The 144,179-nt window shown below is 36.0% G+C and overlaps 8 protein-coding genes across 16 annotated transcripts in view; 4 read left to right on the top strand and 4 right to left on the bottom strand.

The window, feature by feature from the left end:
• Positions 1-11,252: 11,252 nt before the first annotated feature.
• Positions 11,253-16,527, top strand: LOC113505355 (bromodomain-containing protein 4). Its single transcript, XM_026888009.1, has 2 exons — positions 11,253-15,950; positions 16,040-16,527. The coding sequence occupies exons 1-2, from the start codon at positions 12,373-12,375 to the stop codon at positions 16,374-16,376; spliced, it is 3,915 nt and encodes a 1,304-aa protein (XP_026743810.1). The 5' UTR covers positions 11,253-12,372; the 3' UTR covers positions 16,377-16,527.
• A 309-nt stretch (positions 16,528-16,836) lies between these two features.
• On the top strand, positions 16,837-99,037 carry LOC113505356 (oxysterol-binding protein-related protein 9). 3 transcript variants are annotated; one of them, XM_026888010.1, is made up of 16 exons: positions 16,837-17,035; positions 49,386-49,514; positions 49,869-50,048; positions 50,485-50,562; positions 50,964-51,014; positions 51,349-51,418; positions 52,882-52,989; positions 54,346-54,451; positions 90,348-90,520; positions 92,536-92,642; positions 93,215-93,300; positions 93,577-93,757; positions 94,164-94,423; positions 94,725-94,947; positions 95,385-95,612; positions 96,001-99,037. In XM_026888010.1, the coding sequence occupies exons 1-16, from the start codon at positions 16,934-16,936 to the stop codon at positions 96,118-96,120; spliced, it is 2,202 nt and encodes a 733-aa protein (XP_026743811.1). In that variant the 5' UTR covers positions 16,837-16,933; the 3' UTR covers positions 96,121-99,037. The 3 variants fall into 3 exon arrangements, with proteins under 3 accessions (XP_026743811.1, XP_026743812.1, XP_026743813.1); XM_026888011.1 differs by having other exon boundaries at positions 90,348-90,448; XM_026888012.1 differs by lacking the exon at positions 16,837-17,035 and adding an exon at positions 23,601-24,284.
• On the bottom strand, positions 22,954-49,372 carry LOC113505359 (elongation of very long chain fatty acids protein AAEL008004-like). Its single transcript, XM_026888016.1, has 5 exons — positions 48,172-49,372; positions 42,531-42,721; positions 36,684-36,927; positions 24,799-24,941; positions 22,954-23,304 (listed from the first exon to the last, which is right to left on the bottom strand). Exons 1-5 carry the CDS (start codon positions 48,281-48,283, stop codon positions 23,104-23,106), a joined length of 891 nt encoding a protein of 296 aa, XP_026743817.1. The 5' UTR covers positions 48,284-49,372; the 3' UTR covers positions 22,954-23,103.
• Positions 99,038-99,162: 125 nt separating the features above from the next.
• LOC113505358 (L-dopachrome tautomerase yellow-f-like) lies at positions 99,163-103,207 on the bottom strand. Of its 3 annotated transcripts, none has more exons than XM_026888013.1 (10): positions 102,758-103,207; positions 102,361-102,561; positions 101,761-101,882; positions 101,164-101,396; positions 100,792-100,903; positions 100,591-100,671; positions 100,315-100,425; positions 99,716-99,869; positions 99,474-99,499; positions 99,163-99,252 (listed from the first exon to the last, which is right to left on the bottom strand). In XM_026888013.1, the coding sequence occupies exons 1-10, from the start codon at positions 102,975-102,977 to the stop codon at positions 99,190-99,192; spliced, it is 1,323 nt and encodes a 440-aa protein (XP_026743814.1). In that variant the 5' UTR covers positions 102,978-103,207; the 3' UTR covers positions 99,163-99,189. The 3 variants fall into 3 exon arrangements, 2 of the variants coding, with proteins under 2 accessions (XP_026743814.1, XP_026743815.1); XM_026888014.1 differs by having other exon boundaries at positions 99,178-99,252; positions 99,436-99,499; positions 102,758-103,206; XR_003401623.1 differs by having other exon boundaries at positions 99,224-99,252; positions 99,414-99,499; positions 102,758-103,206.
• Positions 103,208-103,380: 173 nt separating this feature from the next.
• LOC113505252 (uncharacterized protein K02A2.6-like) lies at positions 103,381-107,613 on the bottom strand. Its single transcript, XM_026887871.1, has 3 exons — positions 106,655-107,613; positions 105,974-106,261; positions 103,381-105,331 (listed from the first exon to the last, which is right to left on the bottom strand). Exons 1-3 carry the CDS (start codon positions 107,611-107,613, stop codon positions 103,381-103,383), a joined length of 3,198 nt encoding a protein of 1,065 aa, XP_026743672.1.
• A 778-nt stretch (positions 107,614-108,391) lies between these two features.
• Positions 108,392-116,891, top strand: LOC113505302 (RING finger and CHY zinc finger domain-containing protein 1). The gene is made up of 7 exons (XM_026887927.1): positions 108,392-108,746; positions 109,827-109,988; positions 111,223-111,381; positions 111,998-112,180; positions 112,578-112,673; positions 112,856-112,941; positions 113,386-116,891. Exons 1-7 carry the CDS (start codon positions 108,636-108,638, stop codon positions 113,543-113,545), a joined length of 957 nt encoding a protein of 318 aa, XP_026743728.1. The 5' UTR covers positions 108,392-108,635; the 3' UTR covers positions 113,546-116,891.
• Positions 116,892-119,652: 2,761 nt separating this feature from the next.
• Positions 119,653-126,505, bottom strand: LOC113505289 (ceramide-1-phosphate transfer protein). Its single transcript, XM_026887909.1, has 4 exons — positions 126,299-126,505; positions 125,068-125,279; positions 123,223-123,398; positions 119,653-121,358 (listed from the first exon to the last, which is right to left on the bottom strand). Exons 1-4 carry the CDS (start codon positions 126,415-126,417, stop codon positions 121,230-121,232), a joined length of 636 nt encoding a protein of 211 aa, XP_026743710.1. The 5' UTR covers positions 126,418-126,505; the 3' UTR covers positions 119,653-121,229.
• A 317-nt stretch (positions 126,506-126,822) lies between these two features.
• LOC113505350 (optineurin) overlaps positions 126,823-144,179 on the top strand; it is a 19,951-nt gene continuing 2,594 nt past the window's right edge. The window contains exons 1-15 of one of the 5 annotated variants that reach the window (XM_026887996.1): positions 126,823-127,008; positions 127,143-127,243; positions 130,197-130,411; positions 133,734-133,976; positions 135,354-135,563; positions 136,065-136,175; positions 136,377-136,481; positions 136,927-137,055; positions 137,435-137,536; positions 139,120-139,259; positions 139,334-139,483; positions 139,898-140,134; positions 140,611-140,722; positions 140,962-141,072; positions 141,521-141,862. In XM_026887996.1, the coding sequence (XP_026743797.1) occupies positions 130,208-130,411; positions 133,734-133,976; positions 135,354-135,563; positions 136,065-136,175; positions 136,377-136,481; positions 136,927-137,055; positions 137,435-137,536; positions 139,120-139,259; positions 139,334-139,483; positions 139,898-140,134; positions 140,611-140,722; positions 140,962-141,072; positions 141,521-141,673 (2,007 nt within the window). In that variant the 5' untranslated portion in view covers positions 126,823-127,008; positions 127,143-127,243; positions 130,197-130,207 and the 3' untranslated portion in view covers positions 141,674-141,862. Of the gene's footprint in view, positions 127,009-127,142; positions 127,244-128,821; positions 128,862-130,196; positions 130,412-133,340; positions 133,491-133,733; positions 133,977-135,353; positions 135,564-136,064; positions 136,176-136,376; positions 136,482-136,926; positions 137,056-137,434; positions 137,537-139,119; positions 139,260-139,333; positions 139,484-139,897; positions 140,135-140,610; positions 140,723-140,961; positions 141,073-141,520; positions 141,863-143,470 lie in introns of those variants that run through there. The other 4 variants (XM_026887992.1, XM_026887993.1, XM_026887994.1 and 1 more) reach the window with 4 other exon arrangements.

The following is a 144,179-nucleotide window of genomic DNA, read 5'->3' on the forward strand; positions in this document are numbered from 1 at the left end:
TTGATTACGCTATGTTGTAACATTAAACATTGTTTTTTAATTAAATAATTTCGCTGACTGATGTACTTAATCACGCGTTAAATGTTTGTATGTTTCATTTAACGGTTGTTTGTAAGCTCTTGGATTTAATATCTATGACTGACCTAGGGTTAGATGTGTTTTCTTTATTGAGAAAAGCTTTTCTAGTAAATATAGAAAGAATGTTATATAGGCGATAAATTAAATCAGTGGTTTGCGTTATAAAGGTTTACAGTGGAAAGTTTTCAGTTATTTATTTTGACATGCGAAAGTGGAATTATTTATCCTGTTTGTAGAATAATTAATTTTATTTCATCTACATGTAAGAGCTTTCGCAGTCGTATGTTAAATTAGACATAATTTCTGCTTCCATAGGATAGCGTAATAAGAAAAAAACAATCGTCACGCGTCTGTTTGCCAGACCTGCTCATTCGCTACCTTGAAAGCTCAGTCGGGCGGTTAACGTCCCTCCGGACGGACAAACTACCAACTGATACCTAACGATGTCTGTGAGTCTCCAAGGCAATAGACCTTAGTAGCGAAGCAAAAATCCCATTCAAAATTATTTATGAGGACTAATTTGGTGAAAACAACGAACAAAGCATTGCTATCGAATATCATTGAACAGTCAAACATAAAGCTAACGCGTCGAGTCTAAACACTCATTAGTCATCGCCACGCAATACATAGAGGTGAGGCTATACTGTACGTGAAGCGATCGTGTGTTACATATTATATATGTTATAGGTTATAGGTTAAATGAATAGTTGCTTAAACGAAATGTTTGGACATTCGTATACTGATATTTTATCAGCTTTGTAAGATCTTAAGATATGACAATGTGAATGATGTGTGAAGTGTTTGTTTAGGGAGTATGCTATTTTTTTAAGTTGCAATGCCCTTTGTCTGTCACGTCTTAAAGTAATATTATTTACTTCCAAAACTGTAATAATATTACTTTACTAGCTGTTGCCGCCGACTTTGTCCCCGTGGGTAGAAGATATAAGTTATGATTTATACCTGCCCTGTTTTTTTTCACATTTTCCATTGGTCACAGCGTGATGGTTTATAGCCTAAAGTCTTCCTCGATGAATGGTCTATTCAAGACAGAAATATTTTTTCCATTTGGACCAGTAGTTCCTGAGATTAGCGCGTCAAAACAAACAAACAAACAAACTCTTCAGCTTTATATAATTATATTAGTAAAGATGAGGTAGCAGTGGGCCCTCTGAACTTAAAACAAGTTAAAATGTAACACTAACCTGGTCGTGCACATAATTAATACTCAAGCGAGTTTACAACAACATGCCCAACTTTTCAGATTTACACATCTATTTCTAATTCCGACTACGTCAAAACGTTTCCCGCTAACGGTGCGACCTAGTCCTATACTTTTGCAGATGTCTAGTGAATGCGTAGGAGCTCATTACCGTTCCGTATTGATAAATAAAACATACTGCCTCCGTACTAGCGGTGAAAGTGTCATGAACTTGATCTTAGTACCTATATATTGCGATAGGTGTCGCTGCTAAATACGTGAACGGTTTTGTTACGACGGTAATTGGTTAAACGCCGTGCGTACGAACTATTATTTCTATAGATGTAGTTTGATAATAGCATGATTAGAGGGCAATTTAAATGTCAAATCTCAAAAGAAGCTAATTGACTGCTTTTTAAGTTTGTGTATGGGTAAGATTGTGATGATGCTATGTTATTTTCTTAAATGTATTTTAATTTTTGTTTTAAACAACTACTCCTGGACGTAGGGATTTAATTCCTGAGTGCACATCATTTTATTCTTTGGATCCGATCGTGTGACGATGAACAAAAAAAAATGAAAAACGGTTTCTATCACTTTTTAGCGTATAAATAGAAATCAACCATCTTTATAGCACTCGATCAAAATAGGTTTCAGAAAGTCTGTTTCAAGGTCGATTTCAATTTCAACACAAATTGCTTAGTTCTTAAGAATATACTATATAGTACCTATGTAAATAAATCTAGAAAACTTTCGTACTATAAACAACTGTATGGAAATTCTTAAAAGCTTTGAGAAAAGGACTCTTGTAACAGATTTCCTCGTACGAGAAAGTGAGGGTGCATCATATAGACATACATACAAATCATCACCACCGCTTAAACTAAGACAAGTGGAAGTGAGACAGCGCCATGTAAGGCATATAGTGGTGTCTCGTTTACTCAAATGCGACATCCTCTCTTTGTGAAATAGTAGAGTCAATAGTTATTATGAGGACTTATATGCCATACACTCGTGAGGCCTGTACCATACACTTGTTTTCTAAGCTTCCTTTGGGGGTTCCAAAGGAAGACGAATAAACTGTACCTAAATTGTTGTGAAATCAAAATGTAGAGTCGACATCCTACGATCCATAAAGGAGTTTTCACTATTTAAGATTACTCTTAGTGCTATGTTTTCAGTTGAATGAATTAAATCTACAATAACTATAAAAACTTTCTCCAAGAAAGCCATCATACCGCTGAATGTTATGGACAACATTTTATGTTAAACCTGTTATAAAATAACAATATTCTTCCTCAAAAACCTAGGACGCCATAGGACCTGCCGCGATGCAATGAAAAAAAAATCACCGGTCAGTGACCTCAGTAGCTTAGCTGGTAAAGCCATTGGCACATACAGGCAGAAGTCGCAGGTTTGAGTTTACCGAGGTTTAATTTTTACTGTATTATTTGTATTAAATTCCAAGTCACATTTTTTTCGATCTCTCTAATCCCTTCATTTAAGTTGATTGTAGCTTGTGTCGCAGAAGCTGTATTTAAGAGATGATCATTACATACTACGGTTATTAGTGTCTCTGGCCAGTTTACGTAATGTCTGTATGCATTATGTTTCAACCCACTTTACATGCTAAAGATGACTCGGGAAAATCTCCAATATATTTGCATAACACCTATAAGTGAATGTATTTAGCATAATATTCTCATTGGTTCAAACCATGACGATTGCATGCGAATTTCAACCTTATTTCCTACAGATAAGGTCGACACGTTAAATGAAAGTGTATCTACACGAAAAGTGAGGTAATCAGATCTATTGTTATTTTTTATTCTCACGATGAAGATAGAATGTTTATTGTTGGCAACACCGATTCGAAATTCTGTATTTTTTGCCCTGGCAACGTATGCAAATAGATATCTATGTAACGAGTAAATACCGTAATAAACTACGCTGATGATGTCATTACACTGAAGTTATTGTTCAATAAAATTCACTACGTTTTTATCAATTGCCTTTTTTCTACTGAAAGTCAATATTTGCATTCAAATTAACGCAGCGATGTACGCAAAACACAGCGATATACGCATGACAATGACGTTTGCTGGATTCTAACAAGAACAATAATGGCTGATGTCAACGATTACGTTAATTACCGTTATACGAAGAAAGTAAGAGCCGTTATAATCATTTAATGAACTAATTACTGCGTCATTTGCGTTAGTGCTAATTTAAGTAATAATAACTTACGTCCGTACGTACTTACGTAGTATAATAAAATTATGAAATAACTAAAACAATGATAAAAATATACAAAATAACTAAACAAATGTTACATCACGCAACGTAACTCAAATATAAAAAAAAAAACTCACCTTGCTTGTCCAAAAATAAATATTTTCCCAAACAATCACATCCCACACAGAGTAATAATGAAAGAAAGTAATTACATTCATGACTCTCACACATCACTGACGCAATAATTATTACGTCACGGTCATAGACTAATTCGTATAATTAACACGTCATACCGTCAATCAAACTCTTTGATGTGATATCAATCAAAAAGTTTGGATACATTCGAACCTTCTTTGTAGTCTATGGTCAATTATTGTAACGCGGTTATTGAATGGATATTATTTTATGAATGGATGAAGTCAGCGTGGTGTCGATTGGAGATTATTAAATAATAGGTCACGGTTTTTAAAAGCATTAAATGTAACAATAGATATTTTTGATCGACCTTTAATGTTACTGGGCAGTTTGAAAAGAATCCTTTCAATGATGATTTATTGACATATTGTTATTTAGCAATTCATTAATTAATATAATCGGATCAATGTGTCAATATTCGACTCGCGACCCCGTCCCGTCAGGTCATGATTAAGGACTCCGGTTGGGTCCGCAAGTAGTCTGAGAATCCCAATAAATATGCGTGAGTGAACCGTTGCATCATTTAATAATGTGTTCATCATCTAGCCTGTGCAATACCAAAAGCAACTTCGAGAGCTAATGGATTTATTATAGTTTTATTAGTTTACCTTCTTTTAAATGATAAATTAGCTATCGAAGCGCTTCCTTAAGCATCTAATTTGAAGGCACCTTTAAAGTAAGTTGAGAAAGATAGACGCTATTCTACTCCTTGTAGAGCGCTATCCAGCTTTCTACAACTGAAACTATCTTGACACTACTTGTACCACTACCTCTTAAAATAATGTTGCTTCAGCCTTCTCGTCAGCTTGGGTCTGGGTTACTTTCAATGTATGAACAAATGGTACTTTTTATCGTAAAGCATAATAATGTACGCTACTTTCGTTTTCGAGATTCATTTTCATTCGATGCAAAGTAAAAGATAGAGATCGCGATAATGTAATAGAAATATAATTATGAGATTTAATGTAATATATTTGCTGTACGGAGCAGTAAAAGAACAGCGGTTTGTATAAATGTACATATGCATATCAATTATTCTACGCTTTAGAAACTTCATGGAGATCTTTTTAAAGTTCTCCATGAAACTTCATTAATTTAAATTTAATCTATAATGCTGTTTTCTATAATATTTTTACAATAAAATAATCTAAACTAATATTTACATTTTTAAAACTGTATCAATATAAATAGAAAAATATACATTATTTACAAAGCGTCAAAAAAGACATCTTCATTCCTGTTCATGCTGTTTTCTGTATCATTTTGTATTTGATATTTTCAATTTAAAAAAAAGAGCGTTTCTAAACCTTTCATATATGAGACTATCCTCCTACAATTTACAGAAATAAAATACATTAAACTATTTAACGCTATACAAATCTTAATAATACAGTTTAACTCCAACCTATTAAAGAACAAATTCCATGACGTTTTTATAAAGCAGCCGGCAAAGGAAATTGTCGTTAAGACAATGCGCTGATTCAACTGTTACACAAGTTCCTAGAGAACGTCCCATTGTGTCCGATATTAACAGCTTTTTTGGGCATTGTAGAGTCGCGGCCACACTCGCGTGAATCACGAATGTTCGTAATATCATGCAGATGTCGTTTAGTGGGTTTAAATACGGGGCTTTCTAGGTTTCAGTCTACAGCTGCACTTTAAAAGTAATATTATTTATAGTGTGAAGAAGAGGTCCCGCTCTATTCCGTGTTTCGCGCTGTCACGCTTTCGCAAGCTCAGTACTTTAAGACGTGATGATAGAGACTCAGGTTTCCTGGTTCACTTGCCAGGGGTAGAAAATAATAATTTAAGACTCACAACTTTAACATACACATTAATTTTCAAATCTGCTCAACAAAACGTTTTTTGTAATGCTCTACAGTTTTGAATGGCCAAGTTGCTTTTTCCACAATAATAAATACAATTGAATTATTGTGAAAAAAGTAACTTGACCATTCAAACTTGCTCATCTGTGTTCGTCTGCTCACAGCTTTATTTCGACTAAACTCGGCAGTCTCACAGAAGTCCGATAGCATCTGTAAATGGTTATAACTTTTTACATCAAGAAATGAATCTTGATCGAGCTAAGATTTAACCTTTTACTTCCGTCTAGTAGTCCCGGTGGGTACTGCATTTATTTAATTAATGTTTTATTTGATTAATATCTATTAGTTACAATAAGCTAAATATTTTTTTAAAGTTAATTTTTTTTTGTTTGGTACTGACTCATCATTTGCCAATTTAGAATATTTTTTTAATCTAAAGCTATTGGGATAAAATCCCTTACTTAATACAAGCAGTAATTATAAATTTAGAATTTTGGTAGATTATTATTAATTTGTATTACTAGTTTAAACTTGACTAACTACATTCTAAAAAATCGCTACGAATTACATAAGCCTTATCTGCCTTAAGCTAAAACTTGTAACAATACCGCTGACTTCCAACAAACATTTCCCTAATCGGTTAAACCTCTTTTCCATGCCACACAAAGTCACACAAAGAGGTTAATGTGCCACTAACACCAGCACCTAGTGCTACCTCAGCTGCTGTAACCCGCTTCCCTCTAATCCCGTGTAAACAAGATCAATTCACCACAATTACCCTCGCCGCAGTGTTTCCCGCCCCTCCCATTCCCACGGCACAGCGAATTGCCGCAAATGCTAGTCTTCAAGTAGTCGACGTTAAGGTGTATCGCAATTAACGCGTAACGTACAAGCGAGAATATGTCGCAAAAATAGCTGCTGTTTTCTATTCTCTTTACTCCAGTTTCTATAGGTTTTAATTTGTTATCAATGCTAAGAGAACAACTTTTCGAACTGTTGATAAGTGTCAAACGAGAGACGAGAGAGAGTTGACATTTATTTATGTAGAGTTTCTTTGAAAAACGATCTATTTTTAGTGGTAGGAGAAATTATTCTGTATCTAGTTACCCAATCAATATGCAACACGATTTAAAATATAAACTTGATGCTCCACAACATTGCAAACTATCTCTATTAAGTATTTTGAATCGTTCTCACAGGTCTGCTGGCAAAAATTACACAAGAAATAAGCCATACCCTTGTACCAACTGCATTTCTATTTGCTTTTTTTATCATCTTGTGTACGCATAACCGAATTCACAAATTCTCTTCAGTCGTGGCCGTAGTTAAAACACCTGCGATTGTATCTCATGTGCCTACACCTTTATGCGGTAAGCCCACAACTATTAGCGGTCGACAAGGAAGCTATTACGATGGTCACGTTGTGTGATGCTATGGAAAGTAGAAAGATGATATTTGATATCATTTATAACGCAGACAGGCAATTTCAAATGATAAATAGTTCAAAAAAGGTAATAAAACAAAAGAGGCTTGTCATTTGATTCTTGAACGCTATAATTAAGAAATGAATCTGATTTATGTAATTGATAGGCACTTTATTGAAGAATCGTTTATTTAATGATTGAGTAAGCATTACTTGAATATAAATAATGTTCGTTTAACTTAAATTTAAATAGTCGGTAGGTACAGTCAGCAACAGGAGGCGGTTTTCACAAGAAAGGATTATAAAATATTTTAGTGATATGCAGGAATTCGTGGTTAATACGATTTAAGTATGATATGTGCCTAAACTTTTTTTTGTGCTCCTACTGACCTATCAAAACGCGAAAATTTGTATGTGTTTTGTTACTTTTTCACGCAAAACCCAGTGAACGGATTAATACAATCAGTTGTTATATTTAAGTTGAAGGTACCGTGGTAGATAAATACGTTTTTGCTAACCAACTTCTGTAGCTAACCGTACATACACCATTTCGTCACTTACGAGATGCGACCGCAAACTTTCAATGGCGCGGATTCCGCCTTTCAATTCCAAGTGTTTACACATGTTAATACGAATACACGGTGTTACGAAATACTCGTAAATTATATTGCGGAGCTAAGCGAGAAATGAGCGAGGTCGCTGTAATGAGCTTGTTTTGACAGCTTGATTGGTGATTAGAGCTTTACCGCAGTATTTCTGTATCTTCAGAATTGATATTATTTAATCTTTATAAAAGTAACCTTCATTAAATTGGTTTCTGATAAATTTATCTCGGTATTTCACAAGAAGTAAAATAATTATTTAAAAGAGGTTTTAACAAAAATAAAACGAAGCTATATTCTGCCTTTCGTCAAGGAACTTTTCAAAAATAAATAAAAATGTTATGATCGTTAAAAAGATCTAAAAGTACATTAATTCTAGTCCTAATTCAAAATCTACAAATCTAAATTCAGGAAACGATCTGTCATGTGACACTCAGAAACACATTTCACTAACCTCTTACCTCTTAATCCTACCATTCCCATCAAGTAGAGCATGTCTAATACTATCTTAATGACACTGTTCTAATATGTATCAGCATTTTAACTGCTCCGTCATTGCTTCAATATAGGTCAATTGCAAAGATTACGTGTCACAAATGTCTGGGCTTATACGAAGATTTGATATTATGCGGTAACACTAAATTTAAGAAATATGATTGCACATAATTCGTCGATTAGGCTCTTAAAGTTAAATTATTGTTTTACGTAAATTGTGTTATGATATTAAATGAAGATTTTAGTGTGTATTAAGAGGTATAACACTTTCAAATTTATTACATTATAGAGGTTGATTGCTTTAAACATTCACAAAAAAACATTAGTTACACAACATTGATACAACTTCCGTCGTAAGCTATTTAATTCTTGTGTCGTGAGGGGTTGCACAAACATTCAAGACACATGCACATAGACACCCAGACTCAGAACAAGGATTCGTGCTCACACAAATAATTGCTCCTTCTCCAAATATATGGGGATCGAACGCGAGATACGTCGTGCACAATAGTTTGGCGTGTTGACCATTACCACTCAGCTATCCGCCACTTTCAACACGTCATATTCTGTTCCGGTAGTACGCTTAACTATACCAATTGGCGCATTGTTATTCGAATAAATATAGAGTCCTACCACCATATTCATAAAGGATAGGATGGTTTTGTTTTCTCGGTTATTGAACTTTAGCGTGAGAAATTACAAATAACTGACAATGCAATACTGAAACACCCTTTGCATGTCCAGGAAGAGGGACGATACAGACCGTGTGAACGTTATAGCGTTTAATGACCTCAATTAGGACAGTAGGAGAACCTTCCACGACCGCATAACTTATAAATATACTTTAAGATCATTGCTTTCATCACAAGAAACCAATGACATATTTGACTGTCACTTATAAAATCACTTTCTGATTCAAAAACTATGCTGAAACACCGAAATGTCAAACACAGGTCCACAATTCCAATCTTGAGACATTCCATAAATCTTTGTCTTCCAACAACTTATTAATCAACCGTCTTTTTAAATTCACTTGTATTTCATATTCAACTATCATCTTTAATACTCAAATCTGTAAGAAATATGTGTGTGAAGATCTCTCCAGCCGTCAATAATAAACCGAATAGAAACCAAAAGGTCTCAGATCCCAAGAGGTTAACACATAAAATGAATTCATAGATGAATCCGCTTCGATAATACTATTCTCACTCAATTGAGTACAAGTTGAATCTTTGTTGCAAATTGTGTCGCAAACGGTTCACAGCTAAATAACAGTACTGTATGGGAAACATTAAAATAATACGCCAGTGACGCAAAGTCTGGGAGAGTGGTCAGATTTATTGCGCAAACTGTACGCTCTTAAAGGTTAAACACGGTAATTATACACAAAGGAACGTTTACTTTCTTAGGTGTTTGTAATGTTCATGGTTTTTGAAAGCTAGTGGACGTACACGGTGTATAGGTATGACCTATTGTTTTGTTCTGCCTTTAAATGGGCCTCTCAGTAAAACGACTTATTATTTAAATGTACCTATATATTTCGGTATCAGGTTAGGCAATTTACAGAGAATGCAAAATCAATATATTTCTGTCACAAGGGTAATTTTTGAAATTGAATTTACAAAATTTTGGACCTAGGTCTAACTCTCCCATTTACTTCAATATAAAGAATATAGTCATTATTTGGTGTATTTGCCTGTAATAAGGTCAGTTACTCTATTTTGTGGGCATAAATGACCTATATAAACAGATGCCTTATTTTCGCAACATTTCTTGCCCACGCTAAACTTCAATCAGTAAAATTAACACCGCCGGCTGTATTAAAATTTTGGCATTCGTAATGACCGTAGATTTGACAAAACGAGGACTTTTACTTCTTTCAATTTGGCAACAACGTGCATAATGTTGCAAGATATAAAATGCATGTCGCAACGTGCATTAGGTGGGTTTCTTTCCTTAAATGTAAGTTGCAATTGTTCAATTCGGTAGGTGTGAATCATGCGATTGTGTATTCCAAATTCTTCTGAAATTTGAATGGTCATCACTATGCGGTAATGCCTCTGTCATCACTGAACAACATTAGCCTCAGTTTCCTAGACTACTTAGATAAATTATTTAATTTCGGTATTAAGAACAAAAGATTATCGTTTTTTATCCTTCGGTGGTATGACAAAAGGTGTTGTCTTTTACACATTACGTTTTCCATCTCAAAGATAAAACACCAAACGAAACCATACCCGTTTCTCACTTGTTTATTTGTAGGCACCATCAATCTAATGCCCACACGGAATGCTTATCTATGAGAAAAAGAAAAAAATATTTAAAGATGTCTATCACATTTCTGTGGGTTTGGGCAGGTCGGTGTCTGTGGTACTTTTAATCTTATTGGAATGTTGACCGACTGGTCAGCCAACGAAATTTCCTTGCGACTGGTCCAAGTGAAAGGGTGAAGCGGGTTTGGTCAGTTTTGAGGCTACTGGCTCAATTATGATGTTAAGGATTTGACGTATTCATGTTTTATTGTTAAGTATTTAGTGGACACATTATTATCACTGTTTCATATATTTATTGCATGTATAGAAATAGTGTAGCCTCTTGGAATTAACTATTTCCTTACCGTCTACTTTGTCATCTAATTCAAGATACAATTTTGATTCCTAAAAAGACAGTCCTTTTTAAAACTTTACCACCTCTACAACCTAAAATAAAAGAGTATGATCATATATACTTTGACCCATATGTAGGTATATAATTATTATGTATGAATAGTTAGCTAACTTTTTGATTCAACTTACATACTTTTAACCTATAAGTTTTTCATTTTTTTTCATAAAATTCTTTCACACCGCCTCATCGCTTCCCCACGTACCATATCAGCGCTCGGCGGTCGCCCGACCCGCTCGTCCCAAAGTGGGCAAACACACGGCTTTTCACATTAAAACACTTTCTCCGTCGTTACGTTGTGTTTGCTCGCATCTTCCTCGTAATAATGACGAGTATGAACATTGTACGGCTTTCGATGTTTGTCTTGTTCGACGTAGTGTCATGACTTGTTGGACAGGTACTTATGATGGATGTGTTCAGTAACTGTCTAAGTGTAACTTAGAATCAGCACTGTTAAAAGAACTTACGTTGAAGGCTAACTATTGATAAATACTAAAATAACTAAAGTCGCGTGTTGGAATTTACCGAAAATGTGTCCGTTTCACTGGTTCAGTAGCCAGTTCAGTATCGCGTCTGCATGCAACAAGAGTGAACAGACACCTCTAGATACATAAAATCTATTACAAATTAGTTTATGAAGCCACATTATTCATTCGCAATGGGTTATAATTTCTAAGTATATACTTAGGTAGGCCAGCACCTAAGCCTGTTATGAAAACCAACACACAAAACTTATACTTGAACCAAATATTATCTATTCAGTGTATCAGTAAATAGCATCTGTCATTTTAAAATTCATGGATTTTGTTATAATTGTTCCGACAAACAACTTACACACCCACTTTTACTTTCCACTAGACATCATTTAAATCATAAATCAATATTGAAGAGATTACCTTTCTTCGTTCGCGGGATAGCTGTTTAAGAAGAAACCCGGTGCTTTTGAATACCTTGTTGAGGACTTCAATCTTAAATAGGATAGGACCATGGCCACCTGTCTTTTTTCTTAGCTTGCCTTTACAAACTATAGAACACTATGGCACTTGTCTTTCAACACTTGTAAATTAATCAGTAGTTTTGTTATTATTATTTACTATTCATGTGGCTTAGACTAAAAGAAGACAAAAATTAAGTTATTCAGGCAAACAAAACCGAAATTCTTTCTGGATTAAGAAAAAAAACTAAATAGCCATGTGACAAGAATGCGTTCTAAAAAAGTAAACAGTTCTCAAGCAATTCACCGTGAAATCGATTCTATTCACTTTAGTGTTGGCTGAATGTTACGCGGGTCGGACACGACCGCGGCGCTAACAATGTATTTTGTTTGTTATTGTTATGGGCAACTGCCTACACGCCGCTTTTAATATGTACAATATATCGTGTCGGTCCACAACTTTCTTGCAGTAAACACTTATTTTAATTTAACCCTTCATATTAATTGTATATTTAAAGAGGACTTTCAAGCTTAAACTCTGAATACTTTTTTGAGTGCTAATTTACTTTTTAGGATTCCATGAAAACAAATTGCAGAATTTATAAACCAAAGCACTATTTCAGCTGTCGCAAATCTCTGCTCCATTTGTTTGTTTTTATGATAAAACCTTGCCCGACGTAAAAACACCCTTATCGATTAAACTCGAAAGCAAATCGATTTTAATGTTTCATTTTATGTTGTTTCAGGTCACAGCCTTGGCTGTGCTCAGCATAGCATCGGCAAAGAATGCAACAGCAAAAGCGAAACCGAAACGACAGTTAGACTCCATACGAACACATGAAAACTTACAGTACTCCCTCGTGCTCCCTCATTCAAGGGTCCAACACTACAGAGCACTGAACAACAACCGACGAATCTCTCATGCACCAACAAAGGGAAAATTGCCTCCTTATGCAGTTCAAATGGAACCCGTCGTTCAATACTCTCAGAAGGATCCTCTATACGATCCTAACCAGGAAAACTTTGAGGATTCAGTCGTGAACAAAAATGAGATCTACGCTCAATCAAAAATTCTGAATATTCAAGATCAATCTGCTGAAAGTTTCGGACCTCCCTATGGCAGTCTGCCGACTGCTCCTTTGTACAGTCACGAACCTCACCCTCACTACTACGAGACTCCTGAGCCTATTATTGAAATAATAATCAAGGAGTCTAATGAAACTTTACCAGCACCTCCTCCTCAGCCGGTTCAAAAGAAAAAGAAAGAACCCGTTCATGTTTTCTACGTTAAATACAGCAAAGATCCTCATTCCAAGGACAAGGTTATATACGAGAAGCCTATACCAGCTATAACTCCAGCTACTAATGAAGAAGACGAACATCACGAAGACGAATACATTACAGTAACACCCGAACCTTATGTGCCTCCTAAAACGACTACTTTAAGAGCTATTATTAAGCCAGAATCTGAAGTGTATCACAGTGACAGTAGTGTTAAAGTTACATTCGGCAACGAAGGTCGCCATTACAGTGACAGGCGTGAAGGAAACAGCCATGTTGAACGCCATGAAGAGACTGCTCCTAAGCCAGCTATTGCATACCCGAATCAACCGTTACAGTCAACTCAGCAAACTCATCACAATCAGCAAGTCCACCAAAGTCATCCTCAGTTAGAACGTTCCGCTTCACCTAAACCACAGTTTATCGAATCCAGTACCAAACCTACGTATATTCAACACCAGCATCACCAGCAGCCACAAAACTACAGACCTGGTCCTCCACAAGCTCAAAGTCGCATCCAGTTCCAACCGCAACATCTTCCTAGCGAACAGCAATTGCCAAGGCAAGGGCCGTCTGTGGCACCTTTCAGGCCACAACAACAGCCTCTTACGCCACGAATTCCATTTGGACCAACGCCTACATTCAATGCTGCATTCTCAAATGGTCCAATCGGTCCTCTGCCACATTTTGGAAGCCCAACTGCCCCTAGCCCATCCGTCGCTTTCCCGACCGCCCCATTTCCAAGACCGAACAATGGTCCACATTTCCATTCCCGCGTTAACGGTCCTCCCTCTTTTGCTTCAAGGCCCCCAGTTAATAACCCTCCAAGGCTCAGTTTCCATTCAGGGCCACAAAGACCTTTACCAACTCAATCAAAGCCATATTTCGATGATCCCAAATACTTGCAAGAAAACTATCACACTATAACTACCGAACAAGTGGATCCGCCGAAACAACAACAGCCACCTAACAGGCCTCTTCAGTCCTTTAACCCTCTTTCTCAACCAAGCCCAAGCCCAAGTCCTGCACAATTCTTTGAACATCGCCGCCCGCCTATCCTACCTCTTAACCAACAACTTCCCCAGCACAGACCTGCACAGCAATTTGTGGGTTCAATTCATAGTAAACCCTCGCAAAACGTAAATCCGAGCGCTTCCCCGTTCTTTAACCTGAAGCCTTCACCCCCGCACATTGAAAACAATCGCCCACCTTTCCAACAACACTCACTGCAATCTCAACAGCAACAACAATTTAGCTTCCACCAAGGACCCCAGGGTCTGCCCAAGCCATCACCGCAAATTCCATTCCAACAACAACACTCATTCCCCGGCCCACTATCACCCTCACCTTCGCCATCACCTATACCTCAGAATCAGTTCGTTCCCCAGCCTTCCTCTGCTCCTCTTTACAATTTCCACCCTCAACCGTCGCCATCGGAACGACCACAATTCCAGCAGCAGGGGCCATCAGAAAGACCGTTTAATCATCAAGCAAACATTGGTTCATTAGTGCCTAATGGTGGAGAGCTTGTGCCAGCTATATCAAAATATGAACAGCATATAACTGTTAGCGGACCTACAGTTCAACCTTTCAGTGGATTTGGAGAATCTAGTCCTAGTCAACCGTCGCCAACACCTAGTCAACAGGCACAGCAATATCATCAACTTCAGCAACATCAGCATCAACAACAGCAATTCCAACAGCAACAACAACAACGTCATGAGGAACAACAACAACGACATGAGCTGCAACAGCAGCAGCAGCAACGTCAACAACATCAACAGCATCAACAACAACAGCAGATTGAATACCAGCAACACCAGTACCAACAACAACAGGAGCAGAACCACCGTCAACAACAACAGAACCTTCAACAACATGTTCTCCAACAACAGAAACAGCAACAACAGCAACAGTTAAACCAACAAGAACAAGAACAAGAGCAAGTTAGATTGCAATTAGCGCATAACGTTCAAAAACAGCAAGAGGAAATTCAACGTCTTCAAGCTCAGTTACTACAAACTCAAAATCAGCAGCAGCAACATCAATTCCAAAGTAATTATAACCAGCAAGTACAAGCCACATCACCTAGATCGCAATATATTCAAGAAAGATCACGACCTCATCCTACTTTCGCTACAAGCACTGCCTCCCCGCCTTACTATCAATCAACGTCTCGGACGGTAGAAATTAAACCAACCACTCAAAAATATGCATCTTCCACTCAAAACTCAATTAACCCAGCATCAGAAACTAAAAAGGAAGAGAAAAAGAAGAAGCCCGCTATTGAACTTCCTGACGAAGTACCCGATGACCTACGTGAGCAGCTATTCTCTTCGGGTATCTTAGATAATGCTGACATAAGTGTTCTAGATTACGACAAAGTAGGGGAAACACCTTTAGAATCCCTGCCTCCTGATCAGTTGGCTAACTTTTTCGGAGCTGGAGGTGGACAACAGATTGCGTCAAGTGAGAACAGACCCGTATTTGTAAAGCCAAATGGAGATAGCATTGAATCAAGGATAGATGATGATTTAGAAGATGACCAGGAATTTGCGGCCTCAGAAAATGCTCCCAGTTACGTCGCTCCGCCACCAGGACAAGCAGTAGAAATGAAAGTTGTCCATTTCAACCCTGAAACTCCCGAAGGACAGAATCTGGCTAAGGAGTACATAAAGGAAAATGCCACGCAAGTCGACCCCGTTGCTCTGAATGATAAAAGATACAACAGATATTTGCCATTAAAAGTAAGTGGCAACCAGTTCCCGTTACCAGATGTGCTTAAAGGAAGAAAAGTAACCTCAGTCGTAGTTTTAGCACCAGTTGAAACGGAAATCTTAGGGGAACACTCAAGAAAAGAGCGAGCAACCGGAGAAAATTTAAAAGGAATCAAATTCGTCGCTGGCGAGAGTCTTCAGGAATTACTAAAGCGTCCAACAAAAGACAACTTTGAAAAATGGTTGGAAGTCGAAAAGAAGACCGCTACAGATTTACAATCGGTTGTCTTACTAGTTACTGGGTGAGTTGATAGTACTTTTCGAATTAGAAAAAACCTTTAAATAAACTTTCGTTTTGGTGTAGTTTTTATCATCACCTTATTTTTTACAGAGACGCAGACACTACCGGTGAAAAGGAAATCTTCATGTATGACATCGGTTCAGGCAACGTGAACAAACTCAGCGGTGATCTATCAAATGCTTTCGTAGAAGCTGCAGAGAACAACTCTCTTAGTAAAGATATTGAATCATTGGCCATTGAAGGAGAAGGTACTCCGGAAAATTTTAACAAGGACAAAAGTGATGATGTTGTAGCAGAAGGTTCTGAAAATGTGCCATTATTTGTAGATTTATCAGGTTTAAATTTAGATGAGGAAAATTCAAATCAAGTTTCAATATCATCAGGTTACAGTAAAACGAAACATGGCAGGTCATTAAGGAGACATTAATAATAATAAGCCGAATGGCGTCTGATCCTTGTAAATAGTATAGCATTAGTATTACTAAATTAATATCGACGCGATTATTGCGTATAGTCGTAATTGTTTTTTTTTTTACAAAAGTGATAATGGTTGTACAATATAAAATAACTGCCCTTTATCTTTGATTTTCTTTTAACCTGTGTTATCCCTGCAATATTAAAATGATGCAAAAGCATAATAAAATACCATCATCATGAATATTTCATGTAAGTGATAAGCAATTTAAAACCAAAAAAATTGCACCTCAAAACCATAGCCACTTTTAGCAATTAAAAAACTACATCATTTAATAATTTAAAAAGTCAAGCAAGCATATTATTTCATAAAAAAATCTTTTTTTTTAATCGATTCATTGCATTTTCCTAATCGATTAACCTACTATCGAGACGAAATATTACGGCTGACAACACCGCGGAGAACTGTCAAACGTATGGATTATTTATGGTGGAAGGTTCATACCGCAGTGTAAAATTCACAGTCTTTATTTTTTCCATGTATTTTGATATTATTTTTGACTTATAAACATGATGGAGGGTTCTTTAAGTAAATGGACAAATGTGATGAAGGGTTGGCAGTACCGGTGGTTCGTGTTGGACGAGAACGCTGGCCTGCTTTCTTATTACACGGTAAGTGACGTTTCATACTAACGTAGTACTACACATTTGTTGCCGTTATTATTGTTTCTAATAATCTTTTTTTTAAATGTGAGTAACTATTTCATAAAAAAATATTATTCAAACTTACAGCTAATTTAGATAACCAAAAAATTAGTTCAAAATTTAATTATCATAAACTTAATAATACGATTTTTATAAATAAAAATACACATTATGTTATACTCTGCTCATAACCGTGACCTGAACAACTTAGATTTAATTGAGTTGCAGTTAAAGTAAAATATTTGAAAGTGTTAGAAACTCTTTGGTGTCAGTGTCAAGGTTAAGTGTTGTTTATGTGTACCATAGTACATAATAGATGCCAAGGCGAGGCAAAGGCCGACACTATAATGCCAATTCTAAGTTCCTAATGAGACTGAATTTAAGTTTAAATTATTCTGCCTACTGTATTACTAAGCATTACCATGAACTATGTAAAGAAAATATATATTTATTGTTTTATTTAATCATAAACTTTGCAAGAATGCGATAAAATAGTTTAACAACATCATGATATCATTTTTATTGTTCAAACAGAATTTGTGAACAATGCTTTACTTAAAATATTTTATTACACATTAAACATTAATAGTGAATAAAATACAAGAATGTAAGAATTATATCTGAAGCTTAAAGTTTTGTTAGCTATGCTAGCATTTAACTTATTTTGAGATTATTCCTAATTTGAAATTGTCTCATAGTATGCATAACATTATTAATAAACAAACTGCTTTTATATCACATCTAATATCTCTCAACTGTGCTGTCAAGACAAAGATTATTTACTAAACATAATAATATACAGTTGAATCCGGTTAGACTGGAAGCTGACCCCAACATACTTGGGAAAGGCTAGGCCGATGTATAATAAACAAGTATACAGTTTTTGATACTGCTGTCATTGATAGAAGTCATTTCAATTAATCTATTCCAACTAATATGATAATCTTTGAATTAGTCATGTTATCAGGTAGGCAAGCAGTCTAGTCTAGATATAATGTGGATTTGGTTGTTTGGTCATAATAAGGAAGTTGTGAGGTTCTTTCATAAGTTACAAGTTCTTCAATCAAGTTTTTTACTCTGATATTACAAAGTTATGAAGTGAAGTTTTAATTGAACTAAAATTCACAATTAGCAGAAGTCTATCACTTGCCTTAACACTACGTCACCCCTTGTTTCCTCGCGCAATTTCTCTAATGTCACGGGCATGCTTCCATCTACAACAAAACATACATAAGTCGCGCGGTCATATGCAACCTCGCAGTCGCAACACTTACATTCCTCGGTGCACGCACACGCATGCATCGCTCGCGGCAGGCTCGCGCGGGACAAATAGTCCGCACTATTATCAGCGCTGCGCACGTATTCTATTTTATAGTTATAACTACTTAAGAACAACGCGTAACGTTGCAATCTATTTGCTGACATCTCTGGAATTCCCCTATCAGCCCCAAAAATAGATAAAAGGGGCTTGTGATCCGTTCGTAAAATGAATGGTTCAGATCTGCCATACAAATATTGATGAAATCGTCGCACTCCGTAAATAATGGCGGTTGCTTCCTTTTGTATTTGCGCGTAACGCTTTTCCGCCGAATTTAAGGTACGCGACACAAATGAAATCGGTCTTTCGACACCGTCTAAGCCTACTTGTGAGAGGACTGCTCCCAACCCACTCGGAGAAGCGTCAACCGTTAATATTATCCGGGCGTTCGGGTCGAAATGTGCGAGGACTTGCTCTGATGTCATTACTTGTTTTATTGTTTTAAACGCCTTATCATGATTATCAGTCCATCCCCACTTAGAGCCCTTTTTTAATAAATCGTATAAAGGACTGAGAATAGTGGACGCATTTGGTACAAAGTTCCTGTAGTAGTTGATCAGTCCCAAGAAAGATTGTAACTGATTAATATTTGAGGGGACTGGTGCTTCTAACATGGCCTTAATTTTTTCAGGAGCTTTTTTTAACCCGTCCTTAGTAATAATATAACCTAAATAACTGACTTTGTCCTGGAAAAAACTACATTTTTCTTTTTGTAATGTCAATCCCGCGTCCTCTAAACGCTTTAAAACGGAGTTCAATTTTTGTACATGTTCCTGCTTGTCACGACCCGTTATCAAAATATCATCAAGTAGACACAACACTCCATCCAACCCAGATAGCAAGCTCTCGATCGCGCGTTGGAAAATGGACGGCGCGCTGGCTAACCCGAATACTAGACGCGTAAATCTATATAATCCACGGTTCGTATTTATACACGTCAAGTTTTTAGAATCGTTATGTAAAACGAATTGGTTATAAGCCATTGATAAATCGAGCTTACTAAACTGCTGGCCTCCATGGATTTTTGAAAATAACTCGCTAGTCGTGGGGAGTGGATATTGTTCTATTAATAATTGTTTATTTATACTTATAGAGTAATCTGCGCACAATCTGACTGTCCCATTCCGTTTTAAAACCGGAACTATCGGTGAAGCATATTCCGAATATTCTACAGGTTCAAGAATACCTAAATCGACCAATCTATTGATTTCTTTCTCGACCTTATCTCGTAAAGCAAATGCTACCGGGCGTGCCTTACAGAAAACCGGCTTAGCGTCTTTTTTTAACAATAATTTGATTTCGTATTTATTAAAAGTTCCTAATTTATCTGAAAATAACCTCGGATATTGCATTTGTAAATCCTTGATGGGCACATCTGAATCGGTGCAGTAATTAACCGGAATCAAATGTAAGCTGAACAAAGATATAAAATCTCTACCAAGTAGCGGGGGGCCTCCGTCACGAATTACGTAAATAACCAAATAGTGTGTTTGGTCCGCGTAGCTTATCGGTAACCGCATTGTACCTACACACACTATTTTGCCCCCGTTGTACGTCCTCAGCTGTTTACCAGTATTTGATAATGGCACATCTTTGAAATAACTTTTGTAAAAGCATTCCGACACTACAGTTACTGTAGATCCACTATCAACTTCGAATTTAAATGGAACATTTTTAATAAAAACAGTTTCTACCATGGGTTCTCCCCTGAATGAACGGATATAATAGACCTTACCGTCATCGTCATCCTCACCCTCGTCACCGCCATCCACCTGTACGTAATTCACTTTAGTGCACATTTTACGCAAGTGGCCTTTTACGTGACACTTTTTACACACATAATTTGCGAACCTACAGTCTGCCGATTTGTGATTCGTATAACCACACACGCCACATTTCACTTTCGCTACACTACCACTTTTTCCAACATTTGCAATCTTGAAAAGCTGGTCCGGCGTAGACGGCGCGACTGCGCTAGCCGCGGCGCCTGCGCTGGCCACGGCGGCAGCGCGCGCGCAGCTCAGGTTCTCTGCCATCTCCACGACCTTGGCCAAGGTGAGATCGGTGAGGTCCTTCGTGTACAGCTTCTCTTTTTCACGTCCTGGCTGCAACCCCATGATAAACTTGTCACGGAGCGCCTCTTCCACGTTGAGAAAGTTGCACTTTGCCGTAAGGCCTCGTAGTCTCGCTGCCCACTGCGAGTGAGTTTCGCCTGCTTGTTGAGTGGCCGCGTAAAAGTTGTGACGCTCGCCAAACCCCACGCTTTTCGGGGTAAAATGGTCGTCCAGTCGTGTTAACAAGTCTTCGTAGGGCACATCTACCACATCTTTTGGGAGTACCAAATCCGTTACCAATTTGTAGGTACCCTCTGTGAGTGCGCTGAGGAGGATGGCTTTCCTCTTATCGCCTGTCGGATCAGAATTCTTGTTGATATCATTGGCCAAAAAATATTGAGCAATGCGACCTTTGTACGTTTTCCACGTCTGCGTATTGTGGTCAAAACTATGTAAAATCCCGAATTGAACACTAGACATTTTGATTATTTGCAATTGTAGGTAATCTCGTCGCCACTGTTATGTATAAAGGTCGTAGGTACAAGTTAAACAATCGCAGGTTAGCAACGCACTCGTTTATTCACATACGGTTTGACAGATGACAGTTCGTATGACAGTTCAGAGGGCGGGAAAGGACGCGGTCACAGATACTTAACATCGATGGCCGCCGAAAGTAAACGACTTAAGGTTAAAGCCGTATCACATGTGTAGAACACAGCTATCTTTTGAGAATGGGTGCGTAATGAGAGGTCACAAGGTGGTTATACCTACTAGCTTATATCAAATAATTCTTAAAGAGTTACATGCTTCACATTTAGGGATAGTTAAAACAAAGGCCGAAGCTAGATCTAGATTTTGGTTTCCGGGAATCGATCAAGCTGTAGAAACAATGATATCTTCATGCGAAGTATGTATTCAGCTGCGACCTTCGCCACCGCGAGCCCCGCTGGTCCATTGGGAATTTCCACCATGTCCTTTTCACAGAATTCATATAGACTTTCTTGGTCCGATAAAAGGTTGTGTGTATTTAGTAGCGGTTGACGCGCATACCAAGTGGGTGGAGGTATTCAATATGAATACGGCTACGTCTACGGCTGCAGTCATAGTAAAGCTATGCGAGTTTATGTCACGATTTGGAGTTCCGAAAACAATAGTGAGTGATAATGGCACAGCTTTCTGTTCACGTGAATTTGAACTATTTTGCGCGACTAATGGAATTTCTCACATGACTTCACCGGTGTATCACCCACCGAGTAACGGCCAAGCCGAAAGTTTTGTCAAAGTAGTAAAAAAAGGAATAAAATCATATCTTATGTCGAGCCATAACGCGAAAGACTCATCGGTAAGATTGCTAAAATATCTGATGGATTACCGTAATTCAGTTCACACTACTACTGGGTTATCCCCTGCTCAGTTGGTTTTTGGTCACAAGTTAAGGTCGCGTTTAGACTTAATCAATCCGAAGTCATCGGCTCCCTCGTCACCGTCTGTATCCGATCACGTAAAAAATCAACAGTGTATGCAAACTAAACAACAAGGGAAAAATAAAGAAAAGAATTTTGAAATAAGTGATATTGTATTATATAAAAGATTCGTTAACAAAGCAAGTTATACATGGTGTAAGGGCATCATATTGAAAAGAATAGGTAAAGTTTTGTATTTAGTAAAAGACCTTAAAAACTCAGAAAGTTACAAAAGACACATAAATCAGCTGAGGCTTTATAAAGGAACACGTAACAATAATGAACAAGAAGCGTTGTTGAACTTACCTGGGTCGTCTGGGCTATCTTCATCTCCGCCGCCGTCGCCGCCTCCAACACCGCTGCCGCCGCCGTCGCCTTCGTCAGCTTCTTCAGGAACAGCTGTACCGCAGCCCGAGCTCGACTTACCAAACTTCTCTCCGGGTAGCTCAGCCAGAGGGAGGAGAGCAGAATTGTACGAAGGAGGTACCTCTTTGTTAGTGAGGGAAGACGAGTCCGAGAATTGCTCCCCTCAGATTGCAGAGAACGAGCAGCGAATTGTAGCGAATGATGCAGTTGTTGAAACAAGAGAAAGACCTGTAGACTCCGAGGATGAGTTCCACGAAGCGGAAACCGACACCCAGGAGACACAACATGATAGCCAAGTAATTACGACAAATAGATCGCTACGAAAACGCCCCGTGATTAGTTATAGGAAGTATTTTTAGTATTGCTTAATTTAAGTTTAGAGTTTAAGTACTTTTTGTAATAGAGGGAGGGATGTTAAGTATCTGTGACCGCGTCCTTTCCCGCCCTCTGAACTGTCATACGAACTGTCATCTGTCAAACCGTATGTGAATAAACGAGTGCGTTGCTAACCTGCGATTGTTTAACTTGTACCTACGACCTTTATACATAACAATGTAGTAATGCCAATAAAATCAATTCGCACTAAAAAGTTGGTATGTTACTCAAACTCAAGGAATTTTTTTTTTTGGTGTTAACCAGCTTCTGTGCAGCGAGTGGCCATGCTATAAATCTACATTGTGCCATTTTAGCTTCACTTCTTTTTATTTCACATTCATAGCATTGCCCTTTTTTACATTGGATTTAATATTTATAAGCAAAAGTGTAGGTATTCTGTTTATTTCCTTTAAACTAAAATATTGATACAATTTGTGAACATTATAACATTAAAGTAACTCAAACATCTTTATTAACTCCATTTGTAGATTTATTTAAGGTTTCCTTTTCTTTTTTTATATAATTTTGTTTGAAGAAGTTGTAAAACATGTAGTAAACAAATATAACATTTGGGAAGTAGATTATTGTGATGCCAAGAGGAGCGTCGCAGCTTGGTAGGAACACTTGGGCCGAGTATATCAACATTATCGTGAACTGGATCTGAAAAAAGCAATATTCAAACTTAATTATAGAATATTGATAACTTATGATTTCATTAATGATAGAGAGGTCTGGAAAAGAAAGGAGTAGGCCTTTGCCCAGTAGTGGAATCGGACACGGTCTACATGAACAAAAAATTGAAGGGCCAAACCAAAACTAATCACAGTGTATGCAATGTTTGACAGGTGATTAAAATTAAATAATTGTCATAACATACGACTTAGAAGTAGTTTTTTACTTTTTACGTAATTACAAAAATACATATTGTGTTTTTATTTACTACATTTCGCTTTAGCTTCGCTTTTTAGTTTTTTGCCCATGCTAGATTATAAGTGCTTTTATAGCTCAAACGATTGGAGTGTACTTGAAAGTCTGTGTGTGTGGAGACTGAAGCATCGGTATCCCTCAGTAATTGGTGCGCGGAGGTCAAGTGGCATTCGTTAGGTGCAAATTACTTAAAGCCGACTCCGGCGTAATTGACCCAGACTGTATAATGTTACGTAATTACGATGAAACGAAATGAAAGGAGGTAAGATCTCGCGGAAAACTTCAAAAATAACTTTGAAGTCTTGTCCTCCTTAATTAAGTATATAGAAAAACGGGCCTATGAATATTTTGAGTTAACTTAAAGATCTATTTTTTACTTAAGTATATTAATTTGTAAAATATTTTATTATTTTTAATTTTGACAACCGGGTTGAACATAGATGAATGGCTCATTACTCGTACGTACTAAACGACACATTACCTCAGTACTAAGTAAGATGACTCAACATAAACTTACTATTTAAACGGAATGACTATCAAATTTTATTACATACGTATGATACGACATATCGTGACAATACATAAAACGAATAGAGATCGAAAAATGCGGCGTAGTGAAACTGACACTGCCCTTTGGGATAGAAGGTGTGTGCAAACAAAACATTTACGATGGGTTCCTTGTGTGTCAAGCTGCTAAAGCAAACACTCGTCAAGTAAGTAGCTTTATTATCATTAAATGGGTCAAACAGGAACTATAAGTGCTTGTGATTTTTCGAGTCCAAAATTGAATGATTTTCTTTTATTTAGAATGCGTTTAAAAGCTACTCTGCTAGTTTTGTTGCCTATTTTTTTGTCCAAATTCCTCTCACAACTGTTTCAAATTTTCGTCATAATGTGAACATATATAAAATTGTTTGTAAATTCTAGCGGACAAACTTTTATTTTATTTGTATTGCTAGGTTGAGTTTCCAACAGGACTACGTGGCTGGGATCTCGAATGTGTTTTAACAACAGACAGAATCGCTTGGCTTACCTAGTCCTGCACTAAATGCCCGAAAATATTGTTGGATGCTGGTCATGATGATGATTTGATGGGACTAGTATTATCGCAGATTTACGGTTGATTTCAATATGCTAATCCTCCTATCGTTATGGCTACTAGAGATTTCGACATAATTCGATCTCCATTTGACAAATCTATCGGTAGATAGGTTAATAGGAACTTACCATCTGCATAACAGTGAGCCATTTCTTGTATTTGATGAGGAAAGCCTTCAACTTTGGGCTGCCCTCGGCTGACAATAGGTAGTAGCTGTACATGATGACGTGTACGGAGTTGTTTATCATAGGCGAAAAGCTGGTTATACCACCTGGAAAAGTAAAAAAAACAGCTGTTAATTAAATATACCTATTTAATTTATCGTATAGGTATACGATACGAACAACAATCAAGATCCATATCATTAGTTTTACTTTCAGAAGTTTCGGGACGAGCTAAATGAAACCAGCTGGATAAACTGATAACTGACTGAATTAAAAATGAACTGTGACATTCGTTTCGATATAAGGGAGAGTACTGCCGCTTTAAATTTGGTTTTATCGAACGTATTTACAGCATATATGCTATAGTTTTGTAAAAATACCAAAAAAACTTTATCATTTAATCGAATAATTTAAATAAACAATAGAAAGTTTCACTATAACCTATCACCATTTCAGAAAAACACAGCCGATTTCAAAATTCCAAAAACCTCGACGGCAAATTTTGAATTAAAATTCTGCTTACATTAAAATATTCCGAAGTTCCGAGATCCTTAGACAGTGACATTATGAGAATATGCTAATAAAAAACACAGCAGAATCGCAAAGTTTAGATTGGTTATTAAGTTTTTTTTGCAACTTGTTTGTCTTGGTGTAGAACTAGATTGTGGAACCTAGACATCGTCGAAACTGAATACCTGTGCATTACTTATAATAAATTTCAACATTTTATTTTTGTAGAAATGACTAAGATTTGATTATAGGAAGCTACATTTTCCCCCAATATCTAAGGCAAGTTGTAGTCATTTTTCAAATATTCAGGTATGCTTCTTCGATTTGCCTACAGACGTGCGATCCGTCGTAAAGTATCCATCCACTTAAATTCCGCGCAAGTAACAGAATCCCCAACATGATACATTCACTGTGAAAGTATCGTTGATTGATTGAACATCTTCATAACATTCCCACGGTTATCTTCTAAATGTCAGCGTTCATCCGTTTGTTTCAGGGTATTTAAAATTGTGACGTAGAGGCTATCACTCGCTTTAATCTTGTAATTTCCTGGTTGTAGTTAGCAACTATTTCCTCTACATGACTTATATAGCGCCGTTTTTTTCATCTTTAAATATCACTAGCATTCAGTGACTTTTTACTAGTGCAAGAACTAAGTTGACCAGGACAATCGCGTTATCGTCACCAAAGTCATGTCGACCAAGAATTTACAACGAGCATCGCTTTATCAGTAGCATCATGATCAGCAAATACTTCTAAGGTAGGGCTAGGACAAGATAACTATAGATAATCTGTAAAAGTTTTGCCGCCTGGTACAGCCAGTAAAGGCAGATAAAAATTTCTGTCAAAATTTTCTTCCCAAGAATATATGAGCATCCAGTGACGCTAAAAATATAAGTTAATAGCAATCATAATTCTCAATTGAAAGTCACCACAATAAAGTTACAAATAAAATCCATAAATGCACAATTCAATATCGTGAATCATTATTGATCGGCTTTTCTCGTAACGGTCGTAGTCGGTCAATAATCCCGTTGCTCCCGGGATCCCGGTTTCATGACAATTCGACCGCCACAGGGATCTTATCACTTATCGGGCGCGTTGCTAATGCTGAGATATCATGAATGAATTTATCTGATAACTAGTTGGAAACAACAAGGCTGATTTGCGACAAAGATAAAATAAAATGCAAGTTTAGTTGAATTGCTTAGTACAAGAGAAAACTCAATCAATTTTGCTAGTCTTAGCAATATTCAGTAGGTACGAACTAAAAAAGCAAACAGAAAATAAACGGGGTTAATAGTTCTAAGAAGTAAGCCTCTGCCCTGCAATACGACATACTAGCAATAACATTATAATACAGTATCGTACTGTCTTTGCTTGCTGTAGCGCCTGACATAATATAGGTAGCCATTCTCTTTTAGAGCGTGTCGTTAAAGCGCTCGTAAAGGGTCGCGAGGCTATGGTAATCACAATCCTCCTATACCGAATACATACGTACCTAATGTACCCATTCAAACCTACAACATGGTATCAGTTCATCAAATATTTACAACCAATATTCTAGAGGGAACAAGTTTTCTTACTCCCTATTTATTTTTTCTGATTCATTTTTGGGTTGCCAAGAAAGTCAATCGTTTCCTTTCCTTTCCTTATGAGGTTTCATGTCACAGTGTCATTAAGTGGTTAATTTCAGTCAAATAAATGCTAACCAAACTCTTTGCCATCTGAGGATCTACCACGACATTTTAAAGTAATTTAATTGAAGTTGTTAGAAGAGAGACGCCGGTCGATGTCTTATATTGCGCTGTCACGCTCCAACAATTTCAATAATATTACTTTAAGATGTCCTATTGGTCCCCGTCTAACCCAACTACCTGTTTCTTTAACATCTTTGTAAAAGGTGCCGAGGAGTGCAGTCGCCGTCTACAAATTGATTAGATTTCCCCTTAAAGGAATTACTCGATTATTCTGTTACCGTTGATAAGTTCAGGCGCGTTTCAGAAACGAAATTATGTGTCCGCTTTGTCTTTTGACGGAGGCATTTTTATATAGAATATAACATTAAGCTTTTCCTCAGAAAATCGCAGATTTGCCAAATAACATTATGTAATAGAAATAATTTTTTTTTGGTTTCTTCAAATAAATTCCATGCCTTTTAAATATGTAACTGGTTTTCGTTTCGTATAAATTGAAAAGTCAAGATGCAATTCCAGTTTGGTATTCAAAGTATGAATAAATTTTAGCAGGATGGTGTAGCTATTGTTTTGTATGGTCTGCGCCACCTACGAATGACCCCAACCAACTATTTTCATTTAAATTTACAGACTCATTGCATGTATCTACAAAAGTGAATTTATTTTAATGTTAAAGACAACTTGATTCAGTTGTCAGAAAACCTTTCTCTAAAACGAATTAGCTTCTCCGTAAATTAGCAGTTACACGTTCCAATCGACCATCACCAAGTTAATATATTTAACCGGTGTTATACAATAACATTTAATATGATAGCACCGTAAGGAAGGTCTCACGCGAGTCGTAATCCGATCGAAAAGAAACCTTAACGTTTCGGGCTAAAGTATGTTTTGTACTGTGGGCATGTATGGTCAGTGCTCAAACCATCACTTTCACTTGCGAACATCGCTATCTTCGCAATGCTTGTCAAGCGATAAACTACATAATATTGTTTAGGGTCAGTTTTATCTCTTTGGATATGACAGGGCGATAAAATCTAGATGTAATCGTGATTCCGTATTACGGGACACGGTTTGGGTGTAAAGGAAAGTTAATATGATACATCTTGAAATTTGTAGGTATATGGTATTTTGCGGCGTAAATTGTTACGCTCTCCTTTAATCAGTCGCGAGACTTGCTAAAACAGTAGCGTTAACAATCAAACAGAACAAATGAACGCTAACTTTGAATCCGCGCCTCAAAGCTTTAATTACATTACGAACATACCACTTGTACTCGACGCGTTCAGCCGTATGCACGGAACAGGCAGAAATATTCCTCTGTGAGGAAATAGGTCGCGGGGCTCCACGCCCACATCTCTTGACTTCCACGTGCATGAGCATGCCTATGCATTTCACTTTGCATACAATTTTCTGAACCATTGGTCAGTAGTTTACTTTTTGCTGAGGGCTTAGTGTGAGCTCGGAATATGCCCGGTTTAATTTAACGTTATTGTTAGCCTTTTACTGATATTTTTAAAGCTGTAATATGTAATCCATGTAAGTATGGAAGCTATAACAGCCCAAAACCCCGTTTAAGATCCTGATCTTTGAAAATGCACAAGCATAAATTTTCGCTGATCTGCTGTGTTTATCGGAACAGCTTGCGTGATTGTCGGCTATACTATAGAATAATTATACTCTTTTACAATAAAATAAATAGAGCAAAGTATTTATCTACTGTAAAAAGCAGGTGGAAATGAGCATGCGATCAGAAAGTTTAGCCCGACGATATTCACTGTGAGACATAAATATACTTACGATGCGAGCAATGCTGGATTAGAAGTAATTTAAGAATTAGCTCCCTCGACCAGCCTAATAAGCTCAGAATCTGACCACATTATTTACCTAGCATTACTCGCTAAGTGCTTTCTGCTCCAAATGATTGCACGCAAATCGTACGTAATTCCGACTCATTCTTGGCTCTTAGGAATTATATCAAGGAGGTAGATCTTTGAACGGCGCAAATAAATGATGGCTATAAAGGTAATGGTATTGAGGAGTCAATAAACGTTACCTTCAGGTGTATTCTGATAGCTCTACCGATGCGTGCTTCCATTGCCGAAAATAAGAGGATTTGATAGAATCGAAGCGAGAACACTGAGAGAAATTACATACTTAGGTTGATTGTACCAAAACCATCAAACTAAGTATCGATCAGTTTCGTAGATATCTTTTTTTTCATTTAAGATTTTATACGTGGTTCTTAAAATGTATAATGGTCATTTCATCATTATATGTTGATGTGAAACGTCTTTTTGAACACACGTTTCTTTAAGAGTGGATTTAGCAAATTAACCAGAAAACAAGCGTTTTGAAAGATCCCACTTTAAATTAACTTACGACCACTTCAGTAATAAATATCGTACCCAATTAGAACAAGCAAATCTAAGCGCTGCGTTTTACAAAGTGTACGTTGAAGAAAAGGAATCTTCAACATTGACCGAGAAACAAAAGGAATACTTAATTCCGTTTCTATATTTAGCGCCGCAACGAAAGCCCTCTAGGCTTTCACGTTTTAAATAAAACCTCCATGTTTTATTTAGGTGCCGTCGGTCGAGCGAAAGCATTCAAATGCTTTTTTAACAAGGTAGCGTATGACGATTTCATAGCTTTTACTCACTGTTTAATATAAATGAATTTTATTCATTCATTCTATGGAAATGTCATGCCTATAGAAACTAAAACCTCTTTTCAAATGTTTATTTCAGTTCAAATTCAACGGCTAAGTAAACCGAATCTTTTGAAATAGGGATATCTTTCGCGTAATAGCTTAGCGCTTGGCATTTGCAGTAAATGGCGAAGTTCTGATTGCGGTCTTGTCCGATACAAATCATTCTCAAAAGTGAACTGAATTATATTCTTGTGTATTTCTATCATAAGACTGGTATGATGTAATTGTAATTGGCATATCATGTAATAGGACTGCCAGTTTCAAGCTTAGAATGGTCAAGGCAAAATCGTCCTTAAGAGTAAGAGAAATGAAGGTGAGTAGTGTGGAAGTGATCGTGCCATATAAAGCCGTATTCAATGCGGTAAAAGTAAATATAGAAGATCCACTAAGTTATTTACTAGTCCATGTTCACACTTGTTTTGCTAACAGTTTACTCGGCGAATTTCTACCTGTGGAGGAATTTCGTTTGAAGTTATCGGTCAAAATAGAGGATACAATTTCGTAGTTACGAAGTTTGAAGTTCAAGGCTCATGTGGGCGAAGCCAATTACCTGGCCTGAATGGGAATATGTAGAAAGAGGATGTGAGAGCTCTGACAGTTTCTTAGATTGTTTCGTGACGTTATTCATGAGTTATCTATTTTGAGAACTCGTATTTAACTTGTTAAATGTCGCCTTGAGTATAAGTCTCAACTTCTCTTATTAATTGGCCCTTAAAACGGAAATAATGTAATGCTCCAGCCTTCAAAAGTTTACTTTGAGTCACACAATGAATACACGAAAATAGTTTCTGTCTACATCTAGATCCTACATAGAGACCTTTTGAAATAATTGATCTCCGAATACTAAATTAACCTGTTGGTTTACTTATACCTAATCACACTTTTAATGTTAACATAACGAAACTTAATTCTTAAACATATTTCCCAACCCATCCTTACCTAAATGCTAACTCCAAACCTACCCGAATAGGCTTTGATCATAAGATTAAATTAATTCACCCTACTGAACTTGCTGATAATTCACTGAGGTCTTCAAACAGACCCTTTAAATAGACCCGAGGGCTTTTATAAAGGTTATTGAATAATAATGTTCCAGTACTTTCATATTCCTCTGAAATCCGGATCTTTTAACCGAAAATGCCGAAAATATGTTTTAATTTTCAATCTTTCCCGTCATACATTTTAAGCGAGACCATTCAATTTTAAGCGCCAATTGAAGGTAATCTGTACGGAATTACGGAGGATTATTGGATTCAGAGTGTTTACCTCTCGTATAATGATGGTTATATTACTAAGCTTGTGCTTATGTCGTGTAGCGAACGTTTAAACGTTAATTGTTTTCAATCAACATTTTACGTACCTTTTTAAATACCAGTCCTCAGAGAAAAGTAGATAATTGCTTCAAATGATTGATTGCTTTTGTTCTGTATTGCCTTTTTTCTTTTGCCTGCTTCTAACGTTCTCAATTTGGTAATAAATAAAAAAGTAAAATACATTTTTCAAAAACACAATAAATCTGTCTGGATATCCGTGAAGAAAACTTGTAGTATATTCGTATTAATTCCGTAAAATCCATATGAAGATACTCAAGAGTAGTCAAGAGGGACCAATATGTTCCGTTATATACGACTACCTCGCTTCTTACGCATTGAATACTCACGTATGTTTCTCATAAATATACTCCAAGACTTACATTATTAAACTACAAAGAAGATTCTGTCTCTACCAATATCGTAGCCAATGTTATTGAAAATAAGGGTAATTATGTTGCATGTATTAATGACGTAAGACTATCATACTGGTGATTGGGTGTTCGTAACGTTGACATGACACAGAATAGGAGTATAAAATATTTATAGGGCATAATAATAAGAAAATTAATATATCCTTGGACTTTTGCTTGTGAATGCTGTAATGGGTATCTAATCTAGTTAGTCGATCAGTAATTTGTGCTAAAATATTTGCGGTACAATCATCAACATTATTTGCAGTTTTATCATAGCAAGGTTAAGCTTTCCATCCATTCCTCTCGGTTGTTATTTTGAGCAATTCGGATAATTTAACACAACTTAGATACAAGTTGCTATACTAGATAGCTTTAATGCTAGCAATACTGCTATGGCTATTAAATTTATCAACGTCTGCACAGTCAACAGCCTCGAGTCATAGAAACGACCGCCTTGTACAAACTAATTTAACTAAGTTTGTGAACTTGCTGAAGGTGTATTGACAATTATATCGTAACTAGACTCCGTCGGTCCATCCATCCTTCTTGTATCTTATTCAACTGTTACTAAAGTAAAGGACCGTCGATCGTATAGGTTAACTTCAGATAACACGAGCTTTGGTCAATAGAACAGACCTGCGAATTATGTATAGAATAGACTGATCAGCAGTAAAATCGCGTTGATATTTTTTGTCATCACAATTTAGATATTAAGGCTTATGATGGGATACTGTTATTCTATTGATCGTAGAAATCAGATAAGCAGGTGGTTTATGCGAAATACCGTATTCATGGATCCGGTTAGACTGGAAGAAGCACTAACTTGTTTGGAAAGGGTTAAGTAAACGATGAACTGTAAGCAGGAGTCATTTGGATACTTGTTTTCCATACCATGCCTTCAAATATTCTTAAGCCATACTTTTCATGATTTTTTTATTTTTTTTATATAGTATGCATGACTTACAGCTAAAGACAATTAGAATAGTCTCAGTAAATTTAACGCAAAGCCAATTACAGGTCTTCATATTTTCTCTGTTTACACAAACAAACAGCTAATCGGAAACTAGTTGTCTGTCACGTATGTATCGATTGCTGTATTTATAGAACTGAAGCTTATGAACGCGTGCGGATAAAGGTCAGTACTACACGCGTACCTAATTACTACTTCATTAGTCTAGTTTAGTCTCGTGTGAGTGACACGAGTGATATTTCTGCAAATTTTAAGCTGATTGAATTGATCGGTTTTATGGTAAAGGGATAATGTTATTGTAGTTTATTTGAAACATTCTACCATCGTTAAGTTTCTAAATTAGTTAACTTAGGTCGTCTATAGTGCGTAAAAAGTATAAGGTACTTGAATTCGTAATACTAAAATGTTCTGTTGGTCGTAGAGGATCTGCAAATAATCAAGCTGATTTTTCATTTACCCGAGAAATGTCTAATGATTAGAGTATGTGTGTATCTTCTGCAAAAAGAGACTCTATAGAAAGCTATTTAATAAGTTTATGTAAAGTGGCGATCCCAAAATTTACACTACCTGTTGATAAGTACGAGATATGTAGTTCGTCTAATATTTTAGTATTACAGCACCATGACGTAATGAATATTCAAAATCAGATCTCTAACAAAAAAAGGAAGCGCTCCACAAACAAATTGGATCATTTTCCTAAGATTCCATAAACAGAACCTCACCGACTGCATTACACTACCTCGAAATGTTTATAGAGTCAACATTACGAGGTACTGCATCAGCGGTTCTAGCTAATAGTTCAATATTTAACGTTCCATGAAAACAAGGGAACCAATCGGTCATTGTTTAATAGCTGCTCAGTAGTTCTCTGGTACTTGGTAATTTGCAGGTCTTAGTTACGGCTTGTGGTATGGTAGATTTGTGACTGGAGAGATTTCAAAAGCCGAGTCTTCCTTTGTGAGATTATAGTGTTAGTCTTAGAAGGCTTTTTTCTCTTACGGCTGCAGATTCGCTCGCGTAAATGTGATTTATTGAGACAAAGAGTAGCGTAAGCTATGTATAGCCTTCACTTCATTTTTGTATTAGCTTTGGCCTATTGTTAAATGTTAAAGCTTTATAGGCAGACCATCTAGTGTGGTGTACGAATTGGATTAGCGACATAGAAGGTCTGGTACCTATTTTAACGGAACCTTAAAAATAAATGTAAAATAATTTAAATATTATTTTCTGCTCTCAAAAATTGTTTTTGAAAAATATGGCCTTATAAAGTTGCTGAACCTCGATGTTATTTGTTAAAGCATCAATAAGATACATCATCTGTGATAATTTCAACTGTCTAGCTGTTGCGATCCAGGATATCTCCTAGATCAGTGTAGTGACGGACGGACGGACAGTCTAATACAGACAACTTATTCTCTCTGCCAATAAAACAGATCGGTCAAAAGATTTGTTTATTTGCCTTTTTATATCTAAACAACTGAAAACCGCCTTAGCTGTACCGTATAAAAGCGTGTATTGAAAGCAAAGTGCCACCCTCATATCGGCGATAGGAAATGTAAACAAACTTGATCAATAGTGTTATCCAATATAACTGGCTGCGACGTATCGGATCGCCTATTGTTCGTCAGTCGCAGATAACTCGCCTCTTTGTTTTGTTGCAAAGCTTTCAGTCTATTGTTGGACCATTATGTAACGTTTATTTGAAACTGTTGTACTAATTGTTGCCGTGGGACTGTTTAGGAGCTTTGGTTTGTATTGTCCTCGTTTTAATTGTGATAGCGACTAGCTATTATCCCATTGCTAGGTGAAGTTCTCTTGGTATTTGTGCTTCGCAACTTAACCAGCAGATGATGATCGTGTATCAACTGCTACATCTTTGGATGCGTAATGACAGAGTTTGATTTTCGATTCAATGTTCTGCCATTAGTATTAACATTATATAAAAACGTCAATTCTTTTCTAGTTTTTTGCTATTAATAAATATTATCTCTATACCTGTAGAATGTTTAACTTTTTAAAACATATTCGAGAATAGCGATATTTTTCAAGTTCAACGAACTAAGATATCTCCAGTTCAGTCGGGCGAACTGACATTTATTGAAAGAAAATTTACGAATATCTCAATTTAAAACTAGAGATACCTAGAATCTTAAATCCAAGTTTAGAAAGGACACTTAGCTAAAATAACACGACAATTACGACATTTTACTATACGATTTTGAATACGGTTGTCTCTTTTATTATATACCAGATGGACCGAGTTTCGTAACCACATGGTACTGAACGATATTTCAATTGCAGAGTTATTTTAACTGAAGTCACAGCTGTGAACTGCGGCTTGGAACTGTGCCGACTCGTATGAGAAAAACGCTGAGTTTGTCAGGACCACATTCTAGAAAAGTCTTGGCGTTTTTGTTGGCCTATACACATTTTTCCTTTCAATTAAAGTTGTAACGTTTTAAAGTTCATTTCTTTATCATTGTTAAAGTCAGACGAAAATACGGATTTTAGATGAATGCATTATGGAATGCCCATAAAGGGTTGTAAGTAGGTACATACGTCCGTAACGAAAATGTCTACTGCTAAAATTGGCGCCGTTTTTTTGTATCTTTATAGATATATAAATTTTGTTTGAGATGAATAAAAAATTACATTTGTATTAATATTGGGAAATGGTTTTTTAGAGTAAATAAAACACAACAACAGAAAAGATGTAAAATCTGCTGCTTGTATCATAAGAAATAAGTGGGTTGTTAAAGTCCCACGAATTATTCGCATTCGATTGTTTAAATTATGCACATATGCCTTGGCGGAGTAGCTTATTGATTAACGTTTATATTTTATGACCGGACTACTTCCGTAATATTTTATCTGATGTATTATATCCAATTTTAAATAAAAGTATCATTGTAAATTTAATTTCGTAGAAATCGTGTAATTATCACCATATAGCTAAATGCAAATTATAATGGTTCGTATTCATTTTCGTACCTTCCTAATTCTATTTATTCAAGTCAATAACAAAAAATAATTGACATTAAATAATTTCTGTTGTTACATTCAGTGGTAAAATGTTTACAATACAGGGCATCTGAACATTTACTGATTGAGATGCCCCGAATTCACCTAATCTCACATCTCCGAATAAATCAATTCCGAATGGCTTACTTGCCCATCAAAAACATTAATCAAGTCCATCAATAGAATCCAATCGGTCGTTCTAACAGCCCGATTGATTGCTCTATTGTAGCAACAGCTCGAAATGAAACAACATTCGCCCGAAACCTTTATTGGCCCACATTCGAAAGGTGAAAAAACGGCGAGCTTCAATTGTTTTATGCTACGTTTATTCAGGGCTGGCGAACCTTTTTGCAAAAGTTGTTTAAATAAAAAAAGCTTCATTGATTAAGAGCTCTCTTAGATTAAATTGTATTGTTTCACGTATGTAAATTAAGTAGTGTGCAAAAGGTTTGTATAACACATTTTCTATATTTATGGTTATTCAATTGTTTCTCGTCTCGTTCCTATAATAAAATACTGAACTACATGCATGATTTATAAAACGAGGGTTAGGGTTTGCCATCCCTTCCTTAACTTTATAGCCGATTAAAACGGTTCAATGGAACCTATCGTAAAAATGCCATTTCCACATTTAACGACGGCATAAGATATATATATATCTTTGTTTTATATCCTATATTAACTTAAATCATACCTTTTACGCTTCAACTATGATATTGAAACTATTTTCTCTCAACACAACCAAGAAAAAAACTTCATTTGACTTCATGAACCTGATATATCGGTAAACATTTTCCTGTTATAAAAGTGCAGTTTTTTTTTTCGAAAATGACTGCAGTAAATTTGAGAAAATTGCCGTTCAGAATTGGTACGTACCCTGTTAAACGAGGAACGAGCACGCGATACGTAAATAAAACTGATGAATAGTATATGAACATTGTGAATGTGTTTTAAATGTACAACGTATACGGGTTTAATCTTTACACGTGATTGGATGTGCTTATATTGCCTTCGCCAAGGTACCCTTATTCTAGTATCACTGGCATTGTGTCTCCAATTGTAGATCAAATACATTATTTGACTTCTTTTCATAAGTTTTGGTTAACAATAGCATTCGAATGCGGGCCTTTTCTTAGTACCCAGTAAGACCTGCATAAGGGACATTATGTAGGTTATTCAGATCCGTTAATTATTTTAGACTTTCATTTCACTAACCTCCAACATATTTGACTCCGGACCATACAATGATCAGCGTGCTGACGTGATGGTAGACATGCAGGAAAGAAGCCTGTCGTTCTCTCTTACGAAGTACAAAAAAAGCAGTCTCAAAGAGTTCTAATAGCTTGAGGATCACAGTCCACCACATGAAGCGGAGCATGCGAAGTGCTTGAGGGTCCATTGAGTAGTCGGGCAGCATGCACCCGAAGTGGTATGTCGTGGTCCAGCCCGATGTCATTATCTGAAAATGGAGAAGATACAAAACTCCTTACTCCTTTTCATGACTAGCTCACATAATAACTGAAAGCTTGGATAAATTAACACTAACTTTGTTAACTGTTGGTCATATTTTTGATAACTTTTATTCCTTCGAATTGTTCCGATGTCACATCTTTCCTCAATAAAGGGTCATTAGTTAATTACTCACATGGTCACAATTAATTACTCTTTGATATTTATTAATGACTTCCGAAGAAAGGTAGGGTTCGTCATGAATGATTAATACGTTTATATGTAACGCGAGAAACTGGAGTAGTTTAATAAGGGTCTCCCTAAGTCGACAGACCCTTCTTGTCTTACCCTTAAGTCCAAAGCCAGTAATTTAGGAAAATAGTAATTCTGGAGAAGGGCTTGTGAATTTGGGAAGACAGGGGTGGTAAAGTCTGTGTCCTTTGGCTAAACTAATTTGTTTTCCATATCAAGACTCAATTTAGAATCATTATTACTTTACCTCGGGATGTCGATTTTTGGAAATGACCAATAGAATGTTGTCATTATCCTTGTTTACAAAGGTCGAAGGTGAACATATCGATGAAACGTATTCCTTGTAGTGAATGCCCTATTATATTTTGATGGATAGTCGTAAGTTCTTAAGACTAAATTGTCCCTCACTCTACGTAAGGGGCTCCCATATAACGAGTTTCTTATTTCCCCTTTTTGTCACCCTTTTGATCAAATCACTCGTTTGAAGTTTCCCTCTATGAGCACGCTGTAGGCCTTCGTACTAATTTTATTTTTTGTTTGAAGTTTACCCGCCATTGCGCCGCCTGCTGTGACGTCATCGTATGACGTAGAGGTCTGATTATTGTTTGCACTCGTCAGTAAAGATACTTAGGTACCCAAGGTACTAAGGTGCAGCGATATAGAAGCCAAATATTGACTCACTTTCTTTGCTGACCTTAATTATATGGGTATCAGACATTATCTATATGCGTGAAACAAGATGTTGTATTTGCATAATGATAGTGTTGTTTTAATAACATTGATATACTTAACAGTATCGTTTCTGACACAGCTAGAAGGTCTCATTGAGAATCAACATTTAATAATGAAAGTGTCATTAGCAAAAATATCTCTTGAGAACTCTTAAAAAAAATTGCCAAAATAACTTTTAAATCCTAAACTGTCATTACCATAACAAGATAAAAAGAAAATAAATACGTCTAAAAACAAATCAATTTAAGAAATGCAGTCTAATTAACACGTTTTCACCATAATTAGTTTTACACCTTTTTATGGGCTGAATGATCAATTAGACCATAAACATGATACCTTAGGGCGCGATTTAAACCGAGGCCAACGATGTGTCTGACTTCAAATCAACTCGTATGACTCATACACATGACTAATGCGGCTATCCGCGATTATAGGCCCCAAAAGCAGCGGGAATTGTAAATAGACAGCATTTGTTTTATCAGGTATGTTATCAATATTTATGTTTGGACAAGTGATAAGAGTACTGGTAGGTTAGAAGCTAATGTTTTTGATGTGTTTGTGATATGTGTGTCCTTACATATTAGTGCTTCTTCGATATGAGTATGAAGCACCACTAAGTGTGTAACTGTGTATGCAGCGTAGTTGACGATGTCACCTTTTTTCTTTGCAGTAACCAGATGTAGCTATGTATATACAGGAACTAGCTGTTCGTCTAATTGGTATAAGACAGGATTTAAAAAAAAAACATGTTTCATTACTCCTCTGCTCTTATTAATCATAAGGTTGTTTCAAAATCTTTACGAATTGGAAACATGTTTCAAATCGGAAAAGTACTTCCTAAGATGCTTGCAGGTATAAACAAATAGTATACTTAATAGAGCAATACAAACTACGTTCATTTTTTAACGTATAAATGTTATATTTAAGTTTTATGAAAAGTTTAAAGCGGCATAGTCTGATTAAAAAAAGTCTACAAACTATTCCGCAGCTCATATTTCAGAAATTTAAAATGGTGCATTTAGTACAATTGTTCCATGTAGAGGTCTGCCGCAGTTGTCCTCGGGGGAGGCTTTTCCACATCACCGGACTATTTTGGCCCAGTTCCAGTCTTAATTCTGTGACAGAAATTTTAATTCGGACTGCGTCATATTATTTATTAATTTTATTTTCAGCAGTAAATGTCCCACTGCAGAACAGTAAGTCCTTATTTTCTTTCTCCCCCCAATTCACCTCCACCTGATCCCTTGCAATTCATGGCTCTTTTGAGTACCTACCATACGTATTGATAAAGAATAGTTACTTTTCTCTGTAAGATATATTATATAGACACAATCGCTGGTTCTGGGGCTCCACGCATTGCTGAATGAAAGTGTGAGGGTGTGGCTAAAAGCCTATAACACGTTTCGTCTCATAAGTCATAACTCATAAGGTTTTAAAGTTAATTCCGTCGTGGAATTTCTAAATTGTCACGGTATGTTAAATTCTACGGTCAATAAGTACGATTAATTGTATATGTTATTATGTACTGAAGAAAGTTACCGATGTTACAGAGCAAATAAACTTATGTAAACATTCTGATGTAGCCGGTCAAATTCGAGTTGGATTTGAGAAGTTGACGGTTCCGTACAAATAGGCTTAACATAAACAGGGATAGGCTCATCAATGTATTCGTCATCCACCAAAAAAATAAAAACTGTGAAGAATCGTTATATGACATTTGAGGAAAATAAATTGTCCACCTATTACGGTTCATGAAAAACGGACAGCCTAAGTAAACGGGTTCTTTTTTAACACTTACAGTATGGTACTCTAAAAAAATCAAAATCAGGCTTTTGCTATGATCTTTTAACGTATTCTGGGCTGTCTGACAAAAAATATCGTCGTCATCATAAAACCCGACATTTTCATCGAGTCTTTCAGGAATTTTAACAGTTTTAACGAAGCATCAACTCGTAAAAACAACGTTCGAAATAGCCAGTACATAAACTGTTGTCTAACTAAAACAAACAGATCCGCTATGAGTAACACGGAGATTTATATCCTCATTGTCTTATGTTACATCATAAATTACGTAAAAACTGAATAAAAAATAAAAATATTCAACCAGCATTGTCAACGCGCTCGTCTCAAATAAATAAACAATTGAAGTTAGATAGTCTAAAGTTTTTAAACAAATAAAGAACCAGAGTAGTTATATCTTCACGCTCAATTGTCGCGTTTGTACACTAACGTTAGGCAATCGAATAATGAGTTTATTTTTTTTAGATCGTGTTTTTAGATATTAGAAAATAAACTGCAATAATATATTACAAGATCTTGTTGGGTGGATTACATTGCAAAGCTTGTAGGAAATACCAGGATGACACTAGTCGGAAAAAAGTGGCAGGAAAAGGAGCCGTGGTGCTTCTAGGCTGACATGATGATGTAGTATATTTTGATTGTATTGTCAGGTAATACAAAAAAATGTTTATAGAAACTGTAGATAGTTTTATATAAGTAAATGGAAAAATACAGTCCTGTATAATATTAATAGTCGTTTAATAAAAACCAAAAACAATATGTCACCAAAGTATATAGTCACGTCTCGAAAGCAGTAAACTGAATGGAATAAACATGTTAGCTGAGATAATAAATGTCAACAGCTTCTAATAGTATTGTGTGATACAATCATTATCAATCATTCCATTGTGATTGTACGACGATCGTGTGAGCATGCGTTGTGAACACGCAGGATTTAAAGCTTGAATAGTGAGGTAATTTGTCGTATGTTTTGAGATACGCATAAGTGGTATAAGTGATTTAGAAGGCCTATTTAGTTCTGCACTCTGTTACATATGTATCTTTTGAAAGGTTTTGTATCTAAAGGAACTGAAATTAGATCTGTAGAATAAAACTGATTTCAAAATCGAACTAATCTTAAAATCTGCGCTATGAAGAACCACTTGTCCCAGTTTATGTACTTTTAATCGGACCAAGTTTGACAACAGCTTTGTTAAACTCCAAAACCTAGAAACCCACTTTAAGAGTTTCAATAAACCCAGCGAGCCGGACCCTCTGTCGCCGTTGACTGACACACAATACCCTTTCATCCCTACGAGAAGAGTGTCCGTAAAGGCAACAATAGAAAAATAAACGGTGTTTATTTACTTATTTGTGCGCACCCTACTCTCTCGCTGGGCGGTATGGTATGAAATTGATCAAATTGACAGTGCGTGACCTGCGCGTAACGTGAATGACACGGGAACATCCGGTGTGACATACGTGAACATAACAACATATACGTATTAGGACTGGTTCACATGTAACTTTACTTTTTGTTTTGTAAAATCTAAGGTCCGTCATCACAGACAAGCGTGTTCTTTGACTGTGAGAGTGGAGCTTAGTGAATTTTCTTCAACGTCATATTTTTTGCTGTATCCAATTGTAATTTTTTACGATTATTGCATGAGCCAAATAATACTTTTATTGCTGTTAAACAATCACGAGTTTGAAGATGCAGAGAAAAACACATTGATCGTCCTCGTGTGACCAAACCCTGACGTATAATATGTATGTGTACATACATAGTTATGATGTGTTGTGCGACCGTGTTTGCTACCGGTCACTTTCACACGACGAATTTGTAAATTGGTTTGTATTATCTAATCTAATCGCGTGGAGCATCCGTAGTGGTTAAGTGTTACTTAAAAGCTGTTATAAAAAGTGCTCTCTTTGTTGGTCCAGTCAATTATTGACATGCAAGTGTGACATAATTTAAACAAAACTAAATCGAGATTGCGGCACGCGAATTGCCTTCTCACAACTTAAGTAATTTATAATATATCTATTACTCATATTGAAATCAATTTATAAGGAAATGAGAATCATAGACAAGTTTAATTCCAACCATAGGGTACAAAATTCAGCAATTTTTTTGTCATAGTAATTATAACAAACTTGGTTTATGGTAAGGTAGAAATTTTAATTGCAAGAAAAACTGCACAGGAAATCTCTAGCCAATTCTATTAAATCTGGCAACAGACACGACTATAAATACGCAGAATGCTAGGTGTCTAGAACATTACTTCGCTTTAGAATGGGAAACTGTCAGGTCCCTGAGGTTAATTCCATGCATATGCATTCCGATGGCAATGTACTCAGTGATTCATCAAGTAAGTGCTTAGAGACAAGACTTCCCTCACCCTTGCAAGGGGTTAAGGGATTTCAATATTGTTCATAGTTGACGTATTTTAATCACGTTACTATAATGATAAATTCAATTTTTAAACCCAAAATTTTATTTTTAGTACCAAATCGTAAATATTAACTGTACAGTAACAATATTTGGAAAATCTGTTTTGGAAAATGTCTTTTTTTTCATTCATACACACATTTTCTCATCTCAATTATGTCATTCGCGATGGTTTAAACAGTGGCTTTTGTCTGTTCAAGGGTGATCAAAATCAAATACCACTTATTCAAATTAAGATATTTAATAGCACTTTTTGAAGGTCAAATTGCATAGGACAGCACCCAGATTTGCCCAACCATCACTGCTTCCCAACTGCTTTTTCTTTTTCTCAACCTTTTTGAGCTGATTTTCTCTTGTCATTACCACATTTATACAATACTGAATTCAAATGCACTCACCCCCCAAGTAGCGACAGCATTAGCGACGATCTGCACCACGTTATACCATTTGATGATAGACCTCAGTTCGTAGGGTCTCCTATTCTTCATGAAGGCAGGCAGTATGAAGTTGATGGTCACTAGGTAGGTCGCTATGATACTGGCCAGTGGTAACGGGGACGTCATGAGCGCCCAGTCTTTTACTCGTTGATCTGAAAAAGTGAGGTGAAATACAATAATTTTTGTATTCTGAAAGTATTTTTTAAGGTTCCGTATCAAACGGTAAAAAAACGATTAAGTTCAAGTCCGATTCGAGACGCTAAGGGGTTTCGTACATATAGGGCAAAGCAAATCAAATCACCGATTGTTTTAATTTTTAATATCTGTCGCTATAGCGGCGATAGAACTTCATTATGTGTGACTCTTAACTCAAACTGTTGCTATTACGGTTCATGATATTCACTTGTTGTCACACGAGTACTAGTTGGCCATAGTTCCAGATTAGGTAATACACTTCTATTATGGTAATTTTTGTCTTGAGTCCATGTCAAAATTATTTATCGACGCTTATATCTAATCTTTGTAAACTTCTAGGCGTTAGTATAATGTTACCAAAGAGCAGTCAAAAGATCCATATCTTATGTACATCTGTTACAAATGCATTTCATTCATCAAATCTATCGCGTAACTGGCAAATCATCAATCAAATTCTTCTTTGTTGGGTAAACGATGTCTTAACGACGTCTATTGATGTAAAGAGTCGTGATAGGCAACAGACCTTAATGGTACACTGAAATTGTTAGGTGGGCCTTGGAACCACTGTTTTGTAAATGACTGAACTTTCTGAAGCAATACAATACCTACGATTGGTAGACATTCTTTTTAGCTTGCTTCTTACTTCCAGAACTGAGCATGTATGTGTATAGAAAATATTGATTTCTAATTAATAGAGAATCGTGGAAGGATTTGGGGGAGGCCTTTGCCCAGCAGTGGGACACAGTAGGCCAGATAGGAAAAAAACAATTAATATGGACAGGTTCTTTTTCCGTTTTTCAAAATACGTTACGTAGGTACTTATCAAACTTTGGGTCATATTAGGCTGAAAAAAATATTTCACAATTGGCCATTATTAAAAAAAGTATAAATAATTATTATTAAAAAAAGTATTTCTATTATTGAAAAACAAAAATAAATAAACCAATTGTGTAAAAAAAAAACATTATTATTTCTCTAAGACCTCTAAGTCTCATAATTGTGTTCCCACGTGTAAAGCTCCATATATTTTTTCATCTTCCAGTCACCTCGTCCGCCCTCCTATTATTTAATTTCTCAGGCTCCGTAATAATTATAATAATACTTTGTCACAATTACTTTTGATTTGCTGTCATTTTCTAATAAGAATTGTTTAAAGTGCGGCATTGCGTAATATTATTGTTATTTTTTTTACCACGACTTACCAAAGGTGGTATTATATTTTTGTCAAAAAATCATTCCTTGTTTGAATGGTGATAATTGTTTCTTAAATTGTTATAAATCTCAATGGATTATATTATTACTTAATTACTACTTTTAAATTGTTATTCTTGTAGTTTCTTCAATGCTACTTACTAACTTTAATGGTATTTTAGTGGTGTAACTTGTTGATCTCGATAACCACGAACGCGATTGGTTTATCGATAAACTATCGTTATCAACAATCAATATCAAATGCCTTGTATATTTCAAACTTAGATTTAACTAACTATTGATACAAATCTATATCGATATTACATACATTTAATTAATTACGAACCTTTGATAGATACGGCAGAAATCAGTGAATTATATTTTTTTTACCAATAATTAATGTTTGAAATCACAACGCACTTTCATTTCCAATTAGTAATCGTGTACAACTAAGTACCGTAACTGCCTTTTAAAATTTTATTTCGTTCAGAGGTTAATTGAGATTCTAAGCCTATTTTTAGCAAAGGCCTTTTTACCTGACCTTTTGTAACTGAATTCTTCAATGAACCTTATTTTCATTGAATTCTGTGACCCTTACAAAATATATTTTTTATAAAATGAGCAATAAGGTACCTAAAGCGTATCTTGATTGTAAATGTAGGGTTTTTTTTGTATTATCGGTATCTACTTCTTGCCTGTTTCCGAATAAAGGACAGCGCTATAATTTATTATTTAAATTGTCAAATTGACAACTGATTGTTTCAAACTCTTCGTATTAAAGATTTTTTGTTTTCATTAAATATTCGGCATTTCCAACAATTGAGAATTGACATAGGCTACTTGGAGCCTTTTAAATCGACGGAACCCCAAACCATTCAGTCTACAAATGCACGATTCACTCCCGTTACAGTTCATATCGGCATAAATTAATCTGCACGTCCGTTATCATTGCATCAGGCACAACAAAGACGTATATATTAAATCATATACATCGGGCATTTCGCAATCCAGTACTTTAGGTGAAAGGACCGTAATGATATAATGTCCGACCGTCTCGCCTGCAAGGCCCAATATCTTTATTAATTCGTTATTGTTTCTTACATCGTGATCTGTAAGACCTAGAAATATAAAAATGTAGATCATTGTGGGTTTTACGGTAATTAGGCGTTGAAAACAATTGAAGGTTTCGATAGCTTTACATTATCTCGCTTGTTGTTTTGTATGTTTTTTTACGCGATTACTTCACCAACGGAGAGTATTATATTTTTTTTGTTCGGGAGAGTTTCATTCCAATTTAGTTCCATTTTCACAAAGTCAGGATTTGACATAGAATCCGTTAGAGCAGACAAGTCCTTGAGTGAAGACCACGAATCACCAAACGCTGTGTACTAAGTTCTCCAGCCCATTGAGCCGGTATCGCCTAAATTGATCGATTAATACATAGAAACCAAGAAATCGATCACATCGTTCAATTATCCGGACGCTTATTTTGTCTCATCGACCAAATAAACGGATTATGCCTAAGTACACAATTTATTTACTGATATTGTACCAAATAGGCTTCCCAAACTAAGTCAAGGATTGGAAGGCGTTATTAGCTAAGGTCATGGTCAAGGTCTCTCAATTATGAATGTTGAAGGACTTTATGATAATATAAAAATGTACCTTTGATCCTCTTAGGACTTGAAGCAGATAACTTTCTTGGCCAAGTTCCAAAATTAAGGGTAAAGATGGCAAGGCTAATTTAGAATCCTGTCGTAAGATACGACTAAAACAATAATCGCACAAAACTAAGTACTATTTTTTCTAAGTATAAAATTTCAAACCAGTAGTAGAAAAAAAAAACACAAACCTGATGGTTATCTAAAAATGTTATCATTGTCTTATCTTACAGAAGTAAAAGCAACTGAACACATGATTGCATTATTTCCTGATTACTGCAACACAGACAACACATGTTCCATTTACTTTATTTTGCCATCTTAAAATCGTGACTAATTTTGTATAACACGGTAGTTTTGTGTCGTATAGCAAAATTTTTAACAGTAAAACCACTCTACGCAACGAATTACTGTTGAAGTCTTAAACTGTGATTATTGTGACATTCAGCAATAGTATTTTGCTTCATATTGCCCCAAGACTTAAGTGGCTTGCAGCCGTGTAGATCAACACTGAGATAAAAAATGCCTTCAAATGTCTCACTATCTTTGATTCTTTGCCACTGTAAAGTAGTATGTAAACAAGTGTGATAAATACCTGGGGTTGGGGACCTGATATTGTCGCGTATGTGTAAGAGAAATTATGCTTCCACGTCAACATAAACGCCCTTAGCCAAAACCTAACCTTTTCGAATATTTTTTGGGAGACCCCTAGATTGCAGCTTCGATAGTGCGTTGCGTTCACGTCAACGCGCGTCGCTTTTCTTTCGTTTTTTGCGATATCATGCTTGAAAAACAAATGGAAAACGACTTAATGTCGATGTTTGCTCGGCGACGGCAGCTCTCTGATGAGCTTTACACATATTTCGTTACATAGACTTTATGCACGACTTCAGTTTTATTTCTGAAATATCTTTATATTGACAAGGGTCTTGGTTTTACGCTATATCGTCTGATGTACTACAGATAAACGATCGTGTTGTCATGATTGTGGGTAGACACGGAAAACTTTTCAGACCATTATGCCCCGTTATTGTGGATCCGTGATGGTAATTGAACCTTGGTTCTTGTTGTTGCCAATTTTCTTCCTTTATGTAGAGTTATGACGATATCAAGGGATTGATTGTTAACTTGGTCCTATCGATCTGAATTCATGGATTTTTAAAACTCATATCTACTTTTATCAACGTAAAACAGATGATCTTTGAACGTTGTCGAACCTGGTTTAACAAAGCGGCTCTCGACTAACATTGACTCTCTTTACTTTTTTTGAATGTAGATAACGATTAAACCGAAAATACGAAATTATAAACTATTGCACAATCAAAATCTTAAGCAACACAAATATACCTTTAATTTTCCACATTCATTCGCTTCATATAAAAGAAAACAAATACTTAAATGTATATGTTCATTACGTATAATAAAATTAAAAGAAACACCTAATTAAACACGCAGCATTCAGGTAGTATAAAATCATGCGATGTCGAAGCAGGTCGACTTCAACCTCCTTCGACCGTTTACGAACATTTGCTCAGCTGGTATTTATAAAATGTCGGCCCATTTGCCTGAATGACAGATTTCCCCCAAACGAAAGTCGCATTTTCATAACTACTTCACCTTTATGCCCGACAAATTATATTGACGATAATTTTGGACGGAGCAATTTCAACGGTATGGTATTTTTTTGTTGAACCATTCCAAACTGGTATAGTTATGATATTTGAAGTGAAATTTTCATGCCAGGAATATTTAAATAGATAGGGACGAATTATTAACTAATAAAAAGAGCGAGTGTCGCGATAATGATAGACTTGAAAAATAAAGGTCGAGACAAAAATGAAAAGGACAGCAATCCAAGTTTATTTTAATAGATTTACTAAAATTATATTTTTTAATGAAAAGCAACAAGAATTCCCATACAATATTCAAGTTAAGGCTTAAATAGGACATCGACCGACCCCAACAACGAGGATCCTACACAAAATGAATGTCTGGTGGACTAGTGTATATGAATGAATAAACGTAATACTCTTAATAGATAGCGGTCCGAAGGTACGGACCGTACTTACACACGCGATATAAACCCGCATACTTTATTATGTTATCATATAACACTGCTGAATAATTAAAATACCCGTAGAAGGATCGACTTGTGAGCTTTTCTAATACCATTTTTAGTCGGGACTCGGGAGGAATTCTTCACATTTCACAGCTTGGATTCCATAATAGGTTTATTAATATTCACCTTTAATTACCATTATGTTCGTCGGTAAAGCAGTAAAGAACGATGATGGCGTGGCTTATGATTGATAATTATAGCTATCCGAAATAAGAACCTCACCCAAAAAATCTTCATTGTTAACGAGCATTCCTTTTCTGAATCCGAACTAACTGTTGAACGTGCTGTAAGTTTTTTTTCATGGATTTTGTACGCTAAAGTCTTTAATATACTATGGTGAATAGAAACCCACACAATACCAAAAAAAAGTTGACAGCTGAAGCAGAACATCTTATACGGGGTGTTAGGCTAATATAATATCATAATTATAATTTACCTGCTCTTTCATAAAATACGATATTGTAAGCTCTTTGTATGCTATCCATATTGGCAATTTTACACAAGTGCACTGCGCGACTGGCGACGTATAAAGGAGTTTGAACTTGCATTGAAATGCTCCTAGCTCATTATAATAAAATGTTAACAACGTTGGCCTTTTGTTAAATATCTGACACTCATGTTTATGTATTAAGAAGAAAGTGATAAGATTTGTTGAAAGTATTCGTCTCATTAAATCGTAATCTTTGCTATTTGTATCTTAAGTCTGTGATTGGATTTCAGGTCCATTCATTCATAGTTCTGTGGCAATTTTGGATATATTATGATTAAAATTAATTGTTCTACTTTAGGCTTAAACACATACTACAAGTACAGAATAAAAAATACAACGTTGCTTCTATTTATATCTCGGTTTTACCAATTTAAATGACAGAGTCTTACTCAATCAACTAAATAACTAACAATTCAAATAATTTCATGTCATAGAACCTTGTCGTTTCATTGTTTTTAAAAGTAAGCTTTGTAAAATATTTCTCAGTCATTATTTATTACCAAATCAAAATCTAGCCAAGTATTACTGAGAAATAAGTTTGATTTAATTCAATAATTACTCCTATTATTGCCAATTCAGGTATCTTAAACAATATACGATATCAAGGTTCCTTTTTTAGACCAAGGCTGGTTTTAGAGTAAAGTAATAAGAGTTTAATTTGTGGTCTGTTTGTTTGCGATAATAGTTTTGATTAGGGCTGGGTTATCCTTGGAAGCCGAGTTAACCCGTGCATTATCGGAGTTTTAATAGTTTTCCCAGCTGCTAGTCTTTTTCGTTTCGATATACATATTCTTTCTTAGAGAAAACATTGAAGTAATTGTTTGTAATGCAAATTGTTATCTCATCAATATGCAGGTATGAATGTTAAGATCAAAGGTTTTGCTAACAGTTGTTAATATTCCATAACTGCAATTTTAGTTACACGTTCAAATCTTCACTTGCATAAAATCATTAAAACCAGCTGGTTGATAATACAAAAGCATTTTTTTACACATTCCAAAGTTATTTTACGCCATATTTTTTTGGCTCCTGAGTTATCAACCTCGACATTACAGCCATAGATCCCCAAGCATGCGAAAATGCAAAACTAACTTTCGATTCATATCACAATAGTTTTGATTTGATGTCTGACTAATAAGTTCTTCTATTTCTTTTTACAGTCTAAAGAGAAGATGACGCGTGGCGTGCGTCGAGGGTGCGTGCGACTCCGCGCAGCTGTCATAGGCATCGATGATGAAGACGACTCCACCTTCACCATCACCGTAGATCATAAGACCTTTCACTTCCAGGTAAAATTATATATACTGCTATCTATTTTGTTTTAGTACGATAATATTGCATTGTAGTACCTATAAAAATCGGGTTAATAATGTAAAAGGGTATAGAAATGCTATATGGACCTGTCTTTTTGAAAAGCATTTAGTAAAAATTGTTTAAAAATTCAATTATGTACTAAATGGTGTGTGTGCTATATGTGTGCTGTTACTGTTGATTTTAATATCGAATAAGTAAAGTTTTGCTGTTTTAAATCTTATTTTATGGATCAAAATATGATAAATGAAATATTGTGAAACTCAACAATGGTCAGCTAAATCGACAAATCATTATCATAATATTATGTTAGTTCCATTCCCACTTTCTAGGCTCGCGACGGGTCTGAACGCGAGCGCTGGGTCCGTGCCCTGGAGGACACGATATCGCGTCACGGGCGCCGCGAGCGCTGGTCGCGCTGCATGCCGGCCCCGAGACACCGACACGGGGACCTCGAGCGCAGAATAGCTGAGGCCGATGCATATCTCCAGATCATGATCGAGCTGGTTTCTGTAAGTCCAATTTGTTTATTCATGTAAGCCTATCTCCGTCGACTACTGCCAGTCGTTTTTTTTCGTTCCTCCTGGACACTCGCTCGCGGGAGGAAACGTGTAGTGTCAGGCTCTTGCTGACTTAACCTAAACCTCCGTTCTACGTCATCCACGCTTTTATGTCGGTGTATGGCTATGCGTTGCAATCCTGGGCACGAATACTAAAGTTTAAACGGTAGGAGAAGATTGGCATCCCTGCGCAAAAATGACATGCAAGTGGCTTATTTTCAGAAATAAAATCCTCCAAAGAGCGCAATCTATCCCGGTCAGGACCGGGATGAAGAGTTAATTTCCCCCAGCGAAGACAAATTACCTTCATTAATATTTTATTGTAATAGATTGCCACATTTGTTGTGTTTAAAAATAAAATATTTATCCGTTTCCATGTCTGTTGCAGAAAATGAATACGCGAGTATCGGAGCTGGCTGATCCTCACGAAAAGACTAAAGGACAAGTTATCTTAGACCATTCCAATGTTAGTATATGAACGCACAATACTTCAATTTCTAACATTTTGTAATATACTAACCCAAAAAAACAGTAGCTTAAAGTATAGCCACAGTAGTTTGAAACATCTGAAAGCAAAAATTAAAATAAAAGCTTGTAAAAAGCTATTGAAGTTCCACGTACCTAGTCAAAATTGATTTCTTGACTGAGGTTGACTCTATAAATTTCCTTTTTTTGTAAAAAAAATCCTCCACGCAGGAATTTGATCCTTGTGTCGCGGGAAGCTTGACTGACATTAAAATTACGTGCACAAAGACAGCCAGGCTCAAAACAAGCATTTGTATATTCTTTTATTTTGACGACGCCAGACATACGAAAGAATACAAATAATTGTACTATGTTAAAAGATATGTTTTCTTTTATTTCCAGGCCATGTTGGACAACATAAAACATTCCATTGTGCTGCTACAAATAGCTAAGGTAACAAAACTTTTCTTTACTTTCATTTTCATTTCATTAAAAAAAGAATGTAACAATTATAATTTAATGAATTACAAAAGCATATTCTTATTTTTTTTCGTTTTGATGATCCAGTTCACAAAATAAGCACTTTATTAGATTCAAGATCAGTGTACTACACAATTCATACTCTATAGCAATTTTACCTTAAACGTTTTAAATATCCATCACTCGATCATTTGCCTCTATCTTCACACATACGATTGACAGAGACAGACATACTTAACGGCCAATAACGTATCAACTTGTATACTTATACGTTATACATTAGTATAAATGATTGTTTTCCTTACAGAATACAGTTAATCCAGTAAACGGAGTATATCAGGGACCTACAAATCCTTCACAAACACATATCAAACAAGGTATTTGGACTTTCATTGAAGTATACAATCATTCAGAGTCGAGGATATGATTATTATTATTACTACAACATTTCATTTAAAGCCAGTATTAATTTGAAATGCGTGAACAGCAATTTGAGTCACACAATACATGGTTGCAATATTGTAATTAATCCTTATATCACACAGTTAAACCTGCTACCTTTAAAGCTGTTATAATTATTCTTTTTTTTTAAATGTGCACCGCTGAGTACCTGCAAAAATATTGATCCTTTAGAAGAATTTCGTCGACAAAGGTTGTCTAAAAATATCGCTCCTAAGGAAAAGACTGCCTATCGTGGCGTCATGTAACTATTTAATTTTTTATATACCCCCTCCCCCCTCCCCCCCCTACTCATAATATCATTTGCAATGAAGAATATTTTATCTATCTTATTGAAAATGTGATAAACGGTACCGGTAGATGCGAGAAGTCGCATAACATTTTGTCGACCGGAATCTCTTCCGCAAAAGAGCGCACAGTGAAAAAGTTTTGTGTACAATTATCATGACGCTGATCCTTTGTAAACCATACCGCTGCACTACCTACTGTATTACGGTTACGTTTTCACCTTTTTGGTTTCTCCTAAAAAGGGACGTAATCACTAGGCAAAATTTTGCGCTTGGAAACTATTGTTTGGTAACGTTTTTTTTTTTTGCAAAAGACACAAATTACGCGCCGTGATGCATGTTATCTGGTAATGTTGCGCCGTGTCGTCTAATTTTGCCAAGCATGTTGTAGAAGATTTTGCGCGTCAAATCTTGCTAAGTGCTTACGACGCTTAAATTTCGGGGTCTAAATCATTCTTGATGATATCGAAATTATTAAAATGAGTCTTAAACGCGGCCATAGTTTATATACAGTGTGTATAAAGCCAGAAGGTCTCACAATCCCCGATATCGTGAACAGCCCGCACTATTCACCGGCACGTCTGCCGCGCACCGACCTTACGACGGGTCGGAATCGGAATGTATTTAATTGGATAACTTGTCTCCGATGATGTCCGCTGTGGACTTACTTCGACCTCTTAAAGTAGGATTGTTGCAATTGTGGAAGAGAGTCATAGATTAAGGCCGTGCAAATCACAGAAAGCGCCGAAACAACTTTCTTTTCTTTAAAAAAAACACCACATCCGCAGTAAGGAATTTAATTCTTGTGTCACGGGGGGTTGACAAACATACAAATCACAAGCACAAAGACACCGAGACTCAGAAGAAGCATTCGTGGATCACAAAAATGCTTGTTCTACGCGGGGATCTCACCCGCGACACGACGCGCACAGTGGGATTGGCGTGGTGACCACAATCACTCGGCTCGTGCAATCAAACTGTTAATAATGTTACTTTAAGAAGTGGTAGTACGGCTTGAAGTCGGTGTTCTTCTGTGCGGGCTGGTCACCGGTACCAGGTATCGTGTCCCCTCTCGCTAACGTGTTCCCCGCCAGACGCGGAGCTGTCCCCGCGCGTGGAGCTGGGCGCGGAGTGCCGCGAGCTGGCCGCGCCCGCGCTGGCGCTGCCGCCGCTGCAGCCGCTCGAGCATCTGGATGCGCCCAGTACGTACACACTCACAACACACAGGCACACTATATATAGCCCATTGTATACCTTCTTATTGCCAGACGCGTACCATATTTACAAGCGTGAAACTGATAAAAATTGTCTAATGTAATCGATGTTAGTGAAATGACTTGTTGAAAAAAAATATGAGCTTTTCGTTCAGCGTACTTGTCATTTTTTTTGTAAGGGTGGTTGGTCGCCTTACATTAAAAACTGCTTCTTCTCTCTTCATCCAGAACGGGATAGTTTACTCCCTAAAAGTCCCCTAATTATTTAAATTCTAGATAATAATAATTTACCGTTAGGTTATATTATAAAAATATGTTTATTTCGCTATATATAACTAACTGCTATTTAAAAGTACATATACGTATTCTCATTGCGTCCTGTATACCTGTTTGGTAACAGTTGAACACAAACGGCTCAGAATCCAAGTTACAAACTATAAGTGCCACTCCAATTAATGAAGGTCGGTACTAGATGTTGGAATCTATCTCTCTATCCTATGAAAGGTGCTCCCAATGGGTAAGGTAAGTACAATAGGTACACGGGAGCCCCAGAATTTTCAAAAATAATTGTAATACATGCTACTCGTCTCCATAGAGTAAGCAACTCGTTCATGGGTCAATGTATACGTTTCTACAACAAGCTTCCCATTCATGTTCGTAAGCTACCGACTAAGAAATTTAAAACTTTTATTAAATTAAAACTATCCGGAAAAGGATATTACAAAATATCAGATTATTTAAATGATAAAAATGCTTGGGATTGAACTGCTCGCTTATACAGCTATCATTATTTGTGTATATACATATGTGACATTTTTTGAGCTTTTGCATGAATTTATTTTTGTTAATATTAATTATTATTTGATTTAATAACATGCAACTCATTTGCGTTTTTATTTTTTAAATCTTTTTATATTTTTTTTTTGTAAGTATAAACCTTATGCAGGTATATTATCAATTTATTGAAATACTCTGCATTAGTTTATACACTCGAATTTGAAAATTGTCTGGACTTTAAAAGAGACTGCGACCCCTGAGTTTGTTTCGACATTTCTTCTTAGGGTAGTCAGCTAGGAAATGTCGGCTCCATCGTTCTCAAAAAAGACATGTAAAAGTGATAAAAAATATCCTATTTGCAGAATAAATAATTTCATTTCATTTCATTACCCTACATACCTGGTCAGAAACCATGATATAGGTTATTATGTTTACAGTATCCGAGAAAGTTCTTTGTTGCAATACCGTACATTCAACATGTATACAATAACGTAGGATAGTTTCAGGATTTTTTTATCATAAAATAATTGCGTTCACTAAAAATAACACACATTTATGTTTGTACAGCGATGTCCCTGTTGGTGCCGGACACGTCGTACTCGTCTTCGGAGGGCGAGGACGACTTCTACGACGCGGACGACGAGCCCGCCGACATGCCGATGCCGGGGCCCAGGTCAGTACACAAACTTATGTAAGGACAGCTACACAAGATAAACTATACATTTCTACATAATAAATTATACTAAAACAAAAATCGCTAATATATAAAACAGTTTATTGCGAAAATATATTCGTGAGTCGAACAAGTTCAACTGTCTTCGTGTCGGCTCGTGAGTAAGCGTCGAGCCCGTCATGACAAAAAAAAGTACTTTTTGACTTGACTAAAAACTGATTTTGGTAAAACGATTAGTTTTTTCGCTTGTCCGTTCCTTTTTATCTAGTTTTGCTGTATTTGTTTCGATGATATAGTACCAGGAACGTGGGAAATGTTTGAAACAAAATGTAATTTAGTAAGTAAGGGTAAATTAGAAAAGTTACGAAGGACGACTGCTCCTTTCGACGTTGCTCTTCTCTAGATGCGGAAGGTGGAGTACCGGGTGTTGTAGCGCAACTTTGAATCCATATGCCAAGCAGTAGACTGCGATAGTCAAAGCAGATTATTTGGTTGAAAACATGGCTCGTCTACTTATTATTCCAAACTTTAATTGTAGTCCCAAGATCTAGTATAGTCATGTAGGCTCACATCCCTGAACGAAAAAATTTGTTACATTTAGTTTTCATTGCGTATGCGATTTAAATATTGTTTGTCCTGCGAAGACGATATTTAATTCTTTATAATCACTTTACTAGAGTACTTATTTTACTTGAGAATGGTATACGTTATCAACCATTCATTTACTTTTGCCATCTCAGTTATGTTAGGATATAAACTATTGTTTCTATTAACAATCATTTAATCAAGTACGTTTTTCTCATGATCAATTTTGATCATTGATTTACCGTTATTTTGTTAACCTGCGGGTAACTCACCACCTCCCTGACATTTGACAAATTATCAAATACCATGTAGAAACTAATATTATCTTTAGCATAAAGCCCTAAACAAAAAAGCAAGCTTTTCTACGAGAATTATTCGAATTCTCGTTATTGATCATTTGAGTTATATTATTTTAAAATCATGGACTGCCTTTACCGGAAATAAAAAAGGGGAAGGCCTTACCTGCAGCGGAATGATCATGGCTGAAAATAGTATAATAAATAATGAATAAAACTATCTATGTATGTAACGATCGATAGCACTACAGAGCCACGAAGGTATCGCAACAGGAAATGAGGTAAGTGATAAAAATATCATTCGGAGTTAAGCTGTGATGCTGAATTTAGCTGCCTATCGATCGGAGCTAATTTTAACTGCGGTTCGGGAAGCGGGACTAAGTTTATATCAAGCTTACTTGTTTGCCTCTATTTCAATGTATTGCTATAAAACGTCGTTTGCATAATTCTTGTTCTAATGGAAATAGCAGTACCTACTGCTTTTTTAAGCAAGCATATTATGCAAGTATGTTGTTAGAATTCTAACGATCACAAACTCCATGCTTGAAAATTGGTAAATTGCATTTAAATGGTACCGTGAAGTAAAAATTCCCATACATAAAGTAGTACAGATGGTACCAGGCTAAAACAAAATAAGACGGCAAAGTAAGATTACCAGCTAGACATCACTGTAACTTGAGTCGAAATGGCTGTGGACTCTGTTTGGAGACTTAAACGTAACATCTTTCATCTCATCCAACTATCGAAATTATAAACCTACCCACCTCCTGCCAGTTTAGTTCCATTTTCATGCTTGATAAATTACTACGCATTGCCACGCGAAGTGAAGGTAGAAGGTGGGTGTCCAAATGCGGATCCCCGGTAAAAAAATGATTATAAACAAGGAGTAATACTATGCCCTGGTTTGTGAAACGCTTGCATTTGACATTGGAAAAGTTAGATAGCTACCTTAGGCCGTCCAGGTCTGCTCAGAGCACCAGTGTATTTTGCAAGTCTGTATGTTGGACCTGTGGCCTCGTGTATGAAGGGTAAAAATACCTGTTTCCTTCTGATAAATTCTATCTATCTTCTATCCCGTGACTGAAGAAAATACCCCAAATATGGATAATGACCTGTTCTCTTATGGACAGGGCCTGAGTATTTAACACCTCCCCTCTCCCACCCATCAATATTAAATCATCTTAAATTTAGTACAAAGCCTCTTAGGTACAATATATCGTTTCTATAAACCCTAAAGAGGATTACACAACATATGTTAGCATTTAATGATCTCTATAGAGAAACAAGATTCTCAGATTACTTATCGCTGTAATAGCGCCTAGAACCTTCCCAAAATGCGTTACCTCTTGTAGGTATTACAGAACTTTAATTGGAATTACACTATCGTAGGCAAAGTTTTAGTTAATTTACAGTAAAACTGTAAAAGTTAAACTAATTTGATCAGTTAAATAGGCATAAAACTGATGGAATAAAAGTGTCTGTAAAACAAAACGAGTTATTGAAGTAGATATACAATGGATTCCGATAGACGTTAGTCATACTAAAATATTATTTCAATGTATGTAAATGGGAACCGATTTCCAGGAAATCAAGGCAGCTTTCAAAAAATGCTTCTCATACGTATTAAATGATGTAACGGTTTACTCACGCGTATTTATCGGGGTAGCCCGACTAGTTTCGGACCCAACCGGAGTCCTTAATCATGAGCAGACGCGGCGGGATCGCGAGTCGAACACGTAATTTTAAGGACGACTTTTCCTCCCTCCTCTTTTTGCTTTTCATTTCAATTATTACGTTTTCATAGGCGGTATCAGCCGCTCAAGTTTCTTCAAAGAATTACCAAAAATATAAATGAACCATTCAAACATTTATTCGTTGATCAAATAATTTATGAAGTACTCCAAGGAAACCTTCGTCCAAATATTCATTAAACCTTTCCTTTTACTACGGTCTTGTCTCGGAAAGCCGATTGCTCAAACTGTCATGAAAGAATCGACAGTTCATTCCCGAAGCCATTAAGAGTATTTGTTACTTGTTGCGTTAGAAGTTTTTGTACCAAAGTATGACAAAAAGTTTGTTTCTTTAGAGGTAATGATTGGAAGAAACGAAGATAATTATTAAATAATGTAACGGCTTACTCACGCGTATTTATCGGGGTAGCCCGACTAGTTTCGGACCCAACCGGAGTCTGGGAACTAAACTGTTCGACTCACGATCCTGCCAAGTCTGCTCATGACTAAGGACTTGCCAAAATCGGTAAAAGAAAACATCGTAAAGAAATCAATAAACCTGAGATTTTTTCAAGGGTGCCTTAACCACGTCAGTGAAATACGAGCGGTTTAATAACAGACCCCAGTTTGAAGATCAACTGTACCAATGATTGTATCGCTTTAGTTTATCGTTGTATTTTATTTACAAGATTAAAAAATAAAACCTCTTCTCTAATAATATAACTTACATTCGTTACGAACCTCCGTCATGTTTCACTCAACATGCAGTACATGTAAAGTTCACGACCTGGAGACCGACGACCCGCGACCCAATTCACCGCCGTGCTGTCCAATGCATATTGTATGCATGCATGCATGCTGATGAAGAATGCTAGATAGATTATATGATCAACTTACCATGAATTGCTAAACTAAAGCAAGACTTGTTGAAATGAGGCTCCGCCAAGCACTGCCTTGCGTTATCTCTTTTCTAAAAATCGCAAACGGTAATTAACCAAGGATGTTGGCAAACTGAAAAAATAGAGGTATTTTCGACATAATTTGCTACCAAATTGGTGCCAACTTGTATTTATCTATATATATAAAAGAAAGTCGTGTTAGTTACACCACTTATAACTCAAGAACGGCAGAACAGATTTGGCTGAAAATTGGTAGGGAGGTAGCTTAGAGCCAGGAGACGGACATAGGATACTTTTTATCCCGTTCGACAGCGTTCCCGTGTGACTTAACATGAAACGTCAGTCACTATAAAACGTGGTATAACAAAACGCAAATGACAGCTATGTAATGACGTATGGATGACAATTTGATATTTGTAAGAAATCAATATTAAAACTACTTCTATCTATATGAAAGTCGTGTTTGTTACAACACTTATAACTCGAGAACGGCTGGACCGATTGCCATGGTTTTTGATTTGTTGGATTTGTTTCCGTCCCGAAAACAGAATACATCTTAAAAACAATGAAAACTCGATATGTGTAATGAATACTTTCATTTCAATAAATGCTGATTTGTTTATTACATGTAAAACTTTTGTTGTCCATAGGGTGATACCAGGAGATCAGATAGTAGTATTTCATGAGGGTTGTAGCTGGGGAGCACGAGGGCGGTACCAGGAGAGCACGTAGCCGTAGTTGATTAGGGTGATACCAGGAGATCAGATAGTAGTATTTCATGACCTTAGAGTAGGTAGCAGTCATGAAGGGATTACCAGTAGAGCAGTGAGGGTTATAGCTGGGTAGCAGGTACTGTACGCGTGAGAGTAGGGTGGGACCTTAGAGTAGGTAGCAGTCATGAGGGGATTACCAGTAGAGCAGGTAGCAGTAATACATGAAGGTGGTACCATTAAATCGGGGAATGGTAGTCAAAATCAAAAATAAACTAGATATCTATTGGCAGCACCCATGAGTTTGGCTCTAAGTTGCAGTAGATGTATATGAAGGTGGTTGCGATCTTGCTGAAGGGCCGCGATTAGCATAAAAAACTAATTCAATCGGCAATATTAGTAAATCATGTGTTTCTTATTTACAACCTATATACAACTTAAAATGATTACTTAAAAACAATCAGCAATATTATCATCGACTCTAAGGCGGTACGAAGTCCGCCGGGAAAGCTAGTCTCAAATAAAAAAACATTTTTCTGAAACTTCTTCACAGAGAATTATAGGTGATATATCAATAATTTATACTTTTTTATCATCCAAACTCTAAAACCAAGTGAGCAATACAAATCCTTTATACCTTTCTCCATACAAAATCAATCCGTAACAAGTATAACCAGCCCTCTCGATCTCCGACCGCAACATTATCCGTATTCGGGTTACGGCTGTTAGAGCAAGATCAATGTGCATTGCTGTTTCTAGGTCAAACGGCAGCGGTTAGTCCTGAAATAATCGGACAATGAACTGCGTTTCGATTCGCGGTCGTCTAGCATGAGGAATGTAGTGTCTGGCTTTATTGTATTGGATACGGACTTCTTATGACGTAATCCGATTGATATGTAGGACGATTTATGTTTTACTTTATAAATTGGAAATCTCGGTATTGCCCGGAGCTGTAATTTAGGTATTGCCTGGAGCTCGTTTCGGGGGTTGTCATAGCGATTCAGCAACCGTTCTCCTAAGACTAATTCGCCGTTGAACTATGGCTTATCCTTAAGTTACATATCGACGTCTACTCAGACTTTCACGTTTAAGCTTAATGAAGCTGTCCAGCCATTTTCGAGTTTTAGCGAGACTAACAAACGATTCATCGCTTATCGAACAATTTTACACACAAAATACGCCCAAATAAGAAGTTCCCAAACTTATTCAAAACGATTTATAAAACCATTCGGCTTACCCTAAAATTTTGAATAGAGGAAAAAGGAATAGGTCGCTCTTAATCAAACGCAGTTCTTTGAAGTACGTCATTAGAGAAATATTTCAAAACAACCTCTAGCCTTCTTAAGGACTTCCAGATTTCGTAAACAAGTGTTACGTAAAACAGGACTTGGTAAACAAAATGCCGTATAAATATTAATTGGTCTGTATCTAAAAGATTCATTCGATTACTATTCCGTCCGCGGTCGCGTATAATACGAGATATGGGAGACCCTTTGAATAATTCTAGGTTTCGTAATACATAACCTTTATACAATATCGGGGTCAGTTATGTTGCTTTGTTATTTAAATGTCGGTTTTCACGGATTTTGCGAGGCTTACATGAAAACTTGGGTAGTTTTGTCCGTTTGGCCCTTTTAATGCGATAATTCTGGGCGCACGAATTTGGGTCAAGTTTGCGTTTAACGTTGTAATTTAGACTTTTATAGTTTAAATCATCTGGGATATTCGTACCAAAAACAATGAATAAATGACGACCGTTCTGTAATTAGTGTACAAATATAATGGTTGTATAAAACTATTATTAGTTATTGCTTGTGAAGTAAGCGTGCATCGTGCGATCTACATGAAAACAGATTTCCATCGAACTCTTCACTGAACTCTTATCTATGTCTCACACGAGTAACCAATAACAAAACACGATCGCGAAGCATCACAAATAAACTCAGTCCATTAGAAACGTATCGCTTAGACGAAAGAAATAGAGATAATAAACCGGAATCGTTCACGAGAAGAAAAAACTAACGCTTTGTGTTGCTGACGATTTTCAGTTACAATACAATGAAAGAGATCAGAGGATGTCGAGAAAAAAATAGTTCCCACTTTATTTGGTAGGTAAAGCTCTAAAGTGTTTAAGAAAGGCTTCTGGAAATTTCCTTAAATATATGCGTAAACTTTTCTATAATATTTTCAGTCTGTCTAGCTTTATTGTAACAGTCGTTTTGGTACAAAAAATCTGATTTTAACCCCGCAGGATAAAGGTGCAAAACGAAGCTAAAAATAACTTGTAAGTATATTTTAACAAGCGAAATTTACATCATGAAATAAAATGACTACATATTTTAGGAACGATGAACTTCTTTGAAAGAGGATCAAAGTTTTCTCGTTTACCAAATATAGCCATTACGTTATCGATGACAAATCTTCACGTAAAACTTGAAGACTAAAGCCCAACGTACCTGAGTGACTGGCAACAAAGTCAGATGATTTATGCTTTTGCTAAACTAAAGTTTTTGGGTATATGTATATGCTGACCTATGTATTGTAGGCAGGGTTACAGAACTACAAATACAGAATACTTTGAATAAAGCCTCGTTGAAACCAAACCTACGATCAGTCAGCTACTGTAAGCGAGCATTACATAGATTCCAAATACCATAAATTCGCTTTTTAGTTTTGCGTAGCAATGACGCGTAGTCGCTGACCAAAATTACCGTATTTTATTAAGCTACCGTGAACGCAAATAAAGGCTTGCTCTTTGCTCCCAAGCCCGGCTAGCTGAGAAGGCAATGCGACACGACCGGTATCAGGCACTGTTTTCACGTATATCACCCACATTTTTACGTACCATCGAAAGATGAGAAGAGACCTGTGATATTTACTTCTAAAGTCCTAGTTTTACTTCTTTCTATAAAAGCTTCAAAAACAGCTGGCTGACGTTTAGTAACTCAGCCTAAAGGTTAGTTTGTTTAGTAAACACACTACGGATAAGGCTGGGCTTTGTCTAAATATCGCGTGACCTTCAATACTAGCGGGTAACACGAGCGCGAAAAAGTACGACATTTTGAGTAAAATGGCGCAATATAGCTCTTAAAAATGTATGATCCTCCATCCGTTTATTTATCCGGGATGTACGCTAACTACATGAAAATAAAAGATATATAGATCTGAGAAAGATTTAGAAATAGATTTCATCAAACCTTGTGTCTTCAATATTGAAGTTTTCTTCCTTTACAATAAAATATACCATCGCATTTTCCTTAGCAAATAGGTTTGTATTTCTCTCGTATAGTCTAGTCTGTGTCCAGCGGTCGGTCATATATATCCGAGAACCATTTTAACCATATTCCTATTTATAAAGACTTGTAAATAAAACCCCAAATATGAAATCGGCAACATCGAACTAATCGTCGTAGTAAATATGATTCAGTTAGACTGAATCATCGAAGTTGGTAACGATGCAAAACGAAGACCGGAGATACTCCACAATTACTGACTCACACTCCATTAACTGCATCTGCAGATTTAGCGCGATTTACTACTCAACAGTTGTTAATTTTCTGTATTCGTAATCATTGGAAAGTTAAACTAAGCGATTTTCTCATAAAATGGAATTCTCATTCTTTTGCTTAAAATATAATATTATAGATGTTTTGTATTGTTTGATTTCGCTGAATTAGGTGCGTGTCAATATGTAGGAAACTACAAGAAGTAGATAATATCATGTGTCGAAACATCTTTATTATGCTACCTAATCACGTAATTAAACATTTCCGATACATAAACTTTCGCTCGAAGTGAAAAGGCCATGATGAATGAACTTAGGCAAAAAGGTGCGAAAGTATTACTGAAATGTTTAAAGGACTAATTTACGAGTTTTGTGATATGGGCCGTAAGAGTAATAACAATTAGTCGTGCAAGATATGACAAGCAAGATAGAGTAAATATTTCACACTGGTCGGCTAAAAAGCGTTTAAATTGCCTCCATAAATTCCACACACACGTCCTTAATTTGCATTTTAGATTCCATCACTGAATCTGTCCCGGTCCCGGTTTATCGTATTGATTGTCATTAAATTTGTGGTTTTATTTTAAACTAGCTGTTGCCCGCGACTTCGTCCGCGTGGTTTGAGATATAACTTATGATTTATACCTGCCCTGTTTTTTTCCACATTTTCCATTGTATCTTCGCACCCATTAGACGCAGCGTGATGGTATATAGCCTAAAACCTTCCTCGATGAATGATCTTTACAACACAGAAATAATTTTTCAATTCGAACCAGTAGTTCCTGAGATTAGCGCGTTCAAACAAACAAACAAACTCTTTAGCCTTATATATTAGTTAAACATGATCTGATATTTAAAGCTTTTATTATTTAAAGATTTTTTTCATATTTAACAATTACTTCTTTTAAGAGTTCTTATGTCCGCTTCTGTCTTTTACTATCTTTACCTTATTGATCGGACTTTGGCACTTTGATCATCTTAACATACTTAATTTCATATATATATATATATATATATATATATATTTTAATTTATACGTTAAAAATTGACTCTAACATTCGTCATTGTCTATATTGCTATAAGTGGAGACAAATACACAGAATCAGTTATTAAAGCTTACGAAATATTAAGTATTGAGGGGAATAATGCCCATCTATCCCTACTGATATTATAAATGCGAAAGTTACTGTCTGTCTGTTACGCTTTCACGTCTAAACCACTGAACTGATTTTAATGAAATTTGGTACAGAGGTAGAGTTGACCTTGAGAAAGAACATAGGATGCGTTTTTTTTCCCGGGCTTTAGAAGAGTTCTTTTGGAAACGCGATATAACCGACCTCGAAGCCGCGGTCGAAAAGCTAGTACTAATATTGTATAGCTGAAGAGTTTGTTTGTTTGAAAGCGCTAATCTCCGAAATTAGTTGTTCAAATTGAAAAACTTTTTGTGTTCAATAGACCATTCATCGAGGAAGGTTTTAAGCTATATAACATCACGCTGCAACTAAGAGGAGCAAAGATGCAATGGAAAATGTGGCAAAAACGAAGAAAAATATTCATCTTCGAGGGCTTCCCTTCAAAAATTTCTTACCACGCGGACGAAGTCGCGGGCAACAGCTAATTTCATATAACCTCCTACCTACCCTAAAAGTTCCACTTACTACCTATTGTTTAGTTAAGGATTCGGTGCGTTAAACTGTAGTGTCGTGACTGGTGACGTCTGGTAGGCCTGACTAGTGGGTAGGGCACGAGATATGGTGCTCGTAAAACGAAATGCTTTGTTTATTTTGACTGTATTTGTATCAAGACATTACCATTATACAAGTTCTATTTTTAAGTTGGTTGAGTTTTCTTCGCCGATGAGTTATAAGTTTGTTTCTCTGTACTTATACATCATTTTAAATTACCAATAGAATTGAAAAATCTCAAGAGAGAAAAGAGATATTATTAAGACTATTTAACTGAAAACTGGGTGACAAGTTGATGTCTGTTTAAAATAAATACGAACGAAGTATGTTTAAGAAAGGTCAAGAGTATCTTCGAATTCAACCGGGGTTCTTAATGGTGAGGTGACAACCTGTCTTCCGTAACAATTTGACTTTTAATTTAAGAAAATATTCGATACAAAACACAATCATGAATATTAAGATCCTACTACAATTCAAAACGAAACGATAGCCTCTTTAACACTTTATACCTTACCTACGAAGATTACAGCATCTACGTAATAAATACTCTATCTTTCGGTGCTATAACACGGTTTTAAATTCAAACTACGTATCGTAAAATAGGCGTTTTTATTAGGTTGTATCCTGACTAGAATTTTACTGTTTGGGACGTAAAATGTTGGTAATACTGTAGGCTATTGTCGTAGTCTTGGTATCTCTTCACGACTTCAGCAGTCTTGCTTGAAGAGGTTTTAGTTTCAAAGACGACTCTCGCACTAAAGTACTTAATCCATGAGGGCCCTTACAAACATGACACATGCACAAAGGCACCTAGATTCAGAACAAATATTTCGTGGATCTCGCAAATGCTTATCCCTCTTGCGGATCGAAACCGCAACACGTCGTGTTCGTGCTGATAAGCTAATGCAGATAAGCTACTCTGATTATATTCTTCTGCTAACGGTTTAAAATGCGAAGCGCTACTAGTATTTTATTAACGAACTTTCTAACACAAGATAAGAAATTGTATAAAAGAGCGTCTAATCTAATAACTTTTTATAAAGTTATGCTTCGTATAACGTATGAGGAGATGATTCATTTACTAGAAGAAGATATTATTTATCGATTTAATGCTTTCTATTTAATGTGTAATGGTGGACTTAATAACGGTAACATTCTCTAATGTCTTCTATGCGATGGTGTAGAGATAACAAAATGTAATTGCACGATAGGAAAGATGACTAAGGTTTAACAAAACAATATTTTAATTTACAATCGTATGCTGAACAAAATTTCACAAAATATGCGCAAGGATGGTAAAATTGTTGCGTAAATTGCTATTTTCTAAATATAAATTAAGAAACAGGTAGCGAACATTCAAGTTTAGAACATCACGTTCGTCATTATAAATTCCGCTGTGGACTACCAATAAATAATTTCATGAAACCGAAAAGCTACATAATTAAAACAGCACCTTTTAACTCCGGCGCCATTAAATAAATTACATCGCAAGTAAATGGGTACCGGTGAAGTCTGAAATTATTACAATCGATAGCGCCCACATTAAAACCTCCCTAAAGGTACTACAGCCTTTTGAATAAAAACTCAAGGTAACCATTGTTTGAAAGGAGAAAGAAATGTAGTAGGTACTAAAGAAAGAAGTACACATTATGATGATGAAAGACCTTTTCCAAAGATCCGTAAAGACACGGAACCCTCGTGGAATCTCATTGGCATTTGTTGGACAAATGTTTTACCGTACCTAAGAATCTCTAAATAAATTAAATGAAAAGATTTGATCGGATATTTTGCTAACGCTGGGCCTCCTTTCATGGAATAACTTGCGGTAACGGAATTGTAGGTAATGTAATTTAGATATCGGGAAAATTTGCATGAGATTTTAATAAAGAAATATTCACATTTGTTTATTTTTTGTATCGCTGTTATTTTTTTAATACGATTAAAAGTGTTTGTAATTAACAAAATTTATTGATTTCTTTTCGTCATCATCCGGACAGATTCTTAACAAATATTTAAGATGACTCAATCAGTACAGTCGTGTAAACAAGTGTTTATTGTAAAAGCGATCGCACACGAGGTGTTTATTTATAAACAGTGTTCGTATGCGTTCGTTCGCCGTCGATCGCCGCAGCGATGCGCCGACGCGATGCGGTCAGGGGGCATAGAACATGTATGCGGCGAAGGGTTAGGTGTGCGTAGGCAGAATACTCGGGAAGTAAGTTCGAAGCTAATTCGACCCGTAATCAGATTTTGTACCCTATTCGTCTAGATGAGTCGTGGGTCGAAATTATTCAACGAATAAACACGCCAAGCTGCTTATTGTTCCCATTTTTGTTTCCATCGCAGACATTTATTAATTTGTTTGACAATTATAAAATAGATAAGAAAATAATTGTTGTTAAGTGATTAGTTCATTAATGTAATTAGTAGATAGAACATTAAAAATAATAACATATTCAAATATCGATCGATCCAAAAATCGAAAGTCAATTACAAATATAACACGAAGAATCGTTTAAACGTTTATATACCTCAACAGACAATTAATATCAATCCGTTCACTGATTGACTACCTATAAATCAAATAAGCGAGCTAACAAACAAACAGGCTGAGTTCCATACATTTGCCTGTCTGTTCTAATTTCGTCTACGTTCATCTCGGGGGCGCGCTTCAGTGGCCGACGGTACGCGCCGGGCGGCACACCTCTGCGAGTTCGCTCCGCGCCGCACGCGATCGATACACGACCGGCACACGTCCCACGACTTCTGTACGCGACTGTCCTACCACGCGGATTATAAAACGACAAAATAACGTACGTCGCAAAATTACAAGTAATCGCGTGGTTTTCATATCATCCCTCATTTGGATTGCATGTCCTGTGTGTTTGTGTGTGTGGTGTTTTTGTTTTCTTATATTTTTTTTGTATTTTCGTTGGTTTTTTTTTCGTATTTTGGAAAAACGTTCAAAAATGTGTCTTGAGGTTAAATAGTTTTGCGTAGGAATATCCGTAAAAGATATTCGACTTTATTTTTTGTGTGGTAAGGTTGAATGCTGGTGGTTGTAATTAAGGGTATTTTGGGCTCATTAGTAGGAAAGCTTCCGTTTCAGTAGCTGAGTGTCAGTTTTTTCTTTCGTACAACTCTCACGGAATCACCAGACGGTAATCTGTAAGAAATCTGCCGCAATATGTTTATTTTAATCGCAGTCTATTATCACCATGAAGTTAGATCATAAAATGCTCAAAACACGTACTTCTAACCTTAAATCACTTTTCTTAAACATTTTCTATTCGACCGTTTTTCTGTCTATTGCGTCTTTCTTGTATAATATTGTCATCCCTTCGGCAATATTATCGCAGCCCTCCCTAAGTAAACGGGGAGAAATTCCCTCAAAATATTGTTCCCTAAGTATGTTGTTTCTGCAAATTGACGTTTTTCGTAACGTAATACAGAATATTAATACGAATTTGTAATCCCTTTCGTTTCTTCTGAGCTTGGATAATGTACATAGTAAAAGTTATTTAAACAAACAATTGGTTTAACATTATTAAACCAATTGTTTGTTTAAATTAGTATTAACTATTAAGTATAATCAGTATTAACTATTAGGTAAATTAAGTCATAAAACCACTAAAAGTCAGACAGAAAAATACGGATCTCTTAACAATAACGTACAGGATCATTATTTACATTGTAAGGCTCGTTGATGGCCTTAAATAGTGTTACAAAACCTTATCCAAGGGATTTAATAACATTTGATGGCCCTTCGGGAGCCCTTGAAGATTTTCCGGAAGCGCTATAGGTCCGGCCGGGCCGGGTCAATAAACCTTTCGAGACCGGCCGAAGGTATCATTCGGTGTTAAGGAAAATAAAAAGGAAATGTCGCAGTAAAACCTTTAAATGTTAACACCGTAGCAGGATTTCTGTTTTTTCTCTTTCGGCTTCTAACGGACAGATGTTGTGGTTTTTTTTATGCAGATAAAATGTCATTAGGGGAGTGTTTTGTTACACAACATTGTTTGGACTAAGATTGTCTATATCCTCACCTAAGCATTGCATATATCTATGTATGTCGCGTGCTAAAGGATTAAAATGAATGATTAACATTGCTCCTCTGAAGATGTACAGAAGGTTAGTTTATGCATGAAGTTGAGGTTTAGTTAGACATACACAATAACTAAAAATTTATGTAAAATGTATGAGACTCACAAAGATACTTCAAGTCAGGTGAAGCATATAATACAATTTTTGTCACTCACACCAAATTATTTTATGGAAGTGTTGGTTTTTTTTAAACCGTTGTACCTATCATCGTTGTTATCAACAACTAGTCCTACGCAAGTAATAGTTTATGAATCTGTCACGTTTTCTGCATGCTCTACATTTCTATTTCTTCCTATTCATTATTGAACTAAGTAACCTATGTCTACATGTAAACAGCATTAGGCTATTTCCATTGATACCGCTATCCCTGGCTAAGATCGACTTTTCTTCTTTCTGATTCACCGTGGCCTACTTTTCCTAGCAAATATTTTCATTTACATTATTTTTCCTTACCTAATCTCTTTGAACATTATTTTATCTCTTCATTAGTTTAAGAATGCATTTTCCTAGTGTGTAGTGTCACACCAGCTTAGTTAAAACAATTGGTCCTTTAGTACGCACCACAACAATGCGCTATAATTACATACGCACAACAACAATAGGATTGGCGACAGTCAATAAATACAACCATTTTTCTACACTTTTTCTGGTGTACGCATGTTTGTTTAAATATTTGAAAAACGTAGTAGCAATTTTAACATCTTTATTTTTCTTTCTAACGTTTCTATAGGAGTTTCTTCTATAATAGTTTGCCTACCATCTTAATATTCCGTAGTTTAGTGCAGCCTTTTTTGCCTTCTGTGATTGCATCTTCATCAAGCGTTGAAGTTATCATGTAATGGAACATATGTAATGAATACACATGCATACGAATATTATCAATTGACCTTCAGTTACCTAAAAGGGTGACCTAAAACCGGGGCTAATAATCTTTAGTTTAAAATTCAAGTTAATCATATGCCTATACCATAGCCGCGACCCCTCTAGAACTCTATTTTAGTCTCTATTATTATGAAAGATACTCTTACTTTTATTATGGCAGCAGACTATAAAACAATCTTAATATCGTTAATATAGAGTAGGTATTATCCCATGTGTACTAACGTTACGGAACAAACACGACCACAATATTTATTACTGCAAAATAAAAAAGTTTGACAACCTCCAAAGGACATAATTATACGCTACGTTATTCATATTTTTTTCGTATTATTAAGCCCTATCAAAAATATTTTTGGGAAGCCTTTAAAACTACCGCAGATCTAACTAAGCTAAATAACAAAAGCATATTAAAAATAATGCCGTAAATTATTACATGATGCAACAACTATTTATCGGGAGAGCCCGTAAATTGATTAAAATTCTAAAACGAGCATAGCAATAAGGAAAATTCGGTTATTTAATGACGAAATAACTTAACAGTATTGTTGACACAATCAGGCCACAAAAACAAGTCTGCTTCAACTTTAATGAAATAACTTTACAACTATGAGGAAACCGATTTTCAGGTATCGATTGAATTCTTCGTAACACCTTCTAATCGATTTGAAAGTAACTCGATTAGAGTTGTACTGAAAATCTGTATTTATATTTTGGGTTATCGAAAATACAAATCACCTCGTTAACTGGGTAAATCTAATACGGTAAAATATTATATTTCGTCCATTACAACAGCCGTTTGTATAATGACTGTTTCTAGCATCATTAATTCTAATTTATTGAATACCACGTTATCGATTAAGTATATGTATATTACTATCAGTATATACTTATTTTAGTTTATTATAAGGCCGATTAGTAATTAGTAGTAATAAAATGCTGTCCAGCAACTGAATGTACAAAATCGTCGGAATTATACTTTGTGTCCAAAATTATATTTACTTTCCCATTAACTCGCGTAAAATTCCGATGACATAAATAAGATAAAGGAAGGAAAACATCCCAAAGAATCTTCAAGAACTATCTATTTATAGGAAGTGATTAAACAATAGATATCGCCATCTTGTTTACAAATACTGCAGTGGGAGTGTTATAAAAATAAATATATCTAATAGCATTAGCCCCTATGCATATAAAACCGATGCTTCCTTCGTTTCGGTCCGAATGCGCTAATACTTGAATGCGGTGACGTCACACAATCGGCCATTGTCTCGTACACTTTCACACGACTGTCAATTCCATACATATGATTCACGTTATTATTTAGTTCTGTGAAGACTTATTTATTATTTATATCTGGATTACGATCAAGTTGGACGTCACGACTGTCTATTCCCAAGTAGGTAATCCTGGCTAGGAATGGGACTATAACAAAGTGGTTTTAAAATAACTCAGCTGACTTATTTAAAGGTTTTTAATGTAAGGTTTTTTTGATAATGAAAACATTATAGCTTCAGTAATCAAACCACTTATGAAAGTGTATGAATGACGTAAAAACGTTAATTATTTTGTATCATTGGGTATTGATTCATCTGCGTCAATGTTATTGTAACACTATCCTTTCTCTTTCTCTCTTCTCTGCTTAGCTCTCGTAATAATTGTCTATAACGTCGTCCCAAAATTCATGCCTGATATTAAAATGTTTTAATAAAACGTACATAAATCAGGTGTTACATCAAAAATTTTGTCGCTTCATTGCTTTACCGAGGCGCACGCCACATACGAAGCTTTCCAATATTAACATTGTAATCACTTTTATGTTATAATACTTTATTATCATTCGTTTCATTATGTTTATTACTTTTCTATTTTATGTTTTAAACCACACGAACAGTGTCACACAACACATACCCGAAGTATGTTCGGGCTTGGACCAAATGTTTGTGTCTGCACAAATGTTTGTTCCACGTTAAGATCAAATTACAAGGGTTTTTAATAAAGACTATTCCATACGGAACCAGCAAGGAACGAACATTTGCATGTCCACAAACATTTGACCCAAGCCCATTGATTGATTGAAACATCTGTTCTCTGAAGATCACCAAACAGTTTGAACCAAAACTCAGTGCCTCGGATGTGATAATGATGAAAACAAACTAACATACAGTGATATAAGTGCATTTACTATGATTGTATAGTTGCTAGTGTGATGAAATTGTATTAAAGTGTGAAATGCTTCGGGCGTTGACATCTAGGCGGTGGTCGCTGCGGCGCGATAGCGGCAGGTGAGGTTTACAACGATTCTATGCTTCCTGCCCCTACGTTCAGCCTGTCTATGTACAGCCGCTGTAAAAAAGAGAGATATCTGCAAGCTTAGCGATGGTCAATTTGCTCAGATGTATGGGAGTGACAGGTCTAAAGCAAGGTTTGTGGATCTGAAACCATTATGTTACATTTGAGTGATTTCTGACCTCGTGATCACTAGTTAAAATGTTGCTTACATGTGTTGTTTATTGTATTACAATGTTGTTATTGTGTGTAATAAAATTAAGTAAGTGATAGATTTACAAATTAAGCTGGCTTTCTGGTCTGTCCTGTACACCGTTTAATAATAAATTAACCCCTCGATTGATAACGGCGTTAAATTAATAAAAGAAAATGGGTTTTATATTAGAACAAAAAAGTTTAATTTTGTTTATTTTTAATTTTAGACATTCATGGGTAAAGCAAACTTTGAAATAAATAAAACCTAAAACATTGAACATCTAAAACAAACAACCACAATAGATCTGATACTTAAGTTTGCCACATCTTTAAGTAAAAAGAAAATGCTACTCTCAACTTAGACTACAATCTTATTAGTTCATCTGCCAGTAGTACCGCAAATAACGCTAAACTTTAGTAAATCGTGTGCCAAAAGATTTCGGTTCATTCAAAGCATTCGAAACTATTTCTACATCACGTTCGTAGTACACGCAATCTACACAAGCATTCTGGAATGTAAGAAAATGAAAACATTTTGAAGCTACGAGCAAGGCAAGGGTTGTTATTTTCGATCTAAATGGAAACTTGTCTTCATCAAACATTTAAACTTTTATACGATTTCATGGTCCCAGGTGGTGGTTTATTCTTGTCAGAATTAGAGGTCAGAATAGTCGAATAAAGTCATAATGTCTATTAGCATCAGCTCAATGTGGGAAAATTTAATTTATTTTCTTTCCTTTTTCAAAATTGCCATTTCATTGGAAAGAGTCCAGATTATCTATCCTTCTAGAATAGTCTGCAGCGTTGTCGCTCGCCATAGAGAAACTGGGCAATTTTCCATTATTCACAGACCACCCGCTATTTTATTCTTCAGTATCCAAAATGTGTGCAATTCATCCTCAAATATTGCCTCTGTTATTTTACTGAAAACCTGACCAAAAAAACATTGCATCGTTCTGGAACAAATTAATTGTTGACCCGAATATTTCGGTACTTGTAACCAACCGTGCGAAACGCCAGATTATTCAATTTTACTGTTAAGTACTAGTAATATTAGGTATATGAACAGGTACGTGTTAAACCAAATCAATTTCTATTTAACGGGGTAGGGTAAGTAGCACTGGTGTATATGGATTTCTATAGCGATTCTAATCAACAATTTGGAAGGTTGTAAAGTTCCCAAGTTTCGATCTTACGAGTCCCTCATTGATCGTAACAATTAACGATATTGCCATAATTACGACGTTAAAGACTAATTGGAACCATAACGATATTGGATGGGTTGTTTGAAATGCCCTGAAGTTTTCATGTTTTGCTCGTACTGTTTGGGATGACATGATGAAGTTGGGTAGAAGGTCATATGGGTTCTGATGGATTTTGGGGTCAATAACGTAAAATACAAACCCAGAGGTATGAATTGTTAACATATTATGCGACCTTGAATAGGTAGCTATATTTTATATTTTACCTTTTTAGGTAAGTTAGCATTCAAGCCAACCGTGTTGACTAGAAAATATTTCCGAAAATTGGTACTATTCGGTAGCCTCTGAGTCATAATTATGAGTTTTTAATAATTCAAGAAAGCATTAACTTGTAATTCCTCTGTTACTTTAGCTTGTGCCTCACTTAATTCCGTCTCGGCCGAAATCCATCTCCGCCAAGACCACCGAAATTTGAATTCGTTACATTATTAAATTCGTGATTACGTATTCTGCTGAAGTTAATAGCATTACCTTTCTGCATTTAGAACTTCTATTGTGAGCGTCGTCCTCGGCTTTTGCTTTGGAACCTAAAACTAGATTATTGCATTCTTTTATTTTAGGAGTATGTAGCTGACACACAGTTGTGCAGCTTCGTATGGTCATATGTTCATGTAATATAGTATTAAAGTTATTTATTTCGCCTATTTATAGTTTAATTAATTGTTTTTTTTTTACTTTTAATCGTTAGCACGGATATACAGCACGCTTCTCATGATTCCTATATGTATTTTTTAAACGATTCCATCTATATACAACAACAAAAGAAAATGAAAGAAATTATCTTTAAATCCAAGAAGTTTAAAGAAATATAATAAATAGCGAATCATTATAGCAGCGCTTGGAAACAATTTGTAACGAAATACCTTTGTACCATTACGATGGTATTAATCTTCTCCAAAAAATGATAAATATGTCGGCATCCATTACAAATTTTCCTTTATTTTTTTAATAACTTGGATAAAGTTTTGTCGTAAACTAGGCCAATGTTTTCGAGAGTCTGTTTTAGCTCCCGAGAGCTATCTACTAGAACAATAAATATGAATTATCTTTTAAATAAATACCTCGCTCGGGAATTTAGAAAGCTTCTGAATTATAATGTTACGTTTTATGAATCTTTTGTAGGAACTTCTGTAACGATTGTAGTATATCTTGACGACTCCGTACCTTTACCTAAAAGCTGTAAATTTTCACCTTTTATTTTAAAAATAGCTTCTTTAAGGTCGCCTATTAAAAAACTGCGCCATTTTTTAAGGTCTATCAAAATGTTCCTGCCTTTCCCTACATCAACATTCACAGGATAGTTCTTGTTTGTACTTCATTAAGCTTTATTACATAATCATTAATAAGAGCCGTCATAAGCTCTGTAACGCTTGTTAGATAATGGTAGAACGGATCAGGCAACATCGTGTCTGCCAATTAACGTAGACAGACCGTCTTAAGTACAGTGACGTAGAACACCCTCTACCATATCTAATACATCATTATTATAGTGTTATTCTCTCTTATCCTTCAGTAAACGTCTGAATGCTCCTAAATCTCTTTCGAAATTACCTCTCTCTCTAACAGAATTATTTATATCATACCTTCATCATTTTCCAATTTCATAATTACGCTTGAAAATACTGCGCTTTGCGCTCGAAATATTCGCGCATAAATTTTGAATGTAAGTGTCCGTAAAGACTCGTCTCCTGTTTTCTCTGTAACGTTCCTCTTGTTTGTAGTATCTCATTACGTTTAAAAAATTAATGTCAAAGGTAAGTTTGTTTCGCGAAGTGTTTCTCGAGTCGTCTGCCTTTGTTAGTGACCTTTAACTTGACTGCCGTCAGAGTCGACACCCGTGCCGAGTTTCTAGTTGTTATTCTTTTGTTTTACTTAACAGCTTCACGTTCTCTCGTTACAGTCAAGTCGATCAAAACAGATAGATTATAGAACGTTATTTTTAATGTAATTAAATCCTTCATTTCACGTCGTAAATTGTCATATCTACCATAGTTTATCAGTTTTGGACGGTACGTTTTTAATATCTGTAATTTCTTTAGGCTAATATTAGCTGGGAATATTAGCTAGGAGCTTTACCATCACGTAACGTCGTACGCCTAAGCCTTACGTGATGGTAAAGCTCCTGACATTTTCGGTCATACGCCACTAAGCTTACATGAGCCTCCAGATTTTGTCGAATATTTCTTGCGCGCCCATGTAATTTATCGCCACGACAGTTTTCTTACCGCGGCGAGAGGAGGAATCATGTTAGGCTTGGATAATTTCAAAGCAAAAACTCTGACAAACTTGTCATATTCTGTTGCAAAGTTAATCGTAGGATGTTTATAAATGATGGAAGTCCTGCAAGATATAAAATATAGATTTACTTTATCGCTGAGAAATTTCAGTCAACAACTATTACATCCCACTTTCTACTTAAGAAATGAGGGTCTAAAGTATACAGTTTATCTTTAAATGTTTGTGCAGGTAAAATGAATTCGTAATAAGGGTTCCTCGACCAAATCATAATACATAATCCGAAATTATATAAACGTACGTAAGCTTTAGCTGTTGCATTTAAATATTAAATTCCTGGGTTATGATTATTACTGAAGTCTCTACACTTGTAAATAATTTCATATACTTTTTGACGTGACATGGAATTCTTTATGAACGGTAGAGTATATTCTGAATTATTAAATACACTACGGACGAGAATTAATTACCTAGGCCTGGCACCCACACGCTACCTTTGGTGAAAGCCTTTACGAAAACACGAAAAAAATACGAGAATATCTTTTACAGAACAAAATAATGTTAGAATTTATTGAATTTTCCTTTTGGGTTCCATTTCATTGTAGTGGTCGACACGGAATATGCGAAGCCGGTGAAGGTTTCGCGCGTCGAGGATTATGTTTCGATATATCCCCTCTTAGTGGGCGCTTACCTCATAAACCGTCGATCCTCAGGACCCTAACCTTACAACCGTTTCAATATATTTTGTTAAAATGTTTTTGTTTTGACATTTTTAATGTTGAACTGGTCCATTTTGTTTTTTTTTTATATTCCAAATCATAACATCACCATCCTGTGTTATGCTTCATGATGTTCAAAGTTTTGTTTTGTGCATATTACGGCGACGTTTATAGTCGATAGTTGCCAGTACATGCCAAAATTGTCGCAATGCGTAAATCCATTTATCCCTATGCCTCATCGATTTCTCCCGCAACCTCTCCATATCATCTCCAGTTTTGTTAGCCTCTATATTCGTAACTGTCTCTTCATTAAAGTACAGTTTCCTCTTTTACGCATATGAGTGTAGCAATAAACTTGGCTTTCCAATTGTCGCGTGTTCTAGACCTGCAAGTTATGCTGTTTCCTTATTCAAAGCAGTATTGTTACAATTTAATAGTGCAGTACAGCGGTCGTAGTAACGGTGTTGCTTCACGGGCGCTGGTCGTGAACAGTGCATCGCGACCGCTCACTGCGCGCGGTCGTCACGGCCTCGTCACGGATGCGACGCGCTCGACTGACAACCGACGTATTCGAAGAAATAGAAAACAAAAAATAGAGTGCCAAGTGCTGCAGAACAGTTGTTTAACTGTTTATAGATATTAGAGATGTAGCAATGCAGTCAGAACTATGTTTAAATCTCAATATGTAATATAGACATCTTTCGAGCCACGAAAGCCATAAAAATAGTTCTGTTCTAAAAACCATGAAATTACTGATTCATCGTATCGTAAAAAACGAGTTTTATCATTATTTCTCATTGTTTACGATCTAATTCGTTTAGATTCAAATTCAAGCCCTTTGGCATCTAGAAACATGCGTTTGTAACTCTTGTGCTTGTTGACAGATAGTTTGCCAATTGCCGGCAAGTAACTCAACTATATAATAGCACCGTGCTAGCCCCACATTTGTGTACAATGCGTCATGAGTGTTTACGTCCAGTGAGACACGAGGGAATCAGTCGTCTGGGTAACATGTCTACATTTACATCGTTAGTCTACAAAAACTATGATCTCACTTTCAAATCCTCGAAGTAATTTTTTTCTCCTCGGTATATCTATATACCGAGGATGTCCCAATCAGGAACATTGCGAAACGACTGTTTTCTTCGACATTGTATTGTTTTAGCAATGTTATATACTCTCCTAAGTCTCTCTACTGCTTTTTCTCTTACTTCTGATTCCAACATTTTAAGCGGTTGCAACAATTGTACCTAACATTCAACATCTACTAAACAATCGGTATCCAGTGAAGCGATCACAACAGGAAGGAAGCTATAACTCCGTATCGGCTTGTACAAACGAGCACCTGTTTAACATTTTATATAAATTGTAAACTTTCAATGTTTCCCTTGTTTGCAACTAACGTAACATTGAATCAAAATTCACAATTCTTGGCATCCAACCAACGAAGCTGGTTGGTTGGTCTTAGCTGTGTGATAGTGAGCTTTGGATTATTAAAGTTAATGTGTATGTTCATCCCCAGTTACACCGAACCGATTTATATAACTTAGTTTGTAGTGATGACATATGCCTTTCATCCGATACATATGACATGTAACAAATTTTACCGTTCATTGGAATGTGGTTATTTAATCATTTTTAAAACCACATGGACATCACCCATATTCGCTCAACCTTCTTCATCCTCCTCAAGTGCTCTTGCTGTGAGAGAAGAATTGGCTCTACAGCCTACTCTCCAGCGCAAACTTAATCCGGTCCCTCAGATAGTGACACAGACATGCAAATATAAATCAAACTTACTCGTTGTGACACTCAAGAGGGTAAAAACTCAGCCTGAACTTGTAAGATTGTTGTGGAATTCTGGAGCTGATGGTATCAGTTCCGAAACAAGGTTAAACTACTTGTAACAACTAGACCAGTATGCCTAACGATATTCCTATCGTAAAAACTATATTTTTGTATCCGGAATTCAAGTGTTTTCTTTTCTTTTTTAGCGAAAAAGATTCCTGTTTGGAAAGAAGCAAACAAACTTGTGAAGAATAAAAATATATAATTAGTCAATTGTTTTAAATCAGATTCCATAACTTTTCATTGATGAGTATTTTATAGGATTTTTATGACCATGGCTACGAGTATTCAATGTGAATAGAGCGAAGCAATTTTTTGATTAGCAAACAATACTCACGTACGAAATTAATGACAATCCATATCTTCTCTTCTATTGTTTCAATTGCTTTGAATGTAAGGGTTTGCTGGCTCGACCTTGAACTTGTTTAAACGGCTCTCGACCTTCGTAGAGGCTTCAAAAGTCAGTGATGGCAGTAAATCCGAGTGTTATTTATCGCCTGAGGTCCCTCGATCGATACTGACCGGAGCTGATTAGCTGTGACCGTGGATTGTGCGATTTCATTTGTTTAATTGCATGTAAATGTGCATGCGGTTAAACTGTAGTTCGAGGGTCGATTTTCTTTTTGGTAGATCACTTTAATAGCTTATACTTGGTCAAAGTGCAAGAACATAAAACAGTCATAAGTTTTTTTTACTTAAATAATACAATGGTTTACTCAAGCTTATTTATCAGGATTGCCTGACTAGTTTCAAATGTGTAGTATAATCAAGTGTGAATCTTATTTCGCGTCATCCTTAGGTCTAGCGAGACCCTTCATCAATTCATTGCAATGTTCTATAATTTTATTAAAAATTACTTATTATTTCATCCATAACATTACCACACCAAAACTGTACCACACATGTTATTACCAAAACCAGCTCTCACGATTCTTCAATACATTCACACTCAATAATTTATGCTTACTATTGTTTGTTGACAACTTGATACGTATAAATGTAACCTTAACAACGGTTTAACGTTGGGGTGTACACTTGACCTTGTCGTTCAAGGCTGCCACTATTAGGTACCGTCGTTATAATGAGAGAGCTTATTTATTTCTAATATGTAGTTGTAGTATTCCATCAATTTATTATTCACACATATGTAACATAAAGTAATTAAAATAAATTTTGTGGCTCCATCAGCAATATCATATTGAAATAATTTGGTGCAGTAGCGTGGGCGGGCTAGGTGTCAATATGGTACTCATAGATAACAGTTTGCGGCAAGTCTTCATTAGTCTCTTAATCCGTTTATCGTGCGTATTTTACCCACAATACCTATTGTATACTGTGAATATAACAATGATTCACATTTATATTTCGGAACACGAAACTCTCTGATTAAAATTTTATCGAAGATCAAACCGTAGGCAATATTACCGTAGGATTGTAACCAGCTGTATGGCTTGTATTGACTCGTAACCGCACGGGAAATTGACAGCTGTGTCGCCATTCGCTCTGCTTTACATAATACATGCGTATTGATTGAGTACTTCGAATCACAATGAAGTTATCAGGATTACATTGACATACTGTGCTGATGCATATTTAGTTTTCCATGCCGTTACACTGGTTGACATTCAGACGATTCGGTTGCAGCAATCTGGATGCTAAAAGAGAGCCTTAATGGCCTCAAAGTGCCTGCTTATCAAAATTCAGATGTAACTTCTCCTACAGACAAATGCTAAACATCTTTCAACATTGGCCCAAGAAAGCAACCTATGAAAACCCTTTTTGAAAACTTTCACCTCTAAATATACTTTTGTAAGAACATCAATCATATGCCTACATTAGCCTCACTGACAACACACCCACAAGCGAAGATACCATCTGCGACATCCAAGGTCACTGTCTACTTACACTATGCATGTGTATCGATTAAGTATAGACTAAAAATACTGTCAAATGCTTCTTTGAAAATTATAGTGGCAGTCAACACTGTCATGACGGCGTGGGAAGGTATCAGCTGTGGGAGCCACGGTCACTGTCACCTTACATTATAGATGCCTATCGATTGACATTTGACATGTCCCTGATGCATTGACACCTGTCGTCTCTTGTAAGTGCTAAGACTTCATTAATTTTTAATGCTGAAAGAAGTATTTAATGGTGTAGTTTAAGAGGGCTGGATAAACTGGAAAAGCATCGTGCAGATAAAAAAATAGGGTTTTTTGATAACAGTGTGAAAATTAAAACTGAAGGACACGATATTATAGATAGTGTAACGCCAAGACCACTTCTCAATTAAAATAAATATTTACAGCATATTGTGCACTACAAACTCTTTTATAAATTACAAATTGTTAGCAACATTCCTACTTCAACTTCTACACAAAAGTGGTCGCAATGAAAATTTCCAGAACCAATTTATCGAGAATAAAGCATTTCCCGAAGCGAACAAGCACTGCACTACCTAGGCTACTAATTGAAATAAGAAACAAAGACGTTCATTTATAAGGTTTCTTTTATTACGCCAATGTGTAATAAGGTTTCGTTTTACTATTTACTTGTACAATTATCAAGATCATAGAAAACAGAACGACAAAAAACCTACCATTTAAATAGCGCCTGAACCATGAAAAAAGGTCTCTTTAAAAGTGTAAATAAAGTTTGGGATCATGCAAATAAGACCAACAAGCTTCTATTTACAACGACCAACTTATCCCAAAATTTCCACTCGAAATTGTATAAGGATCCGACCTGAATTATAAACTTGATGTTTGTGTAGTGACCTCAACAAGTGATTGAGGTACTGGTTTACAAAGGTTACACCATTTGTCAGACTTCAGGGCTCTGACCGCCTGTAATGACGTCGTACGTCTTGTTGCTGTTCGTGACCGGCCGGTTTACGGTGACGGAGTACCGAGCGGTTTTGTTTAATGGTGATTTGGATTGGGTTTGGTGATCAATGGTCTCGTCTGTTACTCTTTTTATTGTTATGGATACTTTATAGAATAGAATATACTTTTATTTGCAAATATTGGTTTACAAAAATGTTCTTATTACTATTATATAGATCAGCCATATAGTGAATACTTATGAATTGGTGGGATTTCATGTTTGTTAGGAAAGAAAATGTCTTATTAAGGCCTAGGTCTGCTTGAAACTTTTAAAAATTGCTTAAAAAACCGATGGTGTACAACCTTGCTAATGATTTTCCATGTCAAAAGTCATGATTCGGATAGAAAATAATGAAACCACGTTATTAATTTAATAGTAACTTCGTGCTTGCGAAGCATCCCAAAAATTAAGCAACAGCAGCCACCCCTAAATCCGAAAAGTAAATACACGAAATAAACAAAAGCATCGCAATATAAGCCGGACAGTGTTTATTTACCCGCCCTATGCCAAGAGCAGTCCTACCAAGACAATAACGTCTGGCGTGCCAAATGTACTGCTATAAATTTCGTATGAATCGTCTGCAGCTCTGACGTCAACAGATACAAATTATATATAAACTCTTTTCTCCGTGGGCGTGCCTCCAGAAACTATCATCTTAAAAATCATATCATTCTTTCTCTGTGTGTCATAAAACAATGGGAATATGTCAAGAGGATGGGTACTGGATAGTGATTCTCTATCCTGCCCTGTTACCACAACGATCAATGACCGCTTTGCTGTTCTGTTAAAGATTTCTCTGTCGAAGAATTTTATATAACCATCAGTGCTGTATGCATCAGCTTAAGTCAAAACAAATTTTGGCAAGCATTTCTAGTTTCGTTCTGAATGGCCTCCGACGAAGTAGAAAGATTGTGTAGGCAGGCTATACAGATTCTAAGATTTCTTAAAGTATTTGTTGATTACTCAGGACAATCAAAATTAAATTGATGGATGGCATGTTAACTAAGACAATGCCATAGTGGATAGGCATTTCATCCTTTAGATATGTAGGTATAAATACTAGAACACAAAGCTGAAGAGCATCTTGTACATGATTGAATCTTCATTGAATCCCACGCGTTGCTATTCCATGAGTTTAGCTAACAAACTTGTCTGCGTATATTCACTGAACTGAAACGACCTTTATCCTTTATTACCAAGTTAGCACATTGGCTGCACGTGCCGGCACCGGACGGACTAACTAGTCACTACTGCTGGTACGCTTCAATCTAATACAGCTAACTTACAATAACAGCTGGGTTTGAATCATTGGTACAAAATCTTGCTTGACATATAGGTACAACAAACTAACATGAAATCGTTGATTGTATCAGATTGAATAAATGTTAATGCAAAGCAACCGTGAGACTGATAGCACTCTCGCCGCGACTAAGTCCAGATAAGGCAAGAAATGGTGATACATTTCTTGCTCCGAATGATATTATGTCTTTCAATGTCGACGGAATTCGAATATCACGCGTTTGAATAAAAATACTGACTACTTCAGTTCTTAGATGTAGAGAAAAGTTCTAGATGATATTTTCGTGAATGTTTATAAGCATAAATCTTACTAGTGCAAACATAAAGACTATACACATCTGTAAATATATATATCACAAGTAAATATTTATCACGTGACTGAAGGTGAGGTGACCAGGTGACCTTTAGGGTAAAAGTCGGGCGGTAACAGTGTGCCAAGTTAATGAGACCCCGTTTCACTGTAGAGCCGTTTTAACGACAGCCGAGGGGCGGGCCGCTAGGTTGGTCCATTCTTTCCAACAATATTAATACTTTATAAAATATTTTATCTCACGAATATTGTACCCGAAATTTCTCTATCCAAGTTTATCTTGACAAACATTTATATTTACCCCAAAGCATCATGTTTTATAAGAAAATACACATTTTAGTGTGGGCGAAAACAAGGATTCCAAGAGAAAATATATGTAGGCGAGTAAACATAAGATGCTTTCACTTTGTATAATTATTATAATACGATTCCTTTTACCTAAATTCTCTTTGAAAATAAATCTCGTACATTAAACTTGAAGAAGAAATGCTTACATATGAGAAATAACGGAAAAAGTATTCTATTGATTAACATCTGTAAGTAGACAAATGGGCAGGTAGATCTTTTGCAGTTCAAAGCGATAATTTACTCGCTTCTCAGACATTAATCATGGCCTTAAAAGCCAAAATAGAACTAGACTCGAATCTATTATTAGATTCATACCGAAATATATTTAGTTATAGACCTAGTCCCTTTTTGTTGTTATAATGTTATTTGTTTATCTTATTGACTCCGGTTTTCTGTGTAGGTATTGATGTGAGTCCAGCCTCGTGAAAAACAGCCAAATAACTAAAGTTTGACAAGCAACAATGTTGTATATTTTAATTTTGATAAAGATGACAACGACATCAATAAAATAAATCAAGCAACTGGGCAAGGTCTTCTTTTTATATAGAAAAGGTTGTGTTGGAAGGAGTGTTAACCCATTCAGTGCCGAGCCCGCCCATCGGCGGGCAAAATTTTTTAACTTTCACGCCGAGACCGCCCATGGGCGGTTTGATTTTAAACTGCAATAACTTTACGAAATAACGTCAGAAAGTAATGAGATAATGTGTAATGATTTGTTTTATTAATATTGATTTGCAACTCAAATGGCCTGCTGATATTTGAAGTTTTGAAAAAAGGCAATTCTATACTGTCATGCCGAGCCCGCCGTTGGGCGGGCCGAAGATTTTATATCAGAGGTCCCAAACTTTTGTAAATTTTAGAACGACTAACGGCTATTATTAAGTTATGTAAAAACTTCTCTGCTCGCTACTTCTTAAGCATGAATTTCGTGTATAAAAATAAAGTGTTATCATCTATTTCACATAAAGGTGTAAAACCTTCGAAACATTGATCAACAGAAAGTTCTGATTAACTTGTGAAAAAATACTAAGAAAAAACATTTGGAGCGTCTCTTACTTAAAAAAAAACCCTTCGGCAGGGTTAATTTTGGCCTAAAACGTCCCAGACAGCCGGCCGGCACTTCTGCCGGTCGGCCGGGCCAATACAAAGGGCTGGCTGATAAAAGCAATGAAGGCTTATATTATGCGTTCGCGTTATCTTAAGTCAAATTAATAGCACTTTCTAGGATTTTTTTGGATGCGATATCAAACGATTCATGTCGGAATCTGCAGCTTCATGCCGAAAACGCCAATGGGCGGGCAAAAATACATAATTAAGATGCCGGGACCGCCGATGGGCGGGCTGCATAGTACAGTATGGCGGCAACTGGGTAATATTGTTACTCTTTAGATCGGCAGCGAATGGGTTAAATTAAATTAATTCTATTAGCCTCGCTGAGTACAGCCCCTCTAACCAAAGTGATATTTCTACAATCGTAAAGTCGGTACATAACTCTCAAATGAGTGCAAATGACATTTTTTATATAAGTCACGTGACTTTGATATTTCCGCTTTCATTTAAGTCTATAACCTATATCACAAAAAGACGAATAACTTCAACATCAATTTTCAATACCTTCTAACCATTCTCTGATCGGAGATAGTTTAAATCGACTGAAGTCTTTTATAATTTTGTAATACCTTTAAAATATCATTTATATGACAATCGAAATTAAACGAAAATGTCCTTTTCCGATCTCATAATGTAATTAATTAAAATGTCATTAGAGACGTTTGTGAATTATCTTTAGGCAACTTGAGTTACAGACGTTAATGGCTGTCACTTGAACATGAGTAATTGATAAAGAAGAGAGAATTTAAGTAATTATCTCATCTTATTCTGTTAAAAAGTAATGTTCTTTCAAGTTCTAAAGGTGGACTTAACATTAGGTTTATAAAATATTGTTTAGACAATGATAATATTGATGATGACATTTTTTTTGCAGTGTCCGTCTTTTAGTTTTTTGTATAATAATGGATACGTATTTTTTAATTTGTCCCGCAAACATACTCGTAAATTTACCAAATTACAGTGAATGAAACTTACGCGTGACGTCACGATTGAGTATAAATTTTACCATATCGTTACGTCACAAGCCCCTTCTCCTAAACTTTAAAGCAGTTAGTTAATCTTTGTCAATTCTAGTTTTTCTGAAAAAGGAAAAAATACGTGTCTCGTACTTTTCAATTATCTAACTGCGGGACTAATGAGATTTTTTCTTTTTATACCCAGTCATCATCCCTATTATACTTTTTTTCTATAATCTTAAATGTTAAACATAACTTTCAGTTCATTTATTTATATTTTTTTTAAGTTGTGTAAGTTTTACTTAAGGGTAGGTACTAACAGAAATACATAATTTGTGATACAGCAATAATAGTAACACTACAACACAATAATAGTCTTCCGTTTTTACCTTTGGGAATCGAACCCCAAAAAAATCAGGAACAAATGGTAGACTAATAAAAACAATTCAATCTTTGTTAAGGTAACATTATAACAGGAGTAACGGCCAGTATTCTTCATGAATCAAGTCGAAGGTCCTTTGATAAGAAATGTTATTACCTTCAGCGTAACGTTCTTAGCTAAAGTAGAGCAACATTAACTAACACGTATTTTTACGTTGAAATATAAACGAAATGTCGTGGCTACTAAAATTATGTGAAATTGTATTAATTAGAAGAAATATTTGTGTTTTTCTTATAGTTAGCAATCGTGGCTGATGTAAATGGCTGAATAGAATAATAAAGTGAAGTAATGAAGAATCTGTAACTGAACCGTGCTGAAATGATTCACTGTTCCGAAATTTTTGTCTCATGGAATTTGGAAAACATAAAGTTCAGTATATAATAAATAATCGATAATAGCCGAGTGGTTGAGGCCCACAAGCAAAACCCATTTGTACGCGACGTCTTGCGGATTCAATTCCCCGCGTAGGACAAGCATTTATGTGATCCACGAATGTTTGTCCTGAGTCTGGGTGTCTTTGTGCATGTGACTTGTATGTTTGTGAAACACCCCGCGACAAGGATTAAGTTCCTTAATACGAAAGTCTTTTTTTGAATAGATGAAAGTGAAAAAAACACAAGGATTGCGTTTTAAAATAATACAGATTGGGCCTAAACCAATCCAATTTACTGGTAGAGAAATTATATGTTATATTTGTGCCAAATAACTGTGATTTAATGTATTCATATTTCCAAATAGCCTCTATTACCATCCTAAACAGGAATTACGTAACAATGCGACATATTAAACCTTTGTGGTCACAGCTTATTCCCCCGGACCCTGCGGTATTCGCCCAAAACTTTCGCTATTGTGTCCGAAGTGTATAATCAAGCCATAATCCTGAAACAAACGAAACAGCTTAACGTGAAAAGCGCAGATTTAATTACGTGCTATGCGAATAATTTTCCTAAATAATGTTTACGAATAATATGGAAACAACGGACCAAGGTCACCGTAGCGTGGATTCAAAAGTTGTGTTTTATTTTTCTCTATTATGACACGTTATAATTTCCTATTATGAAAATAACTTCTAATATCTTATTTCAGAGACACTGAGGATGATATAAATGAATCACTATGTGTTTAATTAGTGTTTCATTAGTTGATTCACTGTGTTATTGCAATTGCCACTCGCGTAGATTAAAAGAATACTTTATCTACAAATACAGTATACCTTAGATTTTAATGAGGTGCAGATCAAAATGACAATTTAAACGGCTTAAGTATTATATCCTTGTGGCGCTGGGAGAACTCCTGGACAGATGAGATTATATAATATTCAAAGGTGCTAAAAGACAAGCAATATTTCCCCGCCTCATATCAAGCTCATAGCAACGCCATGTTTTATTTACAGCACTACTGAAAGTGCTGACTCGTGTAATACGATTTGCATGTTTCGACGTTACATATATTCGTTAGCCTCATTCTGAAACGGCCTAGCTGGCCTCCCAGTACATTTATAAATTAATATTTGTTGTGCCTCTAACACATTTTACTCAGGGATGACGAATTTTGGTCTTTTCTTCTTTACCTTATCATTCTCATTATAACCATTTTCAGCTTTAAATATTGGGATAGGTCCAATATTGTTTTTTTGGTAATCTTTCAACCTATATTAATTTAGTCTCTATCACAAAGAAGGTGATTTTGAGTCCCTGCTAATGAACCCCGACTAGGGAGGATGCTTTCAAGGCTTGCAATGCTTTTAGGGTCATGTTATGAGACAGGCTAAAAAAAATGTTTTGTAATTGTACACCTTTACCCTTTAATACCCCATTCTCATACATTAACAGCAGTTGTTTCATTGATGGAATCCATTAAGCCGCTGAACGCGAATGTACGCGTCAGCATAGATGTCACTTCCAGTGTCTAATGGAGCTCAGTCCATTGTAAGATACCCTTTGTCCAAGTTGCGTGGGCTTCCATTGTACTGTAAAGCTGTTTATAGCTCTAATAAAGTTCAGGTGTAATTATGTACCTATTAGAAACTTATTATGTAATATCTATGTAGTTTTGTGTAATGTGTTCGATAGGCAAAAAGAGAGAATTTCTATTTGTAACGCTGGCTTAATTACGACAATGTTAATATCTTGCAACTGGGTGAAAAAGAAAATACGAACTTTCATGATAACCAGACCAGTTTACTCTCAGGAAAATATTTGAAAATTAAAATTATTTTTTTAGAAAGATCGACTTGATAATATGTGGTGTACGACAAATATTCAACTAAAATATCATCATACAAACATAACATGAATCAATTGATAGAATATAAAGTATTTTTTTATAGACGAATAAATTAAAAACTTGTTTATAATACCATACGTATTAACTCAAAACGCCTCAAACTCGTTTAAACCGAGTTTATCCTTGTGGCTATAAGTAACATAATATTATTGGATTATAGCAAGGTTAAGTTACCTGCCTAAATGCGACACAAAATAGTTATGTAAATTGGAAAACAGTAGAAGACACAGACATCAAATATATAATCGGCACCGAAAAATAATTAAAAACACACGGAAAAAGAAAAAATACTCTTACAACAATAGGTACATAATGTAGTTTGACTCGCAACCCCGCGCGGCGCCGCGCCGCTACTGTCGGTCAATCCCGATAAATACGCATGAGACAACCGTTGCACCTTTTAAATATGAATCATTCTCACGAAAGTTGCTATAAAAATGTACTTAGGTATTTTGTGAATGTGATTTGTGGTAATCCAATTTTGATGCTGGCTGTACCTCTACAGACTTCCCAAAATAGATTTTAATACAGGTCTATCTTCTATAAATTTTTCCCTTTTTAGTTCTATTGTACATAATTAGGTCAAAAGTCTAAAAAAGGATTCGTTTTCCTCTTTTCTATGACGTAGATTTGGACCTTTCCCAACATATATTCGTTAGGCTATATACTGCCTGATGTGGACTATTTATATGGCGATTTAAGCTGCACATAAATAAATTATTACCTCTTATATTTCTGTTCATGATTTCATAGATTAATGCATGTTCTTATCGGCCATTACGTCTTGTTAAGCAATTTAAAATGTTAGGTAAAAGAAAACATTTCCGAACTTAAAAATTAATTTCAATTGAAGCACCTCAAATATTTGAGTGGCTTACAGGAAGTTACATTGAAACTGTATTTCATAATGTAAATACACATGAGCACGAATCAGCAATCAACGGTATTAAAGATTTCTGAGAACACAACAACAAAAGGATTCTCGCCGAATTAATACTTAAAACGAACGAGTTTTCACGTCACGTATTATGCAAGTGTCGGCAATGAGTCGCGGAAACGGATCCGACCGTTTTATTTTATTCATAAAGTCTTCTGTAATCGACTCGTTTAATTGTAGCGGTATTTGCATTGTTTACTCGCCATATATTCTTATTACATTCTCCTTTATTTGTTTTCGACCTCAGTTTGTTGTTACAGAACTTGTTTTTAAACCCCGATGCGAAAAGAGGGGTGTTATGAGGTTGTAGTTTCTGTCTGTCTGTCTGGGGCATCGTAGTTTCCGAAAGGATTGAGCGACATTAATTTGGTTTATTTTGTTTGAGGATTATGTGCAAGTGTTCCAAGACATGCTTGATAATAATCCTTTGAGCCATTGAAAATAAGCGGGGCATCAAAGATTTTTCTATTTGGAGGTTTCCCTTTTTTTAATTTTATCTCTTAATTGCTTGTATAGGTATGCTTATTTCCTCTCCGCTGCAATCAAGCTTTGAAGAAAAGCGTATACGATTTAAAAGTGTCCAATAGTAACTGAAATGGGGCTGAAATTTCCTTTACCTACAAATAAATAAACAATCATAGTTTATGCCTCTATTCAAACAACGCACCCGAATGTCCTGAAGCATCCCTTATGTATAACAATAAATTGGAAACTAGGCAATTCCTCTGGGACGCATAAATTCAACCAACTGTCTTTGTATATGGCTGCCGAATTCGATATGGACTACACAATACATAACCTTACGTAAACGTACCTATGGAATCGTAATACTTGGGCTAAAGTAAGACTATTACGTGATTGTGATTTTGAAAAGACACACTCTCACTTAATTATTTTAGGAAAAAAAGCTTTCTGGGTATGCTTCCCGACTTTAGCAGGGATGGAGATGTCTGTTTTAACGCTTTGAAAATAATATAATCATAATGCTTATTTTGTTAAACTATATTACACTAAATATAATTTTGTGTAATCTATATTACACAAAATATAATTAAAGATAATTAATTATAATAATAAATATAATTTTGTGTAATCTATATTACACAAAATTATATTTAGTGTAATATAGTTTAAATATAAATATGTTTTAAATACGATTTAGTGTAAAATACATAGTTTTGAAATTTGAATATTAGATATTGTTATAACATTGAATGTTATTTGACTATCTTTCAAATGGTAAATGTTAAAGTGTTTTTTTTTTCAATTTGAGCGGTTGTTACATGCAATAATGTCGTGTTTTACACCACTTTGGATCTTGGAACTACTTAAAAATTTACGATAAATCGTTAAAATAAAAAGCAGTTAAGTAAAAAGGATATTTCCTCTTATATAGCCCATTAACCTATATAACATATTGAATATGTGTTTTTACGTTAGTGCTAATTTTTATGGCGTGTTAAACCTTAATTTTCGTACATTTTGATTAACGCTTGCTCACATACTTTTATTAGATTTGTTTTATACTACGTAAATGTATATGCTGTACCCCAAAAAGAATGACTTTAATAGTACATATCTTTCACGAACTATCATTATGTTATTCTATACGCACCTTAATAATATATAACTTTATAGATATAAATTTGGCTATACCCTTCCTTTCCCTAGAGACCCGCAATTCTTTTAAGAATCCTTTATTTTTTATTCTTGCCTGTCTTATTACATTTTTATTTCCGATATACTCGTTCCTGTATCCTCGTCAAACACTCAAGGACCCTTTTTCATCAAAATTAAATTTTTCGTGTATTCCTTCTCTATTAAAATATAAATCTTTACCCACAATGCTAGTCCACTAGTAGTTCTTTTATATTTTTAATATGAGTGATAGCAGAAGCTACGAAATTACTATTTTATGATCTTTTCTTGGCACAGGCTTACGTTTTTTTTCATGTAAATTGTTCTAGTAAAATATGACTAAAGGAAAGGAAATATGTCCAATTAATTAGAAGTTTTCATATTGTTGTAGTGTGCCTGTTACATGACAATGTTTCCCCAAATATACGACAAACACGATACCAGCCTTAGGCGAGGGCTATGCTCATGTATTTTTCCTTTTCCGTTTTTTATTTATAACAGCATTATAATGTAGGTAGAAAGACATGGCCAGTCACAACATTCAACTATTTTTTATCTCATCATTCAGAAGTACATTTAGGTCGGTTTACATTTGATTTCTGTTCAGAAGTAGAACTTGCATGATAAAACTAAAGGTTGAGATTTGGCCAGCAGATATTTTCTTGTCATATAAACACGTTTGAAGCAACTATTTAGAACTATGCGTAATTTATACTAAACTTGTATATTATGTATTGTTATAGCGCTAGCCGCACGTGCCCGACGGAGGGCGCGCCCGAGCAGGACTCGGCGCAGCCCGCCGTCGACCTGCCCCGCACACGCGACGGCGAGATAGACTACGACGGTGAGTCCAATCAAATCACACCCCAGTCAGCATGCAACGGCCCTCCCGACACAAACCTCGCCAGTTTCGACGGTGAGTCCAACTTTATGAAGAACAGCGAAACAGCTTGCTTCCATCATACGCGTAGCTACAATCAACAAATTCTACATTACCAATAGCCTATGTCACTCCTGATAATCGTACCTACGTTTCTTCAAAATTGCTATGACATCCGTTTATCCGTGTTGAAGATCAGCCTGGACAAACAAGCATACAAACACGCGATGTTATAAAGTAGAGAACTCAAATTAAACCTACAATGTTTGTAATTACGCTGCCTTTCTGCATGTAATAATTATCGTATTTGACATGCAAACCAGTGTTACAAAGAGTAAGGCCATCGCGATATTCACATTGAACTAGGTGGGTCTATCGATTCTGAAGTTCTAAGTACCAGTCCAAGGCTGACCTTATGTTTCATACATTGATAAACTCACCCCACTGCACATAAAAACTGGTACTAACTTGAGTCACTAGTCGATATTAATATTAAAGCTTTTAAAAATATTAACTACTTATTAGTTTTATAGAAACAAAATAAAATTAATAATTATAAAACTCCGGACACTAATAACTTTCACCTAACAACCTTGAAATGGCCCCGATTTTGATCAAACATTAGCACTCTAAAACACTCGTACATAATTCAACATTAGTACAAAACAAAGTAAACTGAAATCGCTTAATCTGTTGGAGATTTGTGCTGCCACAGTCAGGCAAACAGACACGTCAAACTTACAACATGTTTTTGCATCGTGGCTTAAAAAGAGTAAGTTATAATACATATATCGTGACTTGCCCTTATATTACGTTTTCAAAAATACTCACGTCTTGGCATATTGAATGTAATACCTTAATGTTACACCCAAAACCCTATTTCGAGCATGACTGCGTTTAGTTGTAGGTTACACCTTTCTCACAAGGACGGAGTTATACGTGCATAACAACACGTTTTGATACACAGAGTGTTTTCCGTCACGACGCCTAAGTAACATTTTACTATGTACTCGTGTTGACTCAGTATTTTAAGGGTTTCGGTCGATTACCATACAATGTGCGCTGCTCATCGGTCTTTAAACTTGAGTAATATTGTTACTGTTGATCCTAAATAGACGTGCTGGTATTGTTTTATAATTTATTATATTTATGCGCCTCTGCATGGTCTAAAAAAATAATTGGGTAACAAGTCAGCCGAAACGACACACCAGAATAGAAAGAAATCTTTGTGACATACCTTTTAGACGAGTGGCGTGACTTTAATTTTTCAGTTCCAGACATATAAGCGATTCGTCAGCGTTAGCGCTCGGAGGAACGTAACTTGTCTATAAACGCTGTTGATTCTTAAAAACTAAAACTGCTGATACTAATAGTTTTATGGCCAAAAATATATTTCTACTGTAACACGACTCCCTTTAGGCATACGATGTGGGCTGATAGTCTGTTATTCGACGTCAGTTTTAAGTTACGTTATGATAGAGGCTCTGCCTTCGCCGTTTTCTGGCGCGATTCCAATTTAAAATTGTAAGGGTATGGGAGCGAGTCTTTTGTGTCATACCAAATATCATTGGCTGGCGCTAAATGGCCGTATCTTATATACGTTAATGATGCCGGGTTAATTGAGCGAAGTATTTTATTTTTATAATGGTTTTACGTTGTTAACAGATTTTCGGGTTATGATAGTATCAGGATACGAGTAATATGGTAAAATGACTTGTTTTCCATATAAAGAGATTTAAGTCCTTCGTGCACAACTCCGATTTTTTTTATTTAATAAGTACCTTATTTTTTTCCTTGGCAATCTTTGGTTAATCGATAGAATATTCTAACACGCTTGTTTTATATATCAACTTTTTTTTAAACTAGTATATTGAAATATATTTGCGAACCTTTAACACCTTATCAAATTAAATAAATCAATCCGGCCAATTGAATTACAACCGTGGTATTCTACATATCAACCATCAAATTCGAGCTATCGACACTAATATGGCTATATCCCTTCGTTCTGAACTTCTCATAACTTATGAAAGAAATATTATTGTTAACAGCTTTATACGAGGATGAGTCGGACAGCGACCTCGGGTCCATGGAGAACCATGGCTCCGTGGTCACGCACCTCCTGTCGCAAGTCAAGATTGGGATGGATCTCACTAAGGTAACTGGGTGTTGCCGGCGGTGTGACCCGCATGCATGTAGGTTGTAAAAAAGTAGGTGTAAGTATTTCCTTGCGTCGGGTAATAAGAAGGAGATATCTGTCTGTTTGACAGCGAATTTGATGTAATATTATTATGTTAGGTTAGTATGTTAGTGCCAACCGGCTGTCATGGTGAAATCATGTGGTGAGGAAGGTGTTGAGTATGGATGTGGATGGATATAGGGGTAGAGGACGACCAAGGAAACGATGGATGGATTGTGTGAAAGACGATATGGCTGCAAAGAGTGTTTCTTGTGGAATGACGTCAGATAGAAAGGCATGGAAGAAGACATGTTGCGCTGACCCCAAATATTAATTGGGATACCCTTATCCCAGGGAAATGATGATGATTATTATGTTAGTTTGCACCAACACCCGGCATTTATTGTAAAGCCATGTGAAGTAAAAGCTTTTATTTGCAGGTATTGTTATCAACTTTGCAAAGTTACTTTAGAATCTGATTTCTGACAAATAAATGAAAAATATTTCTTACGTGTACTGATCAGCAATTCCTTTTTTTCGTTATTTTTCAGGTTGTATTGCCAACATTTATCTTAGAAAGGCGATCGCTACTAGAGATGTATGCAGACTCCTTCGCTCATCCGGATCAATTTGTTAAGTGAGTTTAACGGTGCATTTATACGTTGAATACGAATGCAATGACATGTAAAACATATAAGAGGTGCAGGGTCAACATTATTTGCCTTAAACCAGCGGTTCAGAGATTTTCACACGTTATGACGCTCAATTCATTCGTATTCATGTTTTTATTATGTGTTTAGCTAACAGTGCCACTTGAAGAATAAAACTGAAACGCAAGTGATGTGTTAAGTCCCCTCTAATCCCTATATGGATAATTTATATTAAACTAAAACTATTGTTCTAATCTCTTCAGGATAGTAGACCAACCGACACCTCGGGACCGTATGGTGCAAGTGGTCCGCTGGTACCTGAGCTCGTACCACGCGGGCCGCAAGTCGCAGGTCGCCAAGAAACCGTACAACCCAATCCTGGGAGAGGTGTTCCGCTGTCACTGGGACCTCGACGGAGCGACCGAGACCACTTCTAATGATAAGGTAAAGAGGATATATCAACCTATGTTCAAAAATTTTGTAAGATATTGCGTCGTTGTGGAAGGCAGACGCGTACAATGAATGGTGAATGCTTCGTAAAGTGCTTTTACTATTTTAAGAGCACCTAGTCTAAAACATTTCAGTAAGTTGTTAAGAGAAGTTCTTTTTCAGACCGTTCTATATTTTGCGCTTTCTGGACATGTGCGCCCCAAAAGTATATTACAAAGGATTAAATTTTGGTCTCAAATAAAAAATAGGAAGTGTTTGAAAAAGCACACCGATATTAAAAAAAGGCTATTTGAATATGCCGTTACAAATAGAGCAAGATTTTAAACTTAAATCAAGTGGCATTTGGTCAAACAAAAATCCGAGACATTATTTTATAATAGGTAAATATCTTGTTCCACAGCAAGAAGTAGGCGACGGTCCAGTGCCCTGGTGCACCCCGGACCAGCTCTCCTTCGTAGCGGAGCAGGTCTCCCACCACCCCCCCATCTCCGCATTCTACGCGGAACACGTCAACAAGCGCATACAGTTTGAGGCCTGGGTCTGGACCAAGAGCAAGTTCCTTGGACTGTCCATCGGAGTACATAATATAGGGAAAGGAACCGTCACGCTGTTGGACACCGGTGAAGAATATACGCTTACATTCCCTAATGGTTATGGCAGGTTGGTTCAAGAGATTATTGTGTTTTATTTATAATTTAAGGTGTTTCTTCTTTCTTATCAGATAAGAAAATGGTTAGCAAAATTACTAAGTTTGGAATGACCAGTAAGAACTGATTGCAAAAAGACAAAGCCTACTATGAAGATCTTAATTACATTTAAATTTATCACTTCTTAGCGGAATATAAGAGTGCTACTCCAATAACAAAGACATTTGTTATTTATTATTAAATTATTTGAACTAAAAAACTCATAAATTTCTAAGATCTTGTCTAAAAATTATTAAACAATTGTTCCCCCACAGATCGATCCTCACGGTCCCCTGGATAGAGCTCGGCGGGTCTGTGGTCATCGAGTGCGTTCAAACGGGCCACAAGGCGAATGTCGAGTTCCTTACGAAGCCGTTCTACGGCGGCAAGAAACATCGCGTCACCTGCGAAGTGTTCGCGAGCAGCGACAAGAAACCGTACTATACTGCGCAGGGAGAATGGAACTCTAGGATGGATGGCAGATGGACGGATTCCGGGGTGAGTGTGAACAAATACCAACTTTATGAAATTTAATTTTTAGGTTCAGAGTTTACGCTAGTAGGATAATGTGCAATGGACCTTGTTATGTAAAAAACATTGGTTGAATTACAACAGTTGGAATGACTTGATCTCTATAAGATTGCTTTAGTATTCGAACAGGAGGCACGCGGCAGTGCGGTGTGGTACAAAATAATACAAGTAATTTGAAATCTTATCAACGTGACCAACAAGTTCCTAGATATTTAAGGCAAAGAGTTCAGTGCCAGGAAAACTCACGATTCGATTATGATCGACTACTCAAGCACACTGCATTGCTCAGAGATGCCACACGGTAGTTGGACTTTCACAGTGGCATTCAGTCACGTTTTCTTGCCGCTACGCGCCGCTCTTTCCGTAGCAATCGATATTTAATCATTCGTATTTGTTACCCTTAGCGCTCGGAGGTCCTGTTCGAGGTGTCGAGCATGAAGCCGCGGCGCAAGCGCGTGGCGCCGGTGTCGCGGCAGGCGGCGCACGAGTCGCGGCGCGTGTGGCGCCACGTCACGTGCGCGCTGCGCGCCGCCGACTGCGACGCCGCCACCGCCGCCAAGCGCGCCGTCGAGCAGGCGCAGCGCGACCAGGTCAAGCTGCGCGAGGCCGCCGGCGAGCGGTGGAACACGCTGGTAAACTAACTCAAACTCATAGTATTGTATTGCAACATACATAAAGTAATACCACGCTACACAGCGCCAAATTTTAGTTTTCAAGATCTCGCGTCGATCTTGGCGCATTTGTTCCTCCCTTTCCTATTGAAAAGAATTAAAAATGCTTTTTCGGATGGGAAAACGCTCAAACCCGCATTTTCGGACTTCTATTAAGTAAAACCTACCCATATTCCTTCCCTTACCCTTTGTGTACCTTGGTCGTAGTTTCGGAAAATTCCACTGGGAAGGTGCTTACAGTAGATCAAAACATAATTCGCAGTGGGTCTCTGATCTGATCTCATTTATACTAATTTTGCCACCTTCCTGAATTCATACTTGTAAAGTAATAACTCCTATTTTGTTACAGCTGTTCAGTCCCAAAGGCGAGGATGGTTGGGAGTTCACGATGCCCCTCAGGAAACGTCTCAGCACAAGCAAGACAACGCCCCAACATAAAAACGGAGAAACCGCCGAAAACTCTAGATAATCTTCTCAACAAACAACCTTGGACTATTGAATTAAGGTAGAAATTCCTTCGTCACAGCAAAACGGACCTTGTAGGGTAGGACAACGTTCACACAGTGACGCACTCTACTGACGTCACTGCACTTCGGGGGTGTTCGGGTATTTTCGTCAATATGAGACAGATTGTAGTGTTGTCCTTTTCTAAGAAACGATTAGTTACGAACATTGCCGAAGAGTGGCGTCGTTTTATGTTTAGAAATGAGAATGCTGGACCGATAAGTCTCTTTTGCCATAATTTTTACGGTTTCGATGTTGTGCATACTTTTGGATCATGATTTTTACACCATACGCCATACGTAGATGGATTATTTAAATACTTACATAGTATAAATAACTGCGTATTTGGCAGCACTTGTGCGTATTTACGCATCCATTTTAATTATTTTGATACGATGTCATACAATCGTAGATGGATTTTTGGTAATATCGTATGGTATAAAATCAGATTTGGATTGGAAGTATACAATCACATAGTAAATTAATTTCTATATTTTTATGCGAAGTTTTAGATTTTTATTGACACTTAAAACACATTCACGCTAGGTATGTAAAATATGTAAAAAAAAAACGTAATATAGATTTATTTGTGTATTTAATTTTGAACTTTTGTGTACTTGTATACGGCAAGGGTTATTAAGGGTGTAAGTCAAAAATATGCAAAACTAACGTGAATGGGAGAAAATACTCAACATATTGTTATGTAATCAAGACTATGTGGTTGTATCTTTGGAATGTGTCGACTAAATTGGTGGAAATATTCTTTAGTAACGACTAGATTCTGAACACCCTATATATTAGCGGTTCGCAATTTCCTCGATACATTTTTACAACAAATGTGTGCACATCACTATTTTTATTAAGTTTTATTTTATAATGCATACTTCTTTGTAAATTCTCAATCTTATGGCCTATGATAGATGATTCAGCAATAAATACTTGTAAATAGTGTTATTATTGAAATTGCAACGCTTTATCATTCTGTTCGTTTAGAACACGCGTACGCACCATACGAGCCAGATATGGACTTAGAAATTAATTAAATAAGTATGTTTAAAGGATCCTTTACATCGGTCAAGTAACTGACTGACATCAAGAAAAGTATAAATCGATCGCATCATTACTGACTTAAAATACATTCTAACGAATTGTTTAGAGTCAAGTTTCCTTCGAGTTACTGGCGCCAGTTACTTGCCCAATGTAAACCAGCCTAAAAGTCAATGAACGGCGTTAGGATAAAAGTTGCGAATTTAACGAGTATTATGAAAAGGAAATGTTATTATAGTGGATAGTTGGTTTTAGTCGGCAGCTGTAGCGTTGTGAGATAAGGTTATAGGAAATTGTAAAATATGCAAAATTTCATAATTTTCTTCAGACACCATTGATTTTTGCAAACATTACAAATAACACAAGTGTTTTATGATACAATGTTACAATATAACATAAGTTATTCGCAATTAAGGGGATTTTTCAAATATAAAAACGTAGGTGAAATGTTTTGTAAAGCATTCTGAGTGAATTGATGCAGTGAGCAATGAATTACTGGCTTTCTTGTACAAGAATAAGCTATTACATAACGTTATCGACAGACATCCTTTAATAAGACCTTGCTAGTACTATTACTGATCTAAACGGTTCTAGGAACGGTCCCGTTTACACTTGATTACAACATTAATTGATTGGCATATAGAGTGCGTAAACTTGTCGCTATTTCTAATGTGCTCATTGTCTGTCGATAATTACAACACGCCTTTTCCCATTAATATTGCAAAGTAAAACGTACCCAAAAGGGTATGAGATCCCAGCCTGCAACATATTTATTACCTAAACATATAAACAAACATATTATTATAAATTCAGGAATTTCTCTGTGTAGAATTTGCAAGGAAAGATTTTCATCGTTTACGACAATGATTGTTAAATAATACTGTCAAAAATATCTAGAGAAAACTATATTCTAATAATGTCCAGTTAGATTCTACATTTTGTATGCTACTGTAGTACGTATTTAGAGCAATATCATTCTATATTTAATAGTAATATCCTGAGGTTTGTATCAATATAATGACGCGGTTAGACACAATGTTTTGTCATATCAATATATCAGTTGTAAGGGAGTATTGAAACATGTATGTGTTATCGTGCTCATTAATATCGAATTGTATTTCTAAATGTGAGGAAACTACATCCTAGCTAAAGTTTTATACAACGTAATTATTTATTTAATAACTGTTTAGGTCATGCGTTTTTTTCGGGATCGCCACTGGTTTCGGACCCCGCCGGAGTTCTTAGTCATGAGCTGACGCAGCGAGTAAACGAGAGAACTGGTTGAGTAAAACGTTATCAAATAAATAATTATGAATCCGCCTCACAAAAGCTGTCAACGTTTTTTGACACACAGTTCTCAATACTACCATTATTATGCATGAAAATAAATAACTTTCTCCAAGAAAGCAGCAATACAATCCATATTTAACCACGCAGCTGCATTCATAATATAATGTCCGACCTCAGTACAAAAAACGTTGAATAAAACCTTTTCTATCAAGTCTATAAAAACGGCCGTAGTGACAACTTGGTCTATCCAGTGTTGCGCTTTAAAAATGAAGTTTTTCAGAGTCGGGAAGGTGTATCAACTTCAAGTAGTTTATCTGTCGTCGCCTCATAAAGGATATTACTATACGTTTAATTAACATCATGTCACACAGTCACACCTGTCCATCAGTTTCCATGTCCACGGGACTCTAAACTTCACTTTACAATTAGTCAGTAGGTGCTTACATTTCTAAGTCCATTACAGTAGGTCGGTTCAATTCTAATAATTAGCGAAAAGACTGACAATGTGAACGAAATCAAACGGAATCGACGGTCACTTGCAAAAATTATGATTTAATTATGAATTATTCAATCACATAGACTTATTTAATTACATAGTTATAACTACCATGTTGTATATTTAAATAAAAAAATAAAATTGTTTTGTGTGTTTTCTTTGTCACCGTTGTCTTCCTGACAGGAGGGCTTCTGTTTAGCTCTACTGGTATACTAGGGGAAGGATTTTTCCCTTTATTGCCCTTATTAAAATTGACTTCAGTTCCTAAAACAATAATAACACTCAGTTACTGTTGATCTATAAAAAGTTAATTAAACCACTTTTCGTAACTTTAAATAACGAATGATCGTGATCGTAATTTCTCTTAAAAACAATTAAATTCACACACATTTGAGTCTTCATTTAAGTTTAATTCACGAATATACTTAAAATATAACTGATTGTTACCCTTCGTTGCAAACATCTTAAAACAGTCTTCAACAAACCTTGCCGACCGAGCCGCTGAGTCGACCTGAAAACGGAATAGATTAAATCAAGCGAGTGGACATTACAGTCTTAAAATGATTTGCATAGAGTTCATTGTAGCTTGAACTTTACATTCAACCCTTTGAACTCGGATTTGTCTTTGAAGATACTTTAAAATCTACCATTTTCATCATGTTATGTGTATTTTGAGGTACTAGAATTTTTGGCTAAGATTTAGAAAGATGTTACTAGCTAAACATACTGAAAATGGATTTCTTCTCGCACGCAGTCCCTTGAATGAGCGTCGAGGTGGGTGACGTCAGAACCCTGAAGTTGACTTGGTCAAAGTCCATCGCTTCGTAAAGGAACCTGGATTGTCTGTCGCTCAGTATCCAGAGATTGCCTTCTCGGTCTGCCTGCAATTGAAAAAGCAATTCAGCTTCTGACATTGAAAAATCAACTTTATTTTAGTGTTCCTTGATGTGAAATTGCCTTGTGCGTAGTATAGATACGGGATAAATTGTGATAATATAATAATTAACTCATAGGAAGGATAGGAAAAATACAAAATTAATAAAAGACTTATAAATTTCGCCCTTCTACAATAGGTAGCTTTTCAAAGAATAACCACTTTCCTATTTCCAAAAATAACGTCTGTTAATGAAAGCATATCACATGATTTTACACCTTGTGATCAAATAACAAATATTATTGCCCCTCAAATCATCATAAATAGCAACACTAAATGGTATTTAGCATCAATTAACATGAAGCCTTACAGAAGGATAAATTAAGACGCAAATATGTTATGTAGAGTATTTTAAAAATAGATATACTTGTGTAAAATAACATAATACATACTTTAACGTCGTTGGGAAATTCCATTAAGGTACAGTCGCTGAGAATAAGCGGCGTGTTCTCTTCGTTAAACTGTTTGTCAATGTTCCAACATCCCAAACCGTTTTTGCATACCTAGTGAATAGAGATAATTGATTTGAGCTTAGAAGGAAATACGTTTTAACAATTATTCAGGTATTTATTTCGTAGCTAGAGTTGAAAGCAGAGAGAACTGGAGAGAAAGTAGATTTCCCCTTGAACACGAATCAAACAGAATTGGTTTAACTGCATTTTACAAACCTGCGTGTAAAATAGTACATTGGTTGCTGGATCTATGTCGCAGGCAGTTGCTTGGGATTTGGGGCCTCTATCTCCGATTATCTAAAATGTCAAAAAAAAAATACTCCTTAAATCGTAGGTATTTATCCTTGACCGAAGAAGATCAGACATGATACTTATAAATTGCCCATGAAATATTTTTTTACTGGAGCCAATGTATACCTCTACTCCGTTGAATATATCCTCTTTGGGTGCGTCCTTGTCTCTCAACAATTTCGTCGACATCCTAAACTGCTTCGTACTTGACGTCGGGTGAAGATACAAATCGCAATACCTAAAAAAAGAGGACGTATACTAATTGGTATTACCTAAATAAGCTTTGAAAGGGCAAAATTTTAGCAATGTATGGCACATTATAACTATGGCACTTAATATAACTAACACATCATTAATATTTTTTACACGTAAGTGTAAAAAGCAAAGAATAGAGAAATTTGGAAGAGAAAAGGGGAGGCCTATGCCCAGCTGTGGGATCAAAAACCGGCTGTATAAAAATAAAATAAAAAAGTGTAATTTCAAAGTGATTCCACTTACCCGTCCTTTTTCGGTTGCGACAAAGTACCAGAGGATACACCATCGCTCCAGTAAAAGTCAATACCCCCAACTTTGTAGACCCCAGCGTGGGGGTCAAAATGGAAGTAATGGTTCTCGACACGCCAAGCGTCGTCATCCTTCATACTGTAGACGAGTATAGCATTCGACCCCATATCGGTTATGTAAGCGAAGGCGTTGCCTTTAGCACACTCCTTGCCTACTATTTCAACCGCCTGCAAGAGACAGTACATGAAATGAAAGAGACGAAAAAGGGTTTTGTATTTTCAAATTCAAGCTATAGTCTATTTAGTAGGAGCGTAACGCGTTTGAAAGAACTGTTATCAAATATCTTTTTCACCAAAAATGCTTGCACGTAAAACTATCGGATCGTATGCCACCGGCCAATAGATACATTTAGAAAGTTTCTTCTACTAATCATATTAATCTCATTTATTTCTTATGGTTTAATTGTTTATGCTTAATAGTGACTTGGGTCAGGGGTTGCAACCTTTTGTAGGCCTATGCTAAATTATCGACTGCCAATATCCATACCATACAAATAGTCTCCTCTACTTAGGTTACAATAACAGTACGCACAATGCTAGTCAACACGGAGGAGTCCCGTAGCACGTCGTCTTTGAAGACATACTTCTTCAGCAGCGCGTCCGTCTTCAAGTCGAACACGAGGATAGACGGCTGCGTTATTTGTCTTACATCCTCTGTTGTATTCATGGAAAATGCAAGTTAGGAGGATAGAAACACAGATAAAATGTTTATTAAAATGCAAATGACGGGCCAATTAAATTGCCTGGGCTAGAGCCGTATCTGCACGACTCTGGCTGGTGTGAGTCCTTTTGGACTCCTATTCTTAAGTTTGTTATAAGAAACCCATCTCACTACTTCTATGGACGGACGCGTCCGTACGCGCTAATCGGGTAACAGGGTGCCCTCCCTGCCATCCGCAGGCCAGACCTTACGGTTGCGGCAGGTCGTAACAAATAATCATTAAATCCTCCCCGGGAATCGACCAAAATCTTATTTTACTACGCACCTACTCTATCAGCCACGCAAATGTTCTACAACAATGGTGTAACCCGTGTAACGTAAACTATCGCGAGTGTAGAATGTTATTACAGTAAAGACATAAAACATTGGTAAATTGCTACAAAATGGTAAGAAAGCAATAATCTAGTTTACTTGACATTTCGGTGACTCCGTTATCCACAACCCACAGACGATTGCATCTGTCCACGTGCACCCTAAAGGTGGAGACCACAGTCCTGTTAGATGCCGCAGCCCCGTTTGAAGTCAGGCATCCCTCTTCCCAGTTGGGGTAAGGATGAAGAGGTGCGTTTTGTGAGTCATTCAAGTAAACGAAATTTAAAGACGACGGTATTCCTGTGAAACGCATGGTCGTGATCAGTAGGTATTGTCCATAATATCCTATGCCACCTTTTAGGTACTATAAACAAGTATATTTTATGAGGTCATTTAAAGAATACTGAAAAAACCTTTATTATTTGCTCTTTCTAGAACGATTGTCAGTCTTCTAATCCCTATGAAATATGCTTCATAAAATTTGGTTTACACTTACCTTTTTTCCAACGTGGAATAGTTATGAATAACTTATCCTTCCACCTGGCTATCCCTGTCGGCATGTTGTTTTCGGCTATGTAAGTCCCATTGCTCATAGCAGACTGCCTTTCAGAACCTGGCCAAGCAAAGTCCAAAGTTTTCCATTGAAACTTTGGTGGAATTAACGCCGCCGCTTGATAGAATAAACACATGAATAATATCTTCGCTATAGAATTCATTTTTTTTTCGTTTTATTGATTTTATAACAAATATGAAAAGTGTCACAAAAATTTCTTATGAAGGTAAAATTCTACCATGGTCCAAAATTGACAATTGAATCAGACTTTGAATGACAGAAAATAAGTAGAAAACAGGCCAAGAGTTGAAAGAACGTTGTTACCTCTTTACAGAGCGACTGCATACTGATAAATAATAGACGTTTGCATAGTTCAAGCTTATATTTTCAATTCCCGCCATTCCAAATCTGGCGCGTCGCTCCTCACTTAACCACAGACAACACAAATATTTATAATCATATGTAACACCTCCACCCTTAATTATTACAGATAAACTTACTTACTAAATTATATTAAACAACATATCAATAATAATCTTAACAATCTTATAATATATTTTCTTACTTCAATCATCATCAAACCCATATCTCTTAACCGGTTTGCGTGTACGATTACTAGTTCGTATATCCCGAGTAATAGGAACCCTAGGACTACCCGTCTCCTGCACCTTGGGCATATTTAAAGGTACACTTGACGTTGACAAGGGTTCACTTGTAACCAAATCACTTCCGTCTGTTTGCGTGCGGGATGTTTCCTCGACCAATGCTTTCGTCAAGCTGGTTCCGTTTGTCCGGTCCTGTTCTGTGTTCGGCGCTCGATTATTGTCCGAAGGAAACACGAGAGAAGAGCGAGAGCTCTTAACAGGCTGAACTGGTTGAAAGTTCCTAAAGTTTGCATCTACTAGCCTAGCTGTCCTATTTATCACTCTTGGTTTTAGTTGGTCAATGTGTCTATGCACCTCAGTGCCGTGGATAGATTTAACATTATAATCTGTACTACCTGTTTTCTCTATAACAGTCCCTGCAGACCACTTGTTTGAGCTACGGTATTCTCTGAACCATACAAGGTCCCCCGGATTAAACTGTCTTGTGACGCCACTCGATGTAGCTTCTACTGTCTCTTGGCGAGCTCTAATAAGTGCCTTCTGGTCTGGTTTCAAACAATCTAACCGCATGCGCAAGTTGCGCCCTAATAACATCTTGGCGGGGCTTTCCCCGGTTGTATAGTGTGGTGTGTTTCTGTACGCCAGCAGAAAACGACACAATGTGGAGTGTACGTCGGATTTCGATTTAATCGCCTTTTTAATGCTCTTTTTACAAATTTTAACAGCGTTTTCCGCTGCCCCATTAGAAGCTGGGTGATAAGGTGCCGAAAATATATGTTCTATACCATTATTATTTAAGAATTGCTGAAATTCTCCACTGAAAAACGGAGGGCCATTATCACTAACCAATTGTTTAGGTAACCCAAATCTCGCCCACATCTCTCGTAATTCTTTTATTACCGCTTGCGATGTGGTGCTCAGCATTCTAATAGCTTCAATCCACTTTGAATGTGCATCGACTACCACTAGATAAGTAAGACCGGCTACCGGTCCTAAGAAGTCTACGTGTATCCTGGTCCACGGTCGATCTGGCCACGGCCAGGCGCGGGGCGCATGCGCAGGTGGTGCGTCCGCCACTTCAGCGCACACGGTGCAGCTGCAACATGCTGCCTCTAGTGCCTCGTCTATTCCCGGCCACCATACGTAACTTCGCGCTAACGATTTAGTTTTGACTATGCCCATGTGACTCTCATGAAGCTCAGCGATCACTTTATTCCTACACGTACTAGGAATTACTAGCCTATGTCCCCACATTACACACCCTAGCTCAATATATAATTCCTTTCTACGGTTAAAATATGGTTTTAATTCTTTCATTTCGACCTCGACCGGCCAGCCATCGTTTATATATCTGGCTACTCTGCTCAATACACTATCCGAAACGGTTTCTTTTTTTAACGTTTGATAATCTAATAACAATGCTTCCGCGGCAAAGTGTAAATACGTTTGTTCAGGTGTGTCTAATTCTTCACTAATAACCCCTTCTTTATGAGTGCTAATTAACCTAGACAAAATATCTGCCGTGTTTTTATCTGATCGAATGTACTCTATATTAAAATCGTAAGCTGATAGTTTAATGGCCCACCGCTGTAAACGACTCGCCGCCGTGTTCGGTATTCCTGCATGGGGCCCAAAAATTGTGACCAGCGGTTTATGATCTGTACGTAGTGTAAACTTTCTGCCATAAAGATACTGATGAAACTTGTCTACCGCGAAAATTATAGCCAAGGCTTCTTTATGTATCTGGCTGTAGTGTAACTCCGCGGCAGTGAGCGCCCGCGATGCGTACGCCACAACCCGCTCGCTGCCGTCAGACGCGCGCTGTGCCAGCACGGCCCCCAGCCCGCGTGCGCTCGCGTCGCATGTTACTATGCTCTCCAGCGATATGTCAAAGTGTGTCAATACTTCAGTACTACATAGAAGTTGTTTAATTTTATTGAACACATATCTATGTGTTTTAGTCCATTGCCAATGTTTACCTTTCTTAAGTAATTCGTAAAGTGGTGTAATATGAGTACTCAAATTCTTAATGAATTTTCCATAGAAATTAACCATACCGAGAAAAGACTTCAACTCTGAGACGTTAGTTGGGTCGGGCATAGATAGGATCGGTTTTATTTTATTTGCATCTACCCGTACGCCATGTTTATCAATTATGAATCCTAAATATTTTACTTGGCCTACCATAAACTCACACTTTTCTTTTTTTATTTTCAACCCATTCCTCTCTAAAATACTAAAAACCTGTTCAACTCTTTCTAAATGAGATTCTAATGACTTATTCTTTATTAAAATATCATCATAGAATATGACTACGTCCTGCACGTTTTTAAAGAGATTCATCATGAACTTTTGAAAAATGCCCGGACTGGAAGAGAGACCATAAACGAGGCGATTGTATTTAAAAAGTCCTCTGTGTGTATTAATTACTGTGTAGTTCCGAGAAGTTTCATCCAAAATTAATTGATTGTAAGCCTGTGACAAATCTAGCTTAGTAAAATAATGATTGCCACTCAAATTACTAAATAAGTCCTCTACCTTCGGGACCGGGTACCTGTCAACCAGTAAAGCCTTGTTAAGTGTCACCTTATAATCCGCGCATAAGCGTATTCCACCGTCTCCCTTCCTCGCTATAACTAGCGGTGTGGCCCAGTCGGACCGTTCAACGGGCTCGATGACGCCGGCGCGCAGCATCGCGTCTAACTCAGCATTGACCCGCGCCAGCAATGCATAAGGCACGGGGCGCGCTCGACAAAATACTGGCTCGGTCCCATCCCGCACGCATAACTTGACTTCTTCACCGGTATATTTGCCCAACGTGCCATCGAATAGGTTGTCATGTCTGGAAATGATATCGTTAAACATTTTATTTTTACATAATTTAATGTGGTTACATCTAGTAAATTTTGGTATCTCAATATTCAATTCCGATAACCATTGTCTACCTAGTAAATTAGTAGTACCCTTATCGATCACATAGAGATCTAGTTTCTTCATATTTTTCATATATTGCACATCAGTCTCTAAATACCCTATTGGTTGAATGACAGAGCCATCATAAAATTTTACTTTCATTTTACATGGTTTCAAAGGTAATTCTTTAAAATGCTCCTTATACGTAGACTTGCTTATACAGGATAACGCAGAGCCTGTATCAATCTCCATCGATAAGGTTTTATTATTAATTAGAAGCTTTATACACACCGGTTTATAGTTGGTTAGTGACATTTGATACATCGGTTCCTCGTTTGTACCCTCAACGTCTTGCTCCGAGCCGGAGTTGTCATCCATCGCTGGCTCGCTCAGCCAGTACGCCGCGTCGATAACGTCGTTGCTGCGTGCGGTGCGAGCGTTGCTGCGCCCCCCGCGCGCCATGTTGCCGCTCCGCCATACACCCGCTCCGTAGGCGCTCGACCCGATCACGCGTCCTCTACGTGACCTTCCTCGCGCGCCATTATTCCCGCGGTTTGAAATCGTAGATTTTATGCGACGATCAAATTCTTTTTTTCTACAAACTCTTCGTAAATGGCCAGGTTGTCCACAATAACTACATTCGAACTCCTTGTACCTACAGTTATGTGCCCCATGACCGTTGACCCCGCAGGCTGAGCATTTATTGAGTTCCAACTTGTGTATTCTCTCGCTTAGTTCCCGGCTGGTAGTTTGTTCCTGCGTTCCCTCTACGGCCCCGGCGTCCCGCTCAGCTGCCTCCAGAGTATTGGCTAATACTAGCGCTTTTTGATAATCTATGTTATCTTCCGCGAATAACCTCTGACGTATATATTCGCTACGTAACCCGCACACAAACTGATCCCTCAAATTTTCTTCTAAATTGATCTTGAATTCACAATAACGTGACATCTTTTTCAAATCTGCCACGTAATCAGCTATCGTTTCTCCCGCTGATTGGCGTCTTTGTCGGAACCTATACCTCTCCGCGAGAATTGATGGTTTCGGCTGTAGATGTGCTTGCAGTAATTCCACCGCTTCTTTATATTTCAGGGTTGATGGTTTTCTCGGGCTCGCCAAAGTAGACAGTAACTCATAAGCCGGTTCGCCGATAAGAGCTATTAATGTTGGTAACTTCAAATCTTCCGCTATTTTGTTAGCAACAAAATACATTTCGAGACGATCGACGTACGCCGACCAATTCCCATTTTTTATGTCAAAATCTCGAACTTTCCCAACAGACATTTTTAATCACCCCCAAAGCACTATACCACAATAATTTAAGACTTTATTCTGCACCGAATATCGTTCCGTTATCCTCGTCGCCACTGATAAATAATAGACGTTTGCATAGTTCAAGCTTATATTTTCAATTCCCGCCATTCCAAATCTGGCGCGTCGCTCCTCACTTAACCACAGACAACACAAATATTTATAATCATATGTAACACATACAATTCAATAGGTACTCAATATTTTGTTGCACTTTCTTCGGTGAAAACAAAGGATTATAAAACTTTACGCAATAGGTAAAACAAAAAAGTTACATATTTTGTTTATTCGCGTAAGTATAGTTTTTGTCTACTTATATACTTACTAGTGGTCATCTAAATGTCATTATTAAATGATGAAACTACCCAACTACTTTCGGGCCCAACCGGAGTCCTTAATCATGAGCTGATTACACTAGCTGGGAAGTCCGATTAACGGATGAATAGTGAATCATTCTTACGACATGTACTATAAAAATCTAAATGTTATTGATTAAAACACGAAATATTTTTTTAACTATAGTATTTCAATAGTTGTTTATTATTCATTTAACTTGAGCCAGTGCTGTGTAAATTAAGTATATTATTTATTTTGTATTGCTGTTAAGTTTAATATAGTTTTAAATAAGGTTAATATTATTCTTGACCCTGTGGAATAATAAAACGTTGCAAGTTCAACACTTGACAACCAAAACGTCAAAATTTGTTTCAATCATACCGTGACAATCCGCAGTCTGATTATAGACATAAATGATTATGCCTTCTCTTTTACTCGTCAAAGAAAGCCCATATACTTTACTCGTCGCCCGTAAAGAAAAGCCGAGTCAAACATACATCAATGGAAAAACACGCAACATAGCCAGCCAGATGTCACCACGCAAATAAGATGTTGTTCATTATTATCCAATAAATTTAATAATTGTGAGATCTTCTGAATGACGGTTAGGACCTTGGAGTGTTATCAATAAGTGCATTTGTGTTTAAGATCAAAGAAAAATGTCAGAAGAACAAGAAGAAATTGTGATTAACAATGGTGCAGTGCCCACTGAGTCCAGCAAGGAAAAACGGATAGGTTGCGCTCATTACAAACGGCGCGCTAAATTTGTGGTAAGAGTTTTATTAATATTACGAATGGTTCTCGATAAATCGATACGATATGATGTTTGGGTGAAATTGCCGCGTACAAAACTGGTCTATATATAAACATCGGCGCAGAAGTCTTAAGATAGTGACATGCGGAGTCAAGAAACAAAGAAAATGTCAACGAACTGGAAAACGCAGGTCATGTTATATTTTTGCAGCATAAAGGAAACACATTTTCCTAAAACTTGGCACATATCAAAAGCTAGGTTATTAATTTTTTGACCTTTTGAACTTTTTCCACATTCATTCTTAATACTTAGTGTATTCTTTTGCTATAAAGCTGATGTTTTAATAATTAGAATGTAGAATGTTAATATTTAGGAAAAGAGATTCTTGTATTGTTTATTTACAGATCATTGTTTATAATCAATTGATCAGACTATGTCTATGCCAGCAACTGTAAATACAAAGAGGTTTGCAGATTATTCTGTTTTTAGTTTTTGTGCAACTTAAATATTCCTTGATAAATCTCTTTATAATAACATTCCTCAATAAAATGAAACCCAAAAATTCTTTGATAAGAAGGTCTAGTGGTAATCAGGCCATAAAGAGCCATAAGTTTATCATGTTTCTGATAAGTTAAATCATTCATGTGATAGCTAAAATTTGCTACTCATGGTTGTGTTTTAAAAATATTTTAATGCAAGTCCTAATAATTATTTAAAAAGTGGACCAGTAAAGAGATTTTCTAACGTACTTGCCATGATATCCCATAATATTTGTTAATTAATTACTTGCCAATCTGACTTTTCAAACCTATTCACTGTGTAATAATAAAATGATGTTGGCCTTGTTGGTTGATGGGACATCAACCCAGTCTCTAAAAAAATCTTTATCATTTAGCATAAAGCCATGTAAAGTTCTACACAATTTTAAATAAATTTGGTAAAAAAGTTATATACTAGGTACTCCTGGGTAGGTATGTATAATATGCTAGTATGGAAAAGTCAATCTCATAGCAACTGAGTATTGTTTTCAAAAAAAGGTTCCTATCAAAATACAGAAGTGATTCTATTTTAACACAGTATGTTCATGATCTTTCAGACACCATGCTGCAATAAAGTATATGTCTGCCGATACTGCCATGATGAGAATGAACAGCACTACTTCAACAGGAAGTCCGTCACAGAGCTCATTTGCACAGAATGTGATAAAAGACAGAAGGTTCAAGAAGAGTGTGAGAACTGTGGAGTCCGGTTTGGAAAGGTTTGTTATATACTGGATATTCTTTTCAATAGTCTAATGTAATAACCCTTCACTGCTTCACTAGACTGCAAAGAGGTTTTTATAATTACAGTGAATTCTCTACATACAAAGGAGGTGTATTGTATAAAATTAGTTACATACACCAGGTTCAGGATTAGGATTGTCAAGTTTGGAAAATTGTACTACTAAAAAAACATTTTTTTAAATAGTGCTCATGAAACATAATCTTCTTAAAAAATGTGTATGTATTGTGATCAAAAGTGATCCCAAGTTTCATTGTATTCAAGATACCTTCCACAAATCTTCCTAGCTTTATAACACTAGCAAACAACTAACAGTAGCGAGAATTAAATTTGGCAAATACACCAAAATAATTCTGTTTATCTTATGCAAACACTGTTTTCAAAGCACTTGAGAATTATTCAAATATAAGAGGAGTGACGCTTAATGCGATCCCTGGTGCATGCGATTCGCGTGAGTTTTGGTACAATTTCTACTTATGTTTGTTATCTAAAGATTTGAGATTTACCATAATACCTGCACTACCCACCTGACGGTTGATATCTCGGTAACCAAATAAACAGAACGGAAATAGAGTCATTCAATTTTAAATATGGGCCTCTTTTTTGACATTTAGAAATATGATTCAGAGTATTTTAACAGTTTTTTACTAGTTGTTTTGTGTTGAGGCACTATTGATATGTTGTATTCTATTATTTAAATACTACAGCGAGTTGTGTTTTAGCACTTCTATGCAGTTATCGTCGCTTTTGTTTTTTTTAAGCTAAATCCCTAAACTCGTTATTTTGCTATTTTTTTCCTGTCCATGATTAATGAATAATACAGACATTACATTGGTAAATAGCTGATAAAAATGTTAAAAAGTATTTTTATAAACAGACAAATTGTCGTAAACATTACGAGATAATAAAAGTAGGTGAAGGTTAAACTAGGTAGATTCCATTGACACAAAATTGATGCAAATTCATCAGCTGTTCTACTAAGCTGTAGAGCAGTCTCATTGAGCTGTTCTAATCAAACCCTTAAAAAGAAACAAAATCACACAGCGTGACGTGTCACGGGTTCGATCCCCGCGTAGAACAAACATTTACGTAATTCTTTGTGCATGTGATTTGAATATTTAGGTAACCCGTGCGACTCCGTAATTTAACTTCCTTACTAATCCTTACTGGGGCAGTAGATTTTATTTTAAATAAATCTTGCTATTCCGTAGTACACCTGTCTGATATGCAACCTGTTCGACGATGATGACAAACGGCAGTACCACTGCGACGGCTGCGGTATCTGCCGGGTCGGCGGCCGCGACCGGTTCTTCCACTGCGAGCGCTGCAACATGTGCTTACCGGTTCAGCTGCAGCAAGTCGGACACAGGGTAAGGATTTGGGCCTTTTTTCCGTATGAGAAATAATCATAATACTCCTTCTGCTTTGGGTTAAGTGGAAGGGATTGTATGACTTTCAGTGACTAATACCCACCCATGTTCTTCTGGGCTTTGTGTACCGGGTGCAAACCTTCCGAACAATCCCGCTGGCTCGGCATTAAACCCTAATGGGTTAGGGTATTGGTCTGAAGACAAGTAACATATCCCCGCGTGCTCATTAAATCGCTGCTGTGTATTGACCTGACAAGTCAGAGTCGGTCAGGATTGTCATGCTCATACAAGTTATCCATTAGTTTTCTTTTCTAATGCGATATACAGTTGGACTTCCATCGTGTATTGTGTTTTGTGCTATAGGTATAAACTCGCGATAACAATGTGGGACCATTGTGTATGCCAGGAACATACCCTTGACACTATTACTGTCCTTGCACGCTACCATATGTACAGTAGACAACCTAGAAAGATTTCGTGTATAACTTGCTGCTCGGGAGCTGAAGATGGCATGCAGATACTCATCGATCTACGCCTCCTTTAAAAAAGTTCAATTTAACTTTTAGTTATTCATCACCCAAAAATAACCAGCATTCTTGATGATTGTGGTGTCCAGTGCGTGGAGAACGTGTCCCGGTCGAACTGCCCCGTGTGCCTGGAGGACATCCACACGTCGCGCATCCCGTGCCACATCCCGGACTGCGGCCACCTGCTGCACCGGCCCTGCTTCGAGCAGCTGCTGCACTCCGGACACTACGCCTGCCCCACCTGCCAGACCAGCATGATCGATATGACCAATGTAAGAAACTCATTTATATAATTTAATATTATTCTTACATGAATTTATGCCCGCGGTTACACCCTATGTAGGTTAAGCAAGAAGCAGGTTATTTGTCACGTGACGATACCTAGTTGGAATAATTCAGCTGTTTAAGCTTGAATGGGATACAAACATACATACAAACTCACCAACTTTCACCATTGATTATTGTGATCCTATCCCATAGGACGTACACGCCCACAAGACTGTAGGCAAAAAACAAATTACTTAACAATTTTGATCGCTTTCTCTCTTTAACTCCCAGTTGACATACACAAAACTTTCAACTATCGCTCATATTCCCACTTTATGTACGTTTGAAAAGATTTAAAATTTGAACATACTTTTTAACTACAGTAAAATTATATTTCATCAGTTATGGAGTTACCTAGACTCGGAGGTGGCGGCGACGCCGATGCCCCCAGAGTACGCCGACTACAAGGCCACCATCCTCTGCAAGGATTGTCATAAGGTACTATAATAATTTAGCTTTTTAATATTTTTCCTGGTAACAAAACTCTTGGTTCACTGGTAGCGAATGCTTCTGGCATTCGCTCCGCCATTGTACTTACTACTACTGCTTGTAATAGAAGTATTTATATCTCTCAAATCATTCAATGTGTTTATTAATGACATTTCAAATGTCTGCTATAGCTGTCTACAGTAAAGTTCCACGTGGTAGGGCTGAAGTGCCAGCACTGCGGCGCCTACAACACGTGCCAGACTAATGGGTTTCATAAGTAAGTACATGTTCCGAACCAGTCTGAAACTACCTCGCATGAGGAGAGTTTAGAAACATTACATTGAATTAACGCAGAGTTGATAAGCATCCTTTACGCAACAGAGTTACTTACAGTACTTTTGAAATAGAAAAACACCTGAGTTATGAGTTGACACGTAAATTTTACATTTAAGGATCGATTTTTAATTCAAATGTCGATATGCGAGTAAATCGAAACTTAAATCAAATAAAAGACGTCGTCTGAGAAAAAAGTGTTGATCTCGATTAGTTTACCAAGAACAGGTACAGTAGTTGAAATTAAATCAAATCTAGAGCCTAACTAGTACATCTTATGGTAAGCCTTTTCCCAGCAGAGTTACAGACTACACTATCGCTGACATAAGGATACTAAATTCTCTTTCCAACTGTCATTATAAAAGTAAAAAGAAAATAAACATTCCAGGGACTCAACAAGTTCTGAGTCTGGCGACTCGTCCACAGCGACGTCGACGTCCACAAGCCGCAGCGGGTCCGCGGCCGTGACGTTCCCCGAGGCCGCGGAACCCGAGCACTCCGCCGACCTGCCGCGCGCCAACCCGCTTGACGAACCGCCGCAGGCCTGACACATCGTGTAAACGTCACCGCGTCATCGCGTCAGCGCGTCATCATGTACCGCGCACGAAATAGTGTGACGAAGTGCGTCCAAGTAATATGTTCACGCAATACCATGCTATTAAATTATTATCGTTAACTTTTGTCCACCCAATGCGGAGTCTGTAGGTCAATTTTGGCGCAGAATACGTTATGCAATATAAAATTTCGCTTGTATCATATACTGCTAGGTTTATAATTTGTATAAATTGTAAAGTTTAAAATAGGTTTCGAGTACACGTCAACTGTTTTTTTAATCGCATGTTAATGCTTCAATATACACTTAAAAATATTCTGGTAGCATTCTTTCTTTTTTAATTTAGCCGTCTACTATCGTTCTTAAAGCGTTTTAATACTTTGGTATTACCAGGTCAGTCCAAAGTTGCCAGTGAGAAAATTTGTATTGAAGAATATTATTGTAGGACGGAAGTTTTTGATATCGTAAGTATAATTTGTATCTGTGAGATCTACCTTAGGTTAATGGTTTAGTTTTGGAGGAGGCTAGATATTTCTCAATATTTAGGGAAGGTTTTAATAGAAAATCCTCGCAATTTAAAAGTAAACTCTGTGTCGTGTTATTAAAGTTCAAAATGGCAAGACATGTCATAACCATTTCTGATACAATGACAGTTTTAAGTGATTTATTCTTAAATTGCGAGTATGTTGTCAGTTCCGCCTTCAATACAATTCATCTTATGAAAGAAAGCAATCTGTTAGGAACAAATTTTACAAGTTTTTCATCAATTATAACTTAAATACTCTTTTGGATTAAAGAATTGACTTCTTATAAATTTATAAAAAAATCAATTACGATTATCTTTTTAAAGTTATTTAATAATTGCGTAGATTTCTTAAATTAAATATCTGTAAATAGCTTTTTTGCTCAGTCAAAATCCTTCTTTTAAGGCTCAAAATTCTGTATTCTTCAAGAAAATACTATTAACATTCTTTGTGATAGCAACATACAAGCTTTGCTAATACTAGACTTTAAATTGTGTATTTGAAGCAGAGTGTTTCTAGATCTTTCTTCATACTTACGACATAATTAAGGCCGCTCCAAGTGATGTCTACCGCCATCTTAACTCCCAGAGGCAGGGACGCAACGTCAGTAACTACCTACAGGCCTTACCTAGTTCGTCCTTACTGATTAAAAACTATTAAGGTCAGCTGTTGCTGTTAAAAGTTAAGAAGGTAGCACTACTCGGTACTGATAGTGATGCGAAGGCTATTTCGTGAAAACAAAATAATATAAACTGAAGTCATTGGCCTCACTGCACATGCTGGCGATATCGTACAAATAATATAAAGGATCTGAAGCCATTAGCGATGTCAATACAAGCTCTTATTATGTCCACCTGTCACTTTGTCTGTTTATCAATCATGTAAGTTTAATTCTACTTGACGGCTTCCGATTGAGCTCAAATTTCGACGGTATAATAATATGTAGATACATTGCGTGACTGATATTGGAACTGAAAGGTGGCTATAGGAGTACCGCTTTGATTCATTTGCACTGTCTTGAAAAATACTTTGATCCCTCTTGATCTTCTGACCTTAAGTTTCATTATTTAATTAATTCGTTTGATTATTACTTCGGCCCCATCGCACTCAAATTATACTAGTTCCTGGCTTCATTGTTATCGAAAACAAATGACGTGACTTTAGTTATAACATACCTTTCTAGAAAAATATATTGAACACTGGTCCGCAATAAGCTAAGATTTGGGTGTTAAGATATTTAAGTTGAGATAATGCTTAGCTTCATTGCAATATTGTGATATGACGACATTCACCTCTGCTTTGGAAGATTGGGCAGCATAATATGTTCAAAATATATAATCCAGAGGTAAGTTTAAACAAAGAGCTGTGGACTTATCTTGGACTTAATTAGTTTTTTAGTATCATTTTGATATAATTCATTTTAATACTATTTAATATTACATGCCTGTTAATGAAGGCGCCAATAATTTGCAAGAAAGATAATGAGGGTATGTCGAAGCTAAGTCCATGATTGTTTGGTTAAACTTTAAACCTTATATATTGAAAATTGTGATTATTTTTGCCCGAGGATGTCCCTAAATGAAACTATTGATAATCATCAGTAACACACAATACATGCATATTATTTTATCAGTATATTCGGAGTGGTATGATCAGTAAAACACTCACATTTATCTTTACCGGTGACCGAAATCGGAACTAATGTGTGTGTGTGTGTAATGACAGCGACGTTAGCGACACTGTCGCCGGCACAGATAACTTTGTCGTATTGATGTATTTGATAGGGACAAGTGTTGCTACGTTACAAAAATCCAAGGGAATTAAATTGTGATTAAGCTTCTTATATTTATTAATAACGGTGATTTGTGGACTTATCGTTTAAACGATTTTCATGTTTTGGCGGATAACATGGCATCACCATTTTTTTTTATTGTTGAAGCTTTCGTTGCGTTCCATATATTTATATTCGAATCGTTCAGTTAATATTAATATTATTTTGTTTTTATTTTTGTATTCTTTAGCGGTTATAAGAAGCTGTTTGCTTAGGTTAAGTTTTGTAAAGATGAGATATAAGCAGTAATAACAATCGGAGTGATCTCTTTCTTGGATACTAAGAAGCAATAAACATTCATTATTATTTCAGTTGCAGCCAACTTTATTTGTTATAGTATTGTAGATGTTATGCAAGCAATTTTATGCTTTATGCCCTTGCCGTAGGTGTCTTTTTACAATACATACTGAGATACCACGTGTTACGTTTTTGTTTTAAATGGGACGGAACTATTTGTTATTTTATCTAATAGATTATTGTGATATTTTCTTGACAAAGATGATCGGCTAAGGATTCGAATCCAACATTGACGTGTTTTCAGCGTAGTAACCAAAATCAGTCTCTTTTACAGACGGATTAATTGTCACACGTCAGCTCAACCTAACTGAACTCTTTCTTCTGCCTATATCGCATTTGCTGCACTGACAATTTATTTGAAATTGGACTTTATTGAAAAGTACTAGGATTGATTATTGCGAGTGTAGGTTATAAGTCGGAAAGAAATTAATGTTACCTTACCTATGCTTGTCATGAGATTAAGACGGGTTGACCGTAACAATATATTTCCAACATTTATTAATCATAAATTGTTAAATTAAAGAATATTTCTACTGAGGAGCAAATTAACAGCAGTTTAAATAATATTTATTATTTACGTTTTTTCGCTTAGCTATATTATACTTTAAGTCTTGTTATAATCACAAATACCTTAGCATAAGGTGTGTCCAAACTGTGAATATTTTCTTAATATTAAATTAATTATTAAATGATGTAACGGTTTACTCACGCGTATTTATCGGGGTAGCCCGACTAGTTTCGGACCCAACCGGAGTCCTTAATCATGAGCAGACGCGGCGGGATCGCGAGTCGAACTCCGATCCCGCCGCGTCTGCTCATGATTAAGGACTCCGGTTGGGTCCGAAACTAGTCGGGCTACCCCGATAAATACGCGTGAGTAAACCGTTACATCATTTAATAATGAATCAGTCTCACGATAGTTATTATAAAAATATTAAATTAATGTTAATTCGTTGTTTTTCATTTGTATAAACAGAGGAGTGCATCGAATAAATTATGATATTTAAAACAGCTGTTGTTTTATTATTAACCTATTTAATATTAAAGTGAATTCTGTGAATTATTATTAAAGAGAAAATAATTGAATGCAATAGGTATTGTAACCACACAAGTTTTTGCCTGAAAATAATAGTATAAAATGAAAATAAAAAACAAATGGCTTGGCAAAACTCTATATTCATCAAAACCTTACAAAAATCTATAAAACGCCTTCCCTTAAATAGGAATGATTTGGGAATGTATGAAGCACAGTACACTTCAGGACAATATTAATAGCGAAGGGCATTTAAATAAATATTAACTTCAGTTTAATTCTAATATATTATCAGGAATATCAGGTATTTAGTGGCTATGAAAATGAAAGCGGTGTGTTATGTTATTTTGTCCTCAAGTGTACAACTAACATTTTTATACATAGATAACAGCATGAAAATGACATAAAACTATCACTTACATATAACTTTAAATAATACGCACGTAATATTAATACATAATCTTAAATATTGACTGAAAGTAAAAATATGTATGATGGTTTTAAAAGTAAGGCCATCGAGACAAACACCCAAATACTTATTTGTTTTATTGTGATAAAGACTTGTCAAAAGAGTCTGTACTACTTTTAATGGTAAAAAGAAATGAATTTTGACAGCTACCGCATCTATAGACCGCTTTCTCACACAAAACCACGACTGCTATTCACCGATGGTGATGAAACCTCTCGTCTTGTCGCGTGGTACCGAGGTTCTAAGTAGCGATCAATGTGAAAGCGTGACAGAGAACTACAAAGTGTAGAGTGGCATCTCTTTTCCACAACAGCAATAACATTAAAACGTGGTGGTAGGTACCCAGTTTTGTTGTAGTTAAGGCTCTTGTCTCGGCAGCCCTACTTTGCTAACACAACTTATACAAAGAACATGATTTTTAAATACTAATCTCGTTACAATAAACTTTTACAATCTTTTGTTCTAAAGGTTAATTCATATTTATTATCTTTCTATCACTTACAAACTTATCTTCGGTCGTAAAACGATTGTTTCATTAGGTAATAGTTTATAGCTGCCGTTATACTGAGTGTAGTAGATATCGCTATTGGCGTTTGCAGTTTCTAATAGATAGATGATTAGACATATTTTTTTACAAATGATTTTGTTATCAAGATAATTAATCGCGTGATTTTAAGGGGCCGTGATTGGTGGAAATAGATTGTTTATCCTTGCTTAGGTACTTAAAAAGGTAAGCAATCACTAAAGAATAATAGAGAATCTAAAACTTGAAATTATCATTAAATAAATCAAAAACTACTTTTTGATTTGAATTTTATTGTTTGGTTAACATTTGCTTTTAGTCGCGTTTGATTTTACAGTCAAATTTTTAAACTAAAAGAAACACCAAAATTATTTACCTTTTTTAAGTACCTAACTGTTGAAGAACATATAGGTATCCTCTTGTGCCTTTTTTATTTAAAATATAATACTACTTTACTCGGCTAATTTCAAAATTAAATAAGTCTCTTCAGCTAAAAATAAATGTATGGTGAAGTATCATAACAAAATCAAACGCAGTAGCGACATCTACCTTTAAAACTAGAGTAAATATACAAAATATTTGATTCAATACAATATATTGAACAGAGAGCCTTCGACCACGTCTTGAAGCAATATTATAATGTTTATAGTAGCGTGTCAGAGCAATACACGTAATGTGGCATCTCTTTTACACATTCAAAATACTACTTTAAGACGTAGCGGTAGGATTCCTATTCATATATATTACAATAGTTATACTTTACCAATCACTTCGTACGCTATACAGCGTGTTGAAGTAACAACAATGTTATCAAAAGCTACTAATATTGTTCGATGAGCAATAGTTACGATTGAGCTCTTAACACTTTGATTTTTTAAATTTATATTTAGAAATATGTGTATTTTATATTATACAGGGTGTTAGAAAAACATTTGAAATTGAAGAGCGATTATTGTTTTAATAATATAAAATTGACGAACAAGATAATTTTACGTTTTAATTATTAACGTGTCATCCACTTTTCCTCTCACACCCTGTATAATATATTTTTAAGCCGCTTCTAGCAGTGCAAGTGTAATCGGCAAAAAAACACACTTATTAATGCTTGAACCTTCGCTATATGGAAGAAACCTGTGCCCAACAGTGGGCCACTTATAGACTGGTACTATTTTTGAAAATTCATTCTACGTCATTCTACTCCATATAAATAAGGTACGGAAGAGATTTATAAACACGATATGATCGTTTGATATTTCATTAAAAACCCTAATTACTTGTCTCTTATCACGAACGTTCGTTGAAGATAAGAATAAGTGTCGTACTATCAGCTTTTTATGTTTGAAAGGCAAATGACGTACGTATGTTTGAGAAACCACTTTGGCATATGCAAATTAAATCAGCTTTATTGCGAGGTGGCAAGGTTGATTTTCGTGTATATTTGCTACAGAGAACAAATTTGCTGTCTCTCACACAAAATCATGAGATTTGTTTAGTTTTCTTGTCTTATAAATAATTTTGTAAACCATAACTTAGTGTGTGAATAACTAAACTAAAAATATATATTTAGTATGGAGTGTTTGTGGTTTTGACTATTGTTAAATGTTACATTTATATGGAATAGAACGACAATAAGAAAAAAATATAACTGATTAAAGAAACAATATCCGTACACTGCACTGCGTTAGTTATAGCAACATCAGCATGGCATTAACTTGTGCTCAATAAATGGCAACATTACGACCACGTAGCAAAAGTAACGCATTCTTTCACTTTTAACTATGTAAGTACAAATTATAATTACTTCTACGCATCAGGAAACATAATTATTTTTCTAACCGACTTCATATAAAAATACTAATTACCATGAAAAAGCAGTCTACCATAACAACTTTTAATTTTGGTCGTATTTATGTGCGAGATATTATAATAAACGCGTATATAAATAATCATATTTCTATTGCACACTTTGAACAGCGAATAATTTTAAACTTTACTAACGGTCATTACCGTCAACGAAGTTTGCCGAAGATATCCGAACGTAGACGAAGGCAACAATTTTTCAGCTACGATCTATATATATGTATATATTGACATTGTTCTTAAATTTAACCCTCTTTTATACAGGAATAGCCGTAAAAAAGTAGTTTCTTATCCTAAAGATAACCAATATATAATAGCTGTACAGCCATATACATAAAGCCTATATTCCTCTGCAAGCACGATTATCACTTGTTAAATAGCCTTACTTGTTAAATACTATTTTTCATAGCCTTGCAAATATACCATGGATATATTACTCTAACATATTATGCATAATATGTACCGTGTTATGTTTGAGATCATGATTTAACATTGGTTAGTAAATATGGCTTTCAAGGGGCCTATAATAACTTTTCAAAGTGACGCTGACGTAGCTGTGGGAGCGAGATGGCTTGCTACAGAGCGTATGGGCATCTCGCTTGCACAACTGCCATAGTCTTTCTTCGAGAGGTGATGGTAGATCCCCAGAATAGGCAGTTAACAAGCTACTTTTATAATCATAAGCACCGTTTATATTATAACGAAGACATTCAGTCATACGTCATTCCAATTTATGAAGTTCATAAAATACTATTTGCATTTGATATCAAATGTAATCGAAACCGCTGATAACAACTTTATCAGTACAGAAAAATCGACGACAATATTGTTTAATTGATTAAATGTTTTATTTGTTGGGAGATATGTAGTTTCCAGCGTTTGTTTTGGAATACTTACATGACATCGTCTAAGATATTTCGGTAGGTACAGTCCTGTTCATCATACTTGACGTAATGTATAAAACATCTGGAATTCTTACTAGTACATTAATGAGCACAAACACACAAGTAGGTATAATGCGAGGTTTCAAGAACGCATCATACAAAACTGTCTTCCTATTGTCCCGCAATTTGCACTCTCAGCTAAGACTGATCGTTGAGGCGGATTAAACAATTTGCTACTTATAATAAGCCTTACGATGTTTAAGGTAGTCCGTGGAAGTCGAAGTCGGTGTATAGTTGTTCGACGCGGGAGTATACTTCGTCGCATGACGCTAGAGTTTGGGGCAATACAGCGAGAGCGGCCGCCAGGCTCTCGTCAGTACCAAAGATCTGGAAACGAATAAATATTATAAGATTATTATTGTTTGGGGCGAAGGTTAAGAGGTAGTGTTTTACATAAACGAAACTCTAGTTTTCTTATTCCTTTTGAGAATAGACACACAATTTTAAATGGATTAAGTTGTTGGTTGATTTGTTGAGTTCCACAATAATTTTCAGCGTCGTCCTTCTATGGTGTAGGTCGAGAGACTAATTCGGGGACAAGTATTTACGAAAATTTAAATTTCACTCTTAGATAGACATTTATTTTTCATCTCGAGCACTGTATCCTACCTACAAGTAGGCAGAGGCTTCTCCCAAGTTCCTTAACTATTTAGACCCTAGGACACTTGGAACCAGCCTAAGCCGCATGCTCTTAGATGTAGATCATTCCGCTGCCTAGCTTTCACTTCCCAGTCCGAACCCGGCAGCACAGCAAAAAATAAATACATTTTAAATGTACCTATGCAAGTAGGTTTTAGGTGCAAAATAGAAAGGATTATCATATACACTGACGTGATTGTGAGAGGATTCGATGCCAACACGACCAGTGTTATATAAACAGATCAAATGGGATTGAAGACACATGGACAATGACAATATAACTTCAATCGTAATTGTGATAACAACGATAACTCATTATTACCACACGCTATTAGCACGACACCGTTTAATGCTGTGAATGAAGCAATGTTTGGATGTGGTATTCTACAAATAAACGTACTGTTCCAATAGCGCCAAATATGTTTTTAATGTGTCCGTACCCTAACCCTAAAAACTCTTTCCTTAAGGTTCAATTTTATTTGCAAATTTGATTTTTTGTATCCTATTTTTACTTTACCCTCAGTGTTGCGAGTCCGACTTGCACTTGACCGGTGTGTCAATTAAATACTGGAGAGACTAAGAGTTTGAATAATTTGTAGGACGTCGAAACTAGCGTAAGTTCATTGATTTGATTTTTTTTTCCTACCTAATCGCTAACTGGAGTAAATGATAAAAAAGGGAAAAATATTGATTTTTAAACTTTTTCAACAGGTGTATCGTTCATATTCGTATGTTTTATAAACAACTGTCAATACAGGAGCGCAGTAAAACTATATGTTTACCTACTAACACGAGCACAAGTACTAATCGTGAGAGAATATAGAACGTGAGAACAACCTCGTGCGATGACGTCACGATTGTTAAGCGTTATTAACAAATGGGGAGTGATTCCAGCAATTATGACGACTACCATCGATTGGCCGAACAAATTGCTTCAAACGATTGACTGTTTAGACCTCGCTTGGGGAACTGAAGCGGAAATAAGGACAAATTTATTTAAAAGTATTTCTCCTTGAAGTTTGTTTTTATTGGTATTCAAAGGCGGACAAATTAATTTAATTGACTAAGAATTTTCATTAGGTATATTAGAAGCCTGAATGTTGTGTGTAAGTCATCATCAAGTATCAATTTATTATTTATTATTATAAATAATTATTATCATAATTATTAAATAAGCAAGTTTATTTGACAATACCAAGCAGTTATTTAGATCTTTAAAAAAAAACCAACTGTACATATATTTTCGAAAAACAAAAACCGAGAGGAAGTGCGGTTTATGACACCTCCGCCATCCTGCATTGAACATTATGAGATACCACGTCACAATAAAATCTTAGAACTAGTCCCACTAATATTACAAACGCAAAAGTTTGTATGTATGGAAGTTTTTTCCTCTTTCACGCAAAAATTACTGAACGTATTCAAAGGACAGTTAGTTTATAACCAGGATAACAAAGAATAGTTCATAGGTCGATTTTTTGTTCCCGTGGCATAATTTTCGATTTTTAGCTGGCGGGCCTGCGGGCAACAGCTAGAATTTGTATATTATTACCTTTTTTAATAGATCCGGTCTGTTCGGCAGTGCATGCATGGCTAGTGTGGCCGCTTTCCTGATGTACCAGGGGTGGAACTCAGCTAGGGTCTCGTTGTAAGAGTTCTGGCACGTCGTACAAGTGTTCATCGCCTCGTCGGCTTCGCTTAGACGCTTTAGGAACAAACGTATGAAATCTGAAAAGAAACGTTAATTTAGCGGCGAAGTGGAAGGTATATTATTCATGGCAGCATAGTTCCAATAAATGCTGCCAAGAATATTATATTATAATATTCTTCCATTGCAAAACAACTAAATAAACATAAAAAAGGAAAATTTCCGTTGTGACTACAAACAAAACCTCATTGATATCAGAACTCTTTTATAGGAAGCGCTGAGCACCTGCTCTAAACGTAACAGACGCTTTACTTTGTCTACTTTTTAAATCTAATTCCGTTTAAAGACTTTTCTTTTCTGTAGCTTCGTAAGGTACATACGATATATTCACGCACATTGAGATCAATGTGATCGGTGTGATGGCAACAGGGTTATTTAATTTTAACTCATAGTGAAGTTTCAAAATAATTGCAAAGTTCGATGTATTTATATTTGAATACAAAACAATTATTCGGCGTAAGATCGCTGTGACGTCTATCGGAGGAGGTGACGAAAATCATGATTATTTTTAAATGCTTCGAGTATTTCAGCGCACATCGTCTATGGTTGGTTAGCCTTTTTTCAACTTATTGTTGCAATAACTACCTACTTGCTATTGTTTTGTTTAAATACATACTATCGGACGAGTACTCAGATACATATTTTGAGTTATACTGTCTTTTTTTAAGACTTCGTTTTTGCGTAGATTCACAACGCCATAGTAAAATAACGTTATTTTCTATATCACGTATTTTACTAGAACAAAAACAATGAACAAATAATGAAGTGCAAAGTTTTATAGAGAAACGTGCATTACGCCTTATCAATTGATACATTAAGATGGTTTTAAGATAAACCCATTATTAAGATAATTAATGAAACGTAGGTATTTCCTTTCGATAAGTGTTTTTATCAAATGGGCAATAGTGATACTTTCATTTAATAATATTGCCTCGCCTTCCACATCACTTACAAAGAATCGGGAAATTATTTAGCACTCTATATAATTACATTTTGCTTGGGGGCTTGTCATCATAATTTCGGACTTTATTTATCACTTCTATGGAATAATTAACAAGGAATGGCACTTACAATTAAAGTTATTATGTTGTTAAAAAACATTTTTCATAATAAAAAAACTGAGTTAGAGAAGTGACTATAAAAGTTGTTCAGAATATAAATTGAACTGCTAACTTATCAACCTAATGTTAACATTTGACCTCTATATTAATAATAATTTTGGGAGATCACTGAGTTTTACTTCAAGCTTAAACTATATGTGTCATAGAAATATATGACTATACAACTGCATAGATAGCTGAGTGGTTTTTTCACCAAGCCAAACCCTGAGCATGTCCTGCCGCGGGTTCGAATCCCGCGCGTAACGACTCCCGCACTAGGGAAATATTTTTTTTTATTTCCCTAGTGCGGGAGTTGTTTATTAAAACAATAAATAGTTATTTTGTATGCTGTTCATGTAGAAAATAAAATCAAGATAGGTGCTCTATAGCAGTGTTACTATTTATTTTTCATAAACAACCTACCTACTTAACTCTTATTAAAAAGAAATGTTACTTCAAAATAACTAAAACAATCACCTATTGTGCCAGACAGGGTTCAAAGATATAGCCTATTAAATTTTAATGCCTTTATAAATTGTGCAAATACAGTATTAAGTGTATTCTGTTAGAAACAATAAGTGGTACATACCCAACCCTCTATGCAAACGCAGCATTGTTCTCGAGCCGGACACAAACCCATTCTTATCACACAAGTTACTGTCCTTCTCGTACCTCATCATCTTCTTGAAGGAGTCGTAATGTGTAGCGTCTTCACCTTCCATTAATTTGTCCATCACTTTGATTTTACTTTTCACATCACTACTCACGAAAGAGAATACTGATCCTATGAGATTTAAAAACCTAAAAATGAATGATTTTTTTTAACACTACCGTAAGATTTATGAAAAAATTATACACTATAGTTTTTAAATTGATTAAATGCTGCTTTATATTTGTGTAGTAAATACCAAAATTGGTATTATAAAATATAAATAATAAAAAAGTTGTTGTATTTTTTGCATGGCCATGTCTTTTAACAGTTTTAACCCATGAGGATGTTTCTTAAGATATAAAGCAAAGGTAAAACAGGACCTTTTATTTATTGCATTGTTGGGCTAAAAGCATAAAACTTTTGTTAAAACTAAATAATAGCCAGTGTGGGGAACACATTTGACTAATATACTGTCTGTTTTCCTTAAGAGTGATTGTGATTGGGATGAATGAATAGTGAAAATACTAATTTTACTGTTAAAAATTTACTGCATGATAAAATATTTTATATCATTATTTCCACTTGAACTTATTATTTGCTATCAATCTGAAAGCTATCATTCTAACTTTGTGTAATAGTATTATTTTTACAGTAATTTCTCTAATTGTACATACACTTAGATACACAATACCTGGGTATAATTTTCTGGTATTTCATAGATAAAACTGTCCTTTTATAGCATAGGTAATGCTGACAGCGTACCAACCATTACCATAGTAAACGAGATTCCTTTACTTATGCATGACCATTATGTTAAATTCTTTACAACTTATTCATTACATTATGCTTAAGACAAGAAGTTTGCATAAGAATTTTGTTTTTTTTAAAATGTTTATGTTATTTAGTGCATTCCAACAGGAATTTCCTAAAGCAATTTTAATTAAATTATGTAGCAAAAATACCCTACTTGGTCCTACCAAGCAATGCTTTGTCTGAATAACAAAAGCTAATACTGTTTGTTGGATCAAGTAATAACCTAATTATTTATAACGCTTATTAAGCATTCTGTATCATAATCTGCAAACGCGAATTAATAACGACCTCGCAAAACCTTATCTTGAGAGCCCAATATTTTTAAATCCATATGGAAACAACGTAAAATACTCACTTGACTAATTCATTGTAACCGTCTATGTATGCCTCTATAACGACGTCGTCCTCCTCTTTCAAACTCCTTTGAAAGCTTTGGTGGACGTGGTGCAAATCCAAAGAGTTTTCGTTCGACATTTCTCTCAACAAATTAACTTAGAATATTTTTGAACGCCACTGTAGCACAAACGACACAATACAACTGACTGAAGGTGACACTGACAAGTGACAGATTTTTCATTATTTTCGACGACTGTCATTATATTCGTTATTGACAACAAACGTAGTGCTGCCATTGGAAAATTAAATTATCCAAGCATAATTATATCAAGAAAACGTGTTAATCCTAAAAACATAACAAACCGCGCAACATGCATTCATGTTATTAGATTCATTATATTGAATTTTAAAAACTCATTAAAAATATCTTAATGTAAAAATATCGATGCGTTTTATTTTTCCATTTAAAATTTCAAATCTCACATACATCCGGCAAAAAGTGTGTCGATTCAAATTCCTCCCTAATTTATTAACTGTCAGTGTCAAACTCAAGGTCATATGGTAGATTTCGTCGTCAATAGAGAGATAGCAAAAAAATATTTACCATTTGTCTCAGATTGCTCAAGTGTAAACGATAACAAATAGATTGTAATGCTATTTGCGTATCATGTAATTTAAACTTCTACATGCAGTCATCAATTACGTTTTGTCATCGCTTCGAAATATCCGGTACGTGTTATTTTTCTGCCTACACGGAAAATATGACAAGTTCCATAATTTATTTTTAGTCACGGCGTTGAGTGGCTTTAGTATAATATCTCGATTGGCTGTGCTTTACAAGTGGTATTTCTTTTTATTTGTAGATCGCATCGTTGATTCTTTCTCGTACTAATAAACTGAAAGTGCGTATCTTCTCACTTTGTTTACAAAACAGGGGCATCCCGTGTGACTAATTTGTTGAAAGGTTAGTTTTGATTGGTATTTTATCTAATACAAACTTAGAAGAGGAATCTAAATTATTGTGTTATCATTATCAGTGACTCATTATAAATTATGAAACAAAAAAGTAAAATGTGTTAACACACATAGTCATATTATTTTTTTAAACCAAGTAAGTGAAAACTAAGACTACTACTTACTACTAATTATTATGGTTTTTATGTTAATTTTATTCATTTATTTTTATTTACATGCTAATTTTATGTAAACAATTAGTTTTATTTCCTGTAACTTAATTTTATTAAACATTCAAATCTGGACTTCCTAATCAGTTCAATATTTTAAGGTCATGATCAAATAAGAACTGTTTTAAAAAAATATGCCTACTGTACTGTAATAGTCAAAATCCCGTTTTCTCCATAACCGAAAGAATGATGAATATTTATCTCATTTCACTTTTGTAGTGCTTGGTACAGGACATTATTTTCTAAGGGCCACTTTGGCAACCTTTGACTACTTGTAACATACATAAATGTTGAAAAAATATGTTACATGAGCGTGATAAACATTTTAAACAAAGTGACATACAATTCTAAACCTTGGTACCTTGTCATAAAGGTCCTATCAATGAAAAGTGTTAATATTTGCATACTCATTTTAGTAAATAATGATATCACTTTAACTTGCACAGCTGTACCATGTTTTTAGTATTTAATTTTGAATTTTAATTAGGTCTCTTTGGCATTTGTTAACATTTTATATGACACTATAAAAAAAAAAGAATTTTTCTGTTCTCTTATACATTCTGTGCCTGTACTTATTCTTTGATCAGGGTAAGAAAGTGAAGCACAATTTGTTACAGTGCATTTCTCCATATTGCACCAACAAGTTTGCTCTCTGTTCTTTCTCATAGATTGTTATATGAAGTCTTATAATAATAACTTTCAAATATTTGTATAATTTTGCATCTACATATGAAAATTATTGTAAGATTATTGCAATCAGGATGTTATGTTTAAGTTTTATTTAAACTAAATTTGGGCAAGTCATTATCAAAATATTTTTCTTACAATTGCATAGTCATGACGACTTTACAATGATCTGATTGTGTGTCCTATATTAAACATGAAATGTTGATTAATAACATAGATATATATTATCTCTCACATACCTGTTGGTTTGTGAGGCTAGGCTGTATTTGATAACTTAAAGGCCTGATAGTACAACTGTTGGATTGCCAAGTCAAAGGTCATAGATTCAAATCTCAGCCACCACTATTATCCTTTCAAATATATGTATTTTTAACAATTTACTTTCCAAAATAGTGTAAGAATATGACATAATGTTTAAAATCTTAAAGTTGCCTTTGGCTTGACTTTTGACTAGTTTTGACACCAGCTTGTACAACAACCAAACACTAAAAAGTAGATTTTCTATTGTTCTGTATTATAGTGATGATGACTGGGTATAAAAAGAAAAAATCTAATTAGTCCCTCAGTTAGATAATTGAAAAGAATTAGACACATATTTTTCCCTTTTTCAGAAAAACTAGAATTGACAAAGATTAACTGCTTTAAAGTTTAGGAGAGGGGGCTTGTGACATAATGATATGGTAAAATTTATACTCAATCGTGACGTCACGCGTAAGTTTTATTCACTGTAATTTGGTCAATTGATGTTTGCGGGACAAATTAAAAAATACGTATCCATTATTATACAAAAAACTACAAGACGGGCACTGCAAAAAAAAAATGGCATCATCCCTATTATCACTATCATGTTGAAACTGCATTTGAGATAGTTCTTTCCAATGAGACCTTTTTAGAGCATAACACAGCTCTGTTAACAACAGGATATGCATATAATTTAAAGATAGAGCAACAATTTGAGTGCAATATTGTAATCATATGTAAACATTGTATACATTGTTAATTTTTATTTACTTAGTACAGTCAGCAACACAGGTCCTTCAACATTGACCATTTGCAATAAACAAAACAATGTACTAAGTTAGTATTTCAGTTATCTAGAAAAATCATTTTAATGAATGTTACAATTTAGTTAAATTTTTAATTTCAACACGGGAATTCTATAAAAATCTTGTTTAATACCAATATTGTACAGGTGGAGGAACATTTATAGTATTTCGTAAATCTTACATTGCTCAGGGACTTTCGTTGCTGACCATACCTAACTAGACAATAAAAAATTCTGATAATATAATGCATTATTCATGTTGCTTAACACACTATTAGGTCAATGAAATACTCTAATCATGCATAATTGATATCTTTAATGCTGTTTTTCTATGATAATTAAGTTGTAAAGCATTATGGATTCCAACTATCCTGTTATGTTGTTATTATGCTTCTTTTATACAATAACAAGTAAAATATACGCTAGTGCGAATAAAACTTCCGATTTTTCGGATTTATCCAAGTCCAAAACCAAATAGGTTTATGACACATTTTTGGGCATAGACCTTGGTTTATCTATGCTATTCCTCTTAATACTGGAAACCAACCTTCTTCCTATACCATTATCCCGGAATCCCTTACCTATTTTCTATAAAATGCTTATAGTGTATTTAAAATTCAATCTTATAGCGCACCAAACAATTGATTGATGATAGATGTTCCGCCAACGTTAATTGTCATCTAAGATGGCTTGATGTCTTTGTGCCTTCAAGTAAACAAATGCATTACATTCAATTGTTTTGTTCAATATTACTGTACAAGGTCAGATTCATAAGCAAACCCTTTCAAGTACCGTATTTGTAAACATTCATTTAGACTAGAGAAAGTTGCCAAGTTTCTGGTTAGTTGCTATTAGAAAGAAGTTTTGATACTAAAAAAAATATAGTAGATTGAGCAGTTATTGTGGACTTAATTCAATAAAATCGTTTCTTTACATTTTTTGGAGGTCAATTCCTCGAGAGGATAAACTGACGTTTCTACTATAAACCTATCTGTTTCCAGATTAATGAGAGATGATGACAACGAATCTGCACAACGGCGATGACGACTCCTTCATAATTCTGGGCACGTCTCCAGGAACGAGTCTGGACATGCAGTGTAACGGCATTGAGAACGGTGGCATGTCACTGGATAACGAACAGATGGAAGAGGCCATGAAAGACTTGTCCGTTGAAGCCAATATGGCGTTTAAAGCGCACTTTAAACTTGGAGACTGCGTGAGTATTTCTATTTTACTTATTTATGCTCATAAGATGGACCTGATGCTGCGTTAGGCAGTAGGATTTTTTTTTAAACCAGTCTTTTCTGTCTTTAATAATCTGGAAAGTTAAAAAATCTTAACAAAGATATATTTCGTGCGTAATATTCGTGCAGAAAAAAAGTCCTTATCAAGAAAGTGGGTCTTAGCAATGTAACATTTAAAATTGATATTGAACGGATTTTTATTGTGTAAATAAATTGTAGTGTCTTTTCGGTATTGGAGTCGGTAAAATTGATATAAATGGAAGAGGGATAAAACGAAACAATTAATCGCTCCAGGAGAATTTTTGTCCTAGAAAGATAAGAATATTTAAGTCACCTGTAGGTTCACACATTGTGTAATGTCGAAGTCGGGCCAACATGAAACGTGTATCTAACCTAACAAGTAACATATAGCTCCGACTGTATATTTTTGTCTAGGTTTATCCACAAAACGGTTTATTTAGTAGTGTCCGGTTAACAATTCTGTGAAAAATGTCAGCGAATTGTTTTAGGACCAATGAACCAGACTGTTTGTTAGATATTATTACGACGATCAAGTTACAGTAGCAGTCGTAAAACGAAACTCATTTTGTCTGAATGCGAGTTGTCTTCATAATATCATGAGCAGTTTTAAGATATAATTCTTTAAATTGTCACACCTGTCAGACAGATGACGTTCAATGATACTTTGAGTAACGTATATTTAGTTCGTACAGTACGGTCGGCAACAAAAGTCGCTTAATACGAGCCATACTAGGTATCAGCTTTCAGGTTCAAACTGAAACTTATTTGTTCTTTAACTTTATCACTAACTAGCTGTTGCCCGCGACTTCGTCCCCGTGGGTAGAAGATATAAGTTCTGATTTATACCTGCCCTGCTTTTTTTCACATTTTTTGTATCTTCGCTCCTATTAGTCGCAGCGTGATGTTTTATAGCCTAAAGCCTTCCTCGGTGAATGATCTATTCAACACAAAGATTTTTTCAATTTGGACCAGTAGTTCCTGAGACTAGCGCGTTCAAAAAAACAAACATACTCTTCAGCTTTATATATTAGTATAGAGTATAGATTAACAAACTAAACAAAATATAACCCAAAAAGGTCGCGGTAGGTCGCGGGCAACAGCTAGTTGTTGTATATGTGTAATATTAATTGCTAAATTGTACAATGTCATAATGATAAAACCTTCTTTTTAATTACTGAAAATATTAATGTAGATTGTAAACAATTATTTATGATTGATTAGCCTTGAAAATAATTAGGTATTAAATAGTTGTTTTTATATTTTGATTAAAGATTGTCCGTAAAGCATCGATAGCATTATAATCCATTTCGTTATGCTTTTATTTTTGATGATAAAAACATAATTGCCTACAAGATTGGATTTTATGTGACGCCTGTTTTTGAAAGTAGGTACTCGCAGTAAGTGCAAACATTATGTAATTTAAACGTGACAACTGACCCAGGAAGATAATTGTCAAAGCTCTTACATTTTTCGTGTAGTTTCCACGTTTTTTTTTATGACAGACGTAAAGCTATAACCTCAAGTCTTTCTGACACCAGGTTGCACCTCAGGAATTGTGATTGTACGAGAAATGACATTTTCACAGCTTCTTGCAGTTTTTTTTTGTATTCGATATAATGACGAACTGAGACTAACCAGCGGAAAAAAAAAATTGAGAAATCCACAAAAACTACATTGTTGTGACTTCGTCTTCAATTTTGCATTTATTATTCTTTGGAAAGTACTCAAAGTTCCAAGCCTTAAGTTATATTTACTTTTGTAAGTGGCGCTGGATAGGTTTGTATTTTATTAATAGGTACAGTCAAACGATGCATTTTAAATATTTTCTTTGAATTATTTATTCGTTTAAGTGATCCTGTTAAGTCACTTGTTAATATAATTGTGAGCATGTGTCGCTTAATGTGAAAGTCGTTGGACTAGATACGTGTGACGTCAGCCAATTGATGGCGACCTCAATCTCTTTAAATTGATATTTGCTTTGACTTGCTGTTAACTAAATAGGTTTAGTATGAAGCACAGACTACGTATGAAGTCACTTCAGTCCTAGACAGTATTATTTACGCAAACGGTAAAAACGAATCCTTATTTGTGAGGCACTCTTGTCTGCCTGTCTGTCTTTATGTAGTTCGTGATAGTTGGATAGCTTATGATGATGTTGCCGTTATAAAAGCAAATATGTATAAAAAAAAAAATTTTTTTGATGATAAATAAAAGTTTACCACACATCAAAATCTTATAATACTTACTCGGTTTTCTGCCATCAAAGGCTCATACCGCTTCATCACATATTTGAGACTATTTTAAAATTCGGTTGAAGGTATTAGTTACACGAGTCCTATTGGATAACGAATAAAGAGTCTTCTGTATTTACAATATAGGAAACTGGAACTTGATAAGAGCGCGACGGGTTGATACCATTATTGTAGCGCAAAAATTACATTTTCGCCAACTTGAAAAATGTAAGCGACTCCCGCGACCAGGAATGTTGTCGCAGTGTCGCAAACGTGCAAGTTACATGGCTAAGATTCGCAGACTCAAACCAACAAATATTTGGATCACACAAATGCTGGTCCTACGTCGGGATCGAACCAGCGACTCGACGCGCTCAGTGAGTTAGGCGTGATGTCCTTTACGAATCGGCTCTCCGCGCAGTCTGCAAGAATGGTTAAAAGTTTGCAATTGATTTGATTCCTCAAAATATGTAATTCCCGTAGAGTTATGACATCACTGTGAAAAAACTGATTTTACATAATATCTAATATCGGATAAGAAAAGATCTATGGATTTTATCGTTTTATCAGTATTGTGTAAATAATGCTTCGGTGGCATTCATTGATAAATTTCAGCTCTAAGGGAATTCACCTTTATTATCTTAATAGGAAATTGTTGGCTTAGTACCGGTATTATGAAGTCTGGCTTTGTTTTGTGAGGTAGTGCGATTCATTGACTGATTCTCAGACAAAGAGTTTCTAAGTAGTTTGAATTTTGAATGTGTAGTTTTGAGGCTCCGGGTTTATATATTGAATGCAGGTATTTGTTTTATGATTTTTCTTAAATTATAACAATGTTTTCTTACCTGTTATTTAGGCTACTTTTTACATATCTGTCTTGACAAAAATGAATACCTACTATTTAATACTTTTCCATATATATATCGGCAAAAATAATATTTAATCTTCTGACTTTTTTCTTAATTACACGGACACATTTAAGCTCTCAACAAAGCTCATGTCACCCGCGGAAATTGCATTAAAAAAAACTTATTGTTTCTAGCCTTCACCAGCCAGCATGATGGTGGCAAGCACAATCATAAGCGATGACAAGACCACAGAGGAATTACAGAAGCGGTTCGGCGAACTTCTGGACGAAAATGTCATTCTCAAAGAAACCTTGAAACACAATAACGAATCTATGAAAGAACAGTTTCTGCTGATCGCGTCCTGTCAGGAAGACATGATGAAGACCCATGTTATGCATAAAGAGAAGTTTGATGAGACCAAAGGATTAGTCGAAAGGGTATGTATATAACAGTTATGATTTTTTTTTGGGCTTTTGCATGAATTTATTTTTATCACTCTATTTTAGTCAGTATACAACTCATTTGCGTTTTTTTTTTATATCATTTTCAATATTATTCTTGTAAGTATAAATCTTATGCAGGTAGGTATATTACCTATTCCAAAATACTCTGTATTAGTTTATGCACTGGCTCGCATTTTTGTGTGGGCTTTAAGAGATATCGAAACAAACTCAGGGGTTGATGAGTTTGTTTCGACATTTCTTCTCAGGGTAGTCAGATATGAAGTGTCGACTCCAGCGTTCTCAAGAAAGACATGTAAAAGTGATGAATTAATAAATGATTTCATTTAATTTCATATGTTATATGTAGTGTTTTGTTTTTCTGGCGTCTCGTTATGTATGGTGGGAGATTAAGCTACGAGTTGTCGATAAGATAAGGGGTGTTACTGCGTAGAAGTAAGGCTCTACCTGTATAGCATGTAGTTGTGGTATGTGGAAATGAATAGGTAATAATGCCAGCCTATTTACGTGCCATTGCTAGAAATTTGCCTATTGACTTTCCACTGCTAGGCCTAGGTTATTTCCCGTATAGGTGGTTTCTTAGGTTTACGCGAATGTTAAACATTGAAATAAAACTGCTTTTACTTAATATAATAATTAATTTAAATATGAATATAGAACGAGCAACATCTTCTGTCAAGACGAACGCCATCTTAGTCTGCCCGTGACCATGATACCTGCAAAGGTTTCGAAACGTCGGGAACTAAAATCTAAAACTGAACCGCGATAAAATCCGTAAAAGCAGTTTCATTTCATTCCCGTATAGTGTTAGGAATGTTGTTTATTATAATTTATATGGATATGCTTAATTATATTCTTTGGACCGCTTGGACGATATCTTCGTGCATTCCATAATATCTATAATAACGTGAGCTCGCGTTTTTTTTTTGTCATAGTTTTAATAAAGACAAACAAAAACTTAAGTCTTAAGGCAACCTGAACTTTGAACTTTAGATTAGTGGTTTTAAAGTATCTTTTCGAGTGTCATATATATCCTCCATGTGCACGGCGTTTCGACATGTGTTTGCCAGACGTTTTATTCTTTCCGCAGTTGAATGGGTTATAAGATCATTTGTATTACTCATAATTTGTAGGCTTGCGTACCCAAAGGCTTAAATCGGAACCCTACAACCCTCCTGTCTTTACACCTGTTTAACCTAATTGTGCCAGCTAGTTAAAATAAAGGCTAAGCGACGGTTAGTACAGGCGTAAATATGATGGGGATGAGAATTTCTTTTTTGCTCTTTGCGAGGCCCAGTCGCACTTGATTGATACTTTTCTTAGTACGATAATATTAGTTTGATATTTCCACAGCTTCGTCAAGAAAACAAAAAGTTGAAACAGGACATAGCCCGCCTAGCTGATGGCGAGGTCCCGTCTCTGGTGAGCAGTGAGACCGGCGAGTCCGTCAAGTCGACGAAGTCTGCCAACTCGGTGGCGCTCGAGTTCGTGACGTCACCAGAAGACGACACCATCAATAAGCTGACGGCGCAACTCGAACTCGTTGAGAAGCAGAGGAGACAGGTAGGAGAGGAAACTAAAGCGTACGATATATACGTAGGATATGAGATTTCAGGGGCATAAGAGGAAAGGATCGAAAAATAGACGATTAAAAAGACCTTCGTAAAAACGAAACAATTGCCTAACTTATAAGATCTTTGATAGGCGAAAAAATAACTGCTTGACGGCTTGACCCGCCGTGCGAGCCGAGTGGCGGGTTCGATTCCCGCGTGTGACAAACTTTTATGTAATCCACGAAGACTTTATTTTTTTCTGGGTGTGTTTTGCATGTTTGTGAGGCCCCGCAACCAAAAGAATTGAATCCCTTAAAGAGGGAGTCGTTCAAATAAGAGGCAAAAAATACGTCTCATTTAAAATTGTCAATTTGTCAATAAAGATTTCAACTTGGATTTATGGAAACGAGAAAATTAGTACAAGGATCTCCGTCTTGAAATGAGTTAGTACCGGTTTATAATAAGTAATATAGATTTCAAAGCACAAATTAATTCTCTTTAATTTTTTTAGGTGATTGTAGATAACGAGAAACTGACTTGGCAGAAGGAGTCATTAGAGCACATCGTAGACGCTACCTCTAAAGAAAGAGACGATCTCAAGGAGAAACTCAAGAATGCAGAGGTATGTCCATGCGATTTTACATATACATTATTATTATTTTCATATTTTTTGCCTGTTTTGGTATCATCGACTAAGCGGTGCGATGTTTGCCGGTCAGTTATTTATATGTATCTTAAAGTATAGCGTATGAGAACTTCAGTGAGAAATTGTCGATCCTCCTGCAAAATCCATTTCGTTTTTTATTGTGTACTTGTCTTTCAGCTTCTATTATCAACAAAGGATGCCGACCACGGTGCGGAAATAAACGGCCTGAAATATACCATCAATGACTTACAGATTAAACTGCAGACAGCCATCCAGAATGCAGTGAGTAGTTAAAACTTATTGTTAAACTAGCAATGTATTTAATATATTAGGGTGCGTTTGCGTTGCCTTTTAATGAGCGCTTTCGAAGAGGAGATCGTAAAGCAACATGCATGCTGCACGGATAGCCGAGTGGTTGAGCTCACCACACCAAATCCATTGTATGCGACGTGTCGCGAGTTCGATCCCCGAGTAGGACAAGCATTTGTGTGATGCGAATGCTTTTTCTGAGTCTGGGTGTCTATGTGCATGTGATTTGTATGTTTGTAAAACCCTCCGCGACACAAGATTTAAATAACTAACAGCGGGAGTATGTTTAAAAAAATCGGTGTGAGCTAAAGTTACAGAATTGAGAATACGTTTCCAAATATACATTATTTAGTAGAAATTTTGAAATGTGTTTATTTAAAACTTTGAACTCATTAATCGTACTATCTATATATTTCAGAATAACGGATCTTCAGAAGAGATAGCTAGGTACGAACAGCTTGTTCAGCAGCTAGAGGCTAAGGTGTCCTCACTTCAGGCCGAGCTGAAGACCGCACAGCTCAAGATATTGGAGTTAGAAACTGTCAAGGTAAGCACAAATAGTCCTCATCTAACTTTCATGCCGTAAAAGATGATTGTGCTCGACTGAGGAAGGTTTAGAAAGCCTTTCTGGGTCGAACACTCGCTTTTCTTCCTAATTTTACTGATCTTTGTTATACCAAAAATAAATAGATGCATTCGGTGGGTAACGGAAATACGTAAGCAGTCAAATAAAACGAAGCACGTGTCAAAAAATTCCGAAGGTTTTCTTATTTTAATCACGTTGAAATAAGATAAGATAATAAACTTTACTATCTTGAAGTAAGGTTGAATTTTGTGTGTCGACTTCAAATGGATTTAAAGACTTTTCACTTCCCTAACTTTATGTCTGTTTACTGCGTCTATTAAAACGCTATGTTTTCTTTTAGTTGGAGTTCACGAAGTTCAAATCGGGCGTTTCAGAGGGTATACGGATATATAAAGAACAGATACACGATCTGCACGCCAGACTTAAGGAAGCCGCCACTACTGTAAGTCAAATATTAATTATAATTTTATGAACATTTTTTTTAACAATTTATGTTATAATATTAAATACACAATTTTATGCTACTATTTCTGGCTACTTAAGCCCGTACCTTACAGACTTAATAGATATATTATACAATAGTTGTTAGTGTATAGTTTAAATTTAAGTTATGCCCGGTTCCTATAAGTCAAAAACGAATCGTTTCTGTTACGAATAGTTAAAATTTCAACCAGGCGTAACACGAAACCATTCCTATAAAACACTACTCGTTACCCAAATAACCGACATCTGGTTACTAACGGATGAGAGGGCGTTAGTAAGCACAAAGTATGGAAATGTGTTGGAATGTGTTCCTATAAATATTTTCTACTATCACTGAACTGTCAAAACAACGTCTCGTTACCGTTTTGTTTACTGGTCAAATTCGGTCAGTTAACAATCGTGAACCTTTTCTTTTGGTTGAAATTGTGTTTATCGTGATTTCTGTAATAATGTCGAGCTCTGAAAGTGATAGAGAAATCATGGCTTTGTTATCAGACGAAGATACGGATCAAGAAGTGGGATTAAGAATTTATAAACAAAGGGTTGATTATTTTTCCGATCTTGATAACCAAATCCATTTTATTTCAGTTACTGTTTGAATTTGTGTCAATGTCCCTAGAAATAAAACTAGACGGTGCGCGTACAAACAAGGAGCTATAAAATAAATTAATAACAATTTTATTTTAAAGACGCGAACGGACACGGAAGACGGGAAGACAGATGTCAATGTCATGCGATACGGGGTTCGCATTGTATTGTCACGCGTTTTGTTTACCCCTTGCATACGTAACATCAAACTTGCTATACTTAGAATGTAAACTTATTTTAAGCTTAGATGTCAAGGTAAATCAAATTATTATTGTAATTGTACGGTAATTTGTTCTAATACTTATTTAAAATATGAAAACGTATGATTTTTTTTGCATGACTGATGTACAATGTTTTCTTGTAACTAAATGTAAAGAGGAACGAGAGGGACATTAGCGAACGAGTCGTAGGCGGGTTAGCTACGGATGCTCGTTGCAGGTAGGGCGTTGTGGAACGCTAGTTTTGCATTGGTAATGGTAACTAGATTACGGATGGTTACATTGGCCCAATGACGGCTCGTAAGTTATAGGAACCGGGCATTAGTAATCTACCTTGCACTACGTCTTAGTGCGTTCTCTTATGTTTGAACTTGGTAGAAAAAGAAAAAACCTAATGAAATTGAATTAAAAGTTTTCTCTTTCACTAATTAAGGATACAATATTGTTGATATTACATGTCATAATCCAAGAGCCTATTCAGACAAAAACAGTATTTTACATGAAACGAGTAACCATAAACTGTCCACAACTCATCAGTGCCATTTATCTAATAGTCTGTTAAAAGGATACCTCCATCCCAAGCTACATCTTACATTTATTTATTTTTATTTGTTAAATTTACAATTACAATATTAGGTGCTCCACAAAGCCGGTTTATGGGTTTGTCTGTCTGTCACACATGTATGTGTAATAGAAATAACACAATACATAATAATATCATGCTATTGTTGTACAGGTGTTCCAGCCAGTTCGATTCTCGATCAGCTCGGAGCCGGAGTCAGGGTCCTCGGAGTTCAGCAGTCTGACGGCGAACGTCAACCTCTACGATAAAACGCTGAAGCATCTGGCACAGCTGCTCAATGCTTTGACGCATGGGTGAGTTACAGAATATCACTTTCATATATCATTTATAAGTAAGAAAAAGGTTCTTTATAAAACTGTCTTCCCAGAATGTCAGACAGCCTAGTGGACACGTTAGGGCTTGTGGCGAGTCTGCATGACTACAAGCTGGAGAGGGTGTCGGTGGAGCAGTTCAAATCTAGCTTAGCAGAGGTCAAGCAACAGCTGGAGAGGCAACACGGGAATGCGCTTAATAATATGTAAGTCTTGTTGACGTGTTTTAAATTGTATAGGATTTTTGAAATATGTTTACTAGGTGCAAAATGATTAAAATATGTAAGTAAGAATCGTGGAAGGATTTGGGGGAGGCTTTTGCCTAGCAGTGGGACAAAGTTGGCTAGATAAAAAAAGTGAGTCATTGTTCACTCACTCATTGTATGGCATAAGCCTAGATATCTAGTTTCGTTTGCTGAAATGATGTCCTTTTCTTTTTTACTCTTTTCTACGGTAATTACAAAATTGCGAATGACACTCATAAATTTCAATCATTGCCAAATTGCTTTGACACTTATCATGTAAAAAAACTTCAACGCTACTATTAGGACTAAATACACAAACTACAAATATGTACCTTATAACTACCATCTTAAAGTCCATAATGAATTCTCCACTAGCGGCCAGGTCCGAAGTACGCTATCGATATTCGAAGGCATCTTCAAGGATTACAACGAGCTCCTAAAGAAGGGTGTATGCGCCAAGCCCCGCGTGGAGCGCGGCGGTAACGTGGAGGCTCTGACGTCAGCACTCGTAGCGCGCGGCCACGAGCTGCAGCTGCTGCAGGGGGAACTCAGCAAGCTCAGGGGGGACAAGGATGATGTGGAACTGCTCAAGGCGCAGCTGGAGCTATATAAGTAAGTTATTAACTTTATTGAGGATTTATGAAGTCATTTTAAAAGCCAAGGCTAAAGGGGGTGGGTGTGATTGACGCGCCTGTCTGTCTGTATTTTAGCTCCCAAACAGATTGAGGAGTTCGAATACATTTTGTTTCGTGTTAAAGATGAATTATCTGCAGTGCTCTTAGATATGTATGGTAAAAGTCAGTCATTTTAAAGGTAAATTTTTGGTCGGGGTTATTTTTCTTGTTATTTTTAGGCAGTTCAGTTTGAGGTTATATAATTTCTATGGAATTTGAACAAGGAAAATGCCTCTGCGTAGTGTCGCGAAATATAATCATTGCCTAATTCTCGTCGCTTTTTGTGATCATAAATCTAGCTTAGCTTATCGATGTTTACACGGACAAGGACGACGGATAAAAAATCATCTCCTCACACATTATATTCGCCATTGGATTAGGCGGACTAATTTGTAAAAAAAAAACTTTTTATAGGAGTGACTTCGAGGCAGAAAGAGAATCTCGCGAGAAGATGGCGTCGGAGAAAGATACCATATTAACAGACCTCAGAACTACACAGAAACGGAATCAGGAGTTAACGAAACAGGTAAATAACGGCTCATATTCATGCGATGCGCTAGCTCATAGTTTTTATTATTTCTAAGTTTAAACGGTTGATATTTCTTTATCCTGTTAACGATACGGCTAATTGATTTTCGAAGCGATAACCGAAAACTGTGGATTGTAAAAAAACAATTGCTTTCTAAGCCTTTTTTTCTGTTATATACACATAGCGCTTAAAAACTATGACCTAAGTCTAAGTCTGATGATATGTTTGGTTTGTAGTTGGAGGATGTCCGCAAGCTGCACCCGGGCGTGTACCGTGACGTCACGTCCCGCCCCGCGCGGCCCTCCGCCCCGCGCCAGCCCGCCCGCGCCGCGCCCGCTAACAATATGGTGAGCGAACTATACTATACTTTATGTTGAAGATAATTTATTATGATGATTATCATAAATTTCGATCACAGCGACAATAACTTTACATGTGACCTTCTTAGAGAAGAATCGCGCAGAATGCAGGCGATCTTGAACTCACTGTTCACATTATAATCGTTACAAAAGAGGTTAAGTCTGATAAATGTTCTGTGTTCTGGCATTTACATAAGAAATTGCAGTTCGAAGTCAAATTTAAATTAATAAATTATTCAAATGGATGTAATTAGCGTGAAAAATGTACCTACCAAAATAGTTGTACGTTGATCATGCTTTGTTATGACAGGATCAGTTTTTTACGTGGACATTTTATTTAAGAAACTGTAAAATTCTCACTAAATATATTAAGACTCCATGAATATTTTTAAATCCAGCAATAATAGCCATCTAAACCACTATTTCTAAAAACAAGGTTACGAAAAAGAAGAAATTATCCGAAGAAAGCACCAAGGACATGAGTAAGGAGTCGACGCCGCCCCCGCTGCGATACGACTGCCCTGTCTGCGACCAGCCGTTTAAAACGCTCATACTGTTACAACAACACGTTGATAACTGTCTACCTTAGATTAATTCGTCTTACCTTAGATAAAAATCGTTATTAGTAATCAAAAAAAATATTTTTTACTGATGTGAAGACGTGTGTTCTTTTCATAATGTAAATTATACATAGCACAAATGTTACAGAATTTTTAAGACGCGGTCGAAAGCTAAGATTTATACACGGCGATTTTTTTGTCGTCTTACAAAAGCAGACCAGTTCATGTATCCGACGTAAAATACCCCTAGGCGCGATTTTTTTTTATCATCAACTAAGATATTAGGTACGAAGAAAAGTGAAACAAGAGAAATCTGAAACATGCTCTTAATAATAATAAAAACGCCGCCGCCCGCGCCCCTCGCCATTGTTACAAGGCTCGGACCGCGCTCGCAACAGAGCTGTGTTTCTAAAAAACTACGAATTGCATCAAATTATTGAATAAAAATTGCATTTTAAATTTTTTCAAATCTCATAAATACCTATTTTTTATCATGAATTTGTTCTAGTCATTGGATACATGAAATGGGCTGCTTTTGTAAGACGACTAAAAAATCACGGTGTGTAAAGAATTCTGACGGATTTAGAAGTGAGATTTAGTTGATGAAGGCTTTGTTCGAAGCAATAGATGTTTTGAATATGTGTGTCTAGCTAAAGGTATATAAGTACCATGCATTTTTATATAAACGAGCATTTAAATTTGATTTTCAATTGATTGGTGAGGTCATATGAAATAAAGTAAACAAGAAGACTTGACACATGAGTTTCACCTACATTAATTTTGTATTTACTAGTTGAATTTATTAGTTGAGTTATTTTAGTTGAATTATTTTAGCAAACTAACAAATTAATGAAATTGTACAATTGTTAACTTAAAAAAAAACTTATATACAATATTTAAATTATTAATTTACTTAACGTGCGATGCGTACCATAAACAGTGGATGGCAAAAGCAATAGACCGGACAGTGTGGAAGAATCTAAGGGAGGCCTTTGCCCTGCAGTGGGAAAGCAACGGCTGGAAGAAAAATAAAAATTACTCAACTAGAACTCAGTTTTAGTTAAATCAAAGCTGTATTTAAATTATTATTATGCATTTATTTTACTGAATTTATTCAAAAATACAATTATATATTCAAAGCTGTTCTACAAAAATTGCTTCTAATATAAATATACAAAATTTAAATTAAAGGTATTTTTTACTTCAACTAAATAAATATTAAGGGATTTGAGATATCTTCGCTATAGGTGAGACGGTGTTCGTTGTTGTGGTTTGAATGTTTGTGAAGCTGAATAATGTTAATACTCTTAATAGGCGTGCGCTTTTCGTAATAGATTTATTAAAAATGTTTTAGCGTGAAACATAACATAATGTTGTTTGATTTTTTTGCATCAGAACTAACAAATAATATAAGTTGTTATAAGACTGTGAAATTTAAAGTTTAAGTTACTTTTGACTATTTTAACTCGCGTATTCAGGAACGATTTATTTTTAATGACAACCCATTTGAAAATGATAAAGTCAGCATGATATTTAAAGGCGACGTTTTGCAAAGACTCGTTTTTGGATATGGATAAGAGTTTGCATGATTGTAAAACTAACTCATAATAACGATAGATAATACATAAATCAAGTCTTCCCAGTTTTTGACCATGTTCTAAAGACACTTTTTCGTCCTCGTCCTAATTTATAAACAACTTTTTGGCGCGAGCAAGTTCTGATTATGCGTTTGAATGTGCGTATTCACTATGAAAACAATCTGGATGGCTTGATTTTGTCCTATGGTATTAATACGTTATTAATAATATTTCCTCTCTATCTTCCAGACCTTCACTTGCCCGAAGTGCATGAGGTTCTCGTGCGATGACTACAAAGTGATGGAGGACCACTTCGACTTCTGTCTCGACGACTTCTAGTATCGGTATGTCTTGGACTAGTCTGAAAGTAGGGCGAAAGGACCACCAAAACATTACAGGCAATCTACTTTATACCTTTGTATACTATGTACTAGTATCGATGATTTTTCAAGGGTGTGTTAAGATACGTTGGAGGCCTATGAGCTTGTACTTTGATACCAGGTTGTACCTCAACCAAAAGAAGAATGTATAATGTGTTATCTAATATGTTCTTATATCGTACAATCGACAAAAGAGGTTGGTTAACACAATCCGATTTACATAGTGCCAGTATTTTTAGCTATACTTGGTGTCAAACCTATTTGTTCCATAATAGTACAAGAACATCTCAATGAATTTGATTATGAAAAGTTGTTTTCAAAATCTGATTGTGTTATCCGATTTCTGATGGTGACCATACCAGCTCGTAGTTGCTACATTGGTAGTTGTAGGAATCTTCTTCAATAGATAAGGTTTGAAATTGAAAGAAAATGGCAAGACGGTGAGAGAGTGGCGTTGTTACCCAGACGCGGGATGATCGTGGTTGAAAGAACGGTACACGGAATAAAAAGTAATTGCTTGGTCCTGTATTTTTTTTACACCAAAGTTAAAGAAACGTTTCCTTGTCTTTGTTTTTCGG

The sequence above is a fragment of the Trichoplusia ni genome, chromosome 25 (genome assembly GCF_003590095.1).
Source record: "Trichoplusia ni isolate ovarian cell line Hi5 chromosome 25, tn1, whole genome shotgun sequence".
Lineage (NCBI taxonomy): Eukaryota > Metazoa > Arthropoda > Insecta > Lepidoptera > Noctuidae > Trichoplusia > Trichoplusia ni.

Excerpts from the sequence above, each read along its gene's own strand:
- LOC113505289 (XM_026887909.1), bottom strand. The coding sequence starts at position 126,417 with ATGTCGAACGAAAACTCTTTGGATTTGCACCACGTCCACCAAAGCTTT. Across the intron at positions 125,280-126,298 it reads GGTTACAATGAATTAGTCAA|GTTTTTAAATCTCATAGGAT; the intron begins GTGAGTATTTTA and ends ATTCATTTTTAG. Across the intron at positions 121,359-123,222 it reads GACCGGATCTATTAAAAAAG|ATCTTTGGTACTGACGAGAG; the intron begins GTAATAATATAC and ends ATTCGTTTCCAG.
- LOC113505356 (XM_026888010.1), top strand. The coding sequence starts at position 16,934 with ATGATGGAGGGTTCTTTAAGTAAATGGACAAATGTGATGAAGGGTTGG. Across the intron at positions 50,049-50,484 it reads TCATGATCGAGCTGGTTTCT|AAAATGAATACGCGAGTATC; the intron begins GTAAGTCCAATT and ends TGTCTGTTGCAG. Across the intron at positions 92,643-93,214 it reads TTGGGATGGATCTCACTAAG|GTTGTATTGCCAACATTTAT; the intron begins GTAACTGGGTGT and ends GTTATTTTTCAG.
- LOC113505355 (XM_026888009.1), top strand. The coding sequence starts at position 12,373 with ATGTTTCATTTTATGTTGTTTCAGGTCACAGCCTTGGCTGTGCTCAGC. Across the intron at positions 15,951-16,039 it reads GTTGTCTTACTAGTTACTGG|AGACGCAGACACTACCGGTG; the intron begins GTGAGTTGATAG and ends TATTTTTTACAG.
- LOC113505358 (XM_026888013.1), bottom strand. The coding sequence starts at position 102,977 with ATGAATTCTATAGCGAAGATATTATTCATGTGTTTATTCTATCAAGCG. Across the intron at positions 102,562-102,757 it reads TATTCCACGTTGGAAAAAAG|GAATACCGTCGTCTTTAAAT; the intron begins GTAAGTGTAAAC and ends TGCGTTTCACAG. Across the intron at positions 101,883-102,360 it reads CGGAGTCACCGAAATGTCAA|AGGATGTAAGACAAATAACG; the intron begins GTAAACTAGATT and ends TGAATACAACAG.
- LOC113505359 (XM_026888016.1), bottom strand. The coding sequence starts at position 48,283 with ATGCAAGTTCAAACTCCTTTATACGTCGCCAGTCGCGCAGTGCACTTG. Across the intron at positions 42,722-48,171 it reads CGTATTTTATGAAAGAGCAG|ATCAACGAGTAAAAGACTGG; the intron begins GTAAATTATAAT and ends TCACTTTTTCAG. Across the intron at positions 23,305-24,798 it reads GGCTCACTGTTATGCAGATG|ATCCAGTTCACGATAATGTT; the intron begins GTAAGTTCCTAT and ends TGCTTTTTTCAG.
- LOC113505302 (XM_026887927.1), top strand. The coding sequence starts at position 108,636 with ATGTCAGAAGAACAAGAAGAAATTGTGATTAACAATGGTGCAGTGCCC. Across the intron at positions 109,989-111,222 it reads GTGGAGTCCGGTTTGGAAAG|TACACCTGTCTGATATGCAA; the intron begins GTTTGTTATATA and ends GCTATTCCGTAG. Across the intron at positions 112,181-112,577 it reads GCATGATCGATATGACCAAT|TTATGGAGTTACCTAGACTC; the intron begins GTAAGAAACTCA and ends ATATTTCATCAG.
- LOC113505252 (XM_026887871.1), bottom strand. The coding sequence starts at position 107,613 with ATGTCTGTTGGGAAAGTTCGAGATTTTGACATAAAAAATGGGAATTGG. Across the intron at positions 106,262-106,654 it reads GGTACAAACGAGGAACCGAT|ACATGACAACCTATTCGATG; the intron begins GTATCAAATGTC and ends TATCATTTCCAG. Across the intron at positions 105,332-105,973 it reads AAGGCTTTACTGGTTGACAG|TACTGAAGTATTGACACACT; the intron begins GTACCCGGTCCC and ends ACTTCTATGTAG.